We start from the raw sequence: 144,179 nt of genomic DNA, 5'->3' as shown, positions 1-144,179 counted from the left end.
TGTATGGTTTATTGTGTGACTGGGGATCTTGCAAAGACAGTCCTTCAGCTGGTCTAAAATATCAAAACTGTTTCATTAGTAAAAACATTAGAACATTGGATTAAAAAGATATTCTAGGATTGGCATCTTTACATCTAAAGATAAATAGTTAAAATTATTCAACTTCCATTGGAAATTAGAATTATTGGTAGAATATATAAACTAGTAGCTATGTACAATAAACAATTCAAGCAAAATAGTTAAATAGTGTAAGATAACTATTACAGGTGGTTTTAGCAATTCATACTAAACCTACCACTTTTAATGTCTACTGCAATCTCAAAATGATCTTATGGAGTATGATTTTCTTGCTCATAAGCCTGCAGATTCTTTCAGCTAAAAGCTAACATCTGCACACTTGTATTTAGACAATAACATCTATATCACTTGCATGTTTAATATTTGTTAATATTTTTCTAAACGTTAACGAGCAAATATCTTTGTCTCTGATTTGTTGAAATCAGTGAGGCCACTATTTGCTTATTATCACTGCAATAAGCGAGAGCTAATGAGCGCTGCACACACCACTACTGGGGCCGATAACTTTATTACAGTTTCTCAGACTAAACTCCAGAGAAGATTTTAGTCCTTTTTATTAGATTCTTTTAAATCTTAAAGAATATCAATGTGAGAACATTAATTTAGCTAAATGTTCACATCTAGGTGCTGGTGTGATGCTTGTATCCTCACAACACATATGCCATATATATGTTTAGCAGTTACATCCTTTGCAGTAGAAGTCCACATGGGGTCATTAAAAATATCAGGCTGGTACACCGAAATCAAAACCAGTGACTGACTTAAAAATACTGTGATGTTGTACTATTACTATATAATAGGAACTCACATAGATCGTTTGTCTTTTGTTTTGTTTTTACACATTTATATTTCTGACTGACTAGAAATTAGCATTTAAGGTTTCACAGTCTACATGTAGCAGTTCTTGACATAACAAAACCCACAGAATAATGTCTTTGAGGAGTGCATGGATTCATTTCTCCTGTTCAGAGCATCCAGGATAATCCTTGCATCTCTAGAACACTTTTCAGCACTGCAAAAAACCAAATAATAAACATAAAAGGTTCCTAAACATGTATGTTAGCTCCTGCTAATGAGCAATGAGTACCAACTGCACCTTTAGCTAATAGTACTGCCAAGCCTAAAAGTCTAAGTAGTTTGCATTTATCTTTTCAGCAGCATTCCTCCCTTCTTCTAAACTTCCAGGCCCTTCCCTCTTTGCTCTTTGTGACAGGTATATAACCAGAGAGGTCCAGTGATGCTTTGTACTGCAGATCATCTCCAGTTATCCTTGCTGGTTCAGATTCAGACTCTCCAAGATGTCTATGTCTATATTGACCTCCACGTTGATGCCAACGAGAAGGCTATGCTTCAGATCCTGAATGACCGTCTGGCCTCCTACATTCAGAAGGTGCATTCAATGAAGAAGGAGAACGAACGTCTGGATAAGCAGATCAGTGAGTGGTACATGAGCAAAACTGTGATCACCCATGAGTACAGTGCCTACTTGGCCACCATCGCAAACCTGCAGGATAAGGTAAGAGGAAAACATCCAGAAGGTTGCATCACAACATGATCTCTTTCAGAAACTTACAGGTTTTTCAGTATCTGTATCTTTATATTAAATGGAAAAAAAATAAAAGCTAGGTTGTGTTTTTACAGATTTTTTTCACCCTCAGATCCGAGCTGCCTCCACTTCCAACGCTAAGATCTACTTGGAGATTGACAATTCAAAACTGGCCGCTGAGGACTTTAAAATGAAGTGAGTTTGTTCCCCTGCTACTGTTGTAATATTTCACTCATGCATCACATTGTGAACTCATGCCTAACTGTAAATTTCTTCTCGTAATGAGGCCCTGAAACCTCTCTTACCTGTTTCAGCGCTTCCTTGTAAAACCTTTTCAGGTATGAGCACGAGCTAAGCATGACGATGGCTGTAGAGGGTGACATCGCTGGACTGAGGAGAATATTTGACAATCTTTATCTGACCAGAAAGGATCTAGAGAATCACTACGAGTCCCTGAAGGAGGAGCTCATCACGTTGAAGAAGAACCACGAGGAGGTAAAAGAAAATTGAGAGGCATTGACAAAACCCTGTTTGGCCACACCAGGTCTGCACAGAAACTACTCTCTCTTTTGTGATTAATGAAACTGGGTTCAAGATCCATTCATATTATTAGTAGCTGCTCTTTACAAAATAAAGCTAAAGTGTGACATCGTCTTCTGTTGTGCACTAAGCATACTGCGCACGACTTCCTTCTTGCCCCCTGTAAAACAGAAGAAATGTTAGGTTAAATGAAAAGCTCTGCTACATTAGGCTTTTTTCAGTACTGCCACCTTCTCTCTTTTCGTTTCTGTGCATTGTCCTCTTACTTCATTAGCTCATTGCTGTTGTTTGTCCAACACAGACACCAAGACATGTATCCCACAGTTACAAAAACCTACCACGCAATACAGTACAGCAGCAATTTACTCAATTAGAGTAAAGAAAGAAAATGAAGGGACTGAAACATCACCCTTTACCCCCTGCAGGAAATGGGTATGCAGAAGACCATGATGGCCGGCCAGGTTAACGTGGAGGTGGACGCTCCTTCTCCTGTAGACCTGAACCAGATCATGACAGAGATCAAAGAGCACTACGAGGGTGTTATTACCAAGAACCACAGGGACCTCGAGGTGTGGTACCAGAACTAGGTCAGACGCTAGTAACAGTTCTGACAATTTGACTCAGTTTCACTGGAATCTAATAAAATTTATTAGATTTATAAGATTTATTAGGTTGACGGTCCTTCTCCTATAGACCTGAACCTGGTCATGAATGAGATCAGGGAGAACTATGAGGCTCTTATTGCCAAGAAACGCAAGGAGCTGGAGTTGTGGTATCAGAACAAGGTGAGACATGAATTTACATTTCTTAGTCTTACAAGAACTTATCAAGAAGCGACTGAAGTAGTAATAATTGTAAATGTTGTGTTTCTGCCCAGATTACAGTGGTGGAGAAGGAAGCAGAAGTACGTTCAACCAGTCTAGAGGCTTCTCGTCTTGAGATTAAAGAACTGAAGAGCATCCTGCAGACACTTCAGATTGAACAGCAGTCCCATCTGAGTATGGTATGTCTACCCCCCTTACTTGTCATATGTTTACACCAACACATCATCCAGTTTATCTTTTCATGCACAAAACATTTAAAAAATAACGCACAATTTCTGTACAACAGAAATCATCTCTAGAGGCAACTCTGCGAGAGACTCAGGAACGCTATTCAGCACAGCTGGCAGGTCTCCAGTCCATGGTCACAGGCCTGGAAGCTCAGATGACACTTCTCACCGCCAGCATCAATGAAAACAACCTGAAGTACGGCACACTTCTGGACCTCAAGACCCGTCTGGAGGCAGAAATTGTGGAGTACAGGAGGCTGCTCGATGGGGAGGATGACAGGTGAGAGCTGGTGAAGATGCATATAAACTAATATTACAGATAATAAGAACATTATGAGTACAATGAGAATTAACTAAACGTGAACTAATGTTTCTTTTCATTCCTATTCAGGGGCAGCTCAAAACAAGGCAAGAAACCGTTATGTTTTCAACAATATGAAAATATTATTCTTTTGTGGAAATATTAATAAATCTTATTTCTCCACTTTTTTCAGTGATTACAAAGACCGTTGTTGTGCGGGAGACGGATGTGGATGGAAAAAAGGTTGACTCCTCTAAGCGTTGATGTGGATCAGACCAAGAAAAAAAAAACAAAGGAACTGAATTCAAAGAAACAGGAGTCAGCAAAGTTCAATAAAGACTCTTCAGTGAAACTGATGTTTCCTTTGTGTCTGTCTGTCTAGTTGAAACAAGATATTTAAATACACCTTAAAAAAGACAACATTAAACCAGAATCTTAGTTCACATATTAACATTTCATGTTTGTCAAGACTTCCTAAATTATTTACATTTGTAAGAATAATAGGAAAGGAGTTGTTGATAAGTGTATTTAACGTTCTTCACATTCAGAGGTTCACATACATTTCCTTAGTGTTTTGATCCAGCTTCAGCTTCCTGACTGATGTCTTGAGCATAATGTACTTTCTTAATGTCATCTATTTTGCAATGTGCACCAGTCCTTCCTGCTCCAAAACAAATATACAACATTATGCTGCCACCCCATACTTCCAAGTTGGGGTGTTGTTCACAGGCTTGCAATGTTTGGGCTTTTTCCTCCAAAAGTAACAATGGTTATTATGGCCAAACTGTTTTATCAGACCACAGAAGATGTCTGCAAAATGAAGATATTTCCTCTTAGTGCATTTGTAAACTAATTTGGATTTTTATGTTGCTTTTGGAGTATTGTCTGCTTCAGCCAGCATCTTCAGAAGGTTTTTGTCTTTTGCTCTTGAACACATTTTGTATCCAAACGTGTTCACCTCTGGGAGGCAGAACCCATCTCCTCTATGATTGGTGTCATGGCAGACTATTCAAAAGCTGTTTATATAGCATTGTTTGAACAGATAAATGTGGCTCCTTCAGGCATTAGAAAATTGTCTCTGAGGGTGAACTAGATCTGTGGAGGTCCACAATTCTCTTCCTGATGGTTTGGCTGATTTCATTTAATTTTCCAATGATGTCACATAATGAAGCAATGAGTTTGAGGTGTGCCCTTGAAATGAAGGTGGTTCTTGGATTGTTTCCGTACTTATTTACCAGTTTGTTTACTCTTTTTCGATAGTCTAGGTCTTGACTAATTAATGTGAAATGTGAACCAGCTTGTTACATCTACTCAATGCTCATTTCCTAACGACAAGCATGAGAACAAAAGGTCTACTTTTTTATTTTTGCTCCACTGTTTAAATATCTAGCATTTCTTCCTCAGCTGCTGCTTGATGCCATAATTTGTCAGCAGCAGAGTGCAAATACCCATACATGTATCTCTGTGAATGTCTCAATAACAGAAGGAACAAGAAGTACTTGACCCTGTTCAACTTTGTGCTAAATGTCCAATGTTGAGTTTTGCAGATTTCGTTGTGCCTTTTAAAAACTATTCTCAAGGTAAATGACCAAGGGAGAAAATGAGAAAAATTTGAAAAGACTTTAGAGTTAGTGCGATTGAGTGAATGTGGCCCTGTGTACAGCGCTTCAATTCATTGCTGAGTGGTCGGTATGACTGGAAAACCGCAATATAAATGGAGTCCATTTACCATTTATTCGCCAGGACACTGAAGCAAACCAATCTCTCTGACTTCCTCTAAGAGCCCAAATAAATCAACTATTTGCAGGTGAGGAGCCAGGGAGAATCCAGGAGGGAGCCTTGAAGGAAGAAGCAGAGAGCCAGGTTAGACCAAAAACTTTGGTTAAACAAGGTAAATGCATAAAGCAAGACAAGGAGGGCTAGAGGTACCACTATGGTTGACACTCAGGCGTCAAATGACTGGCAGCCAGCTCCTCTTAAGCTCCAGTGATGAGGTTGATGAAGCCGATTAGATTCAGATGAGCAGGAACTCACCAGGGCAGCACTGCCCACCATAGTACCCTGCAGCTCCAGGAGAGGGAGGGAGAGAGCACCCAGAACACCACCGGATCCCTGACACTAATAGGTTGGGTTGGTGTGTTGGGGAAATTCTTTTGTCTTGCCACTCCTCTAAAGAGGCAAGATTTGACAAGTACAGCTCTCACCTGAGTTTTTGGCTGCCTCTGATCAACGCTCTCCTTCCCTAGCCAGCCAGGTTAGGGGGAGAACCATTTCTTGGTAGGACTGAAGTAGCACAATACCCTTTTCATTTTCAGATAGTGGATTGAACAGCATTCTCAAAGTTTAAGGTTACTTTATTTGTACCCGTAAGGAGATATGGTTCAAAATACACTTACACACAAACTGGAAAAAACCCAACAACAAACAAAACATCTCGACATAACCAGAACCATAAATTACAGCAATGCTGAAAATGCTCAAAACTCAAGAATCAAGATAAATATGCAGTCCATTAAGGGTGTCTGTGTCATTCCAGCTTGTGCATTTCAATATCAGCAGTAGGAACAAGGCTGCTTTAAAACTGCTCTGTGAGATGTTTACATTTTGAAAAAATTTAGTTTTAACCTAATCCATCTTTAAACCTCCCCAAACCTTTCTCCTTGACCTATCTGCTGCTTTGTGTTGGTCCATCCTATAAAATCCAGATAAAACACAATCTCTGCTTGTCTGTGCTTGTATTGTGACAAAATGTGAAAAAGTTCCAGACGTTTCAACCCTGTAATTGACTGTAATAATGAGTTGGGATACGCCAGGTGTGTAAACTGCCTAAACAATAAAGTTTCTGATGGTTTTTAGAACATGCAGTTTCATCAGCGGATGAAGGCCTTCACAGAACAGCTAGATTTATACTGAGATGAAATGATCTGGTTATGAATTAGGGGACCTCAGATGCCAACTAGTTGCATTGGTTTTTTTAGGGTTATCAGATTAAATGTGTCTGAATATAAAGCCATGACCATACGTTTCATATTTTTTAGTGTTGCAAACCATGGATCAGTTCAACTTTACAACTATGCACTACATTCTTTTGGTCTATCACATATAATCCTGATATAATACTCGATATTTGTGGTTGTAATTGGGCAGAATGTTAAAAACTTCAAGGGAAATGAATAGCTTTACAAATCACTGTGAATTTAGCACTTCCTGACCACTGTTGTGCTCTGAAAGTGCAACAAAAAGACAATTTTTGATCTGTTAAAAAAAAATCTAAATTTAGATACATACTTAACAACAAGAAGAAATAAAGTGATCAATTTATTTATCACTAGATGGTGCACTTTAGCCAAAAATCTCAACTATGCAGTCCAGAACTCCCTATGACAGTAGGGGTGTGGCTATGGGACAGTTGCATTTCTAGAAATGTGTGCATTTTTAATACAGTTTCTATAAAGCCCCTTCTTTACCTTTGCACACAGGTCCTTTGTACATTTAACACAAACGTGTACAACATATGTTTAACTGCAACAAACATAATTCCTAAGGTATTTCAAATATTTCTACAAAGAAGGCAGCCTTGTTTTCTGTAGATGTTATAGTCGGACCAGCCAAAAACAGAGCAGATTAACTATTAAGTCTTGCAGGCCTGAAGATTTCCTCTGCAATTTATCTTGATCAACTGCACTTTGGGAAAGAACCGTCATACATCAACATGGTTTTATTTATTCATGCAACAGTGCGTGAAGGACTAGAAAATAAGTTAAAATGCACGTGAATTTAATAGCAGTGAATGTTTGCAGAGACCGGCTCTACATGGAACCAGCACACAAACAGAATCAAACATACCTCCCAACTCATACAACCTTACCAGCCCAGGTCTCAGCACATTTTAGCATGCATGTTGAGTCAATACTTCAGTGCAGGATATTTGTCTGAGACATTGCACGTTGGGAGGATACTGTTCAGTGGAGAGCATTTGGGCAGGACGTGGTAATGTGTGTGGAAGGGTGTGGTGTATTCACACGAGGCTCTAAAGGATTGTGTGGCTACCAACAGGTTCACATTGGTGAGTCAGAGTTTCTGCTTTGTTGGCAAATCATTTTTTACAAGAAGGGAGGCCATTAAGCAAAGAAAACCTATGTGGTGCCTCACTAAAAGTCAAATAACTTTGAAACTGATTGACAGAAAACTCACAGACTCTTTCTACACTGCAGGTGTGGTCAAATATCCAGGGCCACTGAGGCAAGAGGGCTACTCTTACTCTATAATTTAAAGCACAAGTTACAAAGAGATGTTAAACGTCTAATAAACAGATTTCAAAAACATGAAATACAAGGCGAGAAAACAGCAGTAAGCTCTACTTTTACTTGACACTGGAACTGGAAGAGGCGCTGTGGAGAAATTGTACTGGAATGTTCTATAAAGTAAAGTTTAGCGTGAAACTGCACCGAGTTGGCTCACTGATGAGCCCATGTCTGTAAGGTGTCGGCACTGGGCAGAAATTCCCATGCACATACAGATATTTTGACTTTTTATATAGCAAAGCGGCCTACATCTTTTATAAATGGCCTGTGAGATCCAGCTGACCGGCACTGGATCAGAGCTGACTTCTAATCACTGGATTTGATTGGAAAATAATGTACCTGCCTGCATCTCCTTTAGGCCACTCATCATGTTGAAAGACAATATCAGGGTGCTGTCTCAGAAGGGTTATGGACCTGGAGGCAAAATTAGGTTTCCCAGTGTCATTACCAGATTACCTGATCTGTTGTTATACACTCTGGTTCTCCACAACATTAGCAAGATTTACCTTCCAGTGACCCTAACCCTAACTCTAACCCAACCCAGTGATGCTCCTTCCATGTCCTAAAGTTACTGCACCACTACAAACAAACTGTCCTGGTGCGAATGACAGTCGACCCTATTTCGGTGAAGTGGTAAACCGGCTGAGGTTAGTTGATAATGCCCTGTGTTTAAAAATAGGTTTGTTCTAAAGGTTCAGAACCTGTGTCTTTGTGGCAGATTTCCTGGGGTTTTGTAATGCTTGATGCACAAAATGACTAGATCAGAAGTACACATTGTTTCCAACATCAGGCTACTGCGTCATCTGTAAGCTTCAACATGCTGGGCAATTGGATGTGGTTTGGCCACCCAGCTTTATGAAAACGGCCTCTGCAACCCCTGATCAAACTCTATCATATACTGGAAATTCTGTCTAAGGTTCTGTCTAAGGATGCTTTCACACAGAGGCACTGTGCACCACTTAAAAATCGATTATTGTGTATGTGTTGCATAATGGCAGAGCGGAATTCATAGTGGACTGCCAAGCATCTTGGGCCAAAGTCTAAATTGTTATAACTTTAGTGCATTGTCTGTGATATCATCTGGCTGTCTCAAGACAGAAACAACCTAGTGCATATCCACAAAGACAAAGATAGCGGAGAAGGTAGAGACGTGTCCGTATCTAGAGCTTATGACACATAATTAAACACATGTTGTGGTCTAAACCAAAGAGATGTGATTTGGAAATAATTATCTAACAATTTAGGTTTGAAAAAGTTATTTTAATTTAATGTATGGAACTTAATTTAATCTAATTTAATTGAAACAATGAAGGTGTGTGTTTGTATATTAAAAAAACTATTTGTTTTTCCTTTCAATCAATTTATTTTAGCATCAGCGACAACAACTGAAGCCCTTATTAATACATTAGCATAAAAAGTTCTATATTTTCTGAGTCTTTGTATCATCATCCTTCATGTCTGTTTTGTTTACTGCCATTTGACTTCTTTGCCTGCTTCAGGGCACAACCTTAAACATACCTGAAAGAACGGAAGGGAAAGGAAATAATACTACCCTTAGAAAAGTACCGAGTCTTAGGTTACTTGCATACTTCATCTGTTAGTCATATACCGGTCAACACACATAGGCATAGAAATAGATTATTCCATGTGTGTAAGGTTAGCATATAGTTCTGTGCAAAAGTTTTTGGCAGGTGTAAAACTGCTGTAAAAAATGCTGTAAACAAAGAAGGCTTTCAAAAATGGAAGTGTTAATCATCATTTATTTTCATCAATCAACAACATGCAGTGAATGAACAAAAGAGAAATCTGAATCAAATCAACATTTGGTGTGACCCTCATTTGCCTTCAAAACAGCATCAATTCTTCTATAGGTCCACTTGCACACAGTTTTTGAAGGAACTCGGCTGATAGGTTGTTTCAAACATCTTGGAGAACTAACCACAGATCTTCTGTGGATGTAGGCTTTCTCACATCCTTCTGTCTCTTCATGTAATCCCAGACACACTCCATGATGTTGAGATCAGGGCTCTGTGGGGGCCATACCATCACTTCCAGTGATTCTTGTTCTTCTTTATGTTGAAAATAGTTCTTAATGACTTTGGCTGTATGTTTGGGTTCGCTCACTTAGCATTTTGTGAATTGATAATAATAAACAATCATCATTTATATGTCTGAAAGCATTCTTTGTTTACAGCATTTTTTCATACTTGCCTGAAACCTTTGCACAGTACTGTATAAAGCAACTGAAACCAGAACCTGTTGCAGTTTGGCTGCTCCATTAAACAGTTTCGCTGTCAAAGCCTGGTGTCTCCTAGTAGTCTCTAAGATCTCTCCAGGAATCATAATTGCACATACTTTGTGTTGCCTGCTCAGTGCCCTTTTTCATTTGTGTGGTGAGTGCAGCAGATGCTGCTTTCTGAAGGCCATGTAAAGCTTCTAGGAGACTTCCTCTGTGTGTGGTGACTTTCAACCATTGTTTACATTGTCAGTTGCTCCTAACTGCTTTTGACTCTTTTAATTAATCTCCAAATCAGACCATTCCTTCTGGAAGTTAGTTTCAAACACTGGATGAAGAATATTCATTAGCTATAGGAACCTTTAGTATAGTAGCTAATACCACTAATATTGAAGTAACATATTTAGCAAGGGGTGGGGAGGATGGGTTGCTGCAGAAATCCAAAGCAAAACTGAGGTTGATGACCAGTAAAGGTCAGAGTATTTTGAGGAAGTCGGCTAAAAAAAGCTAAACAGCAGAAGAAAAGCATCTGATACTGAGCTCAGAGGAGGGGAACAGGGCTGAAACTGTGATGTTTTGCATCCATTCAACATGGATAAAATGTTCAGTCAAGTCATCATACCCATGAAGAAACAGAAAAGAAAAGAAAGGGTAATCTAATGATGACAAGACTACTGTGAATCTGTTGCCACCAAACCCAAGCAGCTGTAACAAATCACAAACCTCTAAAACAAAGGTTCTCTGCCAGCCATTTCTGAGGCAACAGATCAGATTGAAAAAAATAGACAACTCTTTTCCCCACTGCAAGATAAAACTAATAGCAACTTAACACCGTGTTTATTTGGGCTACCTCTACGCTCAGGTTCAAGAATCCAGTCTGTCAAGAAGTCAAGACAATAGAAGAGATTCATTCAGAAGTAGTGACACGTAATACTACTCATTGCTGTAAACAAACAGTGGACTATTTTGATTTATCCATGGGAACTGTTAAACCTCTAGCAGCCTGGATACCACTGTACCAGCAGAGACTGGAATAATGCTATTAAACATTCCCAGTGAAGATTAACATGTTCAAATTTACTGTTTCAGGCAAAAGATTTTTTTTTTATTCTTACAAGCCTAATTATTACCATCGGTTGACGTTCAGTTGTGCTTTGCATCCCTTACTGATTTAACCTGAGGATATTTTCACCCTAATATAAAATAAACATCCCTCTCACTTCCAGCTTTATTGTACAGCTTACCAATGAAACCAGAAACATGGCTGCTGCCATGGGAAGTAAGGCCCGCAGAGCTTTAAATATATTTCTAGGATCTTTTGTGACCTCCTGGATGAGTCGTGGACTTGCTGTTTGAGTAATTGTGGTAGGTCAGAAACATCTGGGAAGGTTCAACACTGTTCCATGTTTTCTCCATTTGTATCAACTGACCATGTTCATCCCTTTATGACCACAGTGCACCTGTCTTCTTATGGCTACTTCCTGCAGGATAAAGGACCATGTCACAAAGCTCAAATCATCTTAAACTGGTTTGCTGAACATAACAACCAGAGTTCACTGGTCTCCATTGATCCCCACTGGTCTCAAAAGTCAACAGATCTCAAAACTGCAGCAACTGTGTGATGCAATCATGTCAATATGGACCACAATATCTGAGGTATGTTTCTAGCACTGTTAAATCTATGCCACAACAATTTAAGGTAGTTCTGAAGGTGAAAGGAGACCTAACCAGATACTTGCAAGATGGACCCAAAAAAGTGCCAGGAGGGAGTAGATTAGCTCAGTTTAAGGGGTCTGCAACCTTCGGGGCTGCTAGTGGCTCTTTGAACTTTCTAGAATGGCTCTTAGTAGCTTTAAGGAGAAATGAAAAAGAATCAACAAATGCTTTTAAAAATAAATATATCAAATTCAAGTTTTGGCAGTTTTTCAGTTTTTTCATGGAATAATTGCACTGATTTTTGACAACAGAATGACATTAAAAATACCAACATTATGTTTTCAGACTTTCCTTGTCATCAGGTTGGAAACTTTGTGCTTTTTTTAAACATAATTCTTCTTAAATATCAACATCCTATAGAAAAAAAAGCATCCATCCTCTTTTTGAAAAAAAAATTTGTTTTTGTTTATTTTCTTAAAATATTTAAACACATTTCCTTCAGTAGACATTTATTAGAAAATTGTCAGTTGTCTTTTGTAAAAGGTCTTGTAGGATTTGTGACTCTAAATGAGTTTTATTTAGCTGGGCTAAAGGCTAAAAGGCCTCTTTGGATTGGAAAGGTTGCAGACCCCTGAACTAGAGAAGCACAACAGCTTCCTTCATGTTTCTCAACCTCATGGCTCAACTCCGGGTCTTTAAAACGGACAGAAGCTCTCCTTACACACCTTCCAGCTGAAAGCAGGTGATTCAGACATGAACAGAATGAATGGAGGAGTAGGTAAGTCTCTTTGTCATCAATAATCTCCATTTTACAGTTGGGAGTCAACTTCACAGTGCCACCCTGCTGCACAAAATCAGTCATTAATCATACCTTCTTTTAAACTACTCTTGTATTAAGGATTTTTTTTTTTCAAAACACAAAGATAATACAGCTTTGTGAACAGCAATTAAGGTTAATTTACCCCATCATATCTTACACATAAAAAACCTTTGTGGAAATCTGTGTACCTGGTTTTAATCTCCTCTTATTTTGACCTCAAAGTATCTGATGAGAAGATGAGGTGCAGTATGTCCACTGAGTCATTTATTGAATTACTCAGAGAGGACAAATGTTACAAATCTGAAACCACTGAGTGATGTGTGTTTATTTAAAGATGCAACAATACTCCATGGTTTGCCCCAATATTATTGCTGGGATAGACACGAATACAACTAAAGCTCTCTTTGGTTATTTATTTGTTAATTAAAGTTAAGCTGAAAATGTTTTGCTGTGATAAAACAGTGGAGAATTGATGCAGGAGTCTTCTCTGGCTGAGATTTCACTCAGCAGTGACTCATTAGGTTGTTTTAGTTGAAAACGCCCATCTACACTTACCTGCCCAAGAAGACATGAGCTCCTCCACTTCATTACAATCTATCATTGTCATGTTTGTCATTATCTTAAAAGAATTTGCCTCTACCTGTCGGTTTCTCAACACCAGTGCCGGCGCTGGTTCACACAGTGACTCAGTTACAGCTTCAGTAAAATACAAAGAACAGTGTCTTCACACTGAGGAATCCAGAGAAAATCTTCTGCACCTGAACAACACCCAGTTGACACAACTGCACCTCCCTTCTTTGTATATTTCCGTTAACCTCTGAGCGCCTAGTGGGGATCTTTTGCTCTAAGTGGGCATCTTAGAGGAGTCGTAATGTGCTGACAGCACAGCCCAGATTGTATGTATCAACAATGATTTAGAGCCACAGAAATAAACCCATTTTTTGTCTCAGGTTGTCAGGGGCAACCTGGGACTCTCATGCTGAAATTTGGCTTTGTAAATTATGAAAGCTTTATAATGGTTTCAACTCGTCCAACAACAAACAGCTTTATTTGATCTTTTTTAAAGATGGGGGCTTAATTAAAGGAAACTAAAATACTAAAAGGAGTGGTCTGATAAAATAAAACATGGTTAGTCATGTAGATTGTACTGAATGTGGAATAGTTTTCACTTTCTTTCTTTCTTTCTTTCTTTCTATCTTCCAACACAAAGGAAGACAGCTGCCTGAGAGTTTATCTTTTTATCATTTTTTTACATCACAGCAAAAAACTGCTGTGCATTTTCCTGGGGTTCTATGTGATCCACCGACACACAGTAGAGCAACATTGTTCAAGCTGAAAGGAAAACGATACATGGTTTGCAACATTTTTACAAACACAAAACATGAAAGTGCTGTGAGCATATGAATTCATATTCCTTTCTCTGATAGCCCTCAATAAAATCCAGTCAAACCAACTCCCCTCACCCAATTAGGAAGTAAAGTCTACCCGAGGGTAATTTCATCAGAGCAGACATGTCAGGGATGTAGATGTGGATATGTTTAACGCAGGTTAGGTTATGAAACAATGTCCCAAGCTTTGAACATTTCACAGAGCTCTGTTCAAGCCATCATTTGAAAGTGAAAAAAATGTTTGGTTCAACTGCAAATCTACCAAGAAATGGCATCCGTCTAAGGTGATAGGCCAGGCAAGGAGAGGATTAATCAAAGAAGCAGCCAATTAGGCCATGGTAACTCTGGAAGAGGTGCAGAGCTCCACAGCTCAGGTGTTGACAGGACAACAAATAGTGGTATCCACAAATTGAAAAGCCAGAAAAGAAAGTCATATGCCACAAAACATGTAGGGGACACAGCAAACATGATGAAGAAGATACTCTGCTCAGATGAGGTCAAATCTCAACTTTTTGCAAAATGCTAACACTGCATATCACCCTGAAAACAACATTCCTACATGAATAAATGGTAGTGGGAGCATTATGATGAAGGGATGCTTTTCTTCTGCAGGGACAGGTAAGCTGGTAAGAGCTGGTGGGAAGATAAATGGAGCTAAACACATGACAATTCTGGAAGAAAACCTTGTTCAAGGCTGCTAATCTTTTGACACTGGAATGGAAGTTCACCTTTCAAACAACTGTAAACATGAAGCCAAAGCTATAATGCAATGATTCAGGTATTAGGATGGTCCAGTCAAAGTCCAGTCTTAATCTAATTGAGAATATGTGGAAAAACCTGAACTGTTTATCATTTAATTAGCCTAAGGTTTGACTGGTTTGCAAAAATAAAGATGGTCACAAATTCTAAATGTGTAAGCTACTTGAGACAAACCAAGAAAGATTTGCAGCTGCTATTGCAGCAAAAGGTTTTTTCACAAAGAGGGGATGAACACACATGCATGCCACACTTTTAATATTTGTATTTGAAAAAAAAAACTTTCCTCCTACTTTACAATTAGACATTACTTAGGGTTGATCTATCACATAAAATCACAATACAATACACTACATTGACAAAATGTGAAATGTTCACAGGGTTCTGTGTAATCCAAAAGCTTCTGCCCACATTCATGAGCTACAGAAAAGAAACTCTGTGATTAAAGTCCAGAGTGGGTGCTGCAGACTATGGTTAAAAAAATACAAAGATCAAGGATATCAGTCCCGAAATAAAGGAACAAACAAAGGCCTGATTGTAAAAATGTTTACAGACAAACTGGAATTCATTTCAAAGCAGATTTCTTTGGGAACGCAGTGCATCAGTGTGTTTATAGGTAACAACAATCATCCTAGCAACAGTAAACGATGGTGGAAGCTCATTCATTATAAAGTTCAACATGTCCCCCAGTGCCAGAGGATGTGGTTTAAGACAAAGGTCAGACTACACACAGGAACAGGCAAGACAAGCATTTTTTTCCCTGTCCGGACCTGAGTATTGGTCTGGTTCAGTTAAAAGTTTTAAAATCCTGAGTTGCAGAATCCACCAGAAGAAGTTATTGGCAGCTTCTAGATGGCTGATAGAGACACTTCGAGACGCTCTCTGTTGAGCTGGTGTTCATATTTCATCTTTCATGGTACAGTAGTTTGGTTTTGCTGTCATTTAATGTCTCAGGAAAATATCTGAACCTCACAAAATTTAGGAACTTAAGACAGAAGATCCTAGGTTTAACTCCAGGTCAGGAACCTTTATGTGGAGTTTGGATGTTCTCCATGGGAATGTAAAGGTTCTCCCTGGGAGAACATTAGAAAATGTATTAAATTAGAAAACTGTTTCAAAAAATCTAATTTAAATGATTTAAAGTGAACAAATAGAAAAATTAGAAATAGAAAATAGAAAATTAATTAAATAAAAGCAATTTTTCAAAATAACGACAGTTCACCAAAGCTAAATCTCCTTCTCTACTGCTGATGTAAGGAACCTTTAATATATTGACAAGAGTTTACCACAATGTTCTAAAAGATAAATGATTACTTACAGAGTAAGTTGGTCCTAAACCATTAAAAGCTTTGAAATTAAGAGAAAGGATCTTAACATAAATTCTATATGTAGTAGAGCATCAATGTGGGCAGCAGAACTGGACCAGTATGTTCTCCCCTTTAGGGTTTGTTAATTTAATTCAATTCAATTCAATTCAATTCAATTCAATTCAATTCAATTCAAAAATACTTTATTAATCCCAAAGGGAAATTAAATGTTGTTATAGCTCATATTATGTAGGTTTCTTCAAAGAGTCGTTGTAGATGCTGATGACTGTGGGCAGGAAGGATCTCTTGTAGCGCTCCGTTTTACAGCAGATCTGAAGAAGCCTCTGACTGAAGACACTCTGTTGTTGTAGGACAGTCTCATGAAGAGGATGCTCAGAGTTCTCCATAATGTTCTTCATTTTATGAAGAATCCACAATGATCTCCAGAGGTTCCAGAGGTGTCCCCAGAACAGAGCCAGCCTTTTTTATTAGCTTGTTGAGCTTTTTTAAGTCCCTGGTTCTGATGCTGCTTCCCCAGGAGATGATGGTAGAAGAGATCACACGTTCCACAACAGACTTATAGAAGAACTGCAGAATATGAACCCCCTAGATTTTTTGGCAGTGTATTGCAGTACTCCGATCAGCTATAAATAAAGACATGGATCAGTGTTTCTGGAACTGCTTGAGTTAGAAATGTTCTTAATTTTGCAGCAGTTCTAATGTGAAATAATGATATTTTGAAGAACCTCTTATTGGAATAGAAGCTTAAATCAAAGAACACCCTGAGTCATGATCTCAGACTTATCTCAGAGTTAGCCCCCTCCCCTCTTCAGCCCGACTGTGTCAACTCAACCCACCGGTGGGTTGTCTTCCTCTAAAATCACGACACTGACACTGACTTTTTTTTCCCCTAATTCCCTCAGAAGAGGAGGTTTTAATGTTTCCAAAATAATTCACCAAAAAGAGTTTTCTAAAATATTTGGGTTTTACAACAATTTAAACACAGATCACTTTTAAAGGTCCTTCAGACATGACTGACTCTGTAAAAAAGACGCTACAGAAACCATTTACGTTTTGCATCAAGCTTCTCATGTCCGATATCATTAGAAACAACAAGGTATAGCTCATCTTTCTGCGTCACCTTTTCCAGTGATCTAATTTGCGTGCATATCAGATGCACTCAGGCTGCACAAAAGCACAGGCCTCTGCTGCTAGCTTGCACTCTGCTCAGTTAGTGTCCAGTAATGTGTTATGTTTAAATAGTGAATCACTTATAATAGCACATAAGAGGGAAATTACCGGTCTGGAGGTTTTGGACGACATTTACCGGACCTGTCACCTTTGCTCCAAAACACAGAGGCTATTTGTGTGAGACTGACTCAAGGCTGGTTTGTTCTGAGTTTGATTTAGAATCAGAGTTACTATCAAATTTATTGACCAACCACAATATGTAATAAGACATTTTTGAGAGATAAAAATTAGGACATGGGGGAGTATGTAGGGGGGTGCAGACCATCATCATTTAAATTAGAAATATTATTTATATATATATATATATATATATATATATATGTATATATACACTCACCGGCCACTTTATTGGATACACCTCTCCAACTGCTTGTTGACGCAAATTTCTAATCAGTCAATCACATGGCAGCAACACAATGCATTAAGCATGTAGACAGGATTAAGACGATCTGCTGCAGTTCAAACTGAGCATCAGAACGGGGAAGAAAGGTGATTTAAGTGACTTTGAACGTGGCATGGTTGTTGGTGCCAGACGGGCTGGTCTGAGTATTTCAGAAACTGCTGATCTACTGGGATTTTCACACACTACCATCTCTAGGGTTTACAGAGAATGATCCGATAAAGAGAAAATATCCAGTGAGCCGCAGTTCTGTGGGCGCAAATGTCTTGTTGATGCCAGAGGTCAGAGGAGAATGGCCAAACTGGTTTGACCTGATAGAAAGGCAACAGTAACTCAAATAACCACTCGTTACAACTAAGGCATGCAGAAGAGCATCTCTGAACGCACAACACATCGAACCTTGAGGCCGATGGGCTACAGCAGCAGAAGACCACACCGGGTGCCACTTCTGTCAGCTAAGAACAGGAAACTGAGGCTACAATTCGCGCAGGCTCACCAAAATTGGACAATGGAAGATTGGAAAAACGTTGCCTGGTCTGATGAATCTCGATGTCTGATGCGTCATTCAGATGGTAGGGTCAGAATTTGGTGTCAACAACATGAAAGCATCGATTCATCCTGCCTTGTATCAACGGTTCAGGCTGGTGGTGGTGGTGTAATGGTGTGGGGATATTTTCTTGACACACTTTGGGCCCTTTAGTACCAATTGAGCATCATGTCAACGCCACAGCCTACCTGAGTATTGTTGCTGACCATGTCCATCCCTTTATGACCACAGTGTACCCATCTTCTGATGGTTACTTCCAGCAGGATAACGCACCATGTCATAAAGTACGAATCATCTCAGACTGGTTTCTCGAACATGACAATGAGTTCACTGAACTCAAATGGCCTCCATAGTCACCAGATCTCAATCCAATAGAGGACCTTTGGGATGTGGTGGAACAGGAGATTCGCATCATGGATGTGCAGCCGACAAATCTGCAGCATCTGTGTGATGCTATCATGTCAATATGGACCAATTTAGATTATTCTTCCTCTAGTTCCTCTAGATTATTATTCCTGTAGTTGGAGAGAAAATGACACAATTTAGTTTGATTTATTTTCATTATATTGATTTTATGCTGTGCAAAATGGTACATTTTGATGATACACAGAGTAAATGTCATGACCAAAGACTATGTTATATGCAGAAGGAGTCCTTATGAGAAGAAACTTGTGCCATCAGAAACTAAATTTGAATTTCTCAGACTGAATCTGTATTTGTGTAATTTGAAATTAAATGCATTGGTTAGAAACTGAATTTAATGGTTTAAAACTGAATTTATTGGTTTGAAACTGAATTAATTTGCATTGAAAATGTATTTCGTTGTTTTGAAAATTCAGTTTGTCTACTTTCACTTTCAGTTCTAAAATTCAATTTCAGTTCTAAAATTCAGTTTTTTGTGTCACACATCCGGGTCCTTGAGGATAGCCACAGATTCATCAAACACAGATTCATCGATTTACGTTTCACATCAGGTTAAACCTCCTTTACGGCATTCTGAGCTGGAGCAGTGCAGCATACATGAGCTTAGCGGATGTCCATCACCAAGTCAAAGGAGCATCTATAAGAAGCGTCATGTAAACAAATGATCGTCAAACAGCAACACTTATGCTACCTGTAGCTATTAGCTAAACATGCCAGATCAGCATGGTGTTATGTCGGTCTGCGTTTCCCCTGTCTGTACCTCAGCGTAACTTATGTTGCCTAGCAACAGTGATAGCGTGAAGCACAGAGCTGTGAAGCCGAACAAATGGAGCCCTAATGGCTCATTTTATTGTTATATAATCGTGTTCATTATTCAGGCTTTTAAAGCCATTGTTAAAGTTTTGTGTTCATAGATAAAAAAAAATTTGTAAATCTATTTGTAAAAATGTAACAATTTAAACACTAACATGTTAACTTTAGGAACAACGTTTAAATCAGTTTATTTGTAGAGCATAAAAATAAAAGAACCAAACATCAACATTAGATTTCATCTGACTGAATTATATCTGTGTTTAACTTCCATCCATCGGGGAAACCCAGCAGGAGCCTGAAAACAACGTGCCGGAAGTCAGCTGTTTTTTCAGGGTTCATCGCACCTCAACCCCCCGGTCAGCTGTGCGCTGGCGAGGCGAGCCGGCTGTGAGCCCGGGTGTCAGGGCAGCAGAAGCGGACGTCTCCGAACACGTCAGAACACGTGTGGAATTAAGTGAAATCTTGATAAACCGAGCAGATATTTCAGGTTTACACAGCTACATTCTAGTCTAAAAACAAGTCCATTTTGTTTCACAGAAAGCGCAATATATCCAACTTTGTTCACAGCTTTTCCCTCTCCTCCAGGCTTTGCCACTTCCGTTAACACAATCTACTTTGACCCACAATGAATCGTGGGATAGGGTGGCCCACGAAGGATACACCGGACCCATCCTTCATATCTGGGGAAAAGAAGGACACATTTGTCGGCCCTATTTGGAGGAGCCTGCGAAGCTGTAGACTTCATTGCCTCACAATCATGTAATCGGCCAACAAATGCGTCCTTCAAAGAATGCAGTCCCTCAATTTGGACGCAGCAATAGTGAATGACATCCGTGAATCGGTGAATCTGTGTTTGATTACTCTGTGGCTTCAAGGACCCGGATGTGTGACACAATAACTGAATTTTAGAACTGAAATTGAATTTCAGACCTGAAAGTAAAAGTAGTGAAACTGAATTTTCAATTCAACAAAATAGATTTTCAGAGCAAATAAATTCAGTTTCAATTAAGTGAAATTCAGTTTCAAATAAGTGCATTTCATTTCAAATTACACAAATACAGATTCAGTCTGAGAAATTCAAATTCTGTTTGTGATGGCACAAGTATCTTCCCATAAGTCCTACAATGGAAATCAACACTTTCATTTGACCAAATGAGGTGAAAAACACTTTTGGCACAGTTTTGCGGCATATTTCTTCACAAAACCTTTGCTTTAGTAGGCAAAATATGCTTCAACTGATTCAGTCTGAAATTAATGCAGCTATAGACAAAATGTTGATGAATACAATCTGAGGCTTCTCCTTCGTTTTCAAAAAAATATTCATACTGTTATGCAACGTTATTTATAAACAGATTTTGGTAAGGCTCATAAAAAACTTTTCTTCTTTGTTTAAAGACAAATAAATCAGACATAGTAACAGTTGCAATAATGGTTACACTGAAAAAATATTCTTTTATGTCTTACTTTTACACAGGTACCAAAGGTTTGTATTAAGACTTTATAAATGTGGAGCGATTCTTCATTTATTTCAGTTATGTAATTTCAGGAGGAAATTGCTTCTAAAACCCTTAGGGCTTAACAGGTTAAAAGCAGGCTTCTGTGTTCTTAGGGCCAACTAACAGGATTATGTTTTATCCTTGTTGAGCTTTAAAAAATGATGTGAACTGTCGTCTGCATTTCTGTTCTTTTCTGAAACAAACTGTCAGAGGTTACCCAGTGCACCCAACTGTCCTTTTGAACCCTATGTGTATGTGAGAACAGAAATGCATTGATAGCAACATTATTACTTGATTAGAGCCAGCCCTGTAAGCAATGCAAATGAGGATTATACCCTTCACAGTAACCCTCATCAAAGCAGCAGCAGCAGCTTTGCTCTTACCGAAACATCCTGTTTAGCTGTCAAGCTCCACTGTCAGGCTGGCTGTGATGTGTTCATTGTGTTTAACAGATAGACAACCTGTCTCTGTGGTGGCTGGTTTTTCCCATAAGCCCTCTGCAGCGTCGAACTGAAGGCAAAAGCCTAAAGAACCTGTGACCAGAATGTGTTGAGTCAACAGAGGTCCTAGCTGACCTTTTCCTGACTCTAGACCTGTACAAGTCATAGATGGAGAGAAGGTCAGCCCTGATGATTCTCTCTGCAGATGTAATTGTGCGTTGCAGCTTGGACGTGTCATATTTTGTAAAAGAGCCAAACCACACAGTGATGGATGAGCACCAATCAGACTGAAAGTACCATACATTGCATTTAAAGCTCTTTAGGTTGACCTGCAGGATGTGCCACAGTCTGCATAGCAACGGCATTTTCATGCATGCAAAACAGCCTCACTGCATGTCTGGATGTGGGAACAGAACTGTCTGCAACATCATCTTGGACTAAATGAGGAGGTTTCCTGGGCATATACAGGTCCTTCTCAAAAAATTAGCATATTGTGATAAAGTTCATTACTTTCTATAATGTAATGATGAAAATTTAACATTCATATATTTTAGATTCATTGCACACTAACTGAAATATTTCAGGTCTTTTATTGTCTTAATATGGATGATTTTGGCATACAGCTCATGAAAACCCAAAATTCCTATCTCACAAAATTAGCATATTTCATCCGACCAATAAAAGAAAAGTGTTTTTAATACAAAAAACATCAACCTTCAAATAATCATGTACGGTTATGCACTCAATACTTGGTCGGGAATCCTTTGGCAGAAATGACTGCTTCAATGCGGCGTGGCATGGAGGCAATCAGCCTGTGGCACTGCTGAGGTCTTATGGAGGCCCAGGATGCTTCGATAGCGGCCTTTAGCTCATCCAGAGTGTTGGGTCTTGAGTCTCTCAACGTTCTCTTCACAATATCCCACAGATTCTCTATGGGGTTCAGGTCAGGAGAGTTGGCAGGCCAATTGAGCACAGTGATACCATGGTCAGTAAACCATTTACCAGTGGTTTTGGCACTGTGAGCAGGTGCCAGGTCGTGCTGAAAAACGAAATCTTCATCTCCATAAAGCTTTTCAGCAGATGGAAGCATGAAGTGCTCCAAAATCTCCTGATAGCTAGCTGCATTGACCCTGCCCTTGATAAAACACAGTGGACCAACACCAGTAGCTGACACGGCAACCCAGACCATCACTGACTGTGGGTACTTGACACTGGACTTCTGGCATTTTGGCATTTCCTTCTCCCCAGTCCTCCTCCAGACTCTGGCACCTTGATTTCCGAATGACATGCAGAATTTGCTTTCATCCGAAAAAAGTACTTTGGACCACTGAGCAACAGTCCAGTGCTGCTTCTCTGTAGCCCAGGTCTGGGGAATGCGGCACCTGTAGCCCATTTCCTGCACACGCCTGTGCACGGTGGCTCTGGATGTTTCTACTCCAGACTCAGTCCACTGCTTCCGCAGGTCCCCCAAGGTCTGGAATCGGCCCTTCTCCACAATCTTCCTCAGGGTCCGGTCACCTCTTCTCGTTGTGCAGCGTTTTCTGCCACTCTTTTTCCTTCCCACAGACTTCCCACTGAGGTGCCTTGATACAGCACTCTGGGAACATCCTATTCGTTCAGAAATTTCTTTCTGTGTCTTACCCTCTTGCTTGAGGGTGTCAATAGTGGCCTTCTGGACAGCAGTCAGGTCGGCAGTCTTACCCATGATTGGGGTTTTGAGTGATGAACCAGGCTGGGAGTTTTAAAGGCCTCAGGAATCTTTTGCAGGTGTTTAGAGTTAACTCATTGATTCAGATGATTAGGTTCATAGCTCGTTTAGAGACCCTTTTAATGATATGCTAATTTTGTGAGATAGGAGTTTTGGGTTTTCATGAGCTGTATGCCAAAATCATCCATATTAAGACAATAAAAGACCTGAAATATTTCAGTTAGTGTGCAATGAATCTAAAATATATGAATGTTAAATTTTTATCATGACATTATGGAAAATAATGAACTTTATCACAATATGCTAATTTTTTGAGAAGGACCTGTAGGTGAGTGACTGTTAATGCTGAAATAAGCTGCTGCTTGATACTGTTTTCTGCTTTCATCCACTGTTATTGTACATATACATCTAAATATGTGTGTGCTGATTCAAAAAGCCTTAAATTTAGAGGTTTGCTCAATGATATAAATAGTATCTCTACACAGGGTGAGTTTTGGATCATGCCCTTGTGCGTTTTGCATTCCGCTTTACTGTTTTTGTTGTCCGAAGATATTTCCAGCAGAGAATTTCCTGATTTAAAGTTTAACACTCAATTAGAAACTATCCATCCCTAATCCTCCCTTTTTCATGTGTGAAAACATTGCATTATGGGAAATGTTCAAGGAGGGCAGACTGCTGGAGAAAAAGCTGGTGAAATCTATATTTACCTGTTACTACCCAGAGTTTCTATTCTTACTTTAAAGACAACAGTATGAAATAGGTTTAAATCATGTCCACATTAAGGCTATAACTGGGTGCAAATCGAGAGTTTTAAGTGAAACAGCAAGCCACATGTCTAGTTTGTCATGCATCACATAGAGCACGTTTCTATTTTTAAGTTTGCCTCTGTTGTTCAGTCAGAGCAAAGTACATTTTTAGATATTAGGCCTGCAGCACAAGAAAGAAAATGCTGTTTGTTTTGGTTAGTAAACCTAAAATAATGGTGCAATCAGGTTTGTTGGTCAAACTGTGTTTCCCAGCCTGTTTATGGCTTACAGTACCTGGCACCAAACTTTTTCAGATTTTGTTGCAAAATAAACACAAACATTAATTTAATTTATTGGGATTTTGTGTGATATATCAGCACAAAGTGGTGCATGATTGCAAAGTGGAAGGAATAATACATGATTTTCAAATTGTTGTACAAATAAGATTGGAAAATGTATTTTGGATAGCAATAACCACAGTAGCCACGGGTCTATGGCGACTGTGTAGGAGTTGCAGACATAACAAAAAACACTAGTGGGAGAATCTGTCATTTTCTTCATAAATCTGACATTTGTGGAAGAGTGGCAAGAAGGAATCTATTGTTGAAGGATAATATACAGGTCCTTCTCAAAATATTAGCATATTGTGATAAAGTTCATTATTTTCCATAATGTCATGATGAAAATTTAACATTCATATATTTTAGATTCATTGCACACTAACTGAAATATTTCAGGTCTTTTATTGTCTTAATACGGATGATTTTGGCATACAGCTCATGAAAACCCAAAATACCTATCTCACAAAATTAGCATATTTCATCCGACCAATAAAAGAAAAGTGTTTTTAATACAAAAAACATCAACCTTCAAATAATCATGTACGGTTATGCACTCAATACTTGGTCGGGAATCCTTTGGCAGAAATGACTGCTTCAATGCGGCGTGGCATGGAGGCAATCAGCCTGTGGCACTGCTGAGGTCTTATGGAGGCCCAGGATGCTTCGATAGCGGCCTTTAGCTCATCCAGAGTGTTGGGTCTTGAGTCTCTCAACGTTCTCTTCACAATATCCCACAGATTCTCTATGGGGTTCAGGTCAGGAGAGTTGGCAGGCCAATTGAGCACAGTGATACCATGGTCAGTAAACCATTTACCAGTGGTTTTGGCACTGTGAGCAGGTGCCAGGTCGTGCTGAAAAATGAAATCTTCATCTCCATAAAGCTTTTCAGCAGATGGAAGCATGAAGTGCTCCAAAATCTCCTGATAGCTAGCTGCATTGACCCTGCCCTTGATAAAACACAGTAGACTAACACCAGTAGCTGACACGGCACCCCAGACCATCACTGACTGTGGGTACTTGACACTGGACTTCTGGCATTTTGGCATTTCCTTCTCCCCAGTCTTCCTCCAGACTCTGGCACCTTGATTTCCGAATGACATGCAGAATTTGCTTTCATCTGAAAAAAGTACTTTGGACCACTGAGCAACAGTCCAGTGCTGCTTCTCTGTAGCCCAGGTCAGGCGCTTCTGCCGCTGTTTCTGGTTCAAAAGTGGCTTGACCTGGGGAATGCGGCACCTGTAGCCCATTTCCTGCACACGCCTGTGCACGGTGGCTCTGGATGTTTCAACTCCAGACTCAGTCCACTGCTTCCGCAGGTCCCCCAAGGTCTGGAATCGGCCCTTCTCCACAATCTTCCTCAGGGTCCGGTCACCTCTTCTCGTTGTGCAGCGTTTTCTGCCACACTTTTTCCTTCCCACAGACTTCCCACTGAGGTGCCTTGATACAGCACTCTGGGAACAGCCTATTCGTTCAGAAATGTCTTTCTGTGTCTTACCCTCTTGCTTGAGGGTGTCAATAGTGGCCTTCTAGACAGCAGTCAGGTCGGCAGTCTTACCCATGATTGGGGTTTTGAGTGATGAACCAGGCTGGGAGTTTTAAAGGCCTCAGGAATCTTTTGCAGGTGTTTAGAGTTAACTCGTTGATTCAGATGATTAGGTTCATAGCTCGTTTAGAGACCCTTTTAATGATATGCTAATTTTGTGAGATAGGAATTTTGGGTTTTCATGAGCTGTATGCCAAAATCATCCGTATTAAGACAATAAAAGACCTGAAATATTTCAGTTAGTGTGCAATGAAATAAAATATATGAATGTTAAATTTTCATCATGACATTATGGAAAATAATGAACTTTATCACAATATGCTAATATTTTGAGAAGGACCTGTAAGTCTGGTTTAATTTTTTCCAAAGGAGACGGGGAAAATGTGGCAGAAGATGCTCTGGTCAGCATACAGCATATCCAGGAATATCCTAGTCAAAGTCCAGACCCAAATCCAATTGAAGAGCTGTGGCAAGACTCGAGATTTCCTTAGAGGATCTGATATCTTCAGTAACAATCAATAATCAAACAGTTGAGCTGGTGCCACAGTATAAATACCTATGCTTGGTTTTTGATGACAAATTGTGTTTTGAGCCACAAGTGGAGCAAATGGTCAAAAGGTCCCACCAGTGTATGTACCTTTATCAAGTGTTTTGCACTGTTAATGTCAGTTCTGTTTATGAGGATGTTTTATTTTTGCTTTGCTGCACTTGTTCTTACATTTTTCGATGGCACAGGTCACTGTCAGTTAAAAACAAGAATCATCTGCAGTTTATGCAGTAAAATTGCCAGCATACCCCTGAATAAACTTTGTGACCTTTACAACACCTAATGTCTAAAGAAGGTTAAAATCTTCTTGGCTGACTCATCTTGGTCAGCCATCTACAGGAAGGAGATACGGGATGCCCCGATGTGGAACGAGCAGGGAAAAGAAATCTTGAATCTCTAATGCTGTCAGACTTCTCGCTTCCTTTTAATGCCGTTTTGTGTGTTTTTATGTGACTGCTGTCTGCACAACAAGCTGCTCTAGGGGATATTAAAGTTTACATTGAAACCACGATCTCCATCCAGTCTGATTGTGCCTGAGCTTTTTTGCAAAGGAGAACGGGCAAACATGTCAGTCTTATGTGCAAAGCTGGTAGAGACAAACCCAGTCAGCGAAAGGTGGCTGTATAAATGCAAGTCACACCTTTCAGATTTTTATTTGGAAAACAAAAATCAATATTCTTCCATTTCAAGATTACGCTCTTGTTTGTGTTTTCATATCACACGAAATCCTAATAAAAATAGATTTTTGGCCGTAAAGGGAAAAAACATCATGATGTTTGAGGGTTATGAATCCTTTGCAACGCAATGTACAATTTAGAGCTAAATGTCTCATTTAGTTGCTATAAACATAGACATTATCGTCCTATTTCTAGGACTTTGACTTTAACACCTAAAAGCTTCTGCTCTCTCAAACACTACCTTTTAAGACTGAACTCTGTGACAGCTAAAGTTACCTTTTAGGCAAAACCAAATCAATACATTCCAGAAATAAACATTTGTCAAAAACTATCAGCAGGTCTTTAGAAGGACTCGATAAAGCAGGTCAACACAGATTGGTGAAACTTTGCTGACAGTGCAGGAGAAAAATGTTCTCTCCGTGACTCCGCGTTGACCCATGTGTGCCTGCATCCCTTCCCCCCGGCTGATGATAGATGTTTCTCTGCAACAGAAACTGGCCACAGCCCAACATAGAGATAAGGACGCCTCTCCCTCTCTCTCCCTCACAAGCAGACCGGAACGCCGAGGTGCTCTGTCTTATTCCGCGCTCAGCTCATGACTCAAGCCAAAACCAGCTAAAATAAACGGTGCACACATGGAAACACACACATTGGATATACTGGGCTGAGAAGTGGATGTTGTGTATGATATGGCGAACAATGAGAAGCTGAAGAGTTGTCTTGACTGAAACTATGAAAAACAATGTAGACCCATGGTTCTAGGCCACAAAAATGTATCTCTGTCATCAATCAGTCAACAGCTCATTGATTTCCTGCTCCTTTTATAACACACACTGCAATCAGACTCAAATAAAACAAGCATTTAAAAAATTTCAAAGGTTAATAACACTATAAGACACACCCACTTACTTGTCTTTTGTCTTTCAATGACAGAAGCTTTTTATTTCTTAAATGTTTATAATGCTGTCATGAATTGCAGATGCAGGCAAGGGATTCATCAAAACTTTATGTCTTGAAAAGCTGCAATGAGACTCGATGTTTAACTATAGATTTCCTGAGCCGTGTCTGGAGTTTATCATCATGAGGAGTTTCTAACAGCCAAGAAGACTCTTCACAAACTGCTCACTGTTAATGTTGACTAATGACGGGACATTAAGACAATAAATCTACACCTCCTCTATTGCACAAAGATGCCAAATGACTGGCATGATCAAGACAATGCCTGCAGGCATTTAGGAAAGCCACACACATGCCACATACATGCTTGGGGACAGCAGCCTATGCAGAAATAATCCCTGGGATCCAAACCAGTTGAAACGTCTCACACATTCCACATCGGTTTCCTCACAGAAGTGGAAAGAAACCAAACCCTGGCCTTTAAAAGAAAACAAATGGTGGTTCTGCCAAGCCCAGGGATAAAGTACTGAGGAAAACTCCCTCCTTCCTTCTCCACTTCTCTGCTCCAGTCCAGTCCCGCCTCCAGCCTGCACTATATCAACAGCCTGCCTCCCACTATCAAACTCCACAGAGCTGCACAATCCACAGCTGCCTAACGGTCTTCTCTCTTCGTGTTGTCTCCTGACCAGCAGACAGTTAGCCATCATGTTTTACCAGCAGAGCTTCGCCAGTGGCCCCTCTGTCATCAACAGACAGACCCGCAGCTACACATCCAGCGCTGCCCCGCACAAGGCCCACAGCGTGTCAGGCCTCAGCTTCAGGAGCGGCCCCCGCATCTCCTCCTCTAGCGCTCGGGTTGTCTCCTCCGGGTATGGTGGCGGTATGGGAGGGGGCTTTGACCTTTCCAGCGCCATGGACCAGGGCAACATCCACCTGAATGAGAAGGCCACCATGCAGAACCTGAACGACCGTCTGGCCAACTACCTGGAGAAGGTGCGCTCTCTGGAGGCAGCCAACGCCAAGCTGGAGATGCAGATCAGAGAGTACTACGAGCAGAAGGGCCCAGCAGCAGAGAGGGACTACAGCCAATACTGGGCTATCATCAACGACCTGAAAGACAAGGTATGGAGTGTGGCGGCCTCTGGAACTTAACATTTTTGCAGGTCTGTTAATGATTATTGGGGGAGTTTTAAAAGGAAGCAAACCTGATGTCTTACAGATGTTTTAGGAATTTTATAATATTTTCTGGGTGTTAATGCAGCAGACAAGGAGTCAGAGTTGAGGAAATATGTTTTATTCCGCAGTTTTGCCTGTAGATCAAAATCAAAGCCAATCTAAAGCAAGGTACGGGAATCCAAATGAACTGTGCAACTAATCCCACGTTTTCTTTTGCTGCTTTCTCTCCAGATCAACGCAGCCACCATTGAAAATGCCCACATCCTGCTCCAGATTGATAACTCCAAACTGGCAGCAGATGACTTTAAAACAAAGTATGAAAAAGCTTTTAAATGAGGTCAAACAGGCATTCTCTTTAACGGTAGATGTGGCCTCATGCTGATGATCTGTATTTCTGTGACCTGATTAGATTTGAACATGAGTTGATGATGCGACAGTCCGTGGAGGCCGACATTGCCAACCTTCGCCGCCTGCTAGACCAGACTACACTGACCAAGGCTGACCTGGAGATGCAGATCGAAGGCCTACAGGATGAGCTGGCCTACCTGAAGAAGAACCATGCAGAGGTGGCTGACATCGTGCAGCTCTTCCATGTGCCCACAGGCTGATGCAAAACAGATCTAATCTGTGCCTTCTTTAACTCTTTTAGGAACTGGCAGCAATGCGCTCTCAGCTCACTGGCACAGTCAACGTGGAGGTGGACGCCGCGCCTCAGCAAGACCTGAACAAAGTCATGGAGGAGATCCGCGCCCAGTATGAAGCCATCACCGATAAGCATCGTCGAGACCAGGAGGCCTGGTTTAATCAGAAGGTGAGGATACTTTCTCATAAACAAGCGAGCTTTGCTCCACACATTGTAAATGTGGAGGTTTGCTCCCTCTGGACACCGTTTAAACCTAATCGTCATAATCACAGGGATGTAAAAAGGTGTCCTTATTTTTTCTGATTTAGTCGGCATCCCTGACCAAGGAGGTGGCCATTAGCACAGAAACCATCCAGACGTCCAAGACAGAGATCGGTGACCTGCGGCGCACACTCCAGGGTCTGGAGATCGAGCTCCAGTCTCAGCTTAGCATGGTGAGTATGAAAAAACCCTTAAAACCCCCCAAACCACATTTTTCCATCTCCCTGATCATTGCCTTATCTAACCATAAATCCCCAGATTCCAATCTTGGTCAGGACATAATGAGGGAAGAGACAGAGGTTAAAGAGTTAGAAGGGAGGATAAGAGACATTGGAGACATTACAGGAGGAATGAAGGGAACAGTGGGGAGGGGAGGAGCTTCTCCCAGGAAAACATTTCACAGACATCTGTTTGAATTCTGAAAGTCATAAAAAGGTTTGAGGAAAGTTAAAAAAAAATTATAATCCTGTGGGTTATGTGTGCCCAAATGGTGTTAGTCACTCACCACTCCCAGAAACAAACCTCCCTGCTGCAAACACATAAATACATGCAGAATCCCATTTAAACCCAGCTGCTCTTTATCCTCTCATAAAGAGAGCGGAGCTACAAAGCAAACAGCCCTGCCTTTGTGTCGGATCTGCTTCATCCAGGGTGTGGCTGCTGCAGAAGACAGTTCAAAACAGCCATAATCCCTCATGAAAAGACTTCAATCTCTCAAAACTTTATTCCAAGTTGAAACAACAGCAAAACTCTTTTATTTGTCTTCTGTTCTGTGACAGAAAGGGGCTCTGGAAAATACGTTAGCAGATACAGAGGCCCGCTACAGCGCCATGCTAGCCAATTACCAGAACACCATCAACTCGCTGGAAGCGGAGCTCAGCAACATGCGTTTTAGCATCGAGCAGCAGGGTCAGGAATACAAGATGCTTTTGGACATCAAGACCAGGTTGGAGCAGGAGATCGCCACCTACAGGAGCTTGCTGGAGTCGGAGGAATCCAGGTAAACCGAGTTGCAATAACATATTTGACCTTTTACAACTAAAATGCAAGAAACAAAAATATGCAAGGTCTCCCCACTCACTGTTTTCTTCAACTTCTCTCTCTGCTTTTCATCATTTCAGACCAATTGGCACAGGTAAGAGACACAGATTTCCATAAACACAATGCAAACACCTTCGTGATAGCCTTGAACAAATGCTATAATAATTCTTTTTTTCTTTCTTTGTAACAGGAGGCTCAAAGACCACAGTCACAACCACAACTGTGCGCTCTTCCAGCTAGACGCCCAGACTGGCAGGACAAGCTGTTCTCAGACACACACACACACACTATCGGTTAATTAATAGATGCTACATGAGATGAGAGAAACTGTACTGAAAAATGCTGAAAACAAAACCACGAAGAAGAAGACTTGATGTACAGGACTGTGAGTGTGTTTGTGTGAGACTTGTCTGACAAATAAAATCTGCTGGTTGAGATAAGAGCTGGGCTGTTTTCTTTTACTCCACTTTCACATGTTTTTTCCATGACGTAGTTTTGGGTTTATAAGGTCTCCATGGCAGTGGCTGTAGTTTTTTGGGAGGTGGGATGTAGAGCTTTTCTTTTTTGAGGCATGTCTTATGTAATCGGGCTGCTGTCAGGAAAAGGGTGAACAATAGCTAAGAGCTGGAGTCTGGAAAGAATTAGGATCTGGAGGAAAGGCCACTCAGCCACTTCCAGTTTCAGCAAAAATGTTACATGGCCTTGCAAATATATTCACACTCCTTGAGCTTTTTCACATTTCATCACATTAGAACCACAAATCCCAATGTATTTTCTTGGAAATGTATGCAATAGTGCACAACACCTTGAAAAACCACCTTATCATTTAAGGTTATAAAGTTATCCAAACCAACCTCACACTATGTACAAAAGTAATCTCCCCAAAGGTAAATTATAATTTAACTGGGATTTATCCAGTTCTTAAAAGTCAAATTTTACCAGGCACATGCAGTATACGTGTCTGACCTGTAGAAGCAATATATCCCTTAACTAGAACCTGTTTGACAACACAAAGAAGGGTAAAACATCTCAAGAAGCAACTCATCATGGCCCGATCTAACGAGCAGATGAGAAACAAAGTCATTGACATCTATCAGTATGGAAAGGGTTACTACGCTATTTCTAAGGTCAGTGGGGAACCACAGTTGGGGCCATTATCCACAAATGAATAGAAAATATGGAACAGTGGTGAACCAAGAGCGCATCAACAACTCATCCAGAAGGTCACAGAAGAACCCAGAGCAACATCACAAGAACTGCAGGCCTCGCTTGTTTTTGTTAAGATCAGTGTTCATGATTCAACATTAAGAAAAAGAGTGGGCATAAATGTCTTCCATAGGAGAAACCAAGGCTAAAATTACTACTGAACAAAAAAATATACAAACCCTTGTGCCATATTGGCCAAAACATCTTGATGATCTTAGACTTTTAGAACAATATTCTTTGCACAGACAAAGGTGGAACATTTTGGAACATGTGAGTCCTACAACCTCTGGTGTAAAACTAATCCAGGATTTCAAAAAGAGAAACATAATAGCAACACTCAAACATGCTGGTGGTGTGATGGCCTCATCCTGCTTTGCTGCTTCAGGACCAAGACAAACTACTCTAAATGTTGGAACCATAAATGTTGCTGTCTAGCGATTAAATTTAAGGGCACTTGGGTTATGAAGTAGATCCAAAGTCAACTTTAAAAAGGCTCAAAGAAAGAAAATGACTGAGAAACTGTAGCATGACTCTGAACCAGCAGCTAGAAACCCTCCTATGTGGCAGAGTTCAGATAATTATGCAAAGAAGACTGAGCTGAACTTTCTCCACAGTAATGCAAAGACTAATTTCCAGTTATCAAACACTCGATGGCAGTCGTGTTTGCCAAGGGTTATCAAGTTTAGGGGGCAATTAGTTTGTCATATGGACAAAGTTGGTTTGTGGAGCTTCTCTTTTCCTTAATGAATACAACCATCATTTGAAATATGCCTTTTATTTGTGTTCTGAATATTTTCATGAGATGATCAGAAACATTTCAAGGTGAAAAAAATTGTTAAAGCAAAACAAATTTATAGGGGACAAATACTTTTTTTTACTCGTTTGGTACTCGTACTTGTACTCGTCGTCTTCCGCTTATCCGGGACCGGGTCGCGGGGCCAGCAGGCTCAGCAGAGACACCCAGACGTCCTTCTCCAGAGACACCTCCTCTTGGGGGAGCCCAAGGTGCTCCCAGGCCAGCCGAGAAACATAGTCTCTCCAGCGTGTCCTTGGCCATCCCCAGGGCCTCCTCCCGGTGGGATGTGCCTGGAACACCTCCCGAGGAAGGCGTCCAGGAGGCATCCGGTGTAGATGCCCGAGGAACCATTACTGGCTCCTATCAATGTGGAGGAGCAGCGGCTCTACTCCGAGCCCCTCCCGGATGGCCGAGCTCCTCACCCTATCTCTAAGGGAGTGCCCAGCCACCCTACGGAGGAAGCTCATTTCAGCCGCTTGTATCTAGGATCTCGTTCTTTTGGAACCCAAAGTTCATGGCCATAGCTGAGAGTAGAAACGTAGACCGACCGGTAAATCCAGAGCTTCGCTTTTCGGCTCAGCTCTCTCTTCACCACAACAGACTGGCACAGTGCCCCAATTACTGTGGCAGCCGCACCAATCCGTCTGTCGATCTCCCACTCCATTCTTCCCTCACTTGTGAACAAGACCCCGAGATACTTAAACTCCTCCACTTGAGGCAGGAACTCCCCTCCAACCTGAAGAGGACAAGCCGCCCTTTTCCGGTCAAGAACCAAGGCCTCGGACTTGGAGGAGCAGATCCTCATTCCAGCCGCTTCACACTCGGCTGCGAAACGCCCCAGTGCATGCTGTAGGTCTTGGCTAGAGGGGGCCAGCAGGACCATGTCATCTGCAAAAAGAAGAGACGAAATCCTCTGGTCGCCAAACCAGACCCCCTCCGGCCCTTGGCTGCGCGTAGAAATCCTGTCCATAAAAGTTATGAACAGGACCGATGACTAAGGGCAGCCCTGCCAGAGTTCAACATGCACCGGGAACAGGTCCGACAAATAGGTGCCGGCAATGCGAACCAAACTCCTGCTCCACTTGTACAGAGATCGGATGGCCGCTAATAAAGGGCCCCCGACTCCATACTCCTGGAGCACCCCCCACAGGGCATCACGAGGGACACAGTCAAATGCTTTCTCCAGGTCCACAAAACACATGTGGACCGGTTGGGCAAACTCCCATGAGCCCTTGAGTACCCTGTAGAGGGTATAGAGCTGGTCCAGTGTTCCACGGCCGGGACAAAAACCACACTGCTCCTTCTGAAGCCAAGGTTCGACTATCAGGCAGACTCTCCTCTTCAATACCCTGGCGTAGGCCTTACAAGGGAGGCTGAGGAGTGTGATCCCCCTGTAGTTGGAACACACCCTCCGGTCACCCTTCTTATGAAGGGGGACCACCACCCCAGTGTGCCAGTCCAGAGGCACTGTCCCCGACCGCCACGCATTGTTGAAGAGGCGTGTCAACCATGCCAGCCCCACAACATCCAGAGAATTTAGGTACTCAAGGTGGATCTCATCCACCCCCGAAGCCCTGCCACCGCGGATCTTTTTAACCACCTCGGTGACTTCAGTCTGGGTGATGAAAGAGTCCAACCCCGAGTCCCCAGCCTCTGTTTCCACCAGGGAATGCGTGATGGCAGGATTGAGGAGATCCTCGAAATACTCCTTCCACCGCCCGATAATGTCCCCAGTTGAGGTCAGCTGCCTCCCATCCCCAGTGTGAACAGTGTTGGCGAAGCACTGCTTCCCCCTCCTGAGGTGGCGGACGGTTTGCCAGAATCGCTTTGAGGCCAACTGGTGGTCCTTCTCAATGGCCTCACCGAACTCCTCCTAGTCCCGAGTTTTTGCCTCTGCCACCACCCTGGCCGTGGCACGCTTGGCCTCACGTTACCCGTCAGCTGCCTCTGGAGTCCCACAAGCCAACCACAGCCGATAGGACTCCTTCTTCAGCTTGACAGCGTCCCTTACTGCCGGTGTCCACCACTGGCTTCGGGGATTGCCGCCAGGACAAGCAAAGAGGATTGGGCAGCGGACGAAGGGTGGAGACCTCGGCGGCCCAATCCCCGGATGCTTAGACTGGCTCTAGGGACGTGGAATGTCACTTCGCTGGGGGGGAAGGAGCCTGAGCTTGTGCGGGAGGTCGAGAGATATCGACTAGAAATAGTCGGGCTCGCCTCCACGCACAGCGTGGGCTCTGGAACCCATCTCCTTGAGAGGGGCTGGACTCTCTTCTACTCTGGAGTGGCCCACGGGGAGAGGCAGTGGGCTGGGGTGGGTTTGCTTGTTGCCCCCCAGTGTTGGGGTTTACCCCAGTGGGTGAGAGGGTCGCATCCCTGCGCCTTCGGGTTTGGGACAGGTCTCTGACTGTCGTTTCGGCCTACAGGCCGAGCGGTAGTGCGGAGTACCCGGCCTTCTTGGAGTCCCTGTTAGGGGTGCTGGATAGTGCCCCTCCCAGCGACTCCATTATTCTGCTGGGGGACTTCAATGCCCACGTGGGAAACGACAGTGACACCTGGAGAGGCATGATCGGGAGGAATGGCCTCCCCGATCTGAATCCGAGTTGTGTTTTGTTACTGAACTTCTGTGCTAGTCACGGATTGTCCATAATGAACACCATGTTCAAACATAAGGGTGTCCATCAGTGCACTTGGCACCAGGACACCCTAGGAAGGAGGTCAATGATCGACTTTGTTCTCGTATCATCAGACCTTCGGCCGCATGTTTTGGACACTCGGGTGAAGAGAGGGGCTGAGCTGTCCACTGATCACCACCTGGTGGTGAGTTGGATCCGCTGGGAGAGGAGAAAGCCGGACAGACTTGGCAGGCCCAAGAGCATAGTGAGGGTCTGCTGGGTCTGCTGGGAACGTCTGGCGGAGCCCTTGGCCAGGGATGTATTCAACTCCCACCTCCGGGAGAGCTTTGACCAGATCCCGGGGGATGTTGGAGACATAGAGTCCGAGTGGACCATGTTCTCCGCATCTATTGTTGATGCTGCTGCCCGTAGCTGTGGCCGTAAGGTCTGCGGTGCCTGTCGTGTACTTTTTTTTTACCACTCTGTAAAATCCATTAGAATTTATTTAAATTTGTTGTTGAAACATGACATACTGTGGAAAACTTCAGTGTGAACCCTTTTGACACTGTAAAAGAATATAAATGAATAAAATGAAGTAAAAAATAACTTACACTTCACCCAGTAAGTTTTTTCTTAAATAGGACACACCCAAATGGTTGACTAATCTTTGCCCTGGCAGCTTTTCAACGCAGTTACATCAAGTCTGTGTAACTCCTGTCACCTAGAAACAAGAACACACATATGACTGAGGACAGAAACACGGAGCAAGAAACAATGCAAACAGTGACTAACTAAACAAAGAGGGTTACTGTGGAAACAGGTGTTATCTGTATGGGACTGTGACCTATTTTATGAGCTTAGATTGATGCCAAAATCCAGAGAACCATTCTTTGGTGGAGAGCATTATCTGATTAGCTGATGGATTGTTTGCCTTGCACAAGCGTTGTCTGAAATTACAAAGAAATCCTTTAAAGAGTTCAAAATTCTCAACCGATGAAGTAATATCAGTTTGGAAAGAACAGAAGATGTTACTGGAGTTTTTAACTCTCTCAGAGGAGCTTCACTCAGCCATATTTGGAGCAGTCGTGCTGCAGATAAGCACGTCTTTTACACTAAATGCAAAGTACTCTAGCTTATCATTCTAATTTCCAAGGTAAATCCGGAGCAGAGGTCATAAAAAGATGAAGCCATTTTACCCCAACTGGTGTTTAACAGAGCACTTGAAATGTGCCAGGAGAGTTTCACTTTTTACATCAGTTTAATGCTTAACCAAGTTAGCCCTTGGCAGCTGATTAAGGCAGGAGGCTTGAGGCAGAGAAAAGGTGCAGGTCCACTGGGTGTTTATTCACCAACACTGAAGACATACAGGTACAAGACCCTGTTACACAAGTCACACATGGTCACAGCTACAGCCACCGTCAGTTTGTTAACCGGCAGCCTTTTATAGCTCCTCCCATTAACAGACCTACCATGACAGGCGAAACAAACATATACACTAACATACATACAACATAGCTAAAACATCACTTTATTTAACAAACATTATTACTAAACATCTCCAAAACAAGTCTCTACCTAGGCTTAAGTCATTAACACTAAAGACTAACATACACACAGTTTACTCCTCCCCTTCAATTTATAATGGTCTCTTCCGGAACCTTTAAAAGGTGCTCAGGCCCCCGGGGAATCTTTTGGCCCAAACACCCTACAGAGGAAGAGACAGAGGTAAGTCATTTGTTTAACAATACACTGGAAAACAATTAATTCCAAAGACTGGTCACAATACTGGTATTTTATCCATTTGTTATGTTTGTTTACCAGGACAGGTCATCATCAGTACCACCTGAGAAGAAGCTGCCTAAAACAGCCACAAACTAAGAATAAAATACTCCAATCTCTTTCACAGTGTAATTTGTTCTTTCAACAATATTCAAAACAGCATTTTAAGTGTTCCAGCATACGTAATGAAGCTATTCATTACAAGTGCCTTGCGAAAGTATTCGGCCCCCTTGAACTTTTCAACTTCTTGCCACATTTCAGGCTTCAAACATAAAGATATAAAATTTAAATTTTTTGTGAAGAATCAACAAGTGGGGCACAATCATGAAGTGGAATGAAATTTATTGGATGTGTCAAACGTTTTAACAAATAAAAAACTGAAAAGTGGGGCGTGCAATATTATTTGGCTCCTTTACTTTCAGTGCAGCAAACTCACTCCAGAAGTTCAGTGAGGATCTCTGAATGATTCAATGTTGTCCCAAATGGCTGATGATGATAAATAGAATCCACCTGTGTGTAATCAAGTCTCCGTATAAATGCACCTGCTCTGTGATAGTCTCAGGGTTTTGCTCAAAACGCAGAGAGCATCATGAAGACCAAGGAACACACCAGGCAGGTCCGAGATACTGTTGTGGAGAAGAGACATACCCCAAGCGACTTGCAGCTGTAATTGCAGCAAAGGGTGGTGCTACAAAGTATTAACGCAAGGGGACCGAATAATATTGCACGCCCCACTTTTCAGTTTTTTATTTGCTAAACAAGTTTGACACATTCAATAAATTTCATTCCACTTCACGATTGTGTCCCACTTGTTGATTCTTCACAAAAAATTTGAATTTTATATCTTTATGTTTGAAGCCTGAAATGTGGCAAGTGGTTGAAAAGTTCAAGGGGGCCGAATACTTTTACAAGGCACTGTACATCTAAATCATGAAGGTGAAACCTCTTGACCTGTAATAGTGTGATTGTGTCCTCCTATCACAGTAACAGGAAATCCTTAGAAACTGTAAAAGTGTATTACACCACAGGCTTATCTACTCATGGACATATTCTGTCGCTGGGTGGTAATTGTGGCCTAGCTTGGCAGCATAGATGGTTTCATGAGGCGGATGGGTGGATTACTGGTGGCCAGAGGGAGTTGTCCAGTGTTTCGCATCAGTGTGTGGGATTCCTTGCACGCACCAGTGTAAAGTAAATTGTTGCAAGGCCGTGGTGTGTATTGGTATTGTTGGATGATGGGGGTTGCACTCTTTGGGTGGATTGGGGTGAAACACAAAAGTTTTCTATCCAAAGAAACCTGTAAAAACCCCTCAGCAATCTCCTTCAGTGTTATAAAATAAAAATAATAATTGGCCTAGTCCATAGAAAGTAGGTCATTAAAGGTGTTCATTTAAAATATTAATTTATTTTTGACTTGATATGGCTCCACCTTGGCTTATTCAGAGGGAAACTACAGTCCAACACCATTCAATGACGAAATCACAAAAGACCGTTCAAACATCAGTCCCCTACAGGTTCAGCTGGAGAACACGGTTCTGAAGTCAGCATCAGATTTGAGATTTACCTTTCTCAGATTCTAAATTTACTTCAGTTTATCTATATAGCGCCAATTCACAACACATGTCCTCCCAAGGCAATTTTCAAAAAATAATCAGTTCAATCAAATCATGGATGAGTATTTAGCGGCAGTGAACAGTTGCTTGATTGTGTCGATGACTTTGCAGCAATCCCTCATACTGAGCATGCATGCAGTGACAATGGAAAGGAAAACCCCCCTTTTTAACAGGAAAATTCTGCTTCTGCTGGAGGAAGAAATCTCCAGCAGAATCAGGCTAGGTGTGAGCAGCCGTCTGCCACAACCAGGGTTCGAGAAAACAGAGCAGAGACACAAAAATAACACAGAAGCACTGATTCAGCAGTACTTTGATAAGAAATAAAAGTAAAACATCAAAGGCAATAGTAGCTCCTTTGGTGGCTTCATCTAGAAGAGAAACACAGCTAAGCAGATCAACTCTGAGCCAGGTTTCATGTAGTAGTAAAAGCTTAGCCAGTAGCTATGCCTGTGAGTGGTTTGGATCTTGGCAACGTAGATGCACCGTTTTCATATTATTTTTGGGTTTAGTCAGATATACAGATTTCACTATAGCCTCATATGTCTGTAGTGTGTATGCAAAAGAGAAAAAAAAAGTCCTGAAAAGAAATACTCAGTTATTGTCTCTGAAAACAACAGATCTCCTCCACTGTTTATGTTTAAACAAGCATCATTAGATGTTTTTCTTCAACTGCTCCTGATCTGACTTCTTGCTTTCATGATGTGACGTGTTTGGCATCACTTTTTTAATCTACTGTCTAAATTCTATATTCTATTGACGTTTGCTTTTTTAGGTGCATTTGTTATGACTGCAATAAGTAAAGAAATATTCAGCTTTTTGTTGCATCCAATTTTGCATACCTTTTCAAATCCGCTAACCTCATAATGTTTGATTTAGTCAAAGCATGTTTAAACAAACTGTTATTAGAGTTTAGGGGTATTTAAAGTCAATGAAAAGTTAATGAAAGCAAACTTAAATGTGTTTTGACAACATAAGAATACAATATAATAGCATTTTTTCTGCTTTAGAGGTGCTGGTAGAGATGCGAGGAGTTTCAGTACAACAGATAATACAATAAAGAAGCTGGGATTACATGTCTGGTATGATGCAAGTCTGCATGTCTCATCAAGGCAAAGTGGGAAATGGAAACACCGAATACGGCAGGAACAAAAACAAAGGCCGCTTTGAGTGCCAGGTGTTTATACGAGGATGGGTGTGGTCTAATTTAGGAACGCTGAGTAGTGGCGTAATGTAGATCTGCGATCTATAGGAGCAGGTAAAAGGTTGGAGAAATCTCCCCTTTTGGTTTTTAATAGTAAACTTTTCATATGGTGTACTTGCACCTCATTCAGTCTTGTCCTATAAGTATATTTGTTGAAGGATTTGCACGTTTTTTTCTGTCTTTGACTAGAGATTGACTCAGTCATTTTACAAGTTAAGGCCAGTTACCTGTAGACAGGATGGTTAGGGAGAGTTTTAGTAGACCCACACAGTCTGGTGAGTCAGAATTATCATTTCTTCTCAACATCATAAAATATTATGTCTTGAACATAACTTGAATTACTTAATAATAATAATTAAGGCTAGGCTAGGCAGGTTTTTTTGTATAGCCTTTATACATAGGGCAATTCAAAACGCTCAACAGCAAACCATAGAAACAGACATTTAAACAAATAAAAAGCTGAGATGTGAAACCAATTTAACAGGAAAGACTAATTATATAATCTAAATAAATTGTTTTTATTTCCATCTCATGCTGCAACAGCTAATCAGCTTCTTCTGTCTCTGAGGACACAAACACAGACAGATCTCATAGAGGGACTATTGTACTTTCATCATTATTTTGATGATCTTTTTAAACCACCAATTTAACATCAAACAAAGATAACCTGAGTAAATTCAACAACACTTTTTCAAATAAGGATTTAAGCCGTGGACGGACAGTCTTTTATGAGACAGCCTCTTTCTTTGAATGAGGAGGGATTGCTGGGATACACAAGCGAGGCCTCTCACAACAAACCGTTGCTGCAGACGTTAGATGCAGGGAGCAGTCATTTTAAATTTCTTAGAAGGTTCTGAAGGGGTTCGGGAAAAAAGTCAAATGGAGGACCCAAAAAACTTCCCCTGCGTTGAGTAGAAGGATCTGGTTGGGAGTTTATAAAGACAAAGACTGATCCTTAAATAAAGGCCCTTACTGATGCTGACTGCAAGATGACATCTTTGAGAGAAGGGCCTAAGGAACAAAAAAGCATCTTCTGGAGCCGCATCTCCTCCAACACCACTTTTTTTAATTTGCAAAGGTGCACCAAACATGGCAGACTGAAAGTTGGTAGAATAATCCGACACGAGAGGTTTTCTACACAGCAAAGAGGAGCAGACTCCATCACGGTCTGGTGAGGTCACAGTTACTTCTTAATCATTCAATTTTCAGATGATGGATTGAACAGATCTCTGTGAGAGGTTCACAGAGATCTCCACAACTGTCTCCATGACCTGTCTGTTGTTCTCCTTGGTCATCATGACAATGTTGGTCACTCATGTTCTCTAACAAACCTCTGAGGCCTTCAACTTTCCTTCCACTTAACAACTATGTGCTTTGTGTTGATCTGTCCTATAAAATCCAGATAAAACATAGTGTCCAGTCTCTGTTTGGACACTATGTCCAAGTAGAGGGTGCTTAGACAGTATGTCCAAGCACACTATGACATTTTGTCTCATTTTATTGAGACAAAAAAATGAAAACGTTCAAGAGGCATGAACACTGTAATTGACTATAATAATGAGTAATTGTTTTGACATCTGCTGGCAGATATGTCTTATGTGTAAACTGCGCAAACAACATCGTTTCTGCTGGTTTTTAGAACAGGCAGTACCATCAGGGAAAGCCAAAGGAAACCTCAGTTTCACACTTGGCAACAGTGTTGTTATGATGTAACCAAAATAGTTATGTGCTGCAACTTTAACCTCTTGAAAGGCATTCCGGTCTATCTGCATTGTTACTTAATGGTGTCTCATCCAAATCTTAGTCTTAAATAAAAAAACCTGAACATACAGATGAGAGACGTATAAAGGTTTAGCTCTGAAACGGCAAAATAAAGCTCTACAAAACTACTTGCACAAACTACTAGTGCTTTTATCACTCTGTTAAACCCATACTTAGAGCTGCAGGAAAATACAATAAACATTCACATCTGTTGCTGGAATGAAATCAGTATATTGGTGGAAGTGTTGGGTGGGTGGCGCTGTAAATAAAGTTACTACATAATGAGTAGAGATGGGATTTAAGGCTCTTTAAATGGAGCCAGATCATGTGAGGTTGCACTGGGAGGATGCAATTTATTAGTTGATCAGAACTTGAATGAGACATCTTTCTCAACCATGTTACACTTTGCTTTATTGGTTTTTGTCATTTTTCAGACGCTGCTGTGTTTTCTTTGGACTAAACCCTCATTTTGGTGTTTTCAGCCAACTAAATCAGTTGCTGTATATCTCATACAGTTTTAGATTCTGCAAAACCAAAAATAAACTCATATAAAAACGCATACATTTTAATCGAAAGGTCATGGGGTTAAATATCGCAATGCTGGTAATTCTCTCTCAGTGGGACTCCTCCCAAAGAAGGCCTTCTTGATAAATTACAATTTTTTTTAACTCTTGTAGACTCCTGTCCCCTTTTCCCTTTCCCTAAAACGTTAAACAAGTTACAAAGAGTACACTCTGTGTCACGGAGCTTTGGATTAGACATTGGTCATTAAAGACACTTTATTTTAGTGGTATAGTGACTTTACATCATCCACATAGAATGTATTTGTTCCTAACATGAATCACCATCCAGTGTTAGTGGTGCGGTATAATAAAATAGAATATAAATAACCTTGATTATCCTCAGAGGAGAAATTCAGGTGTACCACCTGCAAAGCGAAAGGCAAATGGAAGCACGCAGATTTACACATGGGCAAAAAGGGAACATATAAAAACAAAAAACAAAAAAATAAGAGGCTGTACAGTAAGAGCAAATTTACAACATAAGAAAAAATACTGTGCAGTTATTAAAAATAGCATACTCAGATTTAAAAAAAAATCTGCAACTGAATGGGATAATTTTAAAAAATGTACAAAATGTGCATGTATATTTGTGCATAAAAACAAAAACAAAATGTTTACAAGAAATTGTAAAACTCAAAAAGAGGTCTCTAGGAGTACCACTGGGACTCCAAAAGATCCTCAATCTTTTCCGCAGATTCAGTTTTTATCTGACCCTTCTGTAAAGTGAATCAGTGTTGTGACTGCAGTCCAGTTTAGTGTTCAGGTGAACGCCCAGGTACTTAGAGAAACTGTGGCAAACCAACAGAAAACTGAGCTGACATGCTGCCTGTCAGGATGTGCTTACATCTCTCACTGTTTCTGGATGTGTCTTGTCACCACAGGTATTTTCTGGGTTCAGCTTTCACATGTTCGGCCTGCAATATTCACTGTCAACAAACTTTACTCACCTCAACACTCTTTCAGTTTACGTACACTCGTGTTATACAGCATATTCTGGGATCTTACACTATGTAAGAAGGTGCTGCTCTTATCAGTCCACGTTGCCCGCTGAATGCACACAGCCACTGCCACAAACACATCATGGGAAGAAATGGCACACGGTGCATTCACTTGCTCCTGGAAATCTGACATTTACCCCTGTAAACACTGGTCTTGATGGTAAAAAGTTGCAAATAAATAAAATTAAAAAATATATAAATCTTCTTAAACATACTGTTTCACATTTTGACAGAAGATAATGAAATGTAAATTGTAATATAATTAAATGATTTCTTCACTGTTACAAATTAGTTACTTTAATACTGTAATTAAATTACCTCACACCATTTATGTAATTAGTAACTACTCCTCAGCCTCGACTGTTGGTCACATTTACTCTAATTCCCTAAATGTCAACCACCATAACTGGAGGGTGTTGGATTTTAATTCAATTTGTGAGCTCATTTAATTGTATTAATGACATGTCTTGTCATTACTTGACTGATGAATAGAAATAAACTGGTAAGACATGGTCACATTAGGGCATATGACAAAAACCCATGCCAAGTTACTAATACTCATGTCTATCCTCTCCCCGCTGCAGCTTCCTGTGATTTCAGGCTAGCCTGGGGACATAGAGGGAAATCCTGGGAAGTGGATGAGAAGACGTTATTTGTTTGATGCCACATATTTGACATGTAACCAAAATTCAGCTCCAGTTCCACGTGCAATTTCTGTTTACTGTCGTTTAGAAAAATATCAGTATTATGTGTAACCCATTCATGTTGCCATCTTGCTGAGCAAGCTCTATGAGCTTAAAAAAACATTTTATGACATATTTTCAAAGATACAGGAGAGAAAATATTAGTTAACTAAAAACATTATAAAATAAAGCTGCTTTGGCAAAATCCACACAGGGCCCAACTCAGTCTCAATCAAAGCAGAACTAACAGTAACTGAGGAAATTAGCTTAGCTAGGTTTTGAATCTGCAAAGCTGGACTGCTATCATCATGTGCAATATGGCTCACCACCCAGGGCTGCACTGTGTCATAAAGGGGAGGGGGAGGTTGAGCACTTGAAAAAAAGTATCTTCATTAGGTTAGTAAAATCATAAAAAAATGGCATTTTCTTTGTTTTTCCCCTTTTTTTCCATTAAGAAGACCTTAAATTCAGACAATCAGTGGGAATTGTTTACATGTTTTTGTAAAAACAAAAAAGGGAGATTCTTACTAATCTCAAACCCAAATTAAATGATTGAATCTGAAACAGCTGGAATGCCAACTAATGTGTAAATTTGTAGAGCTTTCATTCAATTATTAAATTTATTATTAGTAGTTTTATTTGAAATAATCTATTGGCAGTCCTGGAAGACTTCAGTGTGGAATATAACCAGATCATATTAACCTCTCATATGAAATGTTTAAGCATTAGTCATGTCAAGAGTTAAACGGGAGGATCACAGCATGCATATCAGCAGGAATGTCGATGTCCCTGGGTCAAGAAGGACATTAAACTGCTGGAGAAAGAAGAAGCATTTTTCACTTGGACTGGGGTTGGGAGGGATGGGAGGGACTCTATTCAGAACTGTTAGGCTGACTCACGCTGGGAGGAATGCTTAACCTCTCTGCTAAAAGGTATCACGTACTGTTTGGAATCAGATCTCGATGTGAAACTTTTCAAACTCCCTGATGCAGCAAAGAACTGGAACAAATGAGAGGTAGAGACTGGAGCAAACATACAGTCAGGGCTCTTCAGACCATGCCAAGCATGACACAGATGTGGTCCTTTATACATTTTTATGTCTTTTGATCCTCCCAGAGTATTCAAACTCTGAAAATGCACTATCATTCAGTACATTATCTTCCACAGTGTAATCTGTTATCTTATTAAACCTTGTTGTTGGCAACAAAGCATGGCAGAAGAAAATGAGTTTAACAGGTAAGGCTGGTTTAAAGAAACATGCCCTCCATAAGACTACCCTTAAGAGCAGTGAACACCTAAACCTGTTGCAAAAGTGAAACAGCAGCTTCCCAACAGTGCAGAACAATGCAAATTATACTGCAGCTTGTTTATACAGTCATACGTAAATTTCACCCATCATCTGAGCTGATGTTTACCAGGGCACAGCATACACTGTGCAATTAAAAAGGCACATTCTTTGTAAAATGCTGTTTAAATATCTCCTAAGATACATAAAACCTAGAGTAGCAATAACTACTCCATAAAAGTACAGAATCAAACCCCCTGAGAGGCCCAGTGAGGCACACTTTCCCTCACAGAAATGCCACAGACTGTAAACACATGGAATGACTGGATCTTTCCTAATTCTGTAAGTGTGGCCTTAGCTCCATATAAAACTTCGACAAAAGAGCATTCATTGGAGCAGTTACATAAAACAAGCTTCATGTCCTCCAAGTTTATTTCCTTTGTTTTTGCACTAGGAAAAAAGAATAAACAGAGCATTGAGATCTTGGATGTTTTATCGTAACACCTACCAGAGAAATTCTCTTCCACCACAGTAATAATACCACCCCCAGCTGATAGGTTGCCTAAACATAGAGGCTGAGTCTTGCACAAATAGAAATCCACACTGGCAGTATTCGGAGGCATATTTGAACCACATTCAAAGAAGCAGATGTTGCTTCCTGTCATTCATCCTGTCGGAAACTGTTAAATGTGCTTTGGACCTGCTAGGACAAGCTCTTATAAAGATGATAAATGACTGATAAGTTGTTTTTTTTAAGTGAGGGAGAAACTCAAGTATGCGATTGAAATGTTTTGGCATTCCAAGTGCTGCCAAATGACCAAGAAACCAATGTAAGGTTACCACAGTAAAGCTTATGAATTGGATGGTGCAGAGGATCAAATCCCCACACAACATTGCTACACACTTACATATTCCTGATTTCGCAGCACTGTTAGTTTGCAGTCTGGATCGATTTACAGAGCAAGCTCTGCTGAATGTTTCCAACATCCCAACACTGCCATCTGGAGGGCATTAGCTGAAGTGGCAGAGATATTGATAGTCTACTCAGTTCCACTTTATTCTAAGCTGAATCACTGAATCCCTACACAAAACTGCCAAGTAGGGCTGCAGCTATCGATCATTTTAATAATCAATTAATCTAGTGATAATTTGTTTGATTAATCTAACAAAAAATACTCTAAATTAACACACCTCAATAAACAAGTGCTTTGCATTTTAAAAAAACCTAGCATTTATTGCACATATTAAAATGCATTGTTAAATGGAAAAAAAAAAACTGTCATGTGATTGGCTGATTTGCTATTTGTGTTAACCAGCAACTGAACATGTGTGCCTATTAAGGTGTCCGGGGTTGTATGGTATAGCCACAACATACAAATTACAACTGGCTAAATACTTTATTTGCATGAATGAGTCATTGAGAAACAAAATGCTGTATATTTTGTAAGCAGGATTGAAACAGTCATCTATACATATAGATTATTGTTTAAAATTACGTAGTTTCTGAAATGATTTTTCTTTATTTAAAAGTTCATAAGAGTAGAAACTAAAGCTGTAATTTAAGAGAATTGTATTAAAGCAGTGCTTGAAATTCTGCAGAGTTAAGTTTTCTTTGAAGGTTTTGGAAAGCTGAATCAAATGTTTGACAAATTTAAAGACAAAAGTGGCTTTCTTAGGGATAACATTAAAGAAAGCCAATTTTAGTCCAGCGCAAAGCCAGTTCTTCATCTAAAACTGCTTTAAGCTACAACAAGCTGCTTACGAATACAGCTGAGAATAATAATCTTAATTATTATCATCACACATATTACACTAATTAAGGATTTTTCTTATAAATTTAGATCATTATGTAGCTTTAAGTGCATGACTGCAAAGTTCTCGGTGTGTGCCGCAGCAGGGTCAACATCACCAACAAACAAAACATCTCTTGATCTGAATCATTTCCTGGTTCTCATGTGCTTTTATCGCACTGACCCTTTCCCTCAAACAAGTACTACCAGATCCTAAAACTCCTCATTCCAGAGGGGAAATGTTCTGAAGAATGCTGACCTTTTTCTTCAAAAGATATGAATTAGTTTTACAAAGGTCAACCATTATCTGAAGAAACCGATACTAAATTAGTCAGTTGCAGATTGTTAAAGAAAAAAGCATTCTCTTCAAAACATGTTTGTCCAATGCCTGGTAGGTCAGAAAACTGAGAATTTGAAAAAAACAAAAATGTGGCATGGAGTCTACCAGTCTGAAGGTCTGCTATCATGCTGTCAGTAGCAGAGACATTACATCTGTACATAGTAGATGAAGTAGAAAGGAACATATCTATTAATTCCCACGGATGGTAAATTGACCCAAGGTCTGGGGAGGTTGGAGGACTTGCTAACATGTCAAAGTCATTGTTGGTCTCCTTGAACCATCCTTGAATGGGTACAAGATACATTGTTTTGTAGCAAAAGGTCACTTCCTGCACTGGATACTGTTTCTATGCAAGGGTTTATTTGGTTTGCAACCATAACAATGTTACACATGAAAACATCCTGGTTCTTCCCGTTGTGCATATTGTTACAAGGCCTTTCCGTATTAAACAACAAAAAGCCCTGTGGATCTAAATAAGGAAAGTAGAAAAGTGATTCATCAGACCAAGCTGCAGCCTACTAGTTTCCATATGCAAGTGCTGATCTTTGCATGGACATTGCAGACAGTGTGTGCAGTGTATACAGGTCATTATGGGCACCCTGAAACCAACATGTGTTACACAGATGCACCGACACATCAGCTTTAGAGATTTCAACCTCTGTCCTTTATAGAACATGCAAGAGTTGGAAATAATGTTCACCACCTAAACATTTTGAACTAAATTCACAGCTCCAATAATAACTAGATCTTGTGAATGTAATATTTAGTCTGAAATTATCCATCTTATTCACATATTGATTGCATCATTGCCTGGGATCCATTGTATTCTCTGCTGTTGTCTTTGCTCACATTAGATAGATTTTCTAATAGCTGAATTCCCAGCCATTATAAAATTTTTAATGCTTTCATTGTCACAATGTCTTACTAATCAAGTGAAGCCGAAGGCGGCACAATTAACTTCTGAGATGCGAGATATAAAGGCCTAGATTACCAATGAGTTCTCACAATGATGGCAGAAACTACCTGCTGCCCGCAAACCCACGCACACACACGACAGTCACTGACCACCCACCTCGATGAAAAGGAAATTTGCTAGGAACTATACATCTTTTGAAAGTCTTTTCCTAAGTCAGGGAGAGCCACGTTCCCTTCACTTTCACAAAGTGATACGTAGCACTGTTCAGTTCAAAGTTCTCAAAAAGGTGAGCTCCCCTCATGAACACTGCAGACATATCACTTTTGGGACCAATTAGAGCAGAGACCCAGGAGTCGGGTCGTCTCGTCCAACATCAGTGTCTGACTTTGCAAATGCTCTTGCGCAAGAACAGTTAAAAATCAACCAAAACACATTGCTAGACATTGTGGAAACCATGTCAGAAGAGCTGAAGCCGTTATAGCTACAAAGGTTGGGCCGAAATCATATGGATTAAGAATGGGATGAATCTCAGGTTTATTTGAGTGAACACAGCTGAGAGAATACTTTTATAAACCCAATGAGCAAATATTGTTTGAGCTTAATGTCATTCTGGATCCTCCAATCTTGCCATAAACAGAGTTAAATGTCTTCAGATGTTTTTAAAGAGGAATATTAGGTGATAACAAATAGTTAGAAAGCTCTTGTCACTTTAGATGTTACCTTTGAGCTTCTAAGCATTGAAGGTCATCAACCTATTCTAGAAGACAAATATTAAACCATGAACTAAACATAGAAGTCTCATGTTAAATTAAAACGAGTCACTTCTAAAAGTTGTTCAACTTCTTCAAATTAGTTCGTTTAGAGCAAAACTTTAGTCACAGAAGACACACAAATACAATACGTTTTATCAGTTTAATTTTATAGGGGAACCACAAGTACTTTAAAAGAAGGTTATACAGCGCTGTACATCTGGGAGCCGCACTGACTGACTTGATAGTCACATCTCCTCCCTTTAAATACTAATTATTTAAATGTTCTAGAATCTGATATTGATACAGAGATACAATAAAAGCTTGTGTAACTGGTCCTGCAGCTTTACTGATATGTCGATGTTGGGACGGTTTCCTTATATTTTGTTTTTTTCCAAAAAAGGAAAATAAAAGTTAGGAGGCAGAAGCTGCCAAACTGTAATCCTGTATTACTCCCAATTCACTCACACAATAGAGAGAAAGAGAGACAGAAAGGAAGAAAGAGGGGAAAAAAGAGAGGGCGATACAATTGTCATGTTCTGAAGGCTGGTCCGTGATGGAAAGGGGCATCAGTTCATAGCAAGGTCCAAAAAAAAGCACAAATGTTCATTTGCACTTTCTGCAACCTCTGCTCCTACTCTGCCCAAAGCGCTCGAAGGCTTACTTCCATAGCTGCGTGCTCAGAGTCTGACCGGATCCAGCGGCTGCCCAACTGCCCATGGCTGACGGAGGCTGACCGAAGGCCATCTGACCTCCGGCACCGTTCAGAGTCAGCCCTGACATCTGCTGGTTGACCTGAGGATGTTACAGAGGTCAGTCAGGAGCAACGCAGGAGCTTAACATCAGACAGAACTGACACTTATAAACCTTGACACCTGTCGACATGTCCAGATTTTAACACATGTTCAATACAGACACTGAGAAATTTGCTGTAAATCCTGTTAAAGATGTGTGAAAAGCTTGGAAATTAATTCAGGGTTTATTGCTGTAGTATAATTTCACACTTTAAAAAGCTGAAAGATTTTACGTTTGGAGTACCTTTGTTCATAGGGGGAAACATCGCATTATAAAATAATTGCCGGTGACAATTATTGGCGCTGCTGCTGTTACTACTTTGTAAGACCCATTTTTATCAATGACCAGGGCATACAGAGAGGGATCTTTGATGGTTCCTTTTTTTTTTAACAACAAAATCTCAACCAGAGTCGTCTCTTACGATCGTCCTTGGTCATCTTTTAGGCTCTCTTCTCTTACGTTTTTAATTAGTTTTACTTTCTGAAATGAGTGACAAATATTAAACTTTTTCACAATGTGTTAATTTTTCTTGTGTCTGGGTTGATTTGACCATATTTTAGACCATTATCCCAATGCAGCCATCTTCCGTTTTCTGGCACAGCCCGACAGATTTTTTCATAAAATGTGTAGGTACATTAAAGAGCTTTCGACCAATAAAATGGTAATGCTAAAACACTACCTCTCCTGTGAGCGGGATCTCATACCATTATGATTTAAAACTAAGACCCACATGAAGTAGAAAAAATGCTGTAATAACTTTTGTTTACTTAGTACCCTTAAGCTTAAACAAACTAAATACAACTTTGTCAACATAAAATTTTAACCTAGGCTAAAGAACACCTTCATCCTATAGTATACGGATTCTTAGACAACTCTTAAATCAGTTTTCAAGGCAAACCTTTCTAAATATACGCTTTCCTCTCAATGAAGAAGCTGATTGTGGATAACGTACCAAGAATGGTCAGATTTTAATTAACTAAACCTACAATTTTAAACAGGGTTCGTGGGGATGGCTGAATGTTTGGGAATAAATTATTGTGCTTCCCTGTGTTGTTCAGTTCGTAGTTTTGTTACAGAATAAACAGCTGAATCCCTCAGCGACAAACTACAGAAAAAAATGCTGTCAGAGAAAATGTAAATTTAAAACCTATTGACTTTTAAGGACCTTGCAGTAGGATGCCAACTATTGTTTTTTTTGTTTTTTATCTTCACATGGGGCTTTTCCCCTGACTGAATAAATGTACTCATGTTAAAGATTTTTCTACTTCTTTCAGTGAGGGATTGTGCAACAAAAATTAATTATGAATCAATTTTAAGGCTTTTTACACATCTTTTTACAGGGTTGCCAACAGGGAGTTCATGTGTGCATATACAGGTCCTTCTCAAAATATTAGCATATTGTGATAAAGTTCATTATTTTCCATAATGTAATGATGAAAATGTAACATTCATATATTTTAGATTCATTGCACACTAACTGAAATATTTCAGGTCTTTTATTGTCTTAATATGGATGATTTTGGCATACAGCTCATGAAAACCCAAAATTCCTATCTCACAAAATTAGCATATCATTAAAAGGGTCTCTAAACGAGCTATGAACCTAATCATCTGAATCAACGAGTTAACTCTAAACACCTGCAAAAGATTCCTGAGGCCTTTAAAACTCCCAGCCTGGTTCATCACTCAAAACCCCAATCATGGGTAAGACTGCCGACCTGACTGCTGTCCAGAAGGCCACTATTGACACCCTCAAGCAAGAGGGTAAGACACAGAAAGACATTTCTGAACGAATAGGCTGTTCCCAGAGTGCTGTATCAAGGCACTTCAGTGGGAAGTCTGTGGGAAGGAAAAAGTGTGGCAGAAAACGCTGCACAACGAGAAGAGGTGACCGGACCCTGAGGAAGATTGTGGAGAAGGGCCGATTCCAGACCTTGGGGGACCTGCGGAAGCAGTGGACTGAGTCTGGAGTAGAAACATCCAGAGCCACCGTGCACAGGCGTGTGCAGGAAATGGGCTACAGGTGCCGCATTCCCCAGGTCAAGCCACTTTTGAACCAGAAACAGCGGCAGAAGCGCCTGACCTGGGCTACAGAGAAGCAGCACTGGACTGTTGCTCAGTGGTCCAAAGTACTTTTTTCAGATGAAAGTAAATTCTGCATGTCATTCGGAAATCAAGGTGCCAGAGTCTGGAGGAAGACTGGGGAGAAGGAAATGCCAAAATGCCAGAAGTCCAGTGTCAAGTACCCACAGTCAGTGATGGTCTGGGGTGCCGTGTCAGCTGCTGGTGTTGGTCCACTGTGTTTTATCAAGGGCAGGGTCAATGCAGCTAGCTATCAGGAGATTTTGGAGCACTTCATACTTCCATCTGCTGAAAAGCTTTATGGAGATGAAGATTTCATTTTTCAGCACGACCTGGCACCTGCTCACAGTGCCAAAACCACTGGTAAATGGTTTACTGACCATGGTATCACTGTGCTCAATTGGCCTGCCAACTCTCCTGACCTGAACCCCATAGAGAATCTGTGGGATATTGTGAAGAGAACGTTGAGAGACTCAAGACCCAACACTCTGGATGAGCTAAAGGCCGCTATCGAAGCATCCTGGGCCTCCATAAGACCTCAGCAGTGCTACAAGCTGATTGCCTCCATGCCACGCCGCATTGAAGCAGTCATTTCTGCCAAAGGATTCCCGACCAAGTATTGAGTGCATAACTGTACATGATTATTTGAAGGTTGACGTTTTTTGTATTAAAAACACTTTTCTTTTATTGGTCGGATGAAATATCCTAATTTTGTGAGATAGGTATTTTGGGTTTTCATGAGCTGTATGCCAAAATCATCCGTATTAAGACAATAAAAGACCTGAAATATTTCAGTTAGTGTGCAATGAATCTAAAATATATGAATGTTAAATTTTCATCATGACATTATGTAAAATAATGAACTTTATTACAATATGCTAATATTTTGAGAAGGACCTGTATAGCAGTTACATGTGGGTTTCTTTACTACCCAGAATAGATTCATATCATTTCTAACTTGTGATGAAAAGCTTTCCTTACATTTCTTGTCCATTTATATGTTAAACAAAAAATGCACTTTTGTTGTCCTTTCTAGATGTTTAGCTTTAAGTATTAACGTTCCAAATAATTTGGAAAAAAGGTTGTAACATAAATGACATGTACAACACTAATTCTAAAATAGTACAAGAGCTGCCATCTAGTGGTTACTGTGTGGCAGTGGGGGCATATGTGAAGCAAATTCCACCTGACGAGAGCTGCCTATATGAACACAACCCAAACATCGACAATGAGCACATTAGAGTTGTTTGTTAAATTTTACCCACTGTTCAGGAAAACAGCCTTCGTACCTGACCCATGCTCCACTGAGCCTGCTGTCCCGGCTGGATGGCGTACATGCCCTGAGCGGGCATCATGCCTGCAGGCATTGCAGCCCCCTGTGGTCCCATCATTCTGGGGGCCATGCCCATAACACCAGCTGCAGGCGCGTTTCCCATGAAGCCATTTGGCATCGTCATCCCGACCATCATGGCTGGATTTGGCCCCATCATGGCTGTGCCACCCTGGGCCATCATTGCACCCATGACAGTGGTGGGCGGCACAGCTGTACCCATGCCAGGAAAGGCCTGATAACCTGGGGTGGCCTGGACAGGAAACTGCATCTGAGAGGGGCCCACGAACATGCCGGCTGACCGGGGAAGAAAAACAACAGAGTTAAGAAAGTTTAAGATTAAAAAGAAATGAAGAGCCTTTAATTCAGTAGAAAAGGTTAAAAAGGTTCAGAGTGACCAAACACACATCCGCTGGCCCATGTTTATCACATACCGTAGCTGCGACTGCATGATATGCAAGTTAAACAATGATTGGTGTGAATTTTAAACTAATATCAATACATGATCAACCATATACCAAGTACTATTGCTGGGGAAATTTCAATCTAAAACAAACATAAAAACAAAACAATGAGTTCAATTTGATTTGTTGGTTCTCACCAGCAGGGGCCTGCTGGGACATGTTGTTGGTTCCATACAGTGACAGAATAGAGTCCTTGGACAGCGGCTTCTTGGCTCCGTCCTCGGCTTTAGTGGCGCTACTGTTGTCGCTGAACAGGTCCAGGTCAACCTGTCCTGACCCTGAGCTGGCTCCGACTCCAGCAGCCAGAGCTTGTGTCGGAGTGCTCGCCGAGGTACTGGAGCTTCCCTGGAAGTGCAAACCATTTACCATTTACTAACCGAACACTAGAAATGTATCTTGTTTGTTTTTGTTCACACAAATAAAAGGCATGTCTTCTGAAAAGTTAAGTTAAAGCACCTGATGCACTGGAACAAAAAACACTACTTTTTTAATTAACATTGTTTTTATATTTATGAACTATTGTTCTGGAACAGCACCAGTCATCAGTCATACTTTTTTAAAATATTTTTAACTTTTAAACTGGAATGTATTTTTTTTTTCAATATAACTAGTTTTTGGTCCACACAAAAAAGACTGCAATAAATAATTTATTGTCCATGTGTTTCAAGTAAAATGGGTTATTTTTGTTGTCAATATTGCAGCCTGGTATATGTGAAAGATTAGCAGCAATATTTATCAATAACCTTTATGACATTTTTGTAGTATGACATTTCATAAAATGCATTAAGAAATAAACTAGAAAGATTCCAGAAGCTTAAAGTTATTTTATTTATTTGATATGGACAATTAGATATATTTTACATGACATAATATAGCACTTGTAGCCGTGGCTAATTTGCATTGCTCCTCCCTAGAAGGGTCTTTGCAAAGAATAATAAGAGCACGCAATTAAGACACCTAACAAAAGGCATGTAAACATTTCATAATTAATTAGTTATGATCACATGACTAACTTCTTTTTAAAACCCATTTAAGTTCATAACTGAAATGCCGCCAGTCTGAATCCAGTTTGAGATCTGGACCTAGGGAGTTCCACAGGTTAGATCCATGGACATTTAAAGCTAAGAACATGAGGGGCTCGCTTGTGCAGTAGTTTAAAATTAATGTCTAAATGTTTGCACAAGTGAGGAGTACATTTAGCCTGCTTTACCCATTTCAAAACCAGCTGCGACGTGCATCTGGGTTTGGAGTTTAGAGTTTTGTGGGAACAACAGATGGATGTTTCTATGTAAAGTTGAAGAATTTGGACTTAGTCCTTCATCTTCACTATTCAATCCATTTTGTGAAATGCGTCAGTACTAGTGTCAGTGAAACAGGCCCACACCATGATACTACCACCACCAAGACACTTTGTTCCATGTTTTGAGGTCTGAAAGCCTCACCTCGACTCCTCCAAACATTCTTCTCGTCATTGTGGCCAGCTCCATGTCTGTGTCCTCGGACCATTAAGCAGTTTTATAGAAGGTGCTTGGAATTAATTGCTTATTTTAGTTTGATGCTGATATTAAGCTGCGTAATCTGCAGACACTGCTGCTCCTGCATCTTCTAGTTTTTGATGTGGGTCAGCCATGATAGTTTGGAATTTCTTTCATCCGAGGGTTGAAACTTAGACACATTTGGGTGTTCCAACAGGATGATGATCCACAACAATTAGCAAAACTAGATTTGCAAAGCATAAAGCAGGCTGGTATTAAGCCTGGAATGGTCCTGACCTTCCCGCTATAAAAAAACAATTAAATATATATAAAACAAAAATGTTTGTCGTGTTGTCTGTAGTGTTGACAACTAATTATTTGATGACTGACTGAATAAATATATTAATAAAAAATAAATAAAACATATAATCGTCAATCTGTATAAATGAGTAAGAAGTCCTACAAAACTGGTCAAACATCCAACCAGAATCATCCATGAAGCTTGTTGATGTCTATTAAAGTCATATGGTTAAGGTGTAACTTTTTATCGGACAATTATGTAGATACATGCAAATTGATTGGGTGATTTACAGAAAATCTACAATCATTTAAAACATGTGCAACCATTTATTGTATTAAAAATTCATAGCAGTTGTGTGTTGTATTATCAGTCACACTGATGTAAAAGACTGAATGTAAACTTCTGATACTGAAACTGCATGACTGTTCACTAAAAATACTGAATTGTTTCATCCTTTGTGCGGTGTGAGAAGTGTTACTTTTTTACCTGAGAAAACTGAGCTGCAGATGTGGATGATGGCAGAGGGTTGGACACCATGGGGCCAAATATATCCAGGTCATTGTTCTGGTTTGTGCTTGTGTTACCACTGTTAGCTGATGCTGCCGCGGCGGGCGTGTCTGTGACAGAATGGAGAACAAACTGGTTGAACAGGAGGGATTTAGCCTCACATATAGAGCAGCATTCCTCCAAGCCACTTTAACTCGTCTCAGTAAAACCTGCTAACAGCTATTCAATTTTAATCTACCGGTACCTATATTCATTAAAAAACTTAGAATACTAATAACACTGGAATGATATCCTATTGTATATGCTACTGCTGAATCAGAAATAACAAGTAAATGAACATGAACACGGATATTAGCTTAATAGCTGATTGCTTCCCACAAGCCAGAGGTATAAGAAAATTGACACCAACTAAAGAAAATAACCACATGTTCCCTTTTACTTTTGGCTGTGATGTCTGTGTGTGATCAGATATCTGTAATGCAAAGCAGAATTAGGGGCTTACTGAGCTAACTTCAGGTTCAGGGATTTTCAGTATGACGAAGCTGGATCCCCAGCAGGATGTGTTTGCAGAAAGGTTGACACATAAAAATGCCAAAGTCCAACCAATCCGTGCAGTTAGAAGAAAAAACACTGCTGTGTGGAATAGATATGGACCAGTTAGAAGTACTGATGTATAACAAAAAATATAAAAGCAAAAATGTAAATACTAAACTCAAAGATAAATGTTTTCCTTAAGCCAATCAAATGGTCCTTTTTCTGTGGCAAATAAAGTGCTGAAGACACAGGTGTTGCCTCAGCTGTAAGGCTATACGGAGCAGAGAGCAGCACAGAGTAGCCTCTCCCTCACCTGTCGCTGCACGTTGCCGGTCAGCTGGCTCACAGAAAGCAGCTACACTTATGTTGGCTGAATGGAGATATTTCCAGTTGCCAACAATAAGGACGGTCATGGTGGGGAAACTAACGGAGCGTCCCCGCTCAGTGTTATTAATGCCACGCTGATAGAGGTTTACAGTCAGGATCCCTACAAATGTTGGATTTGAAAACTCCATACTTTTCCAAATTTAATTTTCTTATGTTTTTTTTTAATATATATATTGTAGTTTGGCTATAAAGCTGTTGCCTGTTTGATGCTGGCTTTTGCCAGTGTAATAACGGGCTAACTGGACAAACGATCAGATAAAATTCTGTAATATTGGATTAGTCTAGATTAAATACAAATTGTTTATCATAAATTACTTCACAATATTCCCAAAAATAGGAAATTCAATGCTTTGTGTGGCATCTAGACATAACCCAGTACAGGAACCTACATGCCTAAGAAAACTGTGAAATATTTTTATTATTTTTATCTTTTTTAAATCAGAGTGTCTATAAACTACTAAATCAAAAGAATTAATAAGTTGGACAAAACTGAAGTTCAGTTGGGAAATGTTCATTTAAATCTAAATTATGTAGAAGCTTTTTTTTAATCTTATAGGTAATGGAATAAGAGATAAAGTGTGGAAACTCAAACTCATTTACTATTATTATACTTATCCAGACAGAGGTGTGAATTATAGGACTGATGAGCAGCTGAAGGCTTCGAGTCAGCATCAGGTGTTCATTCATGGGTTTAAATCTTCATTGTCCGTGTGATGACACTAAAATTTATGAGTTGCACTTTAATTTTCTTTTACATGTCTCAAATCTCAACTCTTAAGATATAAACGGAGCTCATCGAGCGTTTTGTAGCTTCAATAATGCCACATATTGGCAATTCAGGTGACCTCAGTCTCGCTGATGTCCGAATAATAATAGAGCTGCCCAATTATAGGAAAACATGACATTGTGAATTTATGGTTAATTATTACAATGGTGACATCATTTTCTACTAACTAGAGCTGAACAGTATATAGCATATTTATCATTACTGCAATTTTACTGCACGCAATTTCAATATTGCAAAGAACTGCGATAAATATTAGCAATTATACAAGTACCACACTTTCAGGCTTTCTGTGTCAGTATATATTTGATTATAACTGTTGTTTAATGCAGCAGGAACTGTCTTAGGAGGACCTCTGGATTTTTTGTCATTATGAAACTGAGTTTTTTCATTACCCGAACAGTAAATATAACCAGAGAGAACTTCTTAAATAAAACCATGTTCTAAGAAGGAAATTATGAATTTATATTTTCACAGTAGCAGGATAGAATACTAATCATCTGGGAACTATGTTAGCAATGAACCCAAGGCAGAAAAACCGTTTGGCTAATTATTTGTTCATTTATAAGTCACACCATCATTACGACATGCACCTACATTATCACGTTTTCCCGATATCGAGCAGGCCTACATTTAAAGAAATTAAATTTTTCTCTTCTCTTTGTGTTCCATCGGCAGGATTTCAACACCACTCTTTGTGAACTTTAGCATCCATAAATATTTTTGGCTTTCAGAGCAGGAGTGCACAACACCTATTATGTAACAGCCTACCAAAGCATACTTTTACTTTGGCAGTATTGCACATATTAACATTACTATGGCGGTTGCAATTCGATATATTTCGTGCAGCTCAAAATATTGTGTTGCAGACGGCTTTAGGTATTTGTGATTTTACAAAAGCGTCTGCAGACTTGCTGCTGGTGTTACTGGAAGCCCACTAAGTGATGAGCTTATTTGTGGAGCGAGTAACTGGGGTCTGATCAATCAGGATGGATTTTAAATCAGGATTTTAATAAGGATGGATTTAAGGTGTTGGCCTTTGCTCTGTCTAGATGTATGTGAATCAGCCATGACACATGTTAACACCTGTTGTAACCAGAACAAGTGAGAGCTGACAGATCCAGTTGTTCTTTAACGATGTTTCTTGGATCTCTCTGCAAGATCACTATTTCACATAGTCACCAGTCTTTTGTTTTATGCCCATTTCCTTCTTCACAACGATTTGTCTCCTTATTCCTGTTATACCTGTTTTGCATAATTTGCATAATGCACATATATGGTGTTAGACAAATCTGATAAACAGCTCTTTAGTGCCTTCAAAAATGATTTTCAATGTTAAGTCAGATATCTAAAAGAAACCTTGGCTATGTTGAATCTGCTTCATGATGCAGGCTTCTGGTGCAAACGGGTCGCTTTTAATCTGTCCTACTTTTTGTTGCATTTTGAAACTGAGCTGCAGAAAGTGAGCAACTCTAAATATCAGCTTTTCAATCAAAACAAGAACCAAGAGCTCTGGTGTCAGCAGCTTTAGCGCTTCCTCTTTTGAACACAAACACACTGAATAACATTCAGCTGTTTCTGATGTAAAGCAGCAGGCAGAAAGTTGAGCTGGAAGTTAAAAGTCATTCGCTGCATCATGGTGGGGAGGGAGAATATATCAGTTTAATGCAAATGATGTCAGCTAAAGTAAAATATTTGTTCTGATCGAAGACTTTAAGGAGGGTTTGGCAATAAAAGCTTTCTCTCCGACTCATTGGCTTGATCAAAACAATGTGCGAAAAGTTAATCTACCACAGATGGGGAAACACTCACTGTTAGGCAACACCATGACATGTTCCCCCTCTCCTACGACAGGCCACTACGGCCAAACATGAACATTTTTATTCAGCACAACTGTAAATACAAGACATTCCTATAGCAGTTTAACTACAATCTGAAAATATATAATAATCAAATGGCAATACATAGAAAAAATGTCAGCTTAACAAGTTTTTAAACTTGCATTTGTAACTAATAATACTTCAGTTTGCATATTTCACACTCACCAAGGCCTAGTAAGTTCACAGGGGGCTCTGAAGTCTTTGCAGGACTGATTTTGGGAGCAGGCCTGGATTCTTCACTCTAAAATTTTTAAAACAAAATTGAAAAGGCAGAAAGAAAATCAGAAAACAACTCAAACGGACATCTTGAGGCTTAATAGGTTGGGGTTATGCGTGTAACAGACTCACCTTGGTGTAAGATGACACCTTGCTCCCTCTGTCCGGCTCCTTCTCTTTCTTACTATCTTTCGGCTGACAACACAGACACCAAAAACACTGAAGAACTGACACCGTTTTTATTTACAATCTACTCTGTTAAGATGTGAAAAACAGCCTTGGGACAATTTGTTTGCTATGGAGACCTGGTGACTCAAAGTTCTAATACTTTTAAACTTTTAAATAATACTCTGGCTGCAGAAGTTCACATAATTATGTCTTACTCCAGTGGTATGTTCTCTTGTTTTTCCCATTTTTAAAAGTGAATATATACACACACTTCTGTGTTCTGTCATATTATATATTACACGTCAGGGAAACAAGAAGTCATGGATTACTAGTACGGGTGCACAGATCGCAGATTTCTGGCCGATCACCGATCATTAAAAAGCCTGACCTGCCGATTCAGATTTTGGCCGTTACCGATTTTTTTTTCATAACTGACACTGTCGGGTGTCATAAGATCGCAATACACCTTAAATGCTCTATTCTTATTTTATTGAAAAACACTGAACAATTGTTTTAATTGCACATGAGGCAGTGCTCTCAAACATAAATTAAAAGTTTAGGGCATTGCTGTCCAAACTACTAAATTAACTAAACCAAAAAAAAGCAATTCCTTTCATTTTTCACATTTTCAGACCTTCGGGAGCTAGTTAAGATCCGTGGATAAGATCAGTCTCACATGCAAGTATCAGCCGATCACCGATCACACAAAGTTAAGGAAATTGGGGCCGACCGATCGGTGCACCGCTGATTGCTAGAGAGGCCTTATTAGACACTGATCAACCCTATAAAGTAAAACTTTTAATATAGATTTAAAAATTATTCAGTTGCATTTATTTTAAAGAAATTGCTGGGATACTACCAATTGTAGAATCACACAATTTTGTCAAAAACAACAATTTCTAAATATTTCAGTTTTGAGATTACTCAAAAAAGAGAAGTATAATTTTAAGGCTTTTTACACATCTTTTCCAGAGGTGCCAATACTTGTGTATGTGACTTTATAAATACGTACACTGCTCATATTAATTCCATTCTTGTTGTAGTATTTCTTCTTTTCGTATTTATCCCTGATGAGGAATTCAACTGCTCTGAGGGCTCTGAGTTAAGAAGGAAACTGAGCGACAAAGATGCAAAAAATAAACTCCACTACAGAGCAGGTTTCTGTGTCAGCTGACAGCAAAGGATACTGGTCTGTCTGAGGTCTTCTGAAGCTGTCTGGAAGGTTGGCTTCATAAAGCTGCCGGGCCTTGGTGTTACCCATTTCCTGTATACTCTGAAAAAAGAAGGGAATTAAAAAGGTGAAAACTCAGCGATCAAAGATAAGCTCAGTGATGTGGTATCAGAGTTATCAGAGGAACGTTTAAAACAGAGTCTATACTGTAAACCCGAAGCATGGAAACACAGTGGTAACATGTCTGAACCTACAACCAGCAGTTTTGCATTTGTTTGTTTGAATGGCAGAGAACATCTATATTAAAAAGCCTGAGGTTTGGTAATTTAAAACTTTCACTAAGTGTTTTCTAGTTGCACTTTCGCTCCAGTGCTTATTAATTATGTAACACTGCTTAAAAACTGGCAATGCGGGGGAAATTAAAAATAATAAACAAGGGGTTAGACAGTATTAAGCTTTATGATGGAAAGCGCTGCCTTAGTTTGGAGACTAAAAATATTTAGTGTAGAGTCTTCAACATAAAACCTGACCGTTCTCGTCTCTTGGAAGTTTCTATGTGGTTACTAAAAAGCAAAATAAAGGACAGCACACATTCACCCATGGTAACATCTCCCATAATGTTAAAATGATAGTTGAGAAAACATTTTACTTCCCCAGCTGTTGTTGCAAAGCTTAACTTAAATACACAACATAATACAATTTAACGATACAATTTAATCTGAAACAATAGATCACCAACTAAGGATAATGATTTGTTCTAAAATATGTTCATTTTAACAGCAATGCCAGTATTACTTCAGATGGATAGAGGCAGTTTCATTTTTTTTGTCTGTGTTGATTATCCTGCATTTTGCTGCTGTTCAGTTCACTGCTTTCCTTGATACTTTTTTTTCTTCCATGTTTCAAATGATACAACAAACAACGAATCGGCATTGCAGACATGTCAGATTTACGAGCTACAATCAGAGGTCAACCAATGTTTTTTTTTAGCCAGTGCCATAATTTAAAATCCAGGTTAGTTGCTGGTTTAAATTCCTGACAGATCATCTCTAGTATTTGGCTGATATGAGTATTTTTTTCTTTAACCGTCAACTTCTTCTTTTGAACAAGGATGAAAATAATGACCTCTATGTACCAGTAAGCCAAAATAAACAAGCTGAAGCAATAGCTTCTTTCCCCTAGGAGATTGCTCCAAACAGATTTTAATATTCAACTTTCTAATTGAAGATGCTCTAGGTTTTGGCAAACTGCAGATATTTTAAAAATCAGTGGAAAACAATCAGCCTGATTTATTAATCAGCTGGCCAAAATTTCTCTATTGACATTACACAACATGGTTGTCAAATTAAAACCAACTGTGTCTCAAATGTACTCAAAATAATTTATAAAACAGGCTCCAAATAAATGTATATTGTTAGCTGAAAGCAAAAGAGATGAGTTAATCTTCCTTTATGACGTTATATTTACTAGAACAAATCAATTTAACCCAACAAACACCTGTTTTATGTGTTAACAGGAAATGAAATGTTAAACATAATGTTGAGAACGGCCCTGGTTCACGTTTTTCAGCGTAGGCATGGGTCAATTAACAATATCGAGGTTTATCAGCTTACAAAATTAACGCCGCAAGACGTTTTCCTCATACTCTGTGCCCTCTCAATGAGATGTCGCCGAGAGTTTTCTGCAGATGGAGCATACAGTGACACACAGCTGCTGCACTCTGCCGGTCAGCTGGACAGTAATGGAATGGAAACTGAAGGAGCGGCACCAATCGCTCTTATTAAGGTAAAGCCCTATGCCTGGTCTCAACACTGTCTTGTTAGGTCAATAAAATGATTGTTTTTGACCGTTTACAAAATGCATTACTGGTGCAAATCAAAGTAAATCAAGACACATTTAACAAAACAAGCACTGAATAGGTTGTGGTGTTACTACTGACAACAGATTTAAGCATTGAAGTGTTTTGAACTTTTTTCCAAACACATAATTTACACTGGACTCCAACGCCTAGTTGTGTTAAACAAACAAGTAAACAGAGTCACACCAGTCTCCCATCACAGCTCTGTTAGTAATGCAGAAGTTACATTTTTGGATTTAGAAGTAGAGGAAAAAAATGTCAGTTTTGTTTTTGCTCCAATTGCTTGATGGTTGATTACATCAACTGATCTGAAACATAAGCACAAGCTTCATTAACCCATACAAGGTATAGATTCCATAAAAACGGAAGTAAATCATATATTGTTTCAGGATGTAGTTATGCTTCATTTGAAAAAAAATGCAAACTGAACACCTTTTTGTTTTAATCCTGAATATTATTTGTTTTAATAGTGAAAATATCATATCGTTCAGACAGTAATGTGACATTTTGGTTATTAAAAAGGACTGTTAGAAATCAATCAGCTGATATTTATTTGGAACCACTAAAGAGGGTAGAGAAAGCATCATGTCTATATCTTAAAATCTGCTATAAATGAAGCAGATTTTTATGATTCTGGATCACAGCTTTTTTTTTTTTTTTTTTCACATGGTTCAATGTAAATCCTGTCCCCTGAATCTCATGTTATAAACATTGTAGCTGTCCAAAATGCCTAACCTAAACAGATAATCCTGGTATCATCTAAACGCTCTTTTAGATGATGCTTGTGTGCTTTTGAAAACTAACCTAAGTAAAGGACATCCAGTGAAAACACCTGAGCAGAAAACAGTACCTGGATCTGTTCTGAGGTCCATTGGTCCAGGTTGACTGATTTCACTCTGGATATGTGTACCCCCAGGTTCCTGTGGATGCCTGCACACCGGATGCAGATGAAAACTCCCAGATTCCAGGATGCCCATCTTGGACCTGCGGAAGGCGGAAAACAGTGAAAAACGTTCCCAGAGGAACAACTCCAACATGCTCGATCTTGATGTGACTATTTAACGGAAAGCTGTAACAACGTGCCCCAACATGTAAACAAGCCCGGGGTGTCTAGGAAAGAATAATAGGTGTTTATTACAGCGGCGAGTATAGGGGAAGCACCGGGGGAGCTTAGGTAGATTTACAGAAGTTAGCTCGCTGCTTAGCAACTTAGTTTAGCTTAAGAGGAAAGAAATGTCAGCTGACCAGTTTGAGCCGTTTAGCTTAGAAGAGGTACACAGCGTTAAAGCGGCGCCAATATTTATCTGCCAACAGATTTAAACGATTAAATGTTAAATAAACCCAATAAAATTATGTCAACAGTGAACGCCGCACCTTTCGCTTCGCAGTCGGCGCAGTACTTGTTGTCTTCCTCCCTCAGCATTTTGGACAGGATGGCCTGGTGCTGCTCGTTAAGTTTCTGGGCCTTCTCTCTCTCCGAACGGGTCGTCATGTTCGCGGCTTCGGTGGGACTCGTTTCAGTGAAGCAAAGGGTAATTTATTCTGTTGTCAGTGAAGAGAGACAAATGTCATAATCGAAGGTCTGAAAACCTCCGACTGGGAAATGAAAACACCCGGAACCGGAATCTCTTCTCCGCCCACAAGAATTCTAGAGCTGACGAGGCGGACGCACCGGATTGGACGAAAGCACTGACGTCATCTGACGCAGTATATAGAGTGGCACATATTTTAAATCTTACGTTTTATATAAAGAAAAAACCGTTTAATATGGTTTTTAAAATACAGTTTTATTGTATTATTTCAAATAATAACGTCTACATGTTTACTACTGTCTTTTCCTTTAATTCTTGACTTTAAAATGTACATTCTATTATTCTAACTGTTTGTGGAAAGTCCAAAGTGCAAGTCCAAGAAAAAGATAAATCATTAAATAATTACTTATGTATGTCATGATTTTATTTAAATTGAAAAACAAAAAATAAATAAATACATATAAGTAGTTTTCAAATCTAGCAGCTTTCAATATTTACAATAAATATGTTTATATGGAAATCAATTGAAAATTTAATTAATTGAATTTTGAAATCAAAAATAATTGCTCAGCAAGTCAATTTTAGACCAATCAACTTTAATTATAGCAGGGTTAGTCCCACCCATTGACCTTGATGGGTAACGCTGACAGATTAAATGTTTCCTGAGAATGGGTGTATGAAATTCAATATATTATACTAACATACTGAATATATTTAAATATCGACACATTCAAAAGAAATGTGTATATTCATTACTTCATCTATGTAAATTTCTCTATAAAGTTGACTAGCTGTGTTTTATTATCAGTGGTTGGGGTCTATTTGATTTGCCACAGCTTAAACAATTTCATGGTGCACGGCAAAGCATGAACCATGCTTTAAAATAAAAATGTTAATATTTATTGATATTAAGGGATTTAATTTGCAGAGATTTCCAAAGTTACTGACACATTTAAATAAATGTATTTATTTATGTTTATTTCTGAAAGATATGTGCAATTATTGAGTGACGAAGTAGTTTTGATTGTGGGACTTTTGCGACCCGTAGTGTTTCTCCCTATTGTTTGTCATTTCAGTTTGTATACATTTTTAAACTGTTCATACTTTTCAAAACTTTGTAAATTATGTTGTTCGCTGTCTTTGCAATACTCCAAGTTAGACACTACTTTAACAAAGTGGGATTAATAAAGTATCTATCTAATGTGCTGTAACTGATCTAAAGTTTCTTAATGCTAATGCAGTAATTATCAAGGTGTATTTTGATTGGCTACTAATGGAATTAAAAACAATAAACAGAATTTTATGATGTGTTGCATTTGTACTCAGTAGGCAACAAAGAATTATTTTTAAAATAAACCAAAACACAGAAAGAATAAAATAAAACAAAAAAGTTTTTAGTGCTCACACTAATTTCCAAAACAAGTGCAGCTACGAGACCACAAAGCTGACTAGAAAAGGCCAGTTTCTGATTCTTACGGTTTGATAACCCTGATTAGAAATCTCGTGGCAGCACTGTTTTAATGCATCAACACAAATTTAACAAAAGGTATAACATGCTCTCACTCTTTTTTAAATCAATTATTTATTGACAGCTGTTTATCTATAACATTTATCTGTACTGTGCTGTAAGAAACAAATTTTGAAAAGAATGGAGAATAAACACCAGCTGAACTTGCTAGTTTGCTTATTGTGTAAAATATCCCTAATTGCTGTCCGCTGCTTGCAGAGTAACATAGGAGTAAGAAACTAATATTACCTCATCAGTCAGCTGATGGATGATGCTCCTTTAGTTTTCTGTGGCTTTTTTGACCAAAAAACAAATCCAAAAAAATTGTTATTCTGTATTCTAAGTAGCCTGTGTTGGGCCAGGTGAGCTTCAATGTGCAGCAACAGGTAAGGGAGAGGTTGTGCTGTGTTGTTCTATGATCTATACAATTGGGGGGAAAAAACCCTCCAGTCAGCCCAGCACTTTCTCTGGTTTATTATTAAAATAGCCTTAAACCATAGAATAGATGGAGCATCATAATGGTTTTGAAACCATAACTTTTTTCAAACCAAAATCTTGAAAGATGCCTTGTGCATGATTCATAATGCATCCTGTAAGTCACCTTCAGTGTTGTTTTCTGCCTTTATTAGTCTCCTTCTCAAACTTCAACAACTAAATAATCTAGCAAGGCAAGTGAAAACGTCAAGTTTATTAAAGAAAAAAAAAAAAACCATACAGGAACAAATATTAACAAAATACATACAAACTGCGTATTAGAACGTATTAAGTGAAAGAACACCGAATATGAGCACTTTTTTTTTAACAACTCCTCAGGAAACATTTCCAAACTTTTCAGACCCCCGCTATGAGCTTAACTACTTCACAACATCGGGAACTATTTTTCTTTTTCTTCTCTAGAAATTACAGCAGAAACATCATCAATCATTTTACAATTTGATTTGTTTTCTGGAGATCTTCTCAAGACCCCCACATGGTGCTTAATGTACTACCGGCTGCTTGGCAAGCTCCAACCAGAGCTTGCCAAGCAGCTCCAGAAAAGCTGCATTTCAGACAGAGACCTCCAAAAATCTGACTCCTAAATACCAAGGGAATGTCCCTAACTACTCGAAGAACACCATGCACAATATACATTAGTTAAATTACAAAAACTTTAAGAACATTTATGTAGAAAATAGAACATGACCACTGTAGATACAGAACATCTGAAAAATTACATTGAGAATTAAAAGGGAACATAAATGGAAAACATCTTTAACACTAATACATTTAATAAAAAATAACTTCTTTAGACCATTATCAAATAACTGCAAGGCTCAAACAGACATAAATGAAAGACACTGACGTTATGTTTGAGAAGATTAACAAGGATCAGCCAGTTAGAAAAAGGTTTCCAGGCGGATCTTGAAGTTATTCTCCTTGTGTCTCACTGCGATCCCGTATCGCAGCAGCATCTCCACATACGGTGGCCAGAATGTGTGATCTAACGTAATGTAAGGGTCATGCGGTGTGTTTATGACTTTGTTCATGAGAACCTGCAGGTGTTATCAAGACAGAAGTTAGGTTTCCTCAGACTGTTCTGGAACAGACACATCATGTGAAAACATGCACTGATCTTTACATTTGATGATCTGATTCTTATATTAGATCACATGTATTCAAGCACACCAATTCTCTCATGACGTATGGCGAAATAAAACATTTGTCTCAATAATGTAACACGGGGGGGGGGGGGGGGGTTCCTGCTTTACTGTACAAAAGGGCTAAAGCTAATTTAGCAGGAAGATAGCAAAACCTTTGTGTAATTGGACCTTTTCATAAAGTTGAAACAGTTTTAATTGTTTTTGTCTTTAAAAAAGGCAGGTCCAAAATAAACCTCGCCCGGGAATTTTAAACAGGAGGCCGCCTCCAACTCTTTCCAGTTTATCAGTGCCAAAGTCAGCGCTTGCGGCGGTGAAAACAATAAACAACTGGTGCTAAGTAAGCACTAGTTTACCACTGCAACTGGTTTGGTGGAAAAAACCGGAGTGGATCCAAAACAGAGCAGATTTCAGCGTGAACCATCAAATATTGGTTCAGTTAAATCACAATGAAAGCAGGAAATCTGATGTGTTTCTTTGTTCCTTCTCTCCAGCTAATGTATGACTCGTTTGTTTGCATTTACCTGAATTTTAATATTAAATCTCATGTTATGATGCAAAGGTGCAAAAAATAAAAGGAAATATCGTTTTAACATTTAGCAAGAATGTATTGTGCATACCCACCTCCAGGATTTCACTGAGGGAAATAAGGTCCTCATTTATCTCCTGGGGAATGTTCTGAAAATAAAAAAATGTGTTAGGATGAGAAAAAACACTTTGTTTTTCACACCACAGTAGATTACTGCACCTTCTTCTTTCTGCTCGCACTGGACTCGTCCTGAGGGAGAGGAGCATGCTTCTCCAGGATGTCCCCCAGTGACTCCATCAGCTTTCCCTGGTAAACCGTCATCTTCTTGATTTTGGCTTTGGTGTCCAGAAAGACGCTGGTTGGACAGGCACATTTATAACCATGGAATCATTTCAGCAATATGTGAATGCTGAATTTAAACAAATTAACATGCATCCCTACACATTTTGACAACATTCTATACTTTAAACTAAAATGTCACATAGACAAAGATTGGTAGCTCAATACACAATGGATGGATGGATGGGTGGATGAATAAGGACAGGTGGATGGGTGGATGGATCTTTTAGAGAATTGGATAAGGAATACACCTGGAATTAAACATATTTTTCATCCTATATTTATTTTTCCATACCTATCCAGACCTGGAAAATCTATAAATCAAATTCCATCCTTTCAGGCTACACAGAAACAATGATTTTCACTTTCAGTTTGGCATGACATTGCCATCACACTCACTTTTGCTCTGAAAATTTCTCTTTTTCCACTCGAAGTCGTTCAATATGATCATTGGTAGCTAATAGCACCTGCTTCTTCTCCTCCAGCCATTTCTGCTCTCTGTAAAACAGAAGTGTGAAGTCACAGAAAGGTCTTGTCTATTCAGTCCTGAAAAACCTTTATGTGCTCTGATGAAGCAGAAAGTAGTGAAAGAAAGCTTGCAGGGTAATGGAAAGGTCACACACAGCTCTTTAGTCTCTCTCAGTTTGTCTCTCTTGGCTTCACAACAAGAAACAACCATCTCCAAGTCAGAGCAAAGCTTGAGCATCTGCAGAGAACAAAACATGAAAATTATATTGAGAAAAGGGGGAAATGCTATATCACTTTTTTTTTTTTTATGAATATTTGTTTTACACATGAACACACCTCATCTTTTCCAGCTTCAAGTAAAATTTCAGAATTAGCAGCGAGCACTGATGGGGAAGACACAAAAAAAAATCAATCAATAATACATTTAAATTCAGTCATATTTAACATGACCACACATTTCATTTTACTGACACAAGATCCGACATGCTCGAAGAAACCTTAAAATCAATACAATATGTAGGATGGCAATGTGGCTGCGGTTTGTGATTTTAATATTTTCTTTGTAAATAATTATGTAATGGTTTTATTGCAGTGGAAAAAAAAGGAGCACTTACAGCTTGGTTGCACCGACAACCACTGTTTCAGTTCAGCATCGGTTGCCAACAGTCTGTTTACTGACTGTTTCACATGAAAACACACAGTAAAAAAAAACTATTGTCAAGTTCAGAAAACAAATATAAATGCAACAATAAAAATATAAAGACAAATATTGTAATAATGTTTACAGATTAACCGTAACCTTAATCTGTAAACATTGTCCATAGAAGCATGGGCCTTCTACCACTATGAAGTTAGAACCAAGGTTTTAAAAAGTTACGCTTTTAGCACTTCTTCTGTCTTTTGCTGTGCACTGCTGGTCAGCTGATTGAAAGAAGGCCATGTGGCTGTGAAAACATTCTTTTTAAAGTGATGCTGCTTTGAAGCTACAGCTGGCAGACTACGAGTGATGTGTGTTAAGTATTGGACTGCAGGGTTGCTACCACAGCAGACAGCCCGACTAAAATAACCAGCTAATATTAGATTGATGTACTTTTGTTACTCTATAAAAAGCAGAACAACAAACATAATATTCTGCACAACAAAGTACTGTAAAGTAACCGCTCAATTTAGCAGCTTTTTAAGTCCATTCATCAGAACAAAAAATGAAAACAATAAAAATGGTTATAGATAACAGCAACCACAACTGTAATAATATGGTGTATTGTTTTAGCAGCAGTAGGAATCACTGTTGCTTTACTGTTCAAAATGCAAGCAGGTCATGTTTAAGGCTGCACGATATAGTCATTGTTATATCAGTGTGTGCAATATTCACATCACAAAAGGACTGTTTGGAGTGCAATAACTGTTAATATATTCCAAGTGCATATTCCAAGTGTAATTAATGCATATTTTACATGCTAATTTAATATTTAGCCAGTTGGAGAGAGTCTCATGGCAGCAGAACGCACACAGTGACACAAATGACATCGCCCAAAATGCTAAAGGTCACAGAGTGATGGAGGCACAGTTGAAAAAGCGACAAGAAGAAAAAAAAGGCATATAACCCAGTATATATTGTCATTGTACAGTTTACCAGTATTATTGCATCGCAAGGTTTTCTAATATTGTGTAGTCCTAGTCATGTTATACATTATAGTCTTAGTTTTTTGTGTAAATATTGCGAAATTTGTATTTTTACTTAAGGCTGACATACTGTGGATATAACATTTCTATGTCCAACATAAACTTCAATAATGGGATTGAAATAAAAAAAAATGGTATAGGAACATTTGCAGATTTTCACTTTCCATCTTTCTTTTAGTAGTTCCCAAATGGAGGCTCAGACTAGTGCCAAAATTATAACATTTATATTCTCCTGAATATCCTTAACGGATTCATCATTGAACCTTCAGATGAAACATGCCTTTTTCATGGGGTAAATTTTACCAATATCAGTGAAAATGTTTAAAGAAAGTGTACACAACCTATGTAAATATGAAGCCACATTATAAATGTAAATAGAACAAAATCAGCAGTGTGCAAAATGTATGTATATATACTTTTTAATCTTTTGGAAGAATCTCAACAAGATTCTCAAACATCTTCTTACTCATACTGAATCCAGTCTTTTTGTCTTGTTACTTTGAGAGAAATCGATTGTGCATTCGGCCCCTGACCTATAACTCAGAGGTTCCCAATACTGTTTCTCAACGGCCAGTGTTTTAGATGTGTGACTGTTAGCAAACACTTAGTGCAAACCAATGGGTTGTTTCTGCAGAAGCTGATGTCTTGCTGAAGAGGTGAGGCAATTCTTTTTTTTTATCTGGTTTGTTGGATCAGAAACTGAAAACAGTGTCTTCGCTCTAAGGAGTAGGGCGGTTCTGGTTCAGCAGGGAAGAGCCATCATCTGGCAATATGATTTCAGTTTTCCCTATAAAAGGGAAGTTTACTGCAGAGAAGCAACACTATGATCCGCGAGTTGCACACATGTGCAAATGGGGGAGTGAAATCTTATGCGTTTATGTGTGTATGAGAGAAATGGGTACACGTGCAACTATATGAATTCATTTAATATATCATTTGCTGAGTGAAAGGTTGGAATAACTTTTTATGGTTTGCAGTGAGTTCAAAAAACAGGAATGTGTCCCTATTCTAAAAATATGAAGCAGACAAGTTGTAAATTTCTGCTAATAACCTCATTATTTGACTGAGGTGTGTTGAAGCAGTGACACATCGGAAAGTTGCACGTCACCGGCCTATTAGACTCCTGGTTAATTAGGCCTATTTTAAAAGGTTTGACCAAAACAATCAAAAAATAAGAAAGTACAGGAAAAAGTATGAGAGGAAAAAAAGCATCAAACACCTTTAAAAAGACATCTGACGTGCTTTTTGCTTTAGTGAAACTTTAATCCTGACTAGTATTTTCTTCGAAACAAAGGGATTATGCAGAAGAGTAAAACCTATAACCATCTGACCTGTTCCTGCGGACTCGCACAGATGTCTGGTTCACACAGTATGATTTCATCCTGCAGCTGCAACACAGACAAACACCGAATGCATATGTATTATTTGTCTACCCCAAAGGCTGCTTGAAACCATATATTCATGTTGAATCATGGCGTAGAAAGATGTTTTACCTTCTCTAGTTGAGCAAACTGCTCCTCGCAGAGCTCCAGCAGCTCAGACTGAGCGGCTTCTGAGAGCTGAGCTGCAGCCTCTCCACCTGCCCGAACCTCACCCTGAAGGAGGAGGCAACACAAGCCGAAACATGGACATTATACACACGCTTCAGTATACAAAATACCACAAGCAAACAGCTGCCACTGTCTTCCTTAAGTCATGTTACGTTTTAAATTGGGAAAAGTTGACTAGAAGTTAGCGTAAGTTAGCACAGGCCGTTATTGTTATAAAACATAAAAACACATTAAAAAGATGAATTAACCCGAAAGACTAAAAAGAATGGGAAGAAACCCGATGGATGAAATCTTACCATATTCCCCAAATTCAAAGGTTTTTCAAAACAAACAATACAACTCTGATGTCCGTGTTTGTTTTAAATTACCGCCAACGTTGATGACGTCATGACGTATGCGACGCAGAAAGAGTTCGGGGGAGGGGGAGAGAGAGAGAGAGAGAGAGGGGGGGGGGGGGGGGGGGGCGCTGATGGTGCGTAAAATTGCGCACTTGAAATTTAAGGATGACGGGCTTTAATTTTGAAATTCAACATCACATCTCTATCAAATGCGATGGGTGGCATCTGGAACTGTTGTGAATCCTGAAGTAAGAGTAATCACTGGAAACAACAGAAACTTAGGGAAAGTAAACGTAAAATGTCTTGTTTTTAAACCTTTTAAGTTTGAAATTCCATATCAGATGTGGGTGAATTTTGATGACTGACATCTGGAGTTGTCCTGAAGTGAGACTAGTCACTGAAAGCAATTGTATTTTACTAAGTGTCGAAGCTTCCAGAATATAAATGGACATTCTCAAATGAACACACAAATTATTTCATAAAACAGTGACAAAAATAAAAATGTTATATTTATATATTCGCGGGTGTACTTATGACATCAACCACCACGAGTCAATTTATTTAAAACATTGATTTCACTAAGATCTCAACAACCTCCACTGCCGTAATGCAGTTATTTTTTTCGCGCAAAACTAAACCGCGCGAGAACTGATTTGACCGTCATTTTCAAAGTGGGGGCTGGCTTGACTGCAGTAAACAGAGGCGGCTGTCGTGGTAGCATCCTAGAGGCTTTTAGAGCTGGTCCGGCATCCTCTTGGCATCCTTGTGGCACCCTCATGGCTAGGGACTTCTACAAAGTGCCAGCGTGTTTTTAAGTAATTCATTTTATTTTCTGTAACATCACAGTAACCATTCATGATCTATAATAAACTGAATGTTTCTTCGTCATCCTTTCAACATGTTATAGGGCTGCATACACATAATGCTATTTGCGCTGCAGACACGTGTTCTCCTTAACAAATTCAGCCTAAAACAACTATAGGACATAGTTTCCATCTCAAGTAAATACAGTCACCTTATAATATGAGTCTAACACTTTTTTTTAAATAATAACCAATAATGACATCATCATATGAAAGTAATTACTGACTAACAGTCAATATATATGTTATTTTACAATATGTCCATCTTAGGTCGCCATGAGCGCTCCCGTTATCAATTCTGGGTCAGCTTCGGAGTTGGTAGATTCCCTTTCCGTTAGAGTTTGTCATTTGTAAATGTGTTTTGCGTGTTGTTAAATTGTTTTCTGAAATGTTAATTTGTTCTCTGAAATATTACTTTGTTTTCACAAATGTAAATTTGTTTCGAGACTTGTAAAAATGTTTCACATGTTGTTAAATTGTTTTCTGAAATGTGAAATTGTCTCAAGCTTTGTAAAAATGCTTCAGATTTTGTAATGTTGGTTTTCATCTCCCAGCAACCATAGTTAAAGTCAATAAAATGTGAAAAAAGTTTGTTTCGAAAACATCCTATAAACAATTTAAAGTCAGTGACCTATAAATTTAAAGCAAATTTCCATTCAATTTCAAATGTAAATGCAGGTTTAACAGAAGAAGAAGGAGTCATTTCTCCATCTGCAAATATATGGAAGTAAAATAGTCTCATTTGAATCAGACATTTTTTAGACATTGATAAGACTGAATCTGTATCCTGTGCAATTATGTATGTGATTTCTTTTTGTACTTAAAATTGGCCAGAAAAAAATTCACCTGCAAGATATCACCTGCAAAAATTAAAATGCAGAAATTCACCTGAAAAAACAAATCAACTGTGGAAATTTACCCGCTAAAATTCGCCCGCAAATATGTTGACCTTCTGGTGACTCAAGCCAAACCAATCCGGACCAGATCAAGTCGAGCGCCTGATAATGCATCTTAACGTTAGCCGACAAAAAAAACAAAAAAAAAGTCCAAAAAGAAATAGAAGAAGAGTCGGCTTTTAGCCAATCAAATTACTCTAATTTAATCACGTAACTCACCAGTTCGCGTCTGCAGAGACTCTTCTTTTGACCAAAAAGATACGATGAAGCTGAAGTTGGCTTCGGATTGCTGCTTCCGTAAAGAGCCATTCCACCTCATTTTTCATAACCTTGAGTATCTTTAATCTGCTCCAACTCAAAAACTACAATACTTAGGCAGTTCAAACTGGGACCAGATTGTTCTACACTAATACCAGAATCTTTAAAACCCAGTTCGGTATTTGTGAAAGCTGTATTTGATTTGTGAAATCTAATAAAGGGCCACATCAGTGCTTTTTTGCATTTGGACCATCTTAGATCTGGTCCTGCTCCAAAACTCGCTCCAAAACTTGCCTCTTAACTGTTTCCCGATTCGGAAGCCACAACTGGAAGCCAACTTCAGCTTTGTTGCTTCTTTCTGGGTCAAAAGAAGAGCCTCTGCAGAAGGGACTGGTGAGTCATGTGATCAAATGAGCATAATTTGATTGGCTAAAAGCCCCTAGACTCTTCTTGCATAATTTTTTTGGCAGGTGGCATTCAACGTTAAGATGCATTATTAGGCGCTTGACTCGATCTAGTGTTGATTGGTTTGGCTTGACTCACCAGGAAATCAACACATTTGCATGTGAATATTTGCAGGTGAATTTTCGCAGTTGATCTTTTTTTTTTCAGGCGAATATCTCCAGTTCAATTGTTGCAGGGGAATTTCTGCATTTAAATTTTATCAGACGAATTCTTGCAGGTGAAATTTTTGCAGGCGAATTTTAAGTAAAAAAAAAAAAAACACATACATAATTGCACAAGATAAAAATTCAGTGTTATAAATTCAATGTCTAAAAAATGTCTGATTCTAATGAGACTATAAACATCTTCTCCTCAAACTTCCATATAAAGAAGTGTAAATTCAGATCAGAGCCGGCCCAAAGTTGAATGAGGCCCTAAGCAGAACTTAGGATGGGGACCACATTTCTTTTTTGCCTTCTAGATTACACATTAGGGCCAGGTTTGACTCTGTATTCACAAGGAACCACAGAAAATTACATACACAGTTGCTACTCACCGATATGCAGATGAAACCAGATGTTTTATATGAATTCTATAAAAAGAAACATAACCCTCTTTTCCCAACTGTTTGACAGTAAATCAGACTTTTCCTGTTTTAAGTCAGTTAGGATTACTAAAATTATTTCCATTTGCTAGATACCAGATTTTGGAGGATTTTTAAAAAACAATCTTTTTCTTTAAATTGAGAGTTTGAAGTTCAGAGTCAGAACAAGAATTTGTCTTAGCTTTATTGGCCAAGACTGTGCACACAGCCAAGTACTTTGACTTGGGTTTCAGACACTCTAAGCAAGTAGAAATTTAAATATAAATAAATATATATTTATATTAGATAAGAAAAAAAAATCTGTACGTACACTATATTGTCAAAAGTACAAGGTCCCACCACCAAATCAATGAATTCTGGTGTTCCAATCACATCTATGGCTGCAGACATACAAAGTTTGGTGCAGCGAAACTTGATTGGCTTGACCCCAATCTTCTTGAACACTTTTGGGATGAATTAGAGCGGAGGCTGCAATTCTGGGTTTCTCATCTAACTAACTAACTAACTAAACCTTGTGGAAGGTGTTTACAGAATAGTTAAAGTTAGTATTGTTGGCAATATATATATATATATATATATATATATATATATATACAAACATCTTGGAGAACTAACCACAGATCTTCTGTGGATGTAGGCTTTCTCACATCCTTCTGTCTCTTCATGTAATCCCAGACACACTCCATGATGTTGAGATCAGGGATCTGTGGGGGCCATACCATCACTTGCAGTAATTAATTCTTGTTTTTCTTTATGTTGAAAATAGTTCTTAATGACTTTGGCTGTATGTTTGAGTTCGCTCACTTAGCATTTTGTGAATTGATAAAAATAAACAATCATCATTTATATGTCTGAAAGCATTCTTTGTTTACAGCATTTTTCCACACCTGCCTAAACCTTTTGCACAGTAGGGTTTCATTAGAAAAGAGGTTCGGCACATTCTATTGAGGTCCTGTGATTTAGTTTTTCTGTGTTTGTTTTGAGGAGAAGATGTTTTTATATGTCTCAAATAGAAATTGTGCACAAAACAGTTTACCTGACGTACTATAATTACTGTATTCAGTTTTTTATATAGCATGTAATAAAGTTTTTTACCTAAACTTTTTTTACATGTGAAATCTTGCACAGCCTGTTGTTTACCACAAAGTTGGCTTACACAAAGGCACCATGTTGACATATTATATAAGTATAACTATAACTCTGCTTTACTTTGCTGTATTGTTTTGTTCAAGTTTAATGTCCAAATCATTTTATTGTCTGAGACACACTGTTGTAACTGTAGTCTACCATCCACCAGCAGGGGTCTCTGTGTCTCTGTGCTGCAGGTGAATGGAGTCAAACGTCCTTCTTTTCAGTATTTAAAACCAAATTTTGTCTGACAGTAACTGAGTTTTTGTAACAGTTTTTTGTCTGATTTTAGAACCCAGAATAAAATGACCTTTCAATTTTTTTCTGTTATCATCAGAATCACATATTTCATTTTCTTTGTCAATTTTCTTGTTTTTGTCCTAAATAAATGTTTAATTCTCACATTCAGTCAATAACTATCTTCTTCTTAATATTACTACTTTGCAGGGGAGTATAGTATTTTGCAGTCGTCGGCTTTATTTGCATTGTTGCATAACATTGAAAAATACTGAGCTGCAATATTTTTTCCATTTAAGCCTGTTTTCATCATCATCCATCAGCATCAGTGCTGCTATAGCACTGATTTACAGCCACCCATAATTTTGCAAATAACTCTAAAAATCTTTAAAAAAAAGAATGGTTCAAACATGATGATTTAACTTCATGCAGAGTTTTACAATTTTAAAATTTGATAAAGCACAAACATTTTGTATTACTGCCATTGTGTTTGTTATCACCTCATAAATTTCAACCTCATGTTTTATACACACAACCCATTCCTCCTCTGGATGTTTAAGTTCAGCACCCAGAGAGCAGTTCTGCAGCACATGAGTATATGAGCATGTATTATCAGTTTTTCATGTTTCTCCAGCTTCCGCCCCAAAAATCACACAGCCCTGATTATTTGAATGATCAACTAGAATTTGATTAATATGCAAATTTCCGAAGGAACCGTTCCATTTGAGCCCTCAGCGCAGCCTAATTAATCAACAGTTAAAGGAAATTAATACATACATCAATTCTGTCAGGAACATGCTTAGTTCAATCGCCCGTAAAATTGAAGTTTGAAGTATTAACTGGCTCCACAGGAAGGCCATGATTAAAACTCTACATTTTTGGCTCCATTTAGAAATATAGAGTGCTCCACGGTAGCTCCATGTAGGAGGAAAACCTCTTAGGTTATATACAGTATAATAATAATAATAATAATAATAATATTAATAAGAATACACTTGCGTTTTTCACACTGCCTTTTTAAGCACATTCAGAAGTACCGCACAATCAATCAAATTGTACTTTACACTTTCACCTGTCACTGCTTTCCACAAGGTGCAGAAAGAGAGAAGGAGAGAGTATAAAAAGGGGAGGGGAACCAGATGAAAAGAGAGAGGGCAGTACTATTGTTTCAGTAGGGACTCATGCATCAAACTTCAATTTTCCGGCCGATTGAAGTAGTGATTTTTTTCCTCTATCTTGAGGTGAAATACTGAAATACACTTAAGACCTCCAGATTAATTACCACGAAGTGGTCCCTCAGACTGTAGTATTACTTATCGCCGTGGCCGCCTGACAAGCACTCATAAAATAAGCAAGTGAAATCCATAAACTTAGCCTGCCTTAATACGCTCTCCCTTTATAAATATGCTGGATTCAGAATAGGCATATATATATATGTATATATATATATATATATATATATATGCATGGACTATCTATCTATCTATCTATCTATCTATCTATCTATCTATCTATCTATCTATCTATCTATCTATCTATCTATCTATCTATCTATCTATCTATCTATCTATCTATCTATCTATCTATCTATCTATCTATCTATCTATCTATCTATCTATCTATCTATCTATCTATCTATCTATCTATCTATCTATCTATCTATCTAATAATGTGAAAGAATATTGTATAATGTTGTTCTAATTTACTCGTATAAAGTGTCTGCAGGCCTGTAAAGCTTTAGGCGGCCTGTTTGAAGTGTTGCGTATAAATGAAAAAAAGGCAAACACTATAAAACAAGTCACAAGAAGACAGCTCAACTTATCCCTTCATCTAACAAAGAGGGTTAAACAGGAGGCCGTCTTTTGAGCTCCTCTTTAGGACTCCCTCTTTCTCACATCTCCATGTTTTCAGCTTCATTAAACTCCTTAAAGACAAAAGAAATAAAGAGCCAAGATGAGATGAAAACAAACAAAAGGACTCCCTAACCAGGCTCTGGCAGAAATGTCACAGTCCCAAACTATTTATGGCTTCCCTATTTAACATTAAAAACCCTTCCCAACTAAATCCATTTTTTGTTTAGAAAACGGTTATGGACAGAAGTCAAACATATTATTCCAGGGCATAAAAAGCGGATAAAAACAAACGCTCACCAAATAAAAAAAGAGGGGAGGTACTTTCATTGTAATTCATTGACTTGTTCAAAACGCCATGCAGGCACAGAAAGGGGCCCAGACATTAATAGCCGCAGATGCCCTCATGAAGGGGGGAGTCTATGTAGGCATTATGGCCTTTGTTCACAGCCAGTTAAACTGTTTAAAAGGAGGGTTAACTCAATCCATCAAATTGTCTGAAATTGTGAGGAAATTTCAAAAACCATATGGCTTCCAAACGTTTGCGTCCTTTTTGTGCGGTGGGACACACTTGTCTCAGTATTGCTGCCTGCGGGGGACCGGGGCCCTGCTCCTTTGTGGCTCGTCCCATCAGGGAACTGCTGCTCATTTGTCCCCACTTTTCATGCTTTGCGCTCAAAATTACGGCCCCGCAGTCCCGCGAAACAAAAAGCCATGCTCTATAAAAAGGGGCTCAGAGAAACTGGCCCAAAACTTTTTCTTTTCTTTTCTCTCCTCCTTTTTTTTGCACCAGATTTGTGTTTCTCACATAAATTTTTAGCCCGAATGGGGAAACACGTCTGAGGGTCAAGAAGGCACGATACGCATTTATTGGACGTGAAAAGGATGGGATGCGGGGATTCCAGGACCGCAAAATGTTTAGAGCAGAGAGAAACAAAGGGGACAAAATAGCTCAGAATAATAACTCAAAATAGGGCCGCTTTTGATGAGATTTGCAACAAGAAAACACAAAAACCCTCAAGAATTACAACAAAAAGGAGTCAGAAAAGCAAATTTTATTCCCATCGTAGCCTATATACAATACAGTCTGTGCATTGGTTTTCAGATAATGTCCTGATTTTAGGAAGGCACTTACAGGTGTACAAAACATAAGAAATTTATAGAACTGTAAATCTATTGTATCCAAACAATAATCTAAAAGCTTGTGGGGAAAACAAATCACCGCAATATTACCCGGCTGATTTCTCGAACATCACCACCTTCATCGGGACTCCCAGTGTGAGGCTGCAGTCAAAACGGAGACAGAGAGGACGAAGAGCCGGCAGTGACTGAAAGGGGGTTTGGCTCTTGGAATCAAATAATAAAAAAACAAAAAAAACAACAAAAAAAAATAAATATATAATGTTTACAAATCAAATCATGCATTTCCATGCAAACATATGGAAAATAGGAGTAGTAGTGAGTGTGTTTGGGAGGGGCTTTTAGGAAAACCAACTGAGCAGGTGTGTGTGTGTATGTGTGTAGGTGCCCGCGCGTGTGTCTGTATTTATGTGTGTGTGTGTGTGTGCATGCCCACGCGTGTTCGTTGCTGTATATTGTGAAAAAATATAATAAGTTACTTTCAGACCATATTGCTTTGATGGAAACAACAGTTCGCTAATGAATACATCACTGCATATTTGTAGTTCTGCGCTCATGCTTTACTGTGAATCTGTGCCGATAGAAAAAGTCATTTCGTTTTGGTACATGTTCTCATATAAGCGGTAAGTTTACAAGTCCTCTCTTCAGGATCATCATCACTCTCTCTCATGGCGTGTGTGTGTGTGTGTGTGTGTGTGTGTGTGTGTGTGTGTGAGAGAGAAAGAGCCATCAGTCATCCACGTCTATCTCCACGTCCTCGTCCTCCGAGCACTCCTTGCTCGTTGTGTGGTCCGAGAAGGGGGACAGCGGAGAGCTGCGCAGTTTCTGAGCGAGCTCGTGCGGGTGATCCTGCGAGCCTCCCCGCGTGGGCGACTCGGCGCGCGGGTGGCCCAGAGTGCCATTGGCGCACTTCTCCAGGTCCGCCAGCTTGGCCAGCTTATCCAGCGGCACCTGGCCGATGGCCTTGGCAGACTCCACGTCGGCCTTCATCTCCTCCAGGTCCCGCTTTAGCTTGGCCCTGCGGTTCTGGAACCACGTGATGACCTGCGCGTTCGTCAGACCCAACTGCTGTGCGATCTGGTCCCGGTCTGCGGGAGACAGGTACTTCTGGTACAAGAAGCGCTTCTCCAGCTCGTAGATCTGATGGTTGGTGAAGGCCGTCCGTGACTTCCGACGCTTCTTCGGGGTGCTTCTCTGCCCGAACAGGGTCATCCCGTCCCGGCCTATGGAGGCAAAAGAAGATCATAAACAAATGGGCATCAGTCATTTCACGCCTTATCCGTTTTGTACATTCAAGGGTGTTTCTAGACAAAAAACAAACGAACAAAAAAAGACGTTCTGATACACACCAGCTGAATAAAGGCCGGACCCAAATTTAGCTTGGGGTCAATTTTTCATCTCCATTCGGTACCTATGCATTGTAATTTTGTTCCTTTTCTCTGCTATGTCGCACCCATGTACCTAAACTATGCGTTATGGGGTCATTTTCTATTTGATGTAAAATATTTTCATGAATTATGGAGATAAATATTAATAAAAAAAAAAACTCCTATACACTGTAATTAAATTAAATTAAAATTAATATTGTCTGAAAACTTTATATTACAGACCATTTATTTTGGTCCTGGTCACCAGTTGGTCCAGTTGACTCATGAAACATGACAGATTAGGGGCCCTGATCAGGACCCCCTCAAACCAAAATAACTTCAAATTGACCTCCCAATGGTTTATATTATTTATGGGAGTCATTCAACCACATTTCTTTTCTCTTGACCTTGAACAAAATATAGACAGTGATTCAAAATAATCGGGGATCAATGTACGCACAAAATGTTATTTTGCTGGGTGTAGAGGTGGGTGTGTGGAACAAGACGGGTACGAAACGACCAGAACTAAACAACCAAAAAGCACGAAATGGGTAAGGAGAAAAAAAAAAGTATTACTCTGGCACTTTGTTATATCTGGCTTTGTTGCCTCAGACAGCAGTCAGATTTGAATCTCTAGACACTTTGTTGGCTAACATTGGCAACTATTTGCTGAAATTTGTTCATACTTTTCTAACACAGTATCCTGGGGCATGTGTTAAACAACAGTAACTCACTGGCAACAATTATCCAATAGCTCTTGCATTTAATTTGTCTGTCAAGTTATTCACACTACTTGCAGTGGACAACTTAAAACAGTGAAACTGTTAACTGTAAACCTATACAACAGTACATTAAACACTTATTTTAAACAACTCCATTTCTATTGCACGATCTAGGGCAGTTTTTGTTCTTTTTTTTCCAGAAAAATGTATTTTTACTTTAGCTCAAGTAAGAAATTCAGAAATGATGATCAACTTAAGGTTTTTCGTTTAAGCCAAAAGCAGTAGCTTATTTTATTTTATTGGTGGGTTATTATCACTGTAATTAAAAGAATAGTACTCTAGAATATTCCCAGAATGCATTTTAAATCTACAGCAACTTGGTATAAACAGATTATACAGAACTGCTGAGTCAAGTGGTTTTCCAATTTAAAACCCCAAGTCTACTGTGACACACTCTATCGCATTGCTTCAGCTGCAAAGAACTGTCGTGAAGACAATAAATTACTTTTAAAATATCAGAAAGTTGCTTACTGTGTACCTCTGCAGTTTTGTCCACTCCTTCCCTATACTCGACTTATTCAGGTACGAAATGGAGCCGTCAACCACAGGACATTTGGTTCGGAGCATGCGTTAATTCTTACCTACATTGGTGACGTTTCGTACCCGCTTCGACAACTCAAGATTTAACGGAATTTTCTATATTCTAGTCCGCTGCAAGAAAATGTGGTTGTACCTCAATGATCTTGTTCAACCAGCAGGAGGTCGCTCCCAGTTATTCTAGTTCGATCAGGGGTCATTATATTTCATATTTCAAGTGAATCCGCTGGCACATATATCACAAGTAAAACAAAAAAATATTGTGTAATACAAAGTTATCAGAAAATAATGCACATTAAATATGTTTTATTTTCGCCTTCTTGAAAGTCTGAATTGTCATAGTAGGTAAGGCTTAAAAACAAAATGAAAAATAAACCAATACGCATGGTATAAATTAGGAGGACGAAAATGCACCGCCTTGTTAAATAGGGCTACAAATTGAAACTATAATTAGGGATTTATGAGGTTGTTTGGGGCTTTTTTTTAAGATTGCGCAATAAAGTGTTCCAAACGCACACAAATAAAGGGGTCTGAATTTAAAAGTTAAATTTTACATCGATTATAGGAATGGAAAAAATGCTTTACAGTTGCATATTTGGGTAACAAGCACAAGTTATAAGTGGAAAAAAACGAAAAATAACTTTTTATTATTACATAAATTGAAAATATGAATATTTTAGTGCATTTTCTGCACACGTAGAAGCACAAAAAAAAAAATCTGACGCTAAAGCGAAAATCTGCCTCGGACTTTTACCTTCCGCAGCCTGGAGCACGCTGACTTCCAGCCCTTTGAAGGTCTTGCTGGCCAGCTCCTCCAGTGCGCAGAGAGGAGAGGTTTGCGTGAGCAGTGAGCGGCTGGACAGCGGCAGGCTGGACGGACGGTGTTTCTCGGAGGACGAGATGAGATGAGCCGTACCGCAGATGGCGTAGCTCCGCTTCACGGACGGCTTGTTCAGGATGTCGTCGATGCTGAAGGGCGTCAGCGGCTTGTTGGAGTTGGCAGGAGGCGGCAAGTGGTCCAGCGGGCTGCGCCTCCTGTTCTCCGCCGCGTCGCATTTGGCCCCTTCTTTGGATGTCATAATTGTTTGAAGAAAGAGTTTAGTTGCTTAAAATGTTATAGTTTACAAAAAATAGTAGATGGGTGGAAAAAAAAGTCACATAACACTTTGGAGGTAACGTAAAAAATAAAAAAAAAAATAAATAAAAGGAAGGGTTATTCCGAAATGGGATGCGCTCAAAGTCAGGATCCGCAGGAGCGAGGAGCCTCCCTGAAAATGGCGAAGTCCAAAGAGTTGACGATTGCTAACAAGTTATCATTGATTGGTGGCTAATCAATTATCTCCAGTGGCACTTTCGCCCTCTTCCCTTTCACTCTTTGACTATGTTGCAGTCCAGCGCTGGGCTTTTTGCGACTGGGGGGTGGGGGGGCTCCCATTAATTAGGACGCACGGTTGGAAGGAGGAGGAGCCCGGCGGAATTATAATGCTCGGTGCTCTTATCATCTTTGGTCTAATTTAGTCGTGTGGTGAGACACCAGAATAGGTATGTGGGGTAAATGAGGGAAAGCAGAAAGAGAGAGAGAGAAACAGAGTGAGGGAGAAAGAGGGAGAAGATCCCAATCTGTAGTCAATTTGTGCGTTTTTACGCGTGAAACTCCAGTCCAGCAGCACTTTATAGGCTTTCATGTAAAAGTATTTGGACAAGTCGACTCGGGTTCCGTTAGAGGCCGCAGCTTACAGATTCACATATTTTTCTCGACCCACAGCGCGGACAATCCTTTGTTTTTGTAAAGGTAATGCAGAGCTGGACCATATATCAGCTTTGATGATACCTCCTCTGGGGCGGGAGAGAGGCGGCAGCACGCATCCCTCTCAGCGACGCCAACCCGGGCCGTAACTCAGGCAGAAAAGGCTCATTTTATTTATCATCCGAGAAATACTTCATTTCCTCTCAGAGCACCGAGCATCCTGCAGCTGTGACGGTGAAGGCTTCTTTCTGACCCTGGACTCACAAAACGGCGAATATTTGCATATGGCTTTGCCGCGAACAAATCTGTATTTTATTTGAAAATAAAAGAACAAAGAAACACATTTTACAATGCAGTTCAGAAGGAACATGTAAGTTTTACTTTTCGTTATAATTTAGGCTTATTGTTTTCCCTGTATTACGAAAATAGTCAATTCAAATGATTATTATTATTTGTTAATAGTTCAGGATTTATTGCCCCATGGCTGGTATCCTTTTTAAGAACGATAGATAAAGACACTGTAAAAAAAAATATTTCCGTGAAAAAGTCATACCAATTAAAATTGACAATTAGAGTCGAGCTCATTTTAATTAGAATATTTGAAAAGTTTTGAAATTTAGAAAATTTTCTTTCAATTGTTATTTTTTACTGGATTGTTTCTAATTGTTTTGTTACTTCTTAATGTAACAAGAGCAATATGTTATGTTAGATCAGTTTATTTCTTGGGGAACAGCTGACTTTAACAAACTTCAAGTTTTAATTGTACCTTCGTTTAACCAGATTATTCTCTTTTTTACTTGTTTGATTTTCGTTTTTTTTCTCTTTTTTTAACAGAAGAAAATCCAGTCAGTGTTTATTTGATGCTGCTGGGGGAGAAACTACATCAGTGGTAACTGCTCTTTGGAGGATTATTCTTAGTAGAAATATGCCGCATATTTGGAACACATTTCTCTGAAATATACCAAAACTGTATTTTTCTTTCTTGTTTAATCAAACAAAATAAAATGTGTATGTCCAAAACAAATTTTACATACATAATTGAGCTGAGGAGGATCCTGATGCTCAGCCATGTTTATTAAGGCCAGATCTTCTTTATGTTGTGGGATCATCTCTGTGCATTTTATACCAATGTCGACATGTTCTCCTATGCTCTCCTCTAACCAGGGATGACTTCATTCATTTGATTAGTAGAGTGTTCAAACTGCTCTGTGTTTAGATGTTTTACAACTGTTCCCTGTATTTGTGGTTTTAGCTGAACTTTAGAGGTTCAGGCTTTAATAAACCTGAAAACCTTCATCTTATTTTAACATTTATAACACAACCCTCCTTGTTCACCTACAGACTTCAGCATGTGTGTTTCTTCCCAGGCAGGTGTTGATTGGAGCCCTTTACACTGCGGTCTGCGAGCTTAAAGCGCCACCATGCTGTATGCAGGGTTTGTGTGCGAGAGTGGCGTGGAGAGACACGGCTCTCACTGCAGACTGTGCCTGCGATTAGACCAGCTGCAGGGGAAACTGTTCCCTTTCGAGCCATTTCGTGACACGCCACAGATGGGTGTCATATCTCCCCTTCTCCTAAAGGCCCGCCAGTTATCTTTGTGACACCAGATATGGATTCAGCAGAGGGAACCGGGGAAAAAAAGCCTGGCCCAGACTCGTGTGTGTCCGTTAAACTTGTAATGTATAAATCACAAGTCATTACCAGAGGTCAGCGACTGAGGAGCAACCATTGGATGGTTCCATTGCGAGGGCCAGCCTGGTTGGAGGAGAGAGGATTTATCTGGCAGTTGGATCTCTGGAGAGGCAGCCATATTTTATGTGACTAGAGATGTAATAACAGGCCTTTGACAAATCCCCGACGGCCCGGCTCCCGCAGCCTCGCTGTGCAGAGCCAATGCAGCTGGAACAGCAGATTATGAGGAGCACCATTAGCAGTATGATGTGCACAGACTCAGCAAAGTGTTTTTCTCTTCTTTTTTTTTTTCTTTCTCTTTAAGACAATATAGTGGCACCTAACAAGTTATTGGTTTTCAGTCATACATACAGGTGTTTCTCAATTAACATTTTTGAGAAGTACATTTGTTTTAGTAATTCAGCTCAAAAAACCAAAGTAATATATTTTATAGATTCATTACATACAGAGTGGCATATTTCAATTATTAACTTCTGTTATTTTGATGATCATGGCTTACAGCTAATGAAAACACAAAAAAGTTTGTTTCTCAGATAATTAGAATGTGACAAATGGCCGATAAAAGAATAATTTTTATTAAGGAAATGTAAATCTAGTTAAGAGTATGTCCATGTCTGAAATGCTATAAAGTCCTTTGCTTTACAATTCCCCAGAGATTATCCATGTTAAGTACGAACCTTTTTCTGCCATACTTTTTCCTTCCACTCAACTTTTCACTTATTTCCTTCGATACACCGCTCTAAACAGCCAATATCTTAAACAAAAACCTTTTATGGCTTATCCTCCTTATGGAGGGTGTCAGTAACTGTCTGCAGGTCAATTGACAAACGTCTTCCCAACAACTGTGAAGGCCATAATTTGGATGCAACATTTCTGTATTAACATTTCTTTCATTTTGGTCATTTTGAATGTTGCAGTTTTTAGAGAAGATAAATTTGGAGGGTTTTTTTTGCTGCAAAATTCACAGAAATAAACTCTTGAAACATAATCAGATTGCATTGTATATACTGTATGTAATATGTAAATTTTAAATTTTTGAATAGAAAAACCCCCAAAGAAATCAATCAACGTTTTGAGGATATTACAGTTTATAGAGCTTAAGCTGGATTTGCTAACATTGCCACAAATAAAAACTTAAAAAGCTGCCTACTTGGTAGCCTAAACCTACTTAAAAATAAGATATGTGTTGAAATTAGAAACAGATTTCTAAATAGATTTCAGAAAGATTGCTGCAGGACATGACATTAATCTTGGGAAAGTCTTTGCTGTAGTGAATTAAAATTTGCTTTAACATATTTTACTCTGGCTGATGCATCTTGCTATAGATGGGAAATGTCCTGTTGAAAAATATACAGTCTTAGACATTTGTGTCTGAGTCTGCTTTTTGTTTTAGAAAACTTATTGCATCGATTTCATTGTTCACAAAAGGAGAAAAAGCATTTCAGTAATAAAGTGCACATTGGTGGAAATAGAAATCAAAATATAAAGCCAAAGATAACCCTCCTCCCTCTAAAAAAAAAAACAACAAAAAAAACGCCACATGCTATAATAAAATACCGCAAAAAGTGAGAAATTATCAATTATCCAATTTTATTTATATAGAACAAAATCAAAAACAAAAATCTTGAACCATGTTGCATGAAAGCAAAATTCAATAGCATAGGAAATATAACAGTTACAATAATGTTATCTATAATATCTTTCCTCTGTTTTTTTATTTGAAGGCATTGACTTAAGCAAAAACCTTTGGCAACATGTTTTGACATTGTCCTCTTTACAGAGTACAAGTCTGACAAGGTGATTTTGGCTGGTTAAAAGTTAAGCTATCTGCTCCTGTAGCTAGCCTGCATATGACCATATGATGCTCATATGTTGCCAGCTGTAGTTTTAAGAAGGTGTTTACTCTAAAAATAGTAATAGGTGGGGCTTCCTTAATTTTCATACTTTAAATATCCATGTTTTTTACAACAAAAAGTATTTACAAACAGCTAAATTTGTCTTTCTCGTGATCAAAAGATTAGAGTAGAAGCCATTTTTCAGCCATCTGACTGAAGGAGCAAAGCACCACCCAACAGGTGCTGGAGGGGCATTGCTGCATTACTCCTTTCCCCACAGCAGATTCTGTGACTCATAGCTGAAAAAACCCCAGAAAACTCAGGCACTCTCACTGGAATTTCATTAAAAGGACTTTTAAACCTAACGAAAGGCGGAATAAAAAGTTAAATAGCTGTTTTAAACCTTTGCAAACCTTAATGTGGGCAACCAGCTCATCCCTAAAGACTCCTTGCTTTTGCACTTGTTACAAAATGAAGAATCCAGTTTTTTTGAAGACAATATGTGGGAATTTGCACAAATTGCATTCCCACATTATAAAAACTAGACAAAATTTACTCTGGCCTAATGTTTCCTACCCACAGAATCAAAATAAAAAATGTGGATATGGTGTAAATTTTTTCAAAAGATTATCAATATAGACATCAGAGATTATGTTATCAAGCCACATCCCAAAATATTTATAAAACATAACCCTGATTTAATCTTGTGGTAACTGTAAAGTTAAAGGTTAATGAGCAGGAGCTTACTAAGCTGTAAAAAAACATTTGCCTCTGTTTTAGCTCTTTTGTTGCAGTTCTGTATTTCAGATCAATCTACAATTCTTTATAACAGACAAAAAGAGCATATTGAAGTTTTCATGTGTATATTTAATTTTTTTAAGGACAGAAAGGTAAATTCTGATAACATAAAGTAGGCTGTAAATACAAAAAATGATTTCCAATCTCAACAAATTCAAGACGAGATGAGAAACAAAGTTATTGACTGTTTTAGGACTCCGGCGAACCCCAGTGGGAGACATTTTTCACAAATGAAGAAAACATGGAACAGTGGTGAACCTTCCCAGGAGTGAGCAGCCCTCAAAAATTACTCCAAGAGTGCATCCATGACTTGTCCAGGAGGTCACAACAGAACCTCGAGCAACATTTTAAGCACTGCAGACCTTAGGTGCCTCAGTTAAGGTCAGAGTTCATGATTATATAATAAGAAAGAGAAAAAAGTCATTGATTGGAGGGTTCCAAGTAGAAAACCACTACTGATCAAAACAACAAAAATGGCCATTACATGTCTCTTTATAAAACGTTTGGGAAAATAGAGCCCGACAAATATGGAACGTTTGGAAGTTGTGCACTGTGTTACATTTGGTGTAAAACTAACGAAAGAATAAAATCAATTCTATTACTGGCAGTCAAACTCAGTGGTTGTAGCCCACCTATCTCACTGAGGTTACACAGCAGAACAATAATCCAAAACACACCAGAAAATACTCATTCATACAGGTATGGGTTGGTTTGAATAGCTTTCCTTTAATAAATGAAATCATAATTTGGTCTGGTTGATCATTTGAAGCATGCAGGATCTCCAAATGATGTTGTCCCTGGCCAACTGTTTCTACTTTTATTTCGTCTATCACTCATCTTCAGAGGGTGCAAAAAGCAGCAGTTCATTTTAACTGGTGCCAGGAAGGTTTTTAGCAGATTTCCTCTGATTTTAACGTACCTTCATTGGCTGCCCATTCCATTTAGTATTCATTTAAAATTCTTTTGTTTGCTTTTCAAGTCCTCCATAGCCTTGCCTCATCCCATCTCTCTGAACTGTTGCATCCTTATACACCTACCAGCTCGGTGCCAGCATAAACTTAGAGGAGACTGTGCTTTTGCTGTAGCAGCTCCCAAATTGTGGAATGATCTGCCCTTGGATTTTGACAGGAGTCTTCTCTGTCTGTTGTTAAACCCCTTTGAAAACCCATCATTTCACCCTTGCCTTTCACACCTTGTAAGATGTTGGTTTAGGTCATTTTAGTTGTTTGTAGTTTATTCTTATGCTGTTTTCATATTGTTTTAATATGTGGCTAGTTGCTTGTGTATAGTGTGTTTGTATGTGTTTTTAATTTCAACTAAAGCACTTTTGTCCTCCACTAGTTGTTTTAAAGTCAAATAAAGTTGGATTGGATTGGAAAACTGCATTTTGTAGTTATTTTTTGGAAGTTGTTTTTGTCTGATATTAAAATAAGTTTGATAATCTGAAAAATGTAAGTGACAAAAAAAGCAAAAAGAGACTGAATCTGCAACAGCACAAGAGCAGTGTATGTGAAAACCATATACATTTTGTCTTGCTGTCATTTGAATCTGGCTGAGGAACCAGTGAAACTCAGTCTGAAGAAAATCTGTTAAAACATGTAAATATGATGTGTATAAATTAATGTATCATCTGCATAAATAGTAAACCAAGGGTTTTCATGAAATTCAACTTAAAAGTATATGAATATTGCTGTCTTGATCTATTTTGTTAGATGAATTTTAGTTATGGATCAAATGTAGCTTTGCTAGATTAACGGAGACGAGAGTCATTAATGAATTAGTAAGCTGAAGAGGTTATTCAATCACAGTCTGAAAATGTACTCAGTCACATTTGCCTCTAAATCAACTATAAAATACCAAATTCATGAGAAATTCTATATTGGTTAACTGTCTACAAAACACATGGTTTTAGACCTAAGAGTCAATATATTACAAGTCCTGACTTTTTCCTTAAAGCAGTGGAAAAAAACAGCAGAAAACAGGTGCACAGCCTCCCAAGAAACACAAGAAGTGCAGGAGTTTCCCCCCTGCAGAGTGCTCAGTGTGGAGCTGTTCCCTCCTTAACGAAACCTTTTCATGGGTCCTTGGCTGTGGTAATGTGAAATCTACTCACTGCTGTTCAGCTGCAAAACAATCGTCCAGTCTGAAACAAGTATTTTAAAGCTGGGGTAATTTTTTTCTTGCTCTTCGCAGGTCGTGATAACTGTAAAATCTGAATCTGTTTGGGTCACATGATGCACCGACTGCATCTCACCTGATGGAGATGTTCTCACGCTGCTCTGCCAGCAGGAACAGACTGGCCCTGATCATACTGCTGTGGTTTGGGGCCTGTTCACTTGTTGTTGGCGCAGGCTGAACATAAGCATCCCTAATTCACAGAGCACATGTTTTTTTTCTTTTTTTAAGGCTGCACATATGTGGCAGGGAAATGAAAATGATCCTGCACCACTGCAGTTTTTTTTACCTTCTTCTCTTCATTCAGAGTTCAGCAGTAATCAAACCATCACCTCCGCACACCTCTTCCCTCTCTCGACCTGCTGATGAATCCCTGCACTGCATTATGAATACCACAGAACAGCTGCAGACACTGCTTCATTTCAATGTTCCTCCTTTCTCATCTGCACTTCTCCATAAAACAGAGTAAGCAGCCAAGGCTGAAAGATTGTGTTATTTGGAAAGGCCGGAGCGGAAAAGATTATTCAGAGGCTTTGGTAATAAAAACTGCCAGAGGAGAACTGAGGAGAATTATGACAGCAATCCTTTAGTTTTCATTTGTGGAGGCAGTTTTTTCCTTTCTTTTTGGATGCGAAGGAGGACAAAGAGACCTGGAGGTGAAAAACAACAGAAAATCTAATTTGTCACATTTAGAAATGTAAATGCCAGCTGCATTCCTGATGATTACTCACATGGCAAATTGGAGATCAAACTGGATTTTTCGGACTTGTTACTTAATGTTTACGGGCCAGCTTCAATTACTTGCTCAGCATCTTCCAAGGCAAACATCTCAAAATGTTTATTTCTATTGCAGAGTTGCCATTTGTTACAGCATTATATGCAGATATGTATTCAAAATATAATAAAGGCTAAAGAGTCACTATGATTACAAGTAGTGGGCTTAAGTTGTGCTAATTCAAAGCCCCTGAGTGTTTTTCCACACAAGGGGCTAAACACCGACATGAAGGAAGTCTCTTCTCTTTTCTGCCTTTTTTCCATCCTTTTTTCCTTTTCTTTCATCCCTTTCCTCTGTCACGTCCCACTTCAAACTTACACACCTACATAGACACACAAACACCCCATTGGAGAGATGGCCTCTGTCTTTCAATTAGCCTGCAATGGCCCTCTTACAAGGCTGGCGTCTGGCGAGTTAGGCCTGCAGCAGATGCTGCTGCGGATGGGCCGTTCATCTGCAACCTGCAGACTGTATTGAATAGTCATTAGGGTGGAGCTGACTATTCATGGCAGTAGAAGTGACTTCATGTGGGAGGAGATGCTGCATCAGGTTATCTTCATTCTCTTCTCTGTGAGTGTTTTTTTCTGGTTTAAAAAAGGGTAGGCGATCTGATGTGATAGAAAAAAAATAACACAATCCACTACTAATTATTTTTACCTACAATTTAGGTATAATGTTGCAGCTGGTAATCCCGTGTAAATGTCTATTAACTGGCATCCCGTTAAAAACATAACATATCTTTATGAATTCTTATTTACAAAATACAAATATAAAAATCTCTACTTTTACTTTAACTCCAGATACTTTAGATCTTCTGACGAATCATCTTCTTGTTGTTCTGTGGTCTAAGTTAGATAATTAGAAATATGTGCTTTTGCATCAGTGTTCCCAAAGTTTTTTACATGGAGTGCATGAATATGAGGACGTGCAATTATTAAATATGCCCCAGATATGAAAGTGTGTGCTTTAGGCTTGCTACCTTGTATTTATGTTCGAAGTAAGAGAGGAAATAATTTCATTGACAGAACTGACTAATAAAGACTTGGACCGGCTGACAACACCTGGTTAGAGCAGAGTGGAACCAAAGCCAAATTCTTTTTTTGTGTGCACAAACTTGGCAAATAAAGCTGATTCTGAATCTGGTTACACAAACATCAAAGAAGGCACTATCACATTTAATTTGTTTCTGTGGGAGCCTGGAACTCAGTGGAAGACGAAATGATGACAGAGAGGATACAAAGAATTTGAAATACCTGCTGCGACTGGCTAACTATTAGCCACTAACAGCACTAATGTTGGTGTGATTCATAGTTTCCTCTTAGCACTAAATTAAGGCGCTGTCCACAATAACAACCCAGCTCTATGAGAATAAGTGTTTGCCCCCTAAACCTAATAACTGGTTATGCCACTTTTGGCGGCACCAACTGCCATCAACTAGCAATGAGCCTTTAACATCACTGTGGAGGAGCTTTTGTCCACTCTTCTTTGCAGAATTGCTTTAATTCTGCTACATTGGAGGTTTTTGAGTGTGAGTAGGCTGTTTAAGGTCACGCAACAGCAGCTCAATTGGTTTCAAGTCCATACTTTGACTAAGAACACTCCAAAACCCTCATTTGGTTTTTTGGCCATTAAGAAGCGGACTTGATGTTGTGCTTTAGATAATTGCACTCCTGCTGAACCCCAGTTTGATGCTGCCTAAGGTCACACATTGATTGCTGAAAGTTCTCCTTCAAGATTTTCCTGCTAGAGAGCAGAATTCATGGTTTTATCAATTTATGATTAGGCAGCAAAACAACCCCAGACCACCACATTACCACCATGTAATTAATGTCAATGCTCAATAGTTTAGGTATTACACAATTGTTTTTCAGAATCCAACAGGCAGTGTACCTGGTGATGTTTTCAAGAATAGAGGGAAAATTTATTAATAAAATATAGCCAAAGTTGTGTGGCTGGGGCCTGAAGGGCTATTTTATTTTTTTAATAGGTTTGGTCTGTATTTAATCTTTTTCAATTTCAATTTTGATCAATTTAATCATTTGATATTCATGGAACCTTTATTATATTTCTGAAAGTGACATAAATGCTTCATTTTTACCATTAGAACCTTGTTAGAATTAGACAATCATTAAACCTCCAAGATATAAATGACACAAACCTAGACTGGATTACATTACACTGAATACAGATGCAGATTATCCAAAAATATTGCTGAAATTGTGTCTCATTCTCGTGAACCCAATATTTAATCTTGTACTAATTTTCCACATTCTGTTGGCTATTGGAGTTATGCCTCAATTTGTGCACAGCCCTTCAAATGCTCGGCACACATTTTAGATTTGATGTAGTAGGGAACAAGTTCTTGAGGTTTGTTATATAATTTTGCTTGTTGAAAAGAAGGAGAAAGTCAAGAAGTAGGAGAGAAGAGAAGAAGCCCCCTGTTGGTTTGCAGAGCCACGAGCCAGTCTGTTGCGTTTGTGCCTGATTTGTCAACTCTCAGTGGGTCCGTTCATGAAGCACCTGGCAACCCTGCACAGCAGAATACGGTGGCTGCCACGTCCATACACCAACACACACACAACCATATGCCCCCATTGTCATTCCAATGAGCTTGGACAACATTCACTTTCGCCTCCTTTCAGCAAATGTTATCAATACAAACCCCATGTGGAGGAGCCCAGGTCAAGAGGGAGTCTCTACAAAGTGGCTGCTGACACACAGAGGCACACAGGGAGACACACACACACCCCAGTGCCTTTCTCTGCTCCTCCTCCTCCTCTACTAAACCCCCGTAGGCTGGACTGAGGAAATGTGAATTAGCTTCATCAATGCAGAGGTTAACATTGCGCAAAGATGATGTTGACCTCCCGTTGTATTCTTGGTTTGATGTCTTTCTTAGGGGCCAAATGCTTATGAATAAAAATGGCAAGGGGAGAGGTTGACAAAAGGATTTGTTTGACTAATGCTAAAGGAGAACCCCTCAGGGAGAGCCTGGTTAAGCCCAACACTACTGAATCCCCCCCTGCAGTATTATCAATCACGGAGGGGCTCACACAGCGCTGTTATTGTTTTTGCCATAATTGTGTCAGTATGGCGTTCATTTGTCTCTAATGAAAAGTGTCTGCATTCGTCATGCTAATGTGGTGACAGCATAAATATTACACAACATATGTGTTGCCAGTTTGGGCTTTTGTGGTCATAAATAATTTATTTTCACTTAAATGGTCAATAGATGAGCCACTTTACCCACATGATGCAAAGAAAGAAGTGTAATTTACAGCTTTTAGACTTAAGGTGACCAGCTTTGATAACCCATTAAACTATATGTAGAACTATATGTTTTATTTTAGTGTATTTTAATCAATATTGTTGACAAGAAATTAGGTAAATTTAACATCTAAAAAAACAGGTTATCAGTCCTTCAGATGTCCGCCTGATGCTTCCTTCGAGTCTCCGTATTCATCCAATGTTCCATGTCTCCCAGATCAAACCCGTCATCACAAGTCCTTCTTGCCCTCCGGCCGAACCCCCTTCATCCACTGGGGATGGATTGGGGCAACCAGTCTATGCGGTTCAATGGATTGTGGACTCCCGTCGGCAGGGTCGATGTTGGCAGTATCTCGTTGACTGGGAAGGCTATGGTCCTGAGGACCCCACCTGGGTGCCCCAGTCTTTTATCTGCGACCCATCTCTCATCTCTGATTACCTCTCCTCCCTTCCTTCCACTTCTTCTGGGCCGCTAGGCGGCAGCCGTTGAGGTGGGAGTTCTGTCGGAGTTCTGGGAGTTTCTTTCTGTTCACCTGTTTTACCTGCTAGTAACCCCATCCAAAGATGGCACCAGACGGACGATAGGAGTTGAGTCCACAGGTGTTCTCCGTCACCCTCTTCAGGAGAGGAGCTTAAGTACAGAACGTTGCCAAGACTCCGGCGCCTGCAGTGCTAACCTGCAGTGGTAACTCTAGCTGGCCAAGACAAGTCTCCTTGTGACTATTTTCTGAGTACTTACCTTCTCGTGTCCTCCTTCCCAGATAATCTCCAGTTCCGAGCTTCTTATCCAGTCTGCGTATGCAGAAGATCCAGACTCTCTCTCCGCAAGAGAACTTTACGGATTATCTTCTCAGTTGGCTGCATTCGGGTTTCAAGTCTCCTCTTGCTACCTGTGAACGAACCTGGCTCACCCTCCACCGTGCTCCCCTCCAAGATCATCCACCTGGTGCCACCTCCACCTCAAGTGCAAGTAAAACAGAATTACGTGGACCTTTCACTTACCCGACACGCTCCCGGAGTTTTCCATCATCTCACTTCTCCTCCCCCCCTGCGGATCTCCTAATCACCCTCTGTAAGCAAAAATATACCAAGATCAACAACCCAGAATATTACCTGCCACTTACCATTGATCCCTTCTCCATACAGCAAACAAAATATTTCTTAATAAACTTGTTAAAACCTTTCCTGTTTTCTTGAGTGTGTTTCTGCATGTGGGTCAAAGCAGCTAGAAAAACAATGACAGAACACTCAGTCCAATCTGACCCAGCAGATATACTCAGGCGGACTCTTTCAGATCATAGCCCCCAGATCCAGTCCCACGGAAATTCACTTTGATCCCTCCTGGAACAACAACGCCACACAAACCAACAGATTGAACAGATGTCCTCTTTACTCCAGCATGCTCTGAACAGTCTAAACCCCGCTGCACCAGAGGGCGCCGCTGAGTCCGCCGTCTCACAGCAACTTCCTCATGCCTGTAAGATAATTTCCCCCAATCCGGAGAAGTTTTCCGGTGAGGTTGGTAGTTGTGGAGATTTCCTTCTACAGTGCTGCCTAGTGTTTAATCGCTCTCCACAATCTTTTCCCCATGATGACGTTAAAATCTCTTTTATTTTAGGACTCCTTTCTGGAAAGGCATTAGATGGGCTGAGGCTCGCTTTACCGATCATAACTGCTTCGGCTGCACTTATAATGATTTTATAAGTGAATTCAAGAAGATTTTTGACACTGAATTAGATCAGACCAATACAGCCTGCCGTCTGTGGGCATTAAAACAAAGAAACAAACCAATTTTAGAGTTTTCTATAGAGTTTCGTACACTAGCAGCTGCTTCAGGTTGGGATACCTGTGCTCTTAAAGCTGCTTTTTTTCCAGTCCCTTGATGAATCTTTGAAGGATGAGTTAGTTTTGCTAGATGAATCCAAGACTCTAAATGAATTTATAGCTTTATCTACTCGAGTTGATAATAGATTGAGAGAAAGAAGAAAGTCACGTTTTGGAAGGTTTGCTGTGAGATCACAGGCACCTCTGAACTCAGCTGCACTTACACCTTCTCCAGAACCCATGCAAATTGGTCGGACTCGGCTCTCCCCAGAGGAACGTCAACAAAAATGGAATCCAAGCAGTGTTTATACTGTGGCACACACGGACACTTCATCGCCTCATGCCCAGTGCAACCAAAAGACAGAGTCCGCCAGTTGTGAAGGGGAACCTGACGGACCTGGTTTCTCTTGATTGGACAGTTGGAGACAGCTGCAGAGAATCACAAGCGGTCTGCACAGTCCCATTCACTTCAACATGTTCTAACTGCTACGGACGTCATACAACCCGATTTCTTTTTGTCGGATCGTATGCCAAATCAGATCCAGTGTGTTTTGGGGGTTAGTCTCCTCTATTGACTGTCTATTGACAACTGACTGTTGTGAAGTGCCTTGAGACAACATGTGTTGTGAATTGGCGCTATATAAATAAAACTGAATTGAATTGAATATTGTCATTCACACCTTCTTCAACTTCAGGTCCTCTGCCTACCTGCTCTCCAACTTCCTGCACTCCCTGGAAACCTCACCCACTGGATCACGCCCAGCACCTTATCTCCAAGTCGGACTGAACCCTTCAACCCTTGAACTCTCAAGCAATCTGAGCACCTCCATCATTTCCAATAAACATCTTAAACTAAGCCTGATCTCTCTGATTCTCTGCACGTCAGTCAGAAAACTGAATCCCAACATAACAGTGACATATATTCTACAAAATTCAAATGAAAAATAAAAATTTATTTCAGGAAAACAGAAAAATATAAAAGCTGCAATAACGTTGTTGTATAAAAGCGCATACCCTTCAAATAATAATTTTGTTGAAACAACTTCATTCAGTTTGGGTTTAGACAGAGTGAATCAGTTGAAGCTGAAATAAAGTTCAGTTGGTAGTTTTATTTGCATACAGCTAAAGTTGTAGTTTTTAGAGTTTTGCAGATTATCAAACATCAAAACACTCTCAGTGTACAGCTATTGATCAGGAGAAGGAGAAACATGGTAAAGTCAGGGAGACTGTCAAAAGGCCAACAGAACAGCAAGGACTGGTTCTGTTGTACAAGTTATAACAATTGCGTGTTCTACAAATGTCTTGCCAAAAGAGTTGCCGGACAGAAGTCTTTCAGAGAAAATTGTTCCTGAAATCTTCCAGAACTTTCTGGGAGAATATATTCTGTTGTGATGGGACGAAACTAACGTTTGGGCACAGTCAAAAACTTATGTCCTAGCAGTCTGAGAGAGTTGGAGAACTTTTGCTTGGTGAACTGGACAAATACTAAGTGAAGATGTGGACTGCTGATAGGCTTTCACCAAAGACGAATGAATGCTAAAACTGAATCAAAGTTTTACTAGGTTTACACAACCAGATTATCAAGGATTTTTGGTAACTAAAAAATGCATTTTCAATGCAAGTCACTGGTACAAAAAGTACTGAAGGCACACATATTGCTGTGATTTTTGAAAGGCTTGAAGAAAAGAAGAAAGGGTCAAGTAATGAGTTGACAAGTGTAAGTCAAGCCTGAGTCTTTGTTTTTCACAACTTCAGTGTGACTTTAGTATTAAACTGGAGTGTCCATCTCTGAGCTGGATAAAAACCTAAATTCAGATACTTCCTCAAAGACAAGCCTTTTAATAGTTATTTTCTTAACTTATATTTACTTGTATTTATTCACAATCCATATAAACACATCAGCCTAGTCTTCTCTACTAAACACCAAACACAGTGGGCATAACTCCTGACTGAACCAACATCTGCTGTTAAATTTTGATCAAAATCATAACTCAACCCCATTTTCGCAAACTAATATTCTTGTTTTAAATTAACAGGTCTTTAATGGCTGATATTAAATGGTCATGTTTTTGGCTTGGGACGACTTCTCAGGTAAAATCCTTGATCGGGAAATTTGTCCATTAACCAAGAAACAGGTTTGTTCTGACATATTAAATTAGGTCCTCTTTCTTCAGTCCATAGTTCTAAACTGAAGAAAGGTGAACTAATTGTGGATCAGTCTTTTAAATATTTTGGTGTTTTGTTAACAATTGATAGTAGCATGGAGTGGGAGATGGATAGACGGTTGGGGGGATCAAGGGTTCTGAGGATCTTGAGCTGCCCTTGGGTGATCCAAAGGCATTCCTTTGGTCTGAGGATGCCTAGGGATCAAACAGAATGAGCTGGAGAGTATCACTGTGAAGGTTTTGCAGTGCTGCCTCTATCTAATTGCCTGTCTTTGATGCATATGTGTGAACAATAAAATTAAATCTTAGGATAAGTTTTCAGGTGAAATAAACATATTTTATGTGTGACCCAAAATTGGAATCTATAAATAGACATGTGTCAATGTATAATATGGATTCACATGAGCTGGATGCAACAGAATCAGCACAAATTTTACAATTATTGCACAGAGAACTGATAGACTGTTCCACAAATGGGTTAATAACTATTGGTTAGAACATAAACAACAGAAAATCTGAGGCGGGTAGGGTGAGGCAACCTTTAACCCTGATATAATTGAGAAACACGTCCGCTCTGGTTGGTTACACACTTCAAATTTGATCTGTTTTAGAATGAGATTCCGCCTCAGCTATTTTTTGTGACTATTTGTAAGCATGCATGAGTGTGCAGGTGCTCATCTTTGTTTCTCAGTCTTCTTTGTGTGCAAACAAATTAAACACAGCAGCACACTCCCACACATGATCAGCTCCACAGGACCTGAGCTCGTGTTTATGACTTTATTAAAAGCGTCTTGTTTCATATCACACTCTCTCAGCAAAGTACAGCACACCCCATATATCACACCATTATTATTGGTAATTAAGAACAAAACTTGGTGTTATGTAGAGCCTGTTGTGCATATAAGCAGAATTTGCCATTTTAATTGCCATGGAGATAAATTTACCTGCACTTTATCTTCTGTGAATGATATTATGAGAAGAACCTGGCAAAGGCATTTATTATGTTAACAGCCCCCCTTAAAAATGAGTAGTAATGGGACACAACAGCTATTTGCTTTGCTTTTATGCCAGGGTGAGAAGAGTATATCATGTATGCTGCTGCTGCCCAAATCTTTTAAAACCTTTGAATGTATTAAAGGTAAAATACATACATTTTAAGAGGAGGTCACTTTTTGCCTTCGGTAGAGTTCAAATTTTCACATCTGTGTGTAGAAAGAAACAGGAAATGGGCTAACAGCTTCTGGCCTCATGCGCTTCAGTGTCATGGTTAGGAGAGAGCTGAGTTCAGTAGCAAACGTCTCAATAAACTGGTCTGTCTACTATCCAAACTCTCACGTTTTGTCATTAGATGGATCATGATGCTTAGAAAGTTGTTATGTGGAGTACTGAAGAGGTGCAAGCGCACAACTACATTTGAACACCAAAGTAGCAACAGTAACCCAGACAAGGCAGACTGTTTTTTTTTTCTTCTTCATCAGCGAAAAACTACCCCAAAACAATCCGTTGCAACTGTATGACTTTGTTTGGTCTGGTCTAAAAATCCTCAGAGTGAAAGCATACCAGGCATCCTGAAAGTCTGAATTGTTTCACTTTTCCTTAGTTTTTTCAGAACTCTTTCCCCCTGTTATTCTTCAGCTCCCCACACTTTGGTGGACATGATGGAGGTATTGCAACTGTCTATAAAGATTTTTAAAATGCAGACTTGTGCCTAAAATTACTTATTCTTCCTTTGAACTGCAGCTGTTTGTGGCTGAGCAAACACATCCTGTTCTATGTGCAGTTGTTATCCGGCCACCCAACTACAATGTACATTTTGCTTTAGGATTTTCTGAGTTTCTTGCAAATTTTAAAATATCATAATGTGTTAATCTGTGGACATTTTAAAATTCAAATATGTTATCCTACTGACTCATTGGCCTCAAAGGTTTTAGGGCTTTTGGCATCTTTAAATCTGACACAGTCTGTATGTGGACCAACCCATTACCTCGCACATACTCTGGACCTTGGGGTGTCTAATGGACTGTCCATTTCACGCTATAAGATTTCCGAGACTGCTATTTCAGATCATTTCCCCATCTTTATTGAATTTACAGCTCCCTCTGCAGCCAGTAGGCCATTGGCAGCAAGTTGCCATCATTGCATTGTCACCTCTGCTGCTGCTGAACAGTTTACTGCTGCTTTTATGGACTTGCAGATCTCTACTTTAACCGGTCTGGATACCCCATTATGTCCTAATGACTTTATTTTCTCTTGTTATGACACATGTCATGAGTTCATGACTTTGTTGCACCTGTTAAATTTAAAAAGTCCAAATCCAAAGTTGAACTGTGGCTATACAACACTTAAATGGTTTGCAACTTATCTGACAGAGAGATCTTTCACAGTTATGATGAACTCCTCCTTTGTCATGTGGGTTGCCACAGGGTTCAATTATATGATCCCCATCTCTTTTCCCTCTATTTGGTGCCACTCGGAGTGATTACAGCTCAGCACCACCTGTCTTTCTACTGTTATGCAGATGATCTTCAGATTTACCTGTCTTTAACACCAGGTAAGAGCCACATTCAACTCTCCCTCCTTGATGGTATTTCTGCAGTAAAACAGTGATTAAACCAAAATTTCCTGTTTTTATATGAACAAAAGATCAAAAATATTTTGTTTGGTGAGAATGACGCTAGTACTCTGAATTTTAAATTTAGCAAAACTGTAAGAAAATCTGGGGGTGATTTTTGACAAGGATTTTAAATTCAACAAGTTGATTAAGTAATCAAATCAAGCTTTTATCACCTTCATTTTTTAGCGAAGGTTAAGTGTTTTTTAAATCATACCGATCTTGAGAAGGCAATACATGCTTTTTATTAGCTCAAGAACTGACAACTGTAAAGCTCTTTATGTCAGTGTCTCTTAATTGTCTATCAACAGGCTTCAACTTTTCCAAGATGTGGCTGCATGTCTTTTAACTGACGCCTCCTGACACTAGCACATCACCCCCGTTATATCCTCCCTCCACTGGCTCCCTGTCGGTTTTAGAAAATATTTTAAACCTTTATTGTTGTCTTTTAAAGCTCCTTATAATCTGGCCCCACTCTACATTTCAGATTTATTGAGTTTCTGCATGTGTGGTAGATCCCTGAGGTCATCATCCTACTTCTTTTTGAATGTTCCAAGAACTAAATATAAACAGTGGGGTGATTGGCCTGCTCAGTTGTGGCACCCAAACTCTGAAACCAGCTCCCTCTGGGTCAATGCTCAATCACTGAACACGGTCTTTTTAAATCTAAATTTAGGGCCTTTTTATTCAGGAAGGTTTTTAATACTCAGTGTGGACTTTTATTTCAGTTTTTTGTTTTAATTTTTAATTTATTTTTTTAAGTCTTATCTGTTTTTAAATAATTTTAGTGTTAAGCACTTTGGATGTCTGGTGGGCTGTTTTAAAGGGCTCTACAAATAAATAAATCAATTAAATGAAATATATCCGCCTTATCGATGGATGGATGGATGGATGGATGGATGGATAGATAGATAGATAGATAGATAGATAGATAGATAGATAGATAGATAGATAGATAGATAGATAGATAGATAGATAGATAGATAGATAGATAGATAGATAGATAGATAGATAGATAGATAGATAGATAGATAGATAGATAGATAGATAGATAGATAGATAGATAGATAGATAGATAGATAGATAGATAGATAGATAGATAGATAGATAGATAGATAGATAGATAGATAGATAGATAGATAGATAGATAGATAGATAGATAGATAGATAGATAGATAGATAGATAGATAGATAGATAGATAGATAGATAGATAGATAGATAGATAGATAGATAGATAGATAGATAGATAGATAGATAGATAGATAGATAGATAGATAGATAGATAGATAGATAGATAGATAGATAGATAGATAGATAGATAGATAGATAGATAGATAGATAGATAGATAGATAGATAGATAGATAGATAGATAGATAGATAGATAGATAGATAGATAGATAGATAGATAGATAGATAGATAGATAGATAGATAGATAGATAGATAGATAGATAGATAGATAGATAGATAGATAGATAGATAGATAGATAGATAGATAGATAGATATGTCTTCCTGATTAGTTTGTATTATTGAATTTCTGTATTGCCTAGTTACGTTTTGTTCTCCGTGCATCTGTCAACCTGCAATCAGCTTCATTCGGTCACCTGCTCATGTTTAGCCTGTCTGTTTGCTTCCACCTGACAGTGAGTTTGTTTTGTTTAAAATAAAACCTTTTACTTATCGTTACTCTGCCAGTCCGTCTGCATTCTGGGGTCCATTCCGATCAGCCACCCTGACATCATGCATAAAATCAAAGTGGTTGCACTAACAGCAACCCTCTTCAGCGTGGCTTCTGTAACTGAGCAAAGAGGACTCAAAGTTAGCTATTTAAAATAAAACTGTTACTCAATTCAGGCTGCGAAAGGGCGAAAGAGAGCAAGACTTCACCCTCTTTAACACTACACTCTATAAATATTTCGTGAATTTGACTCAAAGCCCCACACAGCCATGGTAGCATATGTAACAAGGAAAGTACTGGAAGCCTGTTTTCGCCATCTAGTGGTTGAAGTTGAGTCAAGGTTAATATTGCTAATTTATATCTGCTGTATATGATATATTTTATTTTTTTACAAAATTGCACATTATTTCAGGTTGAAAGAGAGTAAAGAGATCAATCTTTGCATCAGTAAAACAAAACTGATAAGGTGTCATACAAATCAATGTGTTTAATCTTTTAGAACAAGAGGCAGAAGGACAGAGAGGCAATTCTCTTTCTGGGTTCTTATGGAACTGTTTTATAAAAGAGGCCTTTTTAAACAAGGTAACAGGAAGGTTGCATGCATTACAGCGAAGTTGCTCTGTTTTATACTTTTAAGCATTCAACCTCTGTCTGTCTTGGGACGTGCTGGATTTAGAAAGGTTGCCAGCCTTTTGGAAACCTTTGATAAAGATTTCCTAATAAAACAGAGGGGAGCTGTCTGTCAGGATTTGAGCAACAGAGGAACTCAGAATGCAGACTAGCAGGCAGCATGATGGTAAGTGAAAAGGATTTAATTAACAAAAACTCACTCCTGATGAGGCAAGATCAAAACAGGCAAATGAGGCAAGCAAGACAGGCATGACATGATCGAGAAGAAAAACAAGACGTGAGCATGATCGAGAAAGCAAGACATGAACATGATTTGAAAAAAGGTTTCACAAGGAATAAACAGAATGGAGGTGTATATATAGTGTGAACCAGGTGATGCAAGGAGACAGATTAACGAGGTGCAGGTGAACCGAATAAACTTAATTGACAGGAGAGAACAAACGTGACTGAGCAAAACAGGAATTCAAAAATACAAACTAATAGAAACATAACAAGAAAAACATGAATGGAAGGCATAACCAGATACAAAAAACATAACTGGATAAGACATGAACAAAACAAAAACTAAAGCATAATTAGGAAAATAATAAACAGAAGCATGATTCAAAATCTAAGAATAATAATAACAATAACAATAATTATAAACAGAAGAACGATTCAAAACCTTAACTGTGAAAAACATAAAGAAAAAACCCGAAACCAAAAACCAAACAACACCAAATCATAACACTGTGTGAATATTCTGGTCTTTAAAGGGTTAACATTCCAAAACCATGGCTAATATTTTATGTTAATATTTCAGTCTGAATTTGTTTTAAACAATAGACTCAACCAAAGACAAAATATATTTATACATATAATACTTTTTACATCATATTTTGGGAAGCTGCTTTTTTTTCCCTTTGGAACTTTGTTTTCTTGTCAACCTGACATTGTGAAAACAAATGATGATTTATCAAAATCAATGTTTCTTTCAATCATTAACCCATCTCAAGACCTGATAAAAATAGTGATCAGATACCCTTAAAATGTATTTTATGAAAATTATTTGACTAATTGCTTATTATTTCTACACAGAGTGGAATAAACACATTTGAACCTATTGGATTAAAATCCAGAAAGTGTTGTTGATATTTTTTAAGCAAAAGTACTTTAAGAAATTGACTTGTGTATAAAGTGTAAGAAAATAATATTTACATTTTACAGCAGCCTTTGAGAATCTGGGATAATTTTGGTACTAAGGACCTTAAGTGTGGGTTTTTATTTTTGGTCAATTTCATGCTATAAAAAAAAAAAATTTATATATATATATATGCATCAAAATTAATGCTGTCAATCATTGACCTATCTCAGGGTCAATGCTAATAAATGTAATAAGCAAATACTCATTAAAATGTGTTTGTAGCAATTATTTTATGAAGTTTATCATTTATTATCGATATGAATATTTCAGGCTGCTGTAATTTTAAAAGACAATTTTTTAAGCAGGAGAAAAAAATCAATGTATATAGTAATTTTATAATATTTCTTTTCACAGGAACAAGTGCAGTATACGGGGATTTTATATAAACTTTTAAGGCGCATGTGTCCACTCCGAATTTCTTCCACCATTAAGTATCTGTATGTGTTGGCGACATGTCCAGAAGATGACTGCTGATATAGGTTCAACCGGTCCTAACACCACTACCACCTCCCCCATCACCATGAACAACAGATGAATGAAAATGATTCCACCTTAAGATGATTATCCTGAAAATCAACGCAGTATGTAACAATCCAGAGTTTTCTGACATCCACACTTTTCGGAAAATGGGTTTCTAAATCACCCATTACAATTTTCAGTCTCCCTCTGTTTTGTGTCATGCAGTATTGTTCACAGCAAGCTCAAATAACCTGCATCTTTCCCTCCCTCTCTTTCTTCAATCCAACAGATGAGCATGGCCTGAAGGAGGAGGGCCGCCATTCATCCAGATCTGCACCCGTTCCTGCCGTTTAAACCCGAGCAGGCTCGACTAATGCCCCTGCCTCACTCCTCCGTCTGCCGCTTCATGGGCTTTGTTCGAGATGGCTCCCGTATTTTCCCCACCCTATCCATCTATTTCATATTTTTCACTGCCTAATTCTTCCCTCTTTACCTTGATCACTGTCCCCTCGCCAACTACAATCCACATTCCTCTTTTCTTCTCCCCTATGCTTTCGTTTTCCTCATTTTACCTTTTGGATTTCTCTTTAGCAAATGCGTTCCCTCATTTGATTCTTGCTCTCTTGTTAAAATAAAAAAGAAAAAGGGGGGAGGGAGCTTAGATGAGAAGTCGGTGGCGTTGAGCCGAGGAGGACACACTCCACTTAGATAAATATCCTCATCGCTCTGAGCAGAGCCAGGGAGATTTATTCATCCGCCGAGCTGGCAGAAAATTGACTTGTTTCATGGGGGCAGGCTGGTGACGCATTGCCACAAGAGGCAAGGAGACAGGATGGAGGGAGGAGAAGAAGGGATGAAGAATAATAAAGAGGGACAGCTAGGGGGGAGGGGCAGGAGAAGGCGATCTAGCAAGAAGGGAGGGAGAAAAACGATAAAGAGAGATGAGAGAGAGTGATGTCCCTCCCCTTGTAGCAGAGGATAAAGCCAGTGGGGTGGTGAAACAGTGATGAGGGAAAAGGTACAGTTGACATTTATATAAGAGGATATTGATGAAGCAGAGGCACAAGCTGACTCAATCCAGTCCTCCTCTTCCTCTTTTACCTCTTCTGTCTTGTTTACCACTTTTCACTCTTCTTCTGCTTGTCCCTCCCGTCCCCCCATGTCTCCTTCAGCTCTCTCTGTCTTTGCCCTGACAAAGTGCTCTTATTGGACACTACATCCTCATTGAGGCAGAGGGGCCACAACCTTGGGTGACTTAAGACTGGAGCCACCAATGCATCACGGCGATAATCTCTTATTTTCAGCCTCCCACATAGCATCATCCCTTAGCAGAGAAAAAAACCTACAGCTTTCCTGTTTTTCATATCGGCTCCATGCTAACACAGCAAATAGAGAGGAGACGAATGCTGCCTCCCCTCGGCTTTTCCGAAGAGGTGAACGGAGGTGCGTGTGTGTGTTTGGGTGGGTGTATTTGTGTGTGTTTGTAAGTGGGTATGTGTTCTGGGAGCACTGGGGTGTGGAGGATTTCTGCTTGTATCAGCACCTGAGCTGTATAGAGAGAGAGGTGTACAGGGGAGAAAGATGGGGAAACTGGAAGACTATGTGTGTGTGTGAGGGTGGAGGTTGAAGGGAGGGGGTTCGATAACAGAGCATAGTATAATTTAATCACACTGAAGCTCAAGAATCACATCAGCCTTGGATAGGGACCCAGGGTGATCATTTAAAATTGGGAATTGAGTCACCAGTGAATGGTTATATTTCCACTGAATCAGTGGTTTATTAAAGGAGGAGAAGTCAATCGTCTAATTATGCATGGGTTTGTGCTCACATGTGCAGGTAAATCTATGAGCGAGAATGTCTTCGCTCTAGGTCTGTCTGATGCACTTAAGCTACGGCTGACAGGGAAATGATGGAGGATTTGCTGATGGAAGTGATTCCTCACAACAAACAAGCTCTTTAAACCTAATGAACATGTTTGTTGTCAGTCATTGCTTAGGTATAACCAAAAAATGGTGTGAATTATTTCTAATTCCTAAACCCTATCTGAATGAACGAGTGACACAAAAATGATTAAATGATCCAAAAACTTATAATCGACAATTTAAAAGACAATTTCTGTTTTTTACAGGTGTCTCTCAATAAATTGAATTTAGGTTAATATAATTCAGTAATTTAGTTCAGAAAGTCAAACTCACATATTACATACACACAATACACAAAGAGTGCTATATTTTAAGCATTCTTTTCTATGAATTGTATGGATTATAGCTCAAATAATAAAAAAACAAAAAACAAAACTCAGTTACCAAGTAAATTAAAATATTACCTCAAACCAACAAAAATGGATTTTAAAACTAACAATATCGGTCTACTAAAAAGCTCTTCCATGTACTGTAAGCTACGTCACACTCACAACTGTGCCTCTTCACTCATCCTTCAGACTCTGGGATATTGATTTCCAAATTAAACACAAAATTTCCTTTCAACTGAGAAGAAGACTTCGGTAATTTTTCTCGTTCGCCCAGGTAAGACCTTTTTGATGTCTCTGGTTCAGGAGTGGTTTAACCTAAGAAATGCAATGGCTGTAGGCCATATCCTCACTACATCTATGGGTGGTGTGTGGTGCCTGTTGAAGAGTCCAGTAGTAGTGAATCTTCCCCAAACTCTTCAATGCACTTTGCTTCACGAACCTCTCAACCCTGCTTTTAACCTTGTATGTGAACCTTTTCTACCTTACTTTTTTTTTTTCTTCACTCAACTTTCCCTTAATTTGTGGGAATCAGCCCTCTGTGAACAGCCAGCTTCTTTAACAATGACTTTTTGTGTCATATCCTTTTATGGAGGTTGTCAAATCAGCAGTCTTCCCAATGACCGTGTTGGCCATAAAATAACGTCTCTGTACTACACATCCTGTGTTATCTTTTTTAATTAACAAAAATAAATGCTTGTATTATATCACGTGACATGTAATGAATAGAGTAACTTTTTGACAATACTGTATTTTGTTAAGATGCATCTCTGTAGGAAATATTGTCACGACTGGATAAATCAGAGCTAAATATAATGTTTTCTGCTTAGAAAAGTGGTATTTCAAAAGTCTCTCTCTCTCTCATTCTATATAGAGTAATTAGGCCCGAGCAGGAAAACTGCAAGGGCCTATTGTAATCGCTTGAATTCTTATTCTTTTTTCCGCTGCCTCTTTGCGGGGCAATATGGGGACTTTGCCATGCCCCAAAACTCACCAAACTTCACCCAAAATTGTCCCCCGCGTGAAATTCTTGATCCTTAATGTTGTCGTCAGTGGGCGTGGCCAAAACACTTAGCCACGCCCCCAAACGTGACATAGGCCGAACCGTAAGTTGTACAGATCTGAAATTCGGCAAAATGCTAGAACTCCTAAAACCAAGAAAAAAAGTCTCTTGGGGGTATGTCCTAAAATGCACAGGAAGTCGGCCATTTTGGATTAAAGGCCGATTTTTGCCCGTTTTTCACTTTTACTCACCTCGAACTTTAACGAACTCCTCCTAGGGATTTTGAGCTATCGGGTTCATATTTGCTCTACATGCAGTTAAGGGATGGGGGATTAAAAGTTATCAAAATCGTGAGTTTTTGGCCATGTTTAGGGGGCGTGGCCGGGGCACGAACTTGGCGTTCGCGCCGAAAGTGAAAAATTGCAATAACTTTCCCAAAAAAATTCCAAATCACACCAAAGTTGGCAGCAAGGAGGACATTCGGGTTACCGACAATCCTATGGGGTCATATGCTGACATCATCAAAGCCACGCCCCCTCAGAACAGGAAGTCACTTTTTTCACTTGGAAAGTTGCCTCTCTGACCCTCTTGACCCAATCAACTTGAAAGTGTGTCAGAAGACAGATAACTAGTGGGTCTAACTTCGTTTGAGGCACAGTGTCTTTTCATAAAAGGGCGTGGCCGTGGTGGCGCCGCGAATTCAGACGTCACGCCATGGCCATACGTTTGCCTCTAATTTCCACATAGATCATCTGATCTGCATCACATTCAATGTGACTTATCCCAGCGCCGTAGAAAGAGAGAGTTACGACACTCCCATTGACTTCTATAGAAAGAATGGAATGCGGATGTCACGTGGTTCATGGAGCTGCTAATAGTTCCAAACACCAGCAGCTCCAGCATTGGACGTAGTTCATTCTCGGTGCTTCGTAAGGATTTTTTACGGTAAGTTGATGAAAATACAACATTATATTGATATTGTGAGGCTTTAGTTGACTGTTCTGTATCTCAGTTTAGCAATAATATTTTATATCGCCAGGTTTAGTTAATTAAGCATGTTAACTCGCTTGCTGTATTTTAACTGCAGCTAGCTCATTGTAAGCATGGCGGGTTTTAGACGGGTTTATCTCATTGTGTCTGATTCAGCATTTTAAAATGTCCATTACAGCTTACATTCTTAACGTTGATAATTTTCTAATTTTTATTGTAATTCCAACTACTGAACTAGCACATCTTGAAAAATACTGTAATATTGACATGATTAATTTAGTTAAAGTTATAGATTGTTTGTCAACGACAGCCACATAAATAGGGACATTATCATTAAACGTGATTGTGAAGATGAGTCATTTTTTATTATTCTTTTCCAGGTAAACCACACGAAAATGGCTTAGGTGAACTGCTGAACCTTGTTGCATACAAAGCACCACAAAGGTAACAAAATTTCTGTCCTTAAAAATAATAAGAGCTGAATCAAGATGTCTGAACAAAATTATTTTAACATTTTAAGACCTTCACAAAGTTGTTATTTACAGTCATGGATGAAGTTGAAGTAGATATTAGAATCTATCTCAAGACAGAAAAATAAATTAAGAATTATTACTGGAACATAGCATCAATACACAGTAGAACGGTAACAAAAAATACCTTTAAACAATCAAAGGTCTGTGGTAACAGTCAACGTGTTTGCTAAGGGCTTGTTTGTTGGGGTGCAAGATGAGGTTTGACATAGTTTTTTCTTTGTGTTTTTCGCCTGGCTTTTACTTCCAAGATGTCCAGCATTGGCCAGAATTTTTTTTCTTTCATTAAAGATATGTCTTGCTTCTATTCTTAGTCTCAGCCTGATGAATCTGGTGGTTATTTTTCTTTGCACTTCGTGACATGAAGGAAGCATGCTTTCTAATAGATTTGCTTCTCTCTCTAGAGTATCCATGGCATTTGGGAGCTCCATGACAGATTTATTGGACCTTGTTCTGAAAAGCTTTTCAACTTTCTGGACCAGACTGAAGGCTTCATGTGATGGCCGACACAGCACCCCTGGTTTGAATTCCTTCAGTATCAATAGGGTACTGTGCTCTCCTTCCAAAGTGTCATCATTTTGCTTAATTGAACTTGAGCATCCATCACAGATGTTGGAATGTTTGATGACTTTATTCACAATGTATCCTGTAAGATGGTACAGAATACATGTTTCGTTGTTGGTGAGGTCAGGAGTATCTGTGTCTCCAATCAGCTGCTCCACACGAAGGCCAGGACTGGGAAATGTCTCCTTAATGTCCAGGAACTCTGCCAGAAGACTGCCGCCATCCTCCTGATAGCTTCCTGATTTTACAGTTGTAAGAAACTGCCCAACTGAGATTGATCTCAGTGCCTGGTGAAACTCGACTGGTGTTGGGACTGGATTCCTTTGCCTTATGCAGCTGAACAAGTTTTCAAGGCAGTCCTGAGTAAACCTGCTTGTCAACACAAACATGTGTCCATGGTCAAGCATGTCTCTCTGAATACCTAAAATTGTAGATGTTGCCATCACAATTCCTGTTTGCACTGGTTTCCAGCTTCCTGTAGGACCTATTCTAAGTCCACTGAAGAGTGCTAACATGTCTTGGAGGAATTTAATAGCTTTGTTGTACTCTTCCATCTTGTGCCTGCTGAGTCCCATCACAGGGTGACGAGAGGACATTAGATCAAACCAGTGGTTCACCTGCTCCAGAAACCAGGCTGTTGTCAGATTATAGGTGGGTCGCTGCTCCTGCTCCACCATGTATTTCAGACCTGCACTTGCTGACTTCCTAGGGCACTCTTCAAATTCTTCACCAGATGAGGGACATCTGGCATGAAGTACAGTCTTTTGTCTGGTCTTGTCTGGTTCCTAGGTGCAGCTCCACACTAGGGGTGATTGCCATTTCATCTAGAGTAAGTATACATTCTCTTTCCATCTCTGTTAAACTGTCAACCTTTAGTTGGAGCATGTTGAAAACTTCTCCTAGCACACCTGGTTCCAGCTTAATGTGTTGCAATATTCTTTGCTGGGTTCTGATGTCAGGGAGAGGGAGAGTCATGTCCTGAAGAAGCCTGTAGCCTGTTGAGCCCACAGAAAAGCGAAGTTGTATGGCTTTTTTAAATGTGTTTTTGCTCCATCTAATGCCTCTCTTACTCTTCATACCAATAGCTTTCATTTGATCTTTTGTGAAAATGCTGCCAAAGTTCTTTTCCATTGTTAATTTTTTCTTTCGTAGGACTGCATTAATTTTCTTCTGTCTGTGAAGTTCTCTTTCTATTGTTCTTATGTGAATTTTTTGGTTTTCTAATTCCTCCCTCAGCTTTTTCACCTCGGTTTCCTGATTGTATTCCCTGTTGATGCATACGTCTTGCCCTGTTGACCCTGGCGCATCAGTTCCTGGCATGTCCCTGTCCTCTGAGGCTACAATTTCATCTTCTTTTTCCCCTTCACTTTCCCTCATCTCACTTGCCTCATTTCTGTTTCTTCCTTCCTTCATCTCTGAAATTATAATGGCACTGTTAGCATAAAGATTAGGTAAAAAATTTGAATCGTATTTAACACGGTTCGTACCAAAGTTTATTTTAGAACTATGTGTGTGATCACTAGTCAGTGGATCAACATGCAGTGGAAGTTCTGCTGGACTTCTCATTGCAGGATCCTTCCTCCTCTTTGGTTCTGGGCGATGAAGAAAAAGCGTTGGAACGGCATCAGCCCTCAGTCTCACTTGGCCCTTTTTCAAAGTGTGCCTGTAAAGTGATTTATTTATTTATTTTCTTGCACATTTCATTAGGCCCTTGTGCATTTTCCAGTGCAGTGTGCAGATCGAACTTACAGCACATAGTTACCTGTTGTTGTGACCTCTGGTGATGTTGAGGTTGCTTCTACTGACTTGAACCAACCATTTTTTCCTTCTTTCAGGATCTTTTGGGAAGCCATACATATGGATTCCTTTCTCTGACCGATTGGTGCATCCAAATGCAGCACACCCAACCATGGTAGCCTGCTGAACCTACAGAGGAACACATTTACTTTTTTTTGCCTTCTAGCTATGATATTGATTGTTTCTGTATTGTTTTCAGGGAGGTCAGCAGATGTGGTGACTGACTTCAAAAGGAGCTGCTGCCAATGATGCCATGGAGGATGAACCCTCATTCGGACTTGGGCACATTTCTACCTTGTCCAGATTTGATCAGATACAGTTTATTGGTGCAGATGTAATTAATAAACTGTTTAAATGGTAGTGCAAGTACTTATTTATTAAAGCTAGTTTTGCATTTTACATATCTTACAATAAATTGTTTGGTCATTTATTTTTGCACAATTCAGTTGTTTTGTCATCTAATAAGATTTTAACTACATTTTGAATTAAAAGAACATTTTAGGCAATGAATTACAATTTTACAACAGTTGTCAGACTACAGTCACAATCAACTCTGTTATAGATATAAGTACTCAGTTCACGTGACAGCAAAAAAATAGTATAATTATGTCTTCTACAAAAATTAAGAATTCATCCCAGGTCTTCAGTCATATTTTCATACAGTTACATATTTTCCTCATTCATTTAAAAATTATAAAATTTTTAAATAAAATTTTAATTCTGCTCATTTTCCACCGGTAATATTTGGATTTTTTATTTTTTTTTAAATACATAGGCAATAGATCTTCCCACATAGTATAGGATGTAGATCCGAAGGTAAGTTTGATCAGAGCTCTTAACTGCTGGCACAGAATACAGTTATAGCATCCTTGCTAGCATGTGCTAGCATGCGGAGGAGATCAGAAAGAGCATTTATATTAGGTATTGTTACTTCTGTTTGGATTTTCAAATTATGATTTAGTAGCCAGTAATCAGTTCATTATTATTTAATTACCAAAAGTCAGAGGAAAGAGTGAAAAAATTTGCTTTTTGCGTTATGTCGCGCCTGAAGCCGTTCAACCTGACTGACACCGCTGAGATGTTTGGAACTATTGAGAGCTACATGAACCACGTGACCGCCTATCGGCGAGTTCAAAGAGTGTCGTAACTCTCTTTTTCTATGGCGCTGATTTATCCTTGTCCAGTCCCCCACAAAGATCTGATGACATATTCGGTGGGCGTGGCCTAATTCGTCCACAGCGCCCCCTAGAATATTTCAAAAAATCAGCCCCAAGACATGCTTTGACCGAGGATTGTGAAATTCGGTACACATATGTCACTTCTTAGGACCTACAAAAAAGTCTCTTGGAGCATTGGTCCAAACCCCACAGGAAGTCGGCCATTTTGGATTGAAGTTGCCATTTTGACCCTGTTTTGGCCATTTCTAACCCGCATATCTGAGCAAACTCCTCCTACAGCTTTTGACTTAGAGACTTGAAAATCACTCAGTATACTCTTAAGGGATTGGGGATCAAAACTTATCAAAAGCTTTTTGATACATGAAAGCGTGTGGGCGTTGCCACGCCTCAAAATATGACTTCTCGCCATAAAACACTAAATTTATATAGCTCCTACAAGGAAAGTCACAGACAAATGAAACCTTCTGGGATTGATCTGCCTCTAGGCCTCAACAATATTCACTGATCAGATGCTGACATCATCGAAGCACCGCCCCCTGAGAACAGGAAGTAGCAAGTTTTCCTTTACAGAGTCAATGTTTGATGTTCTTCACCTAATGAATGTGAAAATGTCCCAAGTAACAGATAACATGATGCTCTTAGACAGTCGACATTACTTACTGCTTTAGCTGGAGGGTGTGAATATGATGGCGTGGCGAATTCTGATGTCACGCCACGGCCATACGTTTGGCTCTAAATTACACATGCATGGTCCGATTCACTCCAAACTGAATATGCTTGATCTTTGTCATCCCCCAAACAGCTCTATTGGATTACATTTAAATTTGGATCAATAGCGCCCCCTAGGACACTTCAAGGGCTATATCTCCCTCACACATCATCGGATCCACTTGAAATGTAGTATACATAATCATGAGTTAATGATTGACATTTTGACACAGTCAATGGATGATGTCGTTTTAGCCCCACCCACAAACAAACAAGTGAGTGCAGTTTCCATCTGGAAGGTCAGATTTACTCGAAATTTTGAATGCTTTTTGCCAAACTGAAACTCTGCATGACCGAAGATTATATGACATGTTGCTCAAAGTGCCACCTACTGGCGACGTGTTGAAGTGACGCGGTGTCATCGTATGTAGGAGGCGACGCCAGGCTCCTGCGGTCGCTCAACAGCCCGAGTTGCGCTGAGGGGTGCGAGGGCCTTCAAAGCTGCTTGCAGGTTTCTAGTATTAATATTATTTTTTGATATGTCACAAAACTAAAACATAGTTGGGTTGGGGGTGGGGTCGGGGATCTTTTGGATCAGCTAAGTGGTGACGGTCGAGGTAAGCTGGTTGGTGTTTTTCCTTGGGCTGTTGTTGCAGGGGTGGTGATGTGGTGTGTTTGTGTGGGGGCCACTGCCCCGGGTGCGTACCGCCAGCCGGGGACCTCTTGCCGTGTGAGTTTGTCCTGTCTTAGTGGGGTCGGGAGGTCCATTGTGAGTACGGTGCTCGGTGGTGTCTGCTCTGTTGCGCATGGGTGAGGGCTAGGGTGGCACTGTGCAAGGCCCTTGCCTTGCCGTCGTGGTGCCCTGTGTGGTGAAGGATGCAGTGGGGGTGTTTGGGGCAAGGTTGTGTGTGGAGCTTGCTCTGTGTGGATGTGTTTTATTGTCTTTTCAATAATGGAGCTCATCTGTGGGTGTGTGTCCCTGTTGGGAGGGGTTTCATGGCACTTGGGTTCAGGGGCATGTGTTGGATATCTGTGTCCTGGTTGGAAGTGGCCCTGTGGGGAAATTTATGCTGGGGTTCAATGGGGGGTGGGGGGCTTATGTAGTTGAGATTGGAATTCACTGTGGGGTTGAGACTATTTTGTCCTGAGAATGGCTCTGGTTAGTGGGCTCGTTTGGTCCAGGTAGACCCTTCTTTTGCTTGTGGCCCCTTTCTGGATGGGGACGAGGATTGTCTGGACCAGGGTTGTTCGGGTTTAGACAGCGCCAGCCCTAGTCTGGACTGGTGCTGGGGCAGTTTGCCTGTCACCAACCCGGAAGGAAGGGGACTACCTCCTGGGTCCAGGGGCTGGTTTTCCCTCTGGGGTATTGGTACCTAGACCTGGGAGTACAGAGTATGTATGGGGAGTGTGAGTGAGTGTATGACATCCATTGTTTTGTGTCTTTACATTAAGTGTGTGGGTGTGACTGTTTTTATGTGTAGGCATGAGGGTGGGAATGTATGATTTTGACTGTGTGTGCCTGTTTTTGTGTCAGGTTAGGTCTTGGGCTGTTGCCCTGCTCTTGGACCAGCTTAGGCCCCCTAACAAATGTGGTGCCCATTTCTTTCCCATCACACTCCCTACCTGTGTATGGTGTCTCTGCCTGTTGGTGTATTGCTGGTTCTTAGTGTCTGGGGCAGCGTGCATTGCTTACTCCCGGTGGCTGCTTGCCAAGGCCTGGGCCCCTTGGCTCTGTCGGGCCTCTGCTTGGGGGGTGATCTGCCCCTGCATCTCGGGTCTCTGGGTCCACGGCTGTATCTGCTCCAGCATATACAGCTGCTGGTGGGTCCTGTGGGCTCCTTGGTGCTTCTGCACTGTGGCTGCTGGGTGGTTCCCTTGGGGCTCTCGTCTGCTCTTCTCTGGGGGGGTTGCGGTAGTCCCGGCGGTGGTCCTCCTGGGGTTCCCTTGCTCTGGGGGGCCTTTAGATGTCAGTGGCTCAGATCTCTTCCGTGTCTGTCTCGGGTCCAGGGGGGCAGGTCTGTGGCTCCTCACACTCGCTATTGCATATTTTTATGGAGAAACCTTATATACACAAGGGCGCTCGCACTTACACCCACAGGTGTTTGGATTTAGGTGTTAACAGATATACAGATGTTTAATATTGAGTCCCAGTTACCACTAAATACATCTTGCATTCATTAGTACCATGCACTTTTCATTAACAATGCCGTTATTTTATATGTTTCAGCAGGTGTAGAAGCAGTATTCTAGGGTTTTATCTTGTATTCTCTTCCGCGTTCTTTCTCTCCTCTATTCTTTTCTCCATATCTCCCATTTTCCTTTTTGTCCCACGTCTCTCTCTCACTTGCTTCTTTTTTTTCCCTTTTCATTTCTGTCTCTGTGTCCATTGTAACTGAAATTATCCCAAAGCAGTTTCTAAAAAGGTTTCTTTTATAAATATCAAGTGGAATATAACAGCATTAGCCGTAATGCTCCACTAGTGAAAGTAAATCTGTTGGGCTTCTTCTTGGCACTCAGATAACATTTCTGAAAGCTACTCTGCCAGACAGGACACAGTTAAAAAAACAAAACAAACGGCTAATTCTGGCTCTGTCCAGTAGGCCTCTTGATTAGATGCCTGAACCAACTCAACTGACTCCTTTTGTTGGGGAACAGCAGCACCTACACCATGAGCTCCTCATGGATAACGGAGCTTCTGACCCTATCTTAAAAGTTTCCAACCACCTTGCAGAGGAAGCTCATTTCTCTCACCTAAACCTGAGATCTCATTATTTTGCTCAGGATTCATATCTCTTCATCATAGGTTTTATCTGACATAGCAATGCAAAGTATGGCATAATTGTGAAGATTGAAGAAAAAAGCAAAATATTTTATTTTGCTAATAAAAATCTAAGAAGTGTTCTGTGCATTTCTATTCAGCCTCCTTTACTTTGACATCCCTAAGTAAAATCCAGTGAAACTAGTTGCTTTTGAAAGTAACATAATAATTAATTAAGAGAAGTCTATCTGTGTATTATTCAATCTCAGTGTAAATCTGACGGTTCTGTGAAGGCTACAGATGTTTAGAAAACATCAGTGATCAAACAGCATCATGAAGACCAAGGAGAACAGCAGACAGGTTAGGGAGCCCTGGTGGTCCACCGAAACAGACAGACTGGACAAGGAGAGCATTAACCAGAGGAGCAGTCAAGAGGCCAATGGTAACTGTTGAGGAGCCATGGTCCTAATGGTCTAAAAATTGTGCTCTTGCTTATTTCCCCAGTCTTTGTTTCTTCCTAATTTCATTTTTCCCACCCATCTATGCTATTCCCCCTTTCATGTTTTCATTTCTCCCTCAACCATTCCTTTCTTTCTAGTGCTCTTAATGTATTCATAAAAGCCTTATTTTATGCTTTGGACACAGTTACATCAAAATTAAAAGTCTAACTGAGGCTAATAATCTTGCAGACATAATCTTCTCTCCACACCATTCTCATATAAGAAGCCAGAACTCAAATTAGCGCAGGTCTGTTTAAAACAGCCTCTGGTTTTGTTGGAGAACTGTGAAGTGTGTTTATGATTTCCAGATCTGAGAATGTTTTTGCCTTTTGGAGTTGGAGTAAACGTGAGTGGCAGACGTGCGGAGGGGCGCTGTGACCTTCTCTCACTGCACTGTAACACAATCAGAGCTCAAGGCGTGACACCGTAACCCTGAATGGCAGGAAGCGACCCGGCTGCGCCACCCTGTTAATGCCTCCACTAACGCCTGTGACCGCGCCGTGCTCATATCCCCCCGGAAAACCAAGCTGCTTCACTGCCACTCTCTTACAAATGAGCGATAAGCCCCAGTTTTATCTTTTGGTGTGATTTGCCTCGAAATATGTCTCCAGGATGACAAGTTCACAGGTTACCAGCTCTCGGGTTACGGATTCATTAAGGGAATTAATGAGGCTTCTGTGGCAGCTGGATTAAGAGAGTATCGGCTTTCCTTGCAGGCCTGCTCTCCAAAACCTCCATTGGAAACAATCTGCATTGACTACAATTATTTTAAATAGCTTGTAAATGGACAATGTCTGTTCAAAAGAACATGAGCCATGGTGTTAATTTTTCTCAGGCTATAAGGTGGCCTAAGGTCAAGACGGCAACACTTGTAGATGTTTAGATAGGAGAAGATGACAATATGAGTTTATCGCTGATACTAGATGAAGGTAGCTCGCCATGTTTCATCAGCTGCTCAGGAGAAGCGCATGGCTTAAGTTGCTCTGCTTACAAACACCTGCAGCTTCATTGGGTGGGTGGTGAGTTCAAGTGCCTCTGCATCACCAGAGAATTAAGTTTTCTGTATTTTTGATGTGTCAGGTTTTTTTATACATCTACTTTTTTTACATTAGGTGAAACGAGTGCTTAGCAGCAGGTTTTGAATTGATTGTTTGTGAAAATTAATCAACAAGTTTATTTTATGTGTTCTTATGCATGCAGTGGGGAGAAAATGTATCTTCCTCTTTACTCTTCAGTACTTGCTTCTTTGTCATACTTAAAGATTTCAGTTTTTCAAAATAATTTTAATATTAAACAACTTGAGTAAATAAGGAAAGCATTTGAATGCATTCATGAAGGGAAAAATAGCTAATTTTCTCCAAAATCTAATAACTGACTTGGCAACAAATGCCATCAAGCCTTTGTGATAAATGGTGATGAATCTTTTATGTCGCTGAGAAGGGACTTTGGCCCACTCTTCTTTGGGGAACTGTTTTAATTCAGTCACATTGGAGGGTTTCTGAGCATGTGTGGCCTGGTAAAGGTCAAGTTGAAACAACTCAGTCAGTTTTAATTGCTTACTTTGACGAGGCAACTGTGAAATCTTCATATTATTTGGTTTTTTGCCATTCAGAAGTGGACGGGTTGCTGTTTTTTGAATTATTGCTGTGCTGCACAATAAAGGTGGGCTTGAGCCTAACAGTGTAAAAGATGGCCAGGCATTCCTTCATATTGCCACCACCATGTTTGACTGTCAGTACGATAATCTTTTCTGAAATGCTGTGTTAGTTTTACAGAAGAAGGTATGGGACACACAGCATTCTAAAATGTTAAACATACAGGGGTTGGACAATGAAACTGAAACACCTGTCATTTTAGTGTGGGAGGTTTCATGGCTAAATTGGACCAGCCTGGTAGCCAGTCTTCATTGATTGCACATTGCACCAGTAAGAGCAGAGTGTGAAGGTTCAATTAGCAGGGTAAGAGCACAGTTTTGCTCAAAATATTGAAATAAACACAACATTATGGGTGACATACCAGAGTTCAAAAGAGGACAAATTGTTGGTGCACGTCTTGCTGGCGCATCTGTGACCAAGACAGCAAGTCATTGTGATGTATCAAGAGCCACGGTATCCAGGGTAATGTCAGCATACCACCAAGAAGGACGTACCACATCCAACAGGATTAACTGTGGACACAAGAGGAAGCTGTCTGAAAGGGATGTTCGGGTGCTAACCCGGATTGTATCCAAAAAACATAAAACCACGGCTGCCCAAATCACGGCAGAATTAAATGTGCATCTCAACTCTCCTGTTTCCACCAGAACTGTCCGTCGGGAGCTCCACAGGGTCAATATACACGGCCGGGCTGCTTTAGCCAAACCATTGGTCACTCATGCCAATGCCAAACGTCGGTTTAAATGGTGCAAGGAGCGCAAATCTTGGGCTGTGGACAATGTGAAACATGTATTGTTCTCTGATGAGTCCACCTTTACTGTTTTCCCCACATCCAGGAGAGTTACGGTGTGGAGAAGCCCCAAAGAAGCGTACCACCCAGACTGTTGCATGCCCAGAGTGAAGCATGGGGGTGGATCAGTGATGGTTTGGGCTGCCATATCATGGCATTCCCTTGGCCCAATACTTGTGCTAGATGGGCACGTCACTGCCAAGGACCACCGAACCATTCTTGAGGACCATGTGCATCCAATGGTTCAAACATTGTATCCTGAAGGCGGTGCCGTGTATCAGGATGACAATGCACCAATACACACAGCAAGACTAGTGAAAGATTGGTTTGATGAACATGAAAATGAAGTTGAACATCTCCCATGGCCTGCACAGTCACCATATCTAAATATTATTGAGCCACTTTGGGGTGTTTTGGAGGAGCGAGTCAGGAAACGTTTTCCTCCACCAGTATCACGTAGTGACCTGGCCACTATCCTGCAAGAAGAATGGCTTAAAATCCCTCTGATCACTGTGCAGGACTTGTATATGTCATTCCCAAGACGAATTGATGCTGTATTGGCCACAAAAGGAGGCCCTACACCATACTAATAAATTATTGTGGTCTAAAACCAGGTGTTTCAGTTTCATTGTCCAACCCCTGTATATCTCATCAGTCCACAGAATATTTTACCAAAAGTCTTGAGGATGATAAATACAAGACAAGCCTCAGTGTTCTATTTGGTAAGCAATGGTTTTGGCCCTTAGAATACTCCCATAGATGCCATTTTCCAGTGTCTTTCTTTTAGTTATATCTTAAACACTGTCTAACTGAGGCAGGAGAGGCTGCCGTGCTCTAGATAATGTTGTGGATTCTTTTCTGACCTCCTGGATGAGTTGTTGACATGCTCTTGGAATAACTTTGGTGGGCCATGGATCCCTGGGAAGGCTCACCAGTGTTTCATAATTTCCCCATTTCTGGTGAAACGGATGTTCTTGGTAGGATAGTGTGAACACAGAAATTAAAAACAAAAATGTATTTCACTTAAATTATTTTATGTAGAACAGACAAGCAACAATTATTCATAATGCTGGTAAAAATAATATACAATATTGATTACTGTGTTGATAATTGCAGGTACTCCAGCATCCTTCCACAGTTCTAAAATATGACAGTTAGGTTAATTGCTCAATCTAAACCTAAACTCTGCCATAGGAGTGAGTATGTATTGCATGTATTGATGTTTCTCTGTGATGGACCTTTCCAGGGTCTACCCTGCCAATCTGTGCTTAGTTCATAGTTGTCAAATGTCAAGATACATTTTAATTTTATTGAGTGACCATTATCACTTTACCCTGTAGAAAATAGTCCAATTTAAATGATACATTTCACAAAACCAGCTGTAACAACTGTTTGAAAAGACAGTAGCACTTTGATACAATAACACAGCTGTAGTTCAATCAATTAGTCTGAAAGGCAAAACAATAGGTTTCCTATTAGTTATTTAGTTAATGGATTATAACAATGCTTAGCTCTTTGCTTAGTTCAAGCACAGTCAGATTGGATATACAGTACAGACCAAACGTTTGGACACACCTTCCCATTCAAAGAGTTTTCTTTATTTTCATGACTATGAATATTGTAGCTTCACACTGAAGGCATCAAAACTATGAATTAACACATGTGAAATTATACACTGAACAAAAAAGTGTGAAACAACTGAAAATATGTCTTATATTCTAGGTTCTTCAAAGTAGCCACCTTTTGCTTTGATTACTGCTCCGCACACTCTTGGCATTCTGTTGATGAGCTTCAAGAGGTAGTCACCTGAAATGGTTTTCCAACAGTCTTGAAGGAGTTCCCAGAGATGCTTAGCACTTGTTGGCCCTTTTGCCTTCACTCTGCGGTCCAACTCACCCCAAACCATCTCGATTGGGTTCAGGTCCGGTGACTGTGGAGGCCAGGTCATCTGGCGCAGCACCCCATCACTCTCCTTCTTGGTCAAATAGCCCTTACACAGCCTGGAGGTGTCTTTGGGGTCATTGTCCTGTTGAAAAATAAATGATGGTCCAACTAAACGCAAACCGGATGGAATAGCATGCCGCTGCAAGATGCTGTGGTTGCCATGCTGGTTCAGTATGCCTTCAATTTTGAATAAATCCCCAACAGTGTCACCAGCAAAGCATCCCCACACCATCACACCTCCTCCTCCATGCTTCATGGTGGGAACCAGGCATGTAGAGTCCATCCGTTGACCTCTTCTGCGCCGCACAAAGACACGGTGGTTAGAGCCAAAGATCTCAAACTTGGACTCATCAGACCAAAGCACAGATTTCCACTGGTCTAATGTCCATTCCTTGTGTTCTTTAGCCCAAACAAGTCTCTTCTGCTTGTTGCCTGTCCTCAGCAGTGGTTTCCTAGCAGCTATTTTACCATGAAGGCCTGATTCACACAATTTCCTCTTAACAGTTGTTCTAGAGATGTCTGCTGCTAGAACTCTGTGTGACATTGACCTGTTCTCTAATCTGAGCTGCTGTTAACCTGCGATTTCTGAGGTTGGTCACTCGGATGAACTTATCGTCCGCAGCAGAGGTCTTCCTTTCCTGGGGTGGTCCTCAATGTGAGCCAGTTTCTTTGTAGCGCTTGATGGTTTTTGCGACTGCACTTGGGGACACTTTCAAAGTTTTCCCAATTATTCGGACTGACTGACCTTCATTTAAAGTAATGATGGCCACTCGTTTTTCTTTACTCAGCTGCTTTTTTCTTGCCATAATACAAATTCTAACAGTCTATTCAGTAGGACTATCAGCTGTGTACTATATCCACCTCCTGCACAACACAACTGATGGTCCCAACCCCATTTATGTCACATTCTGAGTTTGGATCGGACCAATACACATATAAGAGCTTGGGAGCCGCATGATTAAATGAGTTAAGAGGTTTATTTAGCAATTTCCAGGTTAAGCAAAAAGTCACTTCAGGTATCACAAAAGTCCAGACAAAAAACTCCCATGAAGAGAGTTCACTGCTGCAGGCACGTAGAAAAACACAAGACTAAACCAGGGTGTGACGAGGAATAGTGACGGAGGAACCAGCGGGGAACAAAGAACACAGACCAACTAATATACAGGGAGAAAACAAAAGCAGGTAATCACAGGAACTAAGAACAGGTGTGGCAAGGAGACATGGAGGCATAAGGGACAGGTGGAACTAATTAACGATAAAGGAAAACATAGACCTAAGAACGGTTAATACAAAAACACAAACCAAGTCCAACGATGTCACACCGTGACAATTTATAAGGCTTGAAATCTCACTTATTAAACCTGACAGGGCACACCTGTGAAGTGAAAACCATTTCAGGTGACTACCTCTTGAAGCTCATCAACAGAATGCCAAGAGTGTGTGGAGCAGTAATCAAAGCAAAAGGTGGCTACTTTGAAGAACCTAGAATATAAGACATATTTTCAGTTGTTTCACACTTTTTTGTTCAGTATATGATTCCACATGTGTTAATTAATAGTTTTGATGCCTTCAATGTGAAGCTACAATATTCATAGTCATGAAAATAAAGAAAACTCTTTGAATGAGGTGTTTCCAAACTTTTGGTCTGTACTGTAGATTGTCATTTTTCATTATTTTCCACAGATCTCCAAATGGACTAGACATTGACTAGGCCATTCTAACACGTGAATATGCTTTGATCTAAATCATTCTGCTAAAGCTTTGGCTGTATGTTTAGGGCCGTTGTCCTCTTGGAAGGTAAACCTTCAACCCACTTTTAAGTCTTGCAGTTTTACTAGGTCTTCCTCCAGTGTTGCCTTGTATTTACGTCCATCCATCTCTTTTTATGATTAACCTCCATCCATCTTTCCAGACTGACTAGCTTCACTGTTCCTGATGAAGTGAAAGACCCCCACAGCAAAAATACTGTCACCACTGTGCTGCACGATAAAGAGGGAAGCGTGTAGAGTAACATGTATAGTGTTAGTTTTCAGATGCATGCCGTGTTTTGCAAGTAGGCCAAAAAATTACATTTTGTTATTTTCTGACCAGAGCACCTTCTTCCAAATGTTTGCTGGGTCCATACATGGCTGCTTTTTCAACAATAATCACTTTCTGGTAGGAAAGTCTGATATTTTGAGTCTTTTATTAGTTAATTGGTTTCATTTAATTCCCCCAACAGGTGTGGAAAATATGGTAAGTTAATGCTTTATTCTGCAAATGTGACTTATTTATTTTTGAAAATAATATTTTTGATAGTTTTGATGTGGAAAATTGAAATCTACTATCTTTCTAAACAACTTTCTGCCATTTAATTGTTTGTGACAGAAAAAGTATAACATGTGAGCCACTGGGTGCAGAACAATGAACTCCTGATAGGTTGCTCTAATTTAAAACTGTCTGAATGAGTGTTGCAGGTACAACTAAATAATCAGGTCTTAGTCTTCAATACATGTGGCGGAACAGGTGTGGAGCTTAAACAAAAGAGGCAACATCCGAGTGCTTCCTCTGAGTCAGAAATCGTGAGAGGGGAAGAGGTAGCTCCAGAGAGCTGAATGGTCCAGAAACAGATCGTAAACTGGAGGTGCCATGGATTAAAAACAATGTCAAAAATTCACGTCTGGGGGTGATGGAGAAGGCTTGTGTGCTGCATGTGGCTAATTGAGATAGGCTTTTGTGAGCTATTTCAGTCTGCTGTCTTTTGTTTTCCAGTTTCTGCACAATATATGAATCAGATTACATGAAGCAGAACAGAGAAAGAAATGTGTGCAGGCATGCAGTAAACCCATCGACACACATGCAGTCTGCAGAGATGTGCACCCTGATACTCAGATGTTTATTATCAGAGCTTGTGTTGGGGAAAGGGTTTAGTCGTGGGGCCAAAGGTCGGGGCCCCAGGATTTCATGGCTATCAGAGCTTGGGCCACTTGTGAGAGAGTGTGGCCTCGCAGAGGTGCAAAAACAAAGAGATTCCCAAATGGAAACCCTGGACAAACAAAGAGGAATAAAAAGTGACAACATCAGAGAAATACATTAAATAGACCGCCCTGTGTGCCAGTGAGTGGTAAAAAAAAATCCTGAAATTCAACAAAACAAGAAACCAGGAAAAATAAAGAAAAGCACAAAAAAGTAGTAAAAATGCAAATATTATTTACTGTCCTTATTTCCTTGTCCTTGCTTTTTTTCTGGATTTGCATCCTTGAGTCCCCCATTTGTCTTGGCTGGTAAAAACAATTTAATATTAGAATAAATTACAAATGGTAGACTGTTGCCTGGGATAGATTTTTCTTGCGGGAAGTTCAGACTCCGCCAACATTAATGTCTCCTGCCACCGTAGGAGGCATAAATCTCTTTTTTTTTTTTTTCTCCTCTCCCTTCCTTTTTGCCTTGAATCATATAAGGATATTGAATTACTCCCCTGCTCTGTGCACATAGAGGCATTGTGCATTACATTGACTGATAAGCTGTCACCGGCAGTTTAACTTAGAGACATTCAAAGAGTAATACACCAGTTGAGGATAAACTAACCCCGGTCCCCTCAGACTAAGCTATGACGCTGTCACTGTGAAAAATACGGCGAGGGCATTTCATATAACATGCAGCATCTGGCATCTGAAAATGGAGGAAAACACCTCTGAACAATGCTTGGTTTATGGCTGTTTTCATGCCGGCTGACAGTTTTACCCTTGAAAAGACCCGGATCAGGAAACTAAACAGGCTAATATACACGCATCAGTGTGCTGTTGGTTTAAAAAAAAAAAAACATCTACTGAAAACAATACAGCAGTACTCCTTAAAAACATCATCAGTGGTTCGATGTTGAGTCTGTGCATGAAAACTCCAACACCCCCCCACCCTTTCTTTTGTACAAACCTCTTTACCATATTTATGAGAGCAGCTAAAGGGCCTTTTTCACGCTACAATCTGGGAACAACCATTAACGCTTGGAGTTGGACCAATGAGAGCGGGCCGCCTCTCACTTGTCTAAGCTGGCATGAGAGCGGGCCGATCCATCATGACGGGTTTGGTGGCAGTGAGGCTTGTGGTACTGGTTTGTCCCAGTGCTTCAGGGTGGTCTGTCCAATTCAACATCTGCACGAGAGACTCTGGCAGAGCAGCTGTGCTCAAAGCTGGTGCTGCTTGTGTTTGCATCTTCGAAGGAGTGGAGACTGTAGACAATATAACAGCATTAATAATGCATTTCTTAGACTGATACAAATGGAGGAAGGGGGGAGCATATAGAACAGATTACAGTGTCTTGTTTTCCAGTACCTTTAGATTTATTGTGTTGGAAATCAATAGTTGCACCACAGCAAAGGTTGACTGATTATAACGGCTGTTCTAAAGGTTTCCAGACTCAGTTTGATGAGTTCCCACATGCCCTGAAGAAAAAGTCAAATAACAAAGATTCATCAAACCTCATCATTCTTTTGCGTTCAATTAGAACCTTTAAAAAGAGAAATGTGTTCATTACTTTTTTACAACTCCAAACAAGAGACGTCCATGGATGTCTTTTTCATTGCTTTTAAGGCTGGCCTTGTAGAGGAATTATATGTGGCAAAGAAAAGTAATGCATTATTGTGAAGGGCAAGAAAAAAGCTGCTGATTGTTTTTCAAATAAAACTTAGAAAAATGTGGCATGCATTTGTGTCCAGGCCTCTTTCACTCTGACACATAAAAAAAATCCAGTGCAACAGATTGCCTTCAAACGTCACCTAAATAGTAAAAAGAGTCCACTTCAATCTCAGAATAAACACAACTATCCTGTTAGGGTCTCAGAAGTTTCCTTCTAATTGGATTACTTTCACATCCCATCTAGACTTAGCCAAATCAAATATCTGCAGATCAGTACTTGGCCGCCCATTAGATCAATCTCAACTACTTATGAACCACAAACTTATATTTGACTGAGGTTATATGAAGAAATAAACAACAGAAAGTAGGACATAGCTGTGACTTGGAAGAAAAATGATATTGTGGTTTTCTACAATTTGTACAAATGAAAACCTGAAAAATGTAAAATAAATTAATTTTCAGCCTCCTTTACTCTGATACCTCTAAATAAAATCCAGTGCAAAAGGTGATTAGAAATCACCTCAATAGTAATTAGAATTCACCAGTATATCATTTTATCATTTTTTTCTGTGGTGAGGTTCCCCTCAAACACTGGAAATTCACTGTTTTAGGCCTATTTAAGGCAGGCCAGTCCCGGCCTTTATTTGTCTCAAACTTTCAAAGAACATTTTACTTGTTTATCCTATAGGTCCTGTCCAAATTTGGTCCAAACATGGATAAAGAAAGTTGGGCATGGCTAGGCCATTAGGTACACCCCAAAAACCTTTTCAAAGACATATTTCAAATTTAAAATGAAAGGAAATTTAATTATGTTTATGTGATAGACAAACAAAAGTAGGCCATAATTGTGAGGTGGAAGGCTGGATCTTCAAGCAGTGGTTTATAAAATAAAAACCTAATAGAAATCAGGAAAAATGTGTTGTGTATTTTTAGTTAGGCACCTTTACTCTGCTACAGGCAGCTGTTATGCAAAGGTCTTAAAGGCTTCCCTTCAAACAATGAACATCTTTGGACACGTTTATGGATCTTTTCATTGACCTGTCCTTGTTTTGAGAATAATATGCTGAAAATTAGCTTTTTTTGCATGTAGTTCCTATCTATGATGTTGGAAGTTGGGCATGGTTAGCCCTTTCCTTTATCCCCGATGACCTTTAAACCACCTTTTGACATCTTCTTGTAGATGTCTTTTTTAGCTTTTACTTCATTACCATAGTTTCAAGTTGCTTAGTTAAAAGGCAACAACCTCTTTTATATTTATTTTCATTGAAACTTTGCTCAGGGGTTGGTGATGTATGGAAGGAAAGTTCACCTTTTTAATATTTCTTCAAAGAACTACCAGCCTTTAAATCCAAGCTACAGCTCGACATGGAGATGTTTAAAGTTGAGGCTGTAAAAATTCAACAGCGTAAAAGGATCACCGCTAACTGAGAGGCCGAGGGAGGACATAAACAAGACGAATGTCTGTCCCCTTTAATACAACATAAAAACTGAGCTGGAGAGAATAAAACACCTCATTGTAATGAAATGCATTTACTGCAGCACGGGCTTGAAATCAGGCAGAAGTGAGAGCAAACGTCAAAAGAGATCTCCTGCCGAGCAGAGCGGCACAATTAAGAGGCCTGATATCTAATCCATTTCCTGTGAAACCGACAGTGTACAGGACATCAAAGAGAGTTAAAGGGGGATTCAGCGAGGGCGGTAGGAGTGGCAAGGCAGTGAAATATTGTACATTTGGTTTCTTTTCTCCCCCGGCACTGGGCCTTTGGAATAATTAGAGCCTAATTCTGTCTAATTAACGGACTCAATTACTCCTGAAGAAAGCTCATCAAAAAGATGGCGGGAAAGCAGAGAGGAGAATGGTAGGGTTTTTTTTTTTCTTTAATTAATGAACTGAGTTGAATAACGGCCATGGAATTAAACATTTCCCCCAATGTGTATGAATTGCAAATTGGAGCAGCATTTTTTTTCTTCGAGACAGGAGCCCAGGGGCTAACACTGCTGTCAAGCAGCTCTCTAAAAAGTCAAAGCGCCGATGCAGCACTAACAAATTACCGAAGATTACCGTCTTTAGCACATGTGGAGGTCCTAACGAATAGCGATGAATTAATATGCCGTCTGTGTCTGAGCTCTCCCATTGGCTATGAGTTTCACCGATCCTGGAAGAGCCAATAAAGACTCCAAACTTTATGGAACACTTTTCTTCTTATAGAACAGGCTGTCTGTCGATTGCATATTTCAGATCCTTGAGACGATGATATAAGTCTTGTTAAATTACTCAGCTGAGATGGAGCTGGGCGCACATGAGTGTTTTCAGGGGTCGAAAACTTTTTATGTGCTATCAAGGTTGTGAAAGCGCGCGTGTGTGTGAGAGCAAAGTGCTATGCTGTGCTCAGCAGGATTACAGGCCCAAGGGTCGACTAAGCTAACTCACTGCCTCAGCACTCTTTAGTTCAGCTTCTCCAAACATTCGCTGAGGCACTGGGAAACAAACTTAAAGGCCTAATATTATCACCCAAATGTAGAGGAGGAGAGCAACACAACAGCACGGGAGACATTTGCTGCTATCCTCAGTGTAATGTGGGCTTTCTGCCGACCAACAGATCTTCTGCTGCACCGTCATAATACATGTGGGTAATTACAGCTAATACCAGCTAACACTAAACTGTTTCACTCAATATTGCACTTATGTTGTGCCTCTTTTGAGCTTGAAAAGTTGACTTGAATATAAATGTGCGGTTTCAAGTGTGCTAACATATATCTGGTTGTCACACTGTAGCAGAGGCAAGGTTTCTGTTTTGTACCTCACAAAGTGAGAAATGAGTGAAGAATGATCATCCAGAATAAAGCAAATGCAGATTTAAGCATGGCAATTTAGTTTGTGTGTTTGAGTCAAGAATAAAGTTGGAACCATATATTAACTTCACATTAAATTACATACATGTTTTTAGACTAAATGCCACTGGAGAAAAACTTAATATTGTTTTGAAAATAAATGCTATTCATTGATGATATATGATACATTTTTAATATGACATTTCTGTAAAACTTTTTCCAAGAGATAATTCTCAGAATGTTCATATTTTTAATGAACTAGTAGTTTTGACAAAAAAGAAAAATTTAAACATTATCTTTTTTCTTAAATGTTTGGTATCATATTTGATACATTAGGCTTTTACGGTCATGTAAGCATAAAACATTGACAAAGGATCAAATGGAACACCTTAACAGCTCATTGTGTAAAATATATTAACATATTTATCCTGGTGTTCAAAAGTACAAACTTTGTTAGAGAGGTAGTTGTCTCAGCAATGCTCATATCAAAAATGAAACACTCGGTGTTATAGGGATAAATAAATGTGCAGTTAAACTGGGGAGAAAATGCCATACTTAAAGTTGGTAAAGACATTTGCAACAAGGGGGTTTTCAAGCCAACATTTTACCAGTCAGTGTTGGTTTATCTTCATGATACCTAAAAAAACACAAATTTAAAGTTGTTAACTTTTAATATATAAGTAAATCATATTTGAATAAGGCTGTATGAGAATATGGAAGAAAAATAATATTAAATGCAGTACAATAAAATGCAAAACTAACCATACACTTATAATCTGCAGTATAATGTAAAATATGAATCATATGTTACAATATTATGCTCAAATCCAGCCAAAAATCTTCTGGATGATGTAAGACACGTTAATACTTATTTAGTTCTTCATTTAATTTAATGTGTAAGCAATTTTAGTTGGACAGAATGAGCAATTTAAAGATGTTACATCCCCAACCTGGAAACCTAGCATTTTTGTTTATTATCTGTTCAAGAAAGGAGCACTCAGAACTATCACAGTACTTACAGTTAAGCCCACAATTATTCATACACCTGGCAGATATAGGTGTAATGTAATCCTTTAATTTCACTAACATGTTTCTTCTTACTAGAAGAAATATTAATGTCCCGAGGCGGCCAAGCCAGAATCCTGACTTAAATTTGATACAGAATCTGTGGAAGGAGCTAACAATTAGGGTGATGATCAGAAGGCATTCCAACCCAAATGATTAGGAGCTCATCACCAAAGAGAAATCATCAAAATACCAGTAGATACATGCAAATAGCTGCTCAGCAATTATTAAAAGGGTCTGATTATTTTAATGCCAACAAACATTTTTCCATCGATTATTGAGAGGGGTATAAATACATTTCTATATGGAAGATGCCATACAAAATTTTATTGAAACAGAAATATTTTTTTTCTAAATTATCTTTTCACATTGTTTCATGATCTTTTGGGAGATGCCAGTCTTATTTTCCATCAGAAAAACAAACTTCTTGATATAATGTGAATCATTTCAAATCTAAATCTGCCAGGAGTACAAATAATCTAACTTAAAATCTTGTCAAACAAAGCGAGAGGTGTAATCCCTACACAAAGTTATGTGATTCAAACAGTTCAAGCTAATCAAAAACAGAAAGCCTATAAGAGAAACTAGGAAAATTGTGTACATGCAACCACTGTTTTAGTATTTTGTTCTTTAGGGACATTTCTCAACACTATTTATATGATAAGAGCCAAAGATCTCTTATTTATAAATGGCGTGTTTCTTATAAAATACCTGGATATGTGTTTCCATAAAGGAACATTAAAAACAGAGACACACACCCACCCACACTCAGACACACAAACAAGGAAAAAAAAATTTATATGTCTGAGAGGCATTTTCTGAAGGTTTCTTCATTTGGTGTTAGATGTGCCATGACATGCCTTGTTTACAATTGGAATTGGGGGGAAAAGGACTTCCAGATCATCCAATTAAAGTTGTACCCCTCCAGAGACCCAATGCCCTTCCTCTCCTCAGCTTATTGGGTTGCACCCACTGAGAAAAGGCATTTGACTGCATTTACGGTAAATGAGGCCAACTTCATTTTCTTCATTAAAGTGCCATTCGGAGGATGAAAAAAAAAACTTACAATAGTCAGTTGTCTGTGTTTCCAAATCTGTTCTCATAATTTGATATTTTCCATATTTTTGGGAGTACTTGTTATGGTAATTGAGCACATTTATAAAATCCAAAACCAGATATTGTTACGGTTCGACAGGCAATATAAAAAAACATGCATGATAGCATGCTATTTCAACACTGTCTCCAGTGATCATCGTTTAGAAGCACCTACTGTGTTTTTAATATCCTGTAAATCTAATTAAGAAGCAATACTGTGGTTTTGAGGTTGTGTGCAAATAAGTATTGGCCCTCGACACTCCCGTGAATGTGGAAACTTGAATTAGAAACAATCAAATCTCAACCCAGATAATTATTAAGGTCAAGTCATTAAAATCAATAACAAAGACGTTTATGAGTTCAATCAGTTTTTTACTCTCTTTGTTTGAATTTTGGGGCCAATATCGCTAAACTGTCTTATTTTAAAGCAGTTTTCAGGTACTCAGTGGGGCTGAGTTAAAACCGTTGCTCAACCTAAACACATTTAAATCCCTGGAGAGAAAACAAAATACAGATGGCTGGGGCATCCCATCTGTTAAAGAAATGGTGCAATCTCAATCCTGAGGGTTGTTTCACTTTTAGACTGAATCGCATGTGGCAGAAAATAAACAGTATCCTAGCTTATAAATGGCTTCACTGGTTTTACCGTTTGTAATTAGCAAAAATAGACACCGGTAATTTGCCCTCTCCATTTAGCCGGCAAGACTCGATCAGTTGGTAGTATTAGTCTGAGAAGTTCAAGAAGATGGGTATGGTGACACATACCTCTGGCTTAAGAGGTCTTTACAAAGTTTTGTGCTCGGCTAAGACGTCTTGTTGAGGATGAGTTATGATATTTTTATTTATATACATGACCTTTTTTTTTATCTTATTCCTAAAAGTTGGGCTCTCTTTTCTAAGTGAAAACTGAGCAAGACTGGCAGCATAGCATAAAATGACCACCCCTATATATCCGCAGCCCAGGGAGCACCCCCCACACCCATCCGACATTGTCCCCTACAACCCCCAACAGACAGTGTTATATGCATAGTATTTTTTATGCTTGAATCTAAGGACAGAATAGAAAACCTTTCATGGGTCGCAACATTTAACGATTTTATTCTTATTAATCTACTTTCTTGTTTTTCCTTTATGAAGCCCTATTTTGAGTGTCTTGCAAATTTCTGGCCCTGCTTTAAAATGATCAGGATCCCATATTTTTGTAAAAAACAAAAATGGAGAGTTTCAGTATTATAAAATCGTGGACATTAAGTACGTTAGCATGCTAAAGAAACATGTGCCAAAGTATCAAATTAGCTAAATTGAAAATGCGAACTTAGAAACTATTAGGTTGTTTTCAAAAAAATACAAAAAAATCACGTTTTTTTTTTGTGCCTTTTTTAGTCTAACCTGAATCAAAGTTTCACCACAGCAACAGACCTAGTAAAATTCCTGATAGTCGCTGTGGCTTTTGGTTGTGATGTGCCACTTAAATGATAAATAATGGTCCACATCAGGAAAAAAGGACAAGCTTTTTCCATGTATTCCAGGTTCTCTTCTCTGTCTCACTCTAAAATTTTATTAGGATTACAAATCTATTACAAAATAAATTCACAGGTACAGTATTTTAAAACCATAAACACAGGGGCTACAGGGGCTAAAAAAGGATGTGCTAAAATCTCTAATAAGATGATTTTGTGGTAGGTGCTTGAAAAAAATAAACAGTTTACGGCTTTACATTCTGCTGTAGGAACATGTCTAAATTTAACTTCTGAAATTATTTTCTAGCTCCTGGTTTTCCTGCTCTAACCACAGAATTCTGAGAGGCACAAATCCGGACAGAACCTTAGAAAACTTTCTGGCGTCCCAATAATTATTGGGATTAGAAAATGTATATTTTCATTTATTTTACCGCAAAAAGCAGAGACACAAATAAATGAGCTCAAAGGTGGACATCAGCACTCTCAAGAGGGGCCAGGTTCCATTGTGGGGGCAAGAATCCATCTTTTGGTAAGCACAGCTGAACCATTAACCTCATTAGTATAATGGTCACGCATGAGTGGAATGCAGCCTCCATGTTTCATGATGGCAAATTGATGCTGATACACTCCTAATGTTGTTTTGATACATATAGACATGAGCAATAAAAAATTTCACATGGCTGGTACCTATCATTATTAATACAAAAATACACTGACTTCTCACGGACATCTGGTAACAATCATCTAACCGTACAAATGCACTACAGAAATGCACATGCATGCATTGTTTTCTATGTCTTTGCAAGCAGGAGATTATTCAAAGCAATCTTTAGCCTTCCACGTCAACCTTGCTTCAGCATTTAGAGACAGGCAAAGAGACCTACAAAGACAGTGTGTCCACAGCACAGTGTGCGGGCTTTCTGCCATGACAAGGTAGTGTGTGGCTCAGACTGCATCCCAGTGGCCTGCAGGCACCCTGTTAAAAATGTCACTGCAGGGAACGAAATGGCCGCCCCGGGGCATCACGGCCCCCTTTTTTCCACACAGATAGAGCATAAATTGCTTCCTGGCAGTCACGATGGCTTTCCAAATGTTAGATTTCAGTACCATTTTCTCGGCACAGTGGCCTCAGAGAAAATAAATAAAGAATATGTTTGTAAATATAAATACATTCAGAGGCGACAAAACGTGTCCGATAGGGCAGTAAATGATAACGCAGTGGGGGAGCTGTGTAAAATGTGTGTTTTATCCTTTTGGAAAGCAATGACCTCTATCCCTCCTGACATTCTCTCACCGCCCATCCCCAGTCGACTATGGTAGGGTTAACATGTATGATTGTGTGTGTGTCTAACAGCTTTACAGGAAGGAAAACACAATATGCCCCCAAGAAGTAGCCTTTTCAGCCTGAGCAATAAAACCACCAGCTTCAACAGGCTTTGGAATCATTCACGACGAAACATCAGCAGTTCGGCATTAAGTGTGTTTGATAAATCACTTTTATGAGAAATGCTTGGAAAACAAACCGGGGATAAACTGCAGTGGGCAACGGCGGGTGAATTGAAGGAGAAAAATGTCTCCACCACATTTGGATAGACATGTTCATTAGTCTTGTTTACTAACATATGCCACTGGAATGAAACAGAGATGCTCCTCCGGTGAAAAAGTGTGGTTTAAAGATGCTAAAGTACTCAAATTCAGAGCAGACAAACAAGACAAAACCATAAAAAATGAATGTGAGGTGATAACAGGAGAGAACATGGTGAAAAGATAGGTAGGGAAAGTTATTACACCATTCCTCCTGTTTGGCCTTTTGCCAAGGCTCCAGTTTGGATTGGATCCCTTAAGCATTAGCATCACAAATTCAAGCTGTTCAACAGCCTGAGCGCTAACGGGCTAATGGGCTAATGGCTAATGGAGAGACTGCATCATGGGCATCGGCTCTATCTCACCAAACCTCCACGACAACATGCACAGAACAACATGGCTACAAAAACTGCACCATTGCTAATGAACCTCAGAAAAGACCACCTTTAGCCGAATAAAACCGCGCTGCGAGCATCTGCCTGACCATTTCAGTTAAGCTACAAAAGTCCATCAAAACAGCACTGATTATTGCTTTATTGAGATTTGTTAATTCTTCTGTCACAATTTTCAGTTGTTCTAATCTCCAAAACGATATTAATAGTTACCTTTTGACCGTATAAACAAAACATTTACACAAACTAATGCTCAAATAAGTTAGCTGTTAGCTAGCTGTTAAATTGTGTTGCCAACATCAAAACAATGAGAAATGGGTCATTAGATTCTTCTCCATTACGTTTTTGATTTGGTATAACTTGCTAGTGTATAAACAAAACTTTTACTGTGAAGGTCGACAGCTGCATAAACATCTCACTTATGCTAGAAATGTTGTTCAAAATGACAATAGTGATTGGTTCAATTAATTTTGGTAAGTTCTCCGTGGCATTTTTCACTTGTTAAAACGTTTGGTTTTCAAATAGTAACATATTAACCAAACAACATTTACGCACAGTGAAAGTCTAAGATTTTTTCAACTACTCCTTTGTTATAATCTTATATTTGTTACTACAAAATAACTTATAAACCCATATTGATACATGATGTAGTAACTTAGAAACCCTATTCACTTTATTCCTAGATATAGTGCATTGCATGAATTCCCTAGTAACTTATTTTTTCTGGTTCGTCACTTTTACATGTAAACAACTAGTCTCCTGCGGAGCAACAGGTAAAAACACATGTGAACATCAGCTTTTACATCTTTTAAATGGGATAATGTCACTATACCAGCCTCCTCATCTTTTATTTTCATCAAAATTAGAAGAATAACCTGAAGAAATGGATGTATGTCAGCATATTTATTTGCCTCGTCAATTCCAATGCCATATAACGGTGAAACATGTTTTTATTCGATACTGATTTGTGCATTTTCTATGCTTTAAATCACATTAGAGCACATTTGCTGTGTTTTTTTTGTAAAATTTTTAAAGTGGTGGTTGAGAATGTGGCTAGGAAGTGTAAGACCAGGATGGAGTAATTATATTGCCCCTTATTTCTGCAACCTAAAATCATACTGGATCTACTCTCAACAGAAGAGTAAATCTTTTTCAGAAGCCAGAGTTTCTTCTCTGGTGGTTTGTAGTTACCCAAACATAATGGAAGCAAGGATTTTCCTCCTCCTTTGGCATTAGTGTACAAGTTAGAAGAGCGCACCCATGGGGCTTTCGAAGTTCATTAAAATGTAGATTCTTTAGCCCCATTCTTCTTTATTCCTCTTTATTTTATAACAGGTGAGAAATTTTCATCTTTCGTTTCATCTAACAAAATCTAGCTAAACTGCTTACCAGTTACTTGTAAAACTAAAGATTCTAAGTAAAATAAACAACTTTTCTGCCGCTTTCATACTGGAAGCTGCTTATATAGGTAATCTCCCAGCATCACCACCAGAAATAGTGTGGATAAGCTGAACATTTACACCCGTAGAAGCTAAAATAGGTTCGCTGTTATCCAAGTCTTTTGCAACATTTCACTTATGCTGGTAAAGTGAATGAGAATTGCTTTATTTGATTTTGCAGATTTCTCACTCACTATTAGAGTTTCTTATGAATTCATATTTGTAATTATTTAGTACTTTTAAAGTATATAATTGAAACATGTACACACAGTAGGACTCAAAGAAGTTAGCATAAGCTAGATAAAATTGTGTGATAAACATCTGGGTGACCATTTCACTTATGTCAGAAGGGTTTATTAAAATAACACTGAAAAGCCATTAGTTTGATGCAGGTAAGTTCTCCATTTTAACTTGTTATTTAGTATCATATAGTATAGTATGGTTTCATGTTTTTTATCAAATAATAACCATTTAAAAAGTAGTTTTTTTACATGGTGATGCTAAAGCAGTAAGGCATACATTTCCTGACACAAAGGTTGTCTTTATTAGTGAAAATGTTTGTTTGTCCAGTATGCCTATTGTAGTTTTATATATCATTTCATAGAGCAATATGTGGGTGAATTTTCCAGTTGATTCATAAACTGTGATCCAGCCACTGCTGTATAGGCTGTATGTATCAGATTTCAGGTTGCAAAGATGCAAACCCTTCTGTTTGTAACAGTTTAATAACATGATTGGAAAACAAACATTGATATTTGTTAAACATGGGACTCTCGTAAGTTATGTTTTATTTACGCTTTCTGTTGAAAGTTTGGAATAAAGCTTTACTCATAAGTATGAGCTTGATAAAGCTCCTCATTTCATTGACTACAATTAGTTCTATACTTGCAGTATGCATATAGCTGTAGTAATACATCAAATTATCTGAACCTGATTCCACCTCATAAATTCCTTTTCTATATATAGGTAGCTGGAGTTGAGTAAGACAGTGTTAAAGCTTTTTAACTCATTCATCTCTCTGTTTGTTTAGAGGATCCCTTTAGTTGCACTGCAGGAACTGGGTGGACTGGTTAAGCCGTCAGAGGTGTAAACTACTGCTATCTAGTGGTGTCAGAATCCATTGCACTGCAGGCCACAGCAGTTTCTCTGACTGGACTTAAAACAATTTGTTAGAGAGGAAATAGTATTACAGTAGTTTCACTACTTTTTGCTGCTTTATTTAACGTGCTTAATTATAATTCACACTTTTAATAGATGAAGAAATCCTTCTTGCTTTGATTTCCTTATGTTATGTGTTTGTTAAGAAAAAGTAGATGCATTCATCATCTATACAGAGACATACAGGACCACAACCATGCACTTGCACAACTAAGGGCAATTTAGCATTGCATTTCCAATGTTTTTGGACTGTGGAAGGAAGCCAGAGAGTGCACCCACACATGCACAGGAAGAACATGCAAACTACATGCTTGGATTCATACCTAGGACCTTCTTGCTGCAAGGCAACAGTGTTACCAACTGTGCCACCGTTTAGTCCCAAATACACATGAGAAACTGAAATCACAAGAAATAAATAAATGTAAATGAGTAATGGAAATTACTTTTTCACAAAATTGGATACAGTGAATAACCAGGCCTGCAGTTAGAGGCAGTTTTTACCAGGTTGTAAAAGAGAACAGGTTGAGTTTACACAACCAGAAAGTTAGTTTGGTGTCACGTCACTATTAACATCTCATCCAGTAAATGCTCGATGCGACAATTTTTTTTTTGTGTGAAGATTTGCAGTGCGTTTAACATCTGCACAGATCACTTCATTTATCTCAGTTTCCCTACAAACAGATGCCCTAATATCACCAGCTTTACTAATCCGAAATAACAACCATGCTTGTAAATGTTCTCCAATCCGGACCAGCTGATCTGACAGCAGAAAAGCAAGAAGCAATCTTCAATTACCAAATCTGCATATTTTCGTAAAGGATGCAGACTTAATGGATGCATTTTTGAGACTTTCACAAAGTAACATGCTTTCCTATATTACCGGTATATTTACTGAGAGGTTTTAATCATCGCTCAAAATATTTGATTTTCTTTTTTTATAGTCATATAAGGTTGACAAGTCTTCTCTTTTATTTGTCTGTTAAAAATCTGAACTTTTAAGCCCAAATGTACTTAAAAAAAGTTTGTTGATGTTGATCATCAGTCTTCAATAGACATCTTTTGATTTTTCCATCACATTTTATGTCGTTTAAATACATCCTTCCTATGTGCAATCAACAGAACAGATATATTAAATATTTTTGAAAATACTTGAGGAGATACTCAAGAAACAATGTGTCCAAGGGTGAGCTAGAGGCCTGTTATCACCCATGCCACCTCTCTGTGTATTTTCCGTTCTATAATGAATATCCACATTATTGCAAGCTAAATAAATAAACTTTAACCACCTCTGCCATCTCTTGTACACTTACATCTTGCAACCACCAGATCCCCACCCACTGTGACACCCCCACTGTCTCCCCCTGTCCTGTCCCTTTCCTTCCCTCTCGCTCTCTATTCTCCAACTGAAGTGTGGCGGGGATGAATGATGAGGCAGTGTTTGGGTTAACGACAGAGACGGGATGTTAAACCTGAAGTGTTTAATTAACCCCACAATGGGCTCGCCTGTCAGCCAGGACCCATTCCCTCTTGATTGAGACTTCAGCGCACATATGCATACACACACACGCAGGCAAGTGTGCACAAATTCACAAGGTGCACATGCCCTCAGAGACACACATCATGGCAGGTGCACACAAAGTAAAGGAGTACACACTAGCCTGGGCGGGGGGGAGACGAGGCGGGGGGGGGGTTAAAGTGATAATACTCCGCCACAAACGCAAGATTGCTTTTTTTCCCCTCCCTCTCTTTCTCTAAAGTCCATTTTCTGGGTCACTGCATTGCATTCATTACTGTCTTTGAAGACATTTAGCTGAGAAGGAATAATGCTTCCCTTTCACTCTGCGCTGAGAGAGAGCAGAGAGTTGTGAGCACCAGAGTCAGGGCCTGGAGCCTGGGAGGGAGGAGGGCGGCAACGTGGTAATATGGGACATCTTTATCTGGTTTTAATTTCAGTCATAAATATTGAATGCTTTATTTGCTCATCTGCAGCTGTCTCCGCTATGTCAGGGTTTGTGTCTCTTGTCTTTTTTTATTTTCTTATCCACCCCGCATCCCCCAACCCTGCTCGGCTCTGCTCTGCTCTGCTAGCACATGCCATGTTTCTTATGCTGTAGCTCGGGGCCAAAGCAATAGGATTAGGTAACGATTTTCCCATTTTCAAATGAACTCTAAAATGGACTTCAGCCGATTGAAATACTAAAAACCCAGCCTGCGGATACTCCTCAGACGAAGTGAATATGAATAAAGCATGATTTAAAACTCTCCCACATCTACATCAACAGACAAAGAGGATGGAGGCTACTGGCCGCTCTCCGAGAGGATGACACTGACATAGCAGGTTTTATGGGAATCATCTCATCCCCTGGGTGAATCGATAGGTGCCATATGACAGTGGCTCACCCATCAAGTGGCGGGGTGACTGGGCTGGGGTGCGCCTGGAAATTTGCTTAAAGCCTACACCAATTAACTTCAAAATGACAGATTTAGGCACCCAATGAGCGAACACTTTGCATCCCCAACTCTGTGGTTGCAGTAGGGGAACCTCAGCTGTTATAGACGAATTGTGGCGCCTCCTCCTTCTGTGTGTGTTTTCTCACACGCACGCTTGGGTGAACGGCTGTGCGTTTGTGGGTGCATGCCGAAGAGCGTGCTGGTGAGTAAATCTGCAGCGATTCAGGCTCCTTAATGATGATGTCAATCTGTGAAAATGCACGCACACATTGGAGCTGTCAGGGCCTCATCAATCAGAGAGGGGTTTGTCAAAGGAGCTCAGGCCCAGATTAACGAGGCGGGGACAATGATGGCGACACATTTGCATAGAGAATTACCCTCATCTTTAGGAAAGTGATAGCGCCAAGAAGCAGAGGCGGACAATGGAGATGTTTGCAAGCACTGTGACAGCATTTTCTCAAACAAAAAAAATACATTGATCTCGGTTCCTGTGTTTAATTTGATGCATAATTAGAACATTAATTTTAATATATTTATAAGCTTTAACAAATGGGTTTTGCTGCTCACATGCAAGCACACAAACTGATGCATTTCACACTTTTTCACCAGCACAGTGCATTCCTCCTGCTGTCCTTTTGCTTTCCTGCCCAAATGAGACAGTGATGAATCAAGTGGGCTTTAGCACACTTTTTATTAACTCCTCCAAGAATACACACCGAGTCCATCTTCACCAGTAGCTCCGGCGAGCGCTCCTCCCTCCCCACCTCTCTCCATTGTCAGGCAGAGGACACAATGGTTAAAGCTACACATTAACTAAGCCTGTTGTTGGGGAACATTCGGCTCTTCTGCCATCTGCTTGCACGGACCCCTCCCTCCCTGACAGTCAGGACAGTAAAGGTCAGGTCACCTGCAGGGAATGGGCCAAGGTACGTTTGGGCCTAGTGTTCAAGCTCTAGCATGTGTGTTTGTGTTGGGATTTGAAGCTGACAGTGAAAAGGGGAATTGTTTTTGCTGATTGTGCAGACAGAGAGGAGATTTAATGGCATTTCTAGAGACAGTGAGTGTTTGTTAGCAGCAGATTTGCATTTGCACCTGTTTTGGGGAGAAGAAAGTGATTGCAGTTTGCTTCATTGTGTTTGTCCTTTTTTGCCACCAGAGAGACAAGTGAAAGTGTGTGGCGCTCAGTGTTTGTGTGAGCTCGACGGCATGGGGCCTTCCTTTCTGAGCTAGAGTCGGACAGTTAAGGTGTCACCGTCATGATGGAGAGGGTCCGCCTTCACAGGAGGCCAGCAGCTGCCAGGTTTTCAGCAGCTTGTGCTGACGACTCCCCCATAAGTTAGTGGTCAGAGGTTTGCGTTAATGAGTGGGGAAAAGGCTGAAAATGCCCAAATTTAAGGGTCAAACGTCAAATGTGACATAATGGAGGGTCACTCTCATCATTGGGCACTCCAAATGTATTTTACTTGTGACCTTAAAAAGTTAATTTACCCTCATTTTAAAAGACATTTGTATTGTTGCTTAAATGAGTGTGGTTTTATGTTCTAAAATTGTACTACACTGCATTTGCACTCGTGAAGGAGATTTGAAACTCCACAATGGTACAAGATTACCATGTGCAGAAAATACATTATCTATTTATACACTGTCATATCAGTTCATTGGTTTGTATTAATTATTTAGGGTTTCTTTCCGCACAATCTTTTTAATTTATAACACTAGACTAATGGGGTAAGTGATAGCCAAAGCAGACAGTTCATACCGCAGGCCAATTTAAGTTAAAAGTAGCCTGTTGTTTCTTCTGCCTGGAAGTAATATTAATATTTTTAAGCGGCCCAGCCAGAGTCGCAACTTGAATCTGATAAAGAATCAATGAAGGGAGCTAACAATTTGGGTGATGGCAAGGATGCCAGCAGTTTATGGGCAGGAGGCGGGGTACACACTGGACAGGTCGCCAGTCCATCGCAGGGCAACACATAAACAACCGAGCACACACTCATTCACACACACACACACCTAAGGGCAATTTAGAGAGAGACCAATTAACCTAACAGGCATGTCTTTGGACTGTGGGAGGAAGCCGGAGAACCCGGAGAGAACACATGCATGCACGGGGAGAACATCCAAACTCCATGCAGAAAGACCCCTGGCTGGGAGTTGAACCCAGGACCTTCTCGCTGCAAGGGAACAGTGCCAGCCGTGCAGTGTCTATGAAAGGTTTATATTATTTTAAATGGCTCAAGTATTTAAAAACCTTATATTACTTGTACATATCTTCCACGTCTTTGCTTGGCATAAACAAAAATAAGTGTTACAGCTGCAGTATTAGTATCGTCACATTTGATATATTCACCCATGTACATACATGAAATCAGAAATCAGATCTTTTTCCTGTTCTATTGACGCATCATTCGTGGGAGCTACCAGGTCCCACTAACAAAAAAACTCTGTTTTGGCTGAAGACGTTACTGAGTAAAGACGTCTCAAAGTTAGCCATGTTAAGTATCACTGAGGTGTTTCAAAATGAAGTCATAGGAAGAACAAAAGCTGTTATGAGCTTCTAGAAAGAAAGTGCATTTTAATTTTATGACAAGTCGAGAGATGTCTCTGGTTTGTTCAGGCTGCAAGAAAGCCAAAGAGAGCAAGGATTTCAGCAGATAACATGAAGGCTATACGTTTCACAGTAAAGATGCTCTGTTTAATCATAGCTTTCAACCTCAGTCATACACATGTGGACAAAATTGTTGGTAGCCCTCGGTTAATGAAAGAAAAACCCACAATGGTCACAGAAATAACTTGAATCTGACAAAGGTAATAATGAATAAAAATTCTATGAAAATGAACAAATGAAATTCAGACATTGCTTTTCAAAGATACTTCAACAGAATTATTTAAAAAAATAAATTCATAAAACAGGCCTGGACAAAGTTGAAGGTACCCCTTAACTTAATATTTTGTTGCACAACCTTTTGAGGCAATCACTGCAATCAAACGATTCCTATCACTGTCAATGAGACTTCTGCACCTCTCAGCAGGTATTTTAGCCCACTCCTCATGAGCAAACTGCTCCAGTTGTCTCAGGTTTGAAGGTTGCCTTTTCCAGACGGCATGTTTCAGCTCCTTCCAAAGATGCTCAATAGGATTTAGATCAGGGCTCATAGAGGCCACTTCAAAATAGTCCAATGTTTTCCTCTTAGCCATTCTTGGGTGTTTTTAGTTGTGTGTTTTGGGTCATTATCCCGTTGCAAGACCCACAACCTGCAACTGAGACCAAGCTTTCTGACACTGGGCAGCACATTTCCTTCTAGAATCCCTTGATATTCTTGAGATTTCATTATACCTTCACAGAATCAAGACACCCTGTTCAGATGCAGCAAAGCAGCCCCAGAACATAACAGAGCCTCCTCCATGTTTTACAGTAGGGACAGTGTTCTTTTCTTCATATGCTTCATTTTTCCGTCTGCAAACATAGAGCTGATGTGCCTTGCCAAAAAGTTCAACTTTTTGTCTCATCTGTCCATAGGACGTTCTCCCAGAAGCTTTGTGGCTTGTCAACATGTAGTTTGGCAAATTCCAGTCTGGGTTTTTCATGATTTGTTTTCAACAATGGTCTCCTTGGTCGTCTCCTATTAAGTCCACTTTGCCTCAAACAACGTCGGATGGTGCGATCTGACACTGATGTTCCTTGAGCTTGAAGTTCACCTTTAATCTCTTTAGA

The 144,179-nt window shown here is 39.6% G+C and overlaps 5 protein-coding genes and 1 long non-coding RNA gene across 6 annotated transcripts in view; 3 read left to right on the top strand and 3 right to left on the bottom strand.

Annotated features, from left to right (window-relative positions):
• LOC124869008 (keratin, type I cytoskeletal 13-like) overlaps nt 1–3,868 on the top strand; it is a 6,559-nt gene extending 2,691 nt beyond the window's left edge. The window contains exons 1-9 of the mRNA XM_047366710.1: nt 1–1,594; nt 1,737–1,819; nt 1,963–2,119; nt 2,590–2,637; nt 2,836–2,949; nt 3,042–3,167; nt 3,275–3,495; nt 3,607–3,623; nt 3,710–3,868. The exon at nt 1–1,594 is cut by the window's left edge and continues 2,691 nt beyond it. Coding sequence (XP_047222666.1) covers nt 1,316–1,594; nt 1,737–1,819; nt 1,963–2,119; nt 2,590–2,637; nt 2,836–2,949; nt 3,042–3,167; nt 3,275–3,495; nt 3,607–3,623; nt 3,710–3,780 — 1,116 coding nt within the window. The 5' untranslated portion in view covers nt 1–1,315 and the 3' untranslated portion in view covers nt 3,781–3,868. The remainder of the gene's footprint in view (nt 1,595–1,736; nt 1,820–1,962; nt 2,120–2,589; nt 2,638–2,835; nt 2,950–3,041; nt 3,168–3,274; nt 3,496–3,606; nt 3,624–3,709) is intronic.
• A 24,529-nt stretch (nt 3,869–28,397) lies between these two features.
• On the top strand, nt 28,398–31,375 carry LOC124868697 (keratin, type I cytoskeletal 13-like). Its single transcript, XM_047366205.1, has 8 exons — nt 28,398–28,934; nt 29,220–29,302; nt 29,398–29,554; nt 29,638–29,799; nt 29,940–30,065; nt 30,672–30,892; nt 31,014–31,027; nt 31,124–31,375. The coding sequence occupies exons 1-8, from the start codon at nt 28,518–28,520 to the stop codon at nt 31,171–31,173; spliced, it is 1,230 nt and encodes a 409-aa protein (XP_047222161.1). The 5' UTR covers nt 28,398–28,517; the 3' UTR covers nt 31,174–31,375.
• Nucleotides 31,376–49,377: 18,002 nt separating this feature from the next.
• Nucleotides 49,378–64,829, bottom strand: LOC124868732 (stromal membrane-associated protein 1-like). The gene is made up of 10 exons (XM_047366259.1): nt 64,555–64,829; nt 64,031–64,164; nt 61,339–61,424; nt 61,164–61,239; nt 60,116–60,178; nt 59,933–60,008; nt 56,162–56,292; nt 54,037–54,244; nt 53,395–53,732; nt 49,378–50,023 (listed from the first exon to the last, which is right to left on the bottom strand). Exons 1-10 carry the CDS (start codon nt 64,670–64,672, stop codon nt 49,889–49,891), a joined length of 1,365 nt encoding a protein of 454 aa, XP_047222215.1. The 5' UTR covers nt 64,673–64,829; the 3' UTR covers nt 49,378–49,888.
• Nucleotides 64,830–66,888: 2,059 nt separating this feature from the next.
• Nucleotides 66,889–72,846, bottom strand: cenpk (centromere protein K). The gene is made up of 10 exons (XM_047366260.1): nt 72,722–72,846; nt 72,369–72,470; nt 72,207–72,263; nt 69,807–69,870; nt 69,529–69,575; nt 69,348–69,430; nt 69,124–69,222; nt 68,605–68,740; nt 68,481–68,534; nt 66,889–67,751 (listed from the first exon to the last, which is right to left on the bottom strand). The coding sequence occupies exons 1-10, from the start codon at nt 72,722–72,724 to the stop codon at nt 67,596–67,598; spliced, it is 801 nt and encodes a 266-aa protein (XP_047222216.1). The 5' UTR covers nt 72,725–72,846; the 3' UTR covers nt 66,889–67,595.
• Nucleotides 72,847–80,090: 7,244 nt separating this feature from the next.
• lbx1b (ladybird homeobox 1b) lies at nt 80,091–84,233 on the bottom strand. Its single transcript, XM_047366408.1, has 2 exons — nt 83,624–84,233; nt 80,091–81,406 (listed from the first exon to the last, which is right to left on the bottom strand). Exons 1-2 carry the CDS (start codon nt 83,946–83,948, stop codon nt 80,913–80,915), a joined length of 819 nt encoding a protein of 272 aa, XP_047222364.1. The 5' UTR covers nt 83,949–84,233; the 3' UTR covers nt 80,091–80,912.
• Nucleotides 84,234–84,321: 88 nt separating this feature from the next.
• On the top strand, nt 84,322–90,321 carry LOC124868037. Its single transcript, XR_007038229.1, has 3 exons — nt 84,322–84,986; nt 85,451–85,505; nt 85,984–90,321. It is a non-coding gene; the product is annotated as an uncharacterized LOC124868037 (long non-coding RNA).
• Nucleotides 90,322–144,179: the final 53,858 nt, after the last annotated feature.

Source organism: Girardinichthys multiradiatus, chromosome 5, assembly GCF_021462225.1.
Source record: "Girardinichthys multiradiatus isolate DD_20200921_A chromosome 5, DD_fGirMul_XY1, whole genome shotgun sequence".
NCBI classification, from domain to species: Eukaryota; Metazoa; Chordata; class Actinopteri; order Cyprinodontiformes; family Goodeidae; genus Girardinichthys; species Girardinichthys multiradiatus.
The sequence above is the reverse complement of the archived record's forward strand: the minus strand, read 5'-3'. Positions and strand labels throughout refer to the sequence as shown.

Excerpts from the sequence above, each read along its gene's own strand:
- cenpk (XM_047366260.1), bottom strand. Across the intron at positions 69,431-69,528 it reads TTGAAGCTGGAAAAGATGAG|ATGCTCAAGCTTTGCTCTGA; the intron begins GTGTGTTCATGT and ends TGTTCTCTGCAG. Across the intron at positions 68,741-69,123 it reads GAGAAATTTTCAGAGCAAAA|CGTCTTTCTGGACACCAAAG; the intron begins GTGAGTGTGATG and ends CTGTCCAACCAG.
- lbx1b (XM_047366408.1), bottom strand. The coding sequence starts at position 83,948 with ATGACATCCAAAGAAGGGGCCAAATGCGACGCGGCGGAGAACAGGAGG. Across the intron at positions 81,407-83,623 it reads CGTGCTCCAGGCTGCGGAAG|GCCGGGACGGGATGACCCTG; the intron begins GTAAAAGTCCGA and ends TTGCCTCCATAG.
- LOC124868697 (XM_047366205.1), top strand. The coding sequence starts at position 28,518 with ATGTTTTACCAGCAGAGCTTCGCCAGTGGCCCCTCTGTCATCAACAGA. Across the intron at positions 29,303-29,397 it reads GCAGATGACTTTAAAACAAA|ATTTGAACATGAGTTGATGA; the intron begins GTATGAAAAAGC and ends TGACCTGATTAG. Across the intron at positions 29,800-29,939 it reads AGGCCTGGTTTAATCAGAAG|TCGGCATCCCTGACCAAGGA; the intron begins GTGAGGATACTT and ends TTTCTGATTTAG.
- LOC124868732 (XM_047366259.1), bottom strand. The coding sequence starts at position 64,672 with ATGACGACCCGTTCGGAGAGAGAGAAGGCCCAGAAACTTAACGAGCAG. Across the intron at positions 56,293-59,932 it reads TGTGAACTTACTAGGCCTTG|ACACGCCCGCCGCGGCAGCA; the intron begins GTGAGTGTGAAA and ends ATTCTGTCACAG. Across the intron at positions 53,733-54,036 it reads GTCCCAGCAGGCCCCTGCTG|CCGGCATGTTCGTGGGCCCC; the intron begins GTGAGAACCAAC and ends TTCCCCGGTCAG.